General features: G+C 50.9%; 2 protein-coding genes across 4 annotated transcripts; one reads left to right on the top strand and one right to left on the bottom strand.

Annotated features, from left to right (window-relative positions):
• The first annotated feature begins 25074 nt into the window (after positions 1 to 25074).
• On the top strand, positions 25075 to 41948 carry LOC116951386 (uncharacterized). The gene is made up of 9 exons (XM_076073654.1): positions 25075 to 25269; positions 26994 to 27459; positions 28406 to 29902; positions 30859 to 30998; positions 31594 to 31719; positions 34151 to 34442; positions 34699 to 34709; positions 36731 to 37132; positions 39756 to 41948. Exons 1-9 carry the CDS (start codon positions 25075 to 25077, stop codon positions 40125 to 40127), a joined length of 3501 nt encoding a protein of 1166 aa, XP_075929769.1. The 3' UTR covers positions 40128 to 41948.
• A 29547-nt stretch (positions 41949 to 71495) lies between these two features.
• LOC142930806 (uncharacterized) lies at positions 71496 to 101199 on the bottom strand. 3 transcript variants are annotated; one of them, XM_076073814.1, is made up of 16 exons: positions 100554 to 101199; positions 97024 to 97127; positions 95947 to 96049; positions 95194 to 95344; positions 94778 to 94847; positions 93665 to 93731; positions 88929 to 89017; positions 88385 to 88483; positions 87886 to 88057; positions 86964 to 87056; positions 86634 to 86670; positions 83526 to 84088; positions 82884 to 83069; positions 81879 to 81914; positions 79692 to 79775; positions 71496 to 78453 (listed from the first exon to the last, which is right to left on the bottom strand). In XM_076073814.1, the coding sequence occupies exons 2-16, from the start codon at positions 97122 to 97124 to the stop codon at positions 77782 to 77784; spliced, it is 2523 nt and encodes an 840-aa protein (XP_075929929.1). In that variant the 5' UTR covers positions 97125 to 97127; positions 100554 to 101199; the 3' UTR covers positions 71496 to 77781. The 3 variants fall into 3 exon arrangements, with proteins under 3 accessions (XP_075929929.1, XP_075929928.1, XP_075929930.1); XM_076073813.1 differs by lacking the exon at positions 100554 to 101199 and adding an exon at positions 100348 to 100547; XM_076073815.1 differs by lacking the exons at positions 93665 to 93731; positions 95947 to 96049; positions 97024 to 97127; positions 100554 to 101199 and having other exon boundaries at positions 95194 to 95326.
• Positions 101200 to 144179: the final 42980 nt, after the last annotated feature.

Raw genomic sequence — 144179 nt, 5'->3', positions numbered from 1 at the left:
TCTCTACGCTTGCGAAACGTGGACCCCCCTAATGGAACATCTTCGCCGGTTAGAAACATTTAGGCTGGCCTGCCTACGATCCATCCTGGGTTTAACCAGACTGGATTGTGTGAGGAGCTCACAAATCCTTGAAAGATCTGGGCAGGGTCCCATCGGTGAGCTCCTCCGGCAGGCAAGGCTGCGATGGCTGGGTCATGTAGCCCGCATGCCCAGCCACCGCATGCCGAAACAGCTTTTGTTTGGCCGGATTGAGGGGGCTAAGCGGGCGCGGCACGGGCTAGAGAAGAGATGGAGTGATGTGGTACAGGAGGACGTGGAGCTGAGTGGACTTGCCGATGACTGGTACCAGCGGTGTCAAGATCGGCCTCTGTGGAGGAGGCTCGTGAAGGACGCTACTGGGCAGTTGGAGGCAGTCGCCCTCCAACAACAACGGAGGGCGGAGGAGCGACGCTCACAACAACGAGCGGAGCGCCGGGTGGCTAAAGCACAGCAGGTTGGCACAGTAGGGGGCACAGGTGGTGCATCAGCCAGTCATCTCAGTCAGTCGACCCGTGGCACCTGGTCTGCCCCGTGACCTCCTGCCAGCGGGCGTTCGACACTTCACGTGGCCTCAGGGTGCACATAGCCTGGCACAAGCGTCGTGGTGACGTCACCGCCACTTAGTGGCGAATGGCGGTTGTTGTTGTTGTTGTGTGTGTGTCAATGTGTGTGTGTGTCAATGTGTGTGTGTGTATCAATGTGTCTGTGTGTGTGTGTCATAGTGTGTGTGTGTTTAACACGTAGGCTTTCGCGACCAATATTATTCATAATAAAGGTTTTTGGGTTAGATCGCGTTTATTTATAAATGTGTCGTAACCCTCCACCACCCGACACGGCCAATCAGCAAAAAAAAGTGTCACGTTGACAAAAGACAAATAATTCACTACTTTAGCCCACCGGTGTGTTGAAGAGTGAATCCACATTTACAGTTTGAGTACGACATTTCGCTGGTAAATACATCCAGCATCATCAAGCAATTCGCCAAAATGGTAAAGCCCTCGCTTGCTCCCGGTTTTATATAGAGCAGCAGGGTGACGTCATCACTTAACTCATATCAGGTGCAGTGATTAGAGGCGGAGGGGGGGTATTGTAATTATATAATCGATTAGTAATCAGTCATTGGTTATGATTAGTAATGAGTTGTAGATTAGTAATTCTTTAAATCAAAATGTAATGTGTGTTATTTAATAATACGCTTCCAGGCCGCACTAAGCCGGTAGCTGTCAGAGCGATTAAAGTTATTCTTGTTCCTCTCAATTTCAATGGATTCTCTAATTAGTCTTTGCCAGTAATAATTAGTTTTACACACCACTGCAACATTGTCAAAATCAATTGAGTGTCCTTGTTGACAAGCATGTTCTGCCACTGCCGACAGTTGTGTTTGAGATAATTTAATATTTCTCTGATGTTCTTTTAGTCTTACGCTGATGTTACGTCCCGTCTGCCCAATGTAGCAGCTGCCACATGAACAATTCATCCGATATACACCTTCTGTTGATACAGTAAGATTTGGTACAGTACACAAAATTCAAAAACTAGTATCTTGCACTAAAGACGCATTACCTAAACTATCAACAGAAGGTGTATATCGGATTAATTGTTCATGTGGCAGCTGCTACATTGGGCAGACGGGACGTAACATCAGCGTAAGACTAAAAGAACATCAGAGAAATATTAAATTATCTCAAACACAACTGTCGGCAGTGGCAGAACATGCTTGTCAACAAGGACACTCAATTGATTTTGACAATGTTGCAGTGGTGTGTAAAACTAATTATTACTGGCAAAGACTAATTAGAGAATCCATTGAAATTGAGAGGAACAAGAATAACTTTAATCGCTCTGACAGCTACCGGCTTAGTGCGGCCTGGAAGCGTATTATTAAATAATACACATTACATTTTGATTTAAAGAATTACTAATCTACAACTCATTACTAATCATAACCAATGACTGATTACTAATCGATTATATAATTACAATACCCCCCCCTCCGCCTCTAATCACTGCACCTGATATGAGTTAAGTGATGACGTCACCCTGCTGTGTGTGTGTGTCAAAGTGTGTGTCAATGTGTGTGTGTCTGTGTGTGTGTGGCACAGTAGGGGGCACAGGTGGTGCATCAGCCAGTCATCTCAGTCAGTCGACCCGTGGCACCTGGGTCTGCCCCGTGACCACCTGCCAGCGGGCGTTCGACACTTCACGTGGCCTCAGGGTGCACATAGCCTGGCACAAGCGTCGTGGTGACGTCACCGCCACTTAGTGGCGAATGGCGGTTGTTGTTGTTGTTGTGTGTCAATGTGTGTGTGTCTGTGTGTGTGTGTGTCAATGTGTGTGTGTGGTAGGGGAGCGGGAGTGGTTTGCGCGCTGCACTACGCATCCGGCGAGCCGAGTTCGATTCCCGCTCACGGCTAACGCCAGGCGACGATTGTCTGAACCGGTCCTGGGCCTCCGGCTAGGTCGACTCAGCCTAAAATGAGTGCCCGGTGCGATGTGTGTGGTGGGGAAAAAAAAAAACATCGCCACTGGGGAGACAAAGGCGGTCGGGCGTGGTGCTGGCCACTCTCCCCCTCGTGTGCCGTGCCGGCCTTCATACAGTGAGGGAAAAAAGTATTTGATCCCCTGCTGATTTTGTACGTTTGCCCACTGACAAAGAAGGTATCAGTCTATAATTTTCACGGTAGGTTTATTTGAACAGTGAGAGACAGAATAACAACAACAAAAAATCCAGAAAAACGCATGCCAAAAATGTTATAAATTTATTTGCATTTTAACGAGGGAAATAAGTATTTGACCCCTCTGCAAAACATGACTTAGTACTTGGTGGCAAAACCCTTAAATTTCGATTTCAAACTTTCGTGACTGCAGGGATTCATATTCTTGGTTCTTTCGCTAAAGTCACCGCCACGTAGAAGGGAAACAATAAAATGATAAAAATGAAACATAAAATAAAATAAAATTCTCACGACGCTTTCGGCCACAACACAAGTAGCCTTCTTCAGGTGAAGGAACAGAACTGTCCCTTCAGTGAGCTTGGCAGAGTTCGTTTCGAAATTCAGCGTCTCATCAGTGAAGTCAACGCTGGTGAACTGCCAGGTGTTCATAGCCGAGGACCGTCTGTGCTGGACAGCGGTTCGAGTAGAACGCAACATTGCCCAAGAAGACATCGCACGGACTAATCACGAGCGTCGTTGTCCACAACATCACTAGAGGCAACATTTGAGTGAAGCAACAAGGGGCTTGCTCATCGTAACCCATGCTGCCCGCGGGGTTCCGTTCCATCGGTTTGCCCGGGACGATGTCACCATTCAATTTTGATTTAAAGCTTTCGTGACTGCAGTAATTCATATTCTTAGCTCTTTCGGTAAAGTCACGTTGAAGGGAAACAATAAAATAATGAAATATATGTAAAACAATAAAAATTCTCACGACGTTTCACCTGATGATGACCGTTTGTGTTATGGTCGAAACGTCGTGAGAATTTTTATTGTTTTATATATATTATTATTTTATTGTTTCCCTTCAACGTGACTTTACCGAAAGAGCTAAGAATATGATGTCACCATTGTCAGTGTTTACGAATGCTGAGTGTTGATTTTTTTTGACGAGTAAATATTATTTTTTTATTAATAACACTCCGGTTTAGTTTAATATGTATACGTGTATATGTGCATGTATACGCGTGCAGCGACGTCGTCATTTTGTGGGGAGCGGTGGTGTAGCGGTTAGCTCGCTGCGCAATGAACCCGGCTACGCAAGTTCGATTCCCGCTCACGGCCAACACCAGTGACGATTATTTGAACCGGTCCTGGGCCTCCACTAGGTCGACTCAGCATCAAACGAGTACCTGGTGTGTCGTGTAAACATCGCCACTAGGGAGACAAAGGCGGCCGGGCGTGGTGTCGGCCACCCCACCCCCTCGTGCGCCGTGCCGTTCTTCATAGGTGCTCGCTAACAGCACTTGCCCCTACAGTCTGTTACAGGCTATACGGGGGTTCTTTGTTATTGCTGGGGAGTGGCAGTGTGGTGGTGGTGGTGGTGGTCGCACTGCGCGACAAATCTGGCGCTCCGAGTTCGATTCCCGAGCCATGACTGCCGTTGGTGGCGATTCTCTCCACCAGTCCCCGATGCCTGCCTTAGGTCGACTCAACCCAAACCTGTCAACCCGTGCGGTTTTACTCCGTATTCTCGTACAGGGACATTGAGTTGAAACACGATGTGTTTGTGTCTACAGTGAGGGAAAAAAAGTATTTGATCCCCTGCTGATTTTGTACGTTTGCCCACTGACAAAGGAATGAGCAGTCTATAATTTTAATGGTAGGTTTATTTTAACAGTGAGAGACAGAATAACAACAACAAAATCCAGAAAAAACGCATGTCAAAAATGTTATAAATTGATTTGCATTTTAATGAGGGAAATAAGTATTTGACCCATTCTCAATCAGAAATATTTCTGGCTCCCAGGTGTCTTTTATACAGGTAACGAGCTGAGTTTAGGAGCACACTCTTAAAGGGAGTGCTCCTAATCTCAGCTTGTTACCTGTATAAAAGACAGCTGTCCACAGAAGCAATCAATCAATCAGATTCCAAACTCTCCACCATGGCCAAGACCAACGAGCTCTCCAAGGATGTCAGGGACAAGATTGTAGACCTACACGAGGTTGGAATGGGCTACAAGACCATTGCCAAGCAGCTTGGTGAGAAGGTGACAACAGTTGGTGCGATTATTCGCAAATGGAAGAAACACAAAAGAAATGTCAATCTCCCTCGGCCTGCGGCTCCATGCAAGATCTCACCTCGTGGAGTTGCAATGATCATGAGAACGGTGAGGAATCAGCCCAGAACTACACGGGAGGATCTTGTCAATGATCTCAAGGCAGCTGGGACCATAGTCACCAAGAAAACAATTGGTAACACACTACACCGTGAAGGACTGACATCCTGCAGCGCCTGCAAGGTCCCCCTGCTAAAGAAAGCAGATATACATGCCCGTCTGTAGTTTGCCAATGAACATCTGAATGATTCAGAGGACAACTGGGTGAAAGTGTTGTGGTCAGATGACACCAAAATGGAGCTCATTTGCATCAACTCAACTCGCCGTGTTTGGAGGAGGAGGAATGCTGCCTATGACCCCAAGAACACCATCCCCACCGTCAAACATGGAGGTGGAAACATTATGCTTTGGGGGTGTTTTTCTGCTAAGGGGACAGGACAACTTCACCGCATCAAATGGACGATGGACGGGGCCATGTACCGTCAAATCTTGGGTGAGAACCTCCTTCCCTCAGACAGGGCATTGAAAATGGGTCGTGGATGGGTATTCCAGCATGACAATGACCCAAAACACACGGCCAAGGCAACAAAGGAGTGGCTCAAGAAGAAGCACATTAAGGTCCTGGAGTGGCCTAGCCAGTCTCCAGACCTTAATCCCATAGAAAATCTGTGGAGGGAACTGAAGGTTCGAGTTGCCAAACGTCAGCCTCGAAACCTTAATGACTTGGAAAAGATCTGCAAAGAGGAGTGGGACAAAATCCCTCCTGAGATGTGTACAAACCTGGTGGCCAACTACAAGAAACGTCTGACCTCTGTGATTGCCAACAATGGTTTTGCCACCAAGTACTAATTCATGTTTTGCAGAGGGGTCAAATACTTATTTCCCTCATTAAAATGCAAATCAATTTATAACATTTTTGACATGCGTTTTTCTGTATTTTTTTGTTGTTATTCTGTCTCTCACTGTTCAAATAAACCTACCATTAAAATTATAAACTGATCATTTCTTTGTCAGTGGGCAAACGTACAAAATCAGCAGGAGGTCAAACACTTTTTTCCCTCACTGTATGTGTTTGTGTGTTCTCCCTTGTGATGGGACTTTGTAGGATGAACGTTGAGATTTATAAAGGTGCACGGGGTGACCAATAAGGTCTGCATTGGTCTGTAATAAGGTAGGGCACTGACAAGGAAGGGGTTGACAGCTTTGTCGACCTTAAATTGAGCACCTCCCGTGATTAGATCGCGTACATTTTTTGGGTTAGAGCGCGTAAATTCACGCGTAAATTGACGCGATCTAACCCGAAAACCTCTATTATGGAAGATTAAACAAATATAGACGGAGATTCGAGGGCAGGGATTCCGAGTGGGGGTGGCCGCACACACACACACACACAGAGAGAAGCCACGTGACTTACGGGAGGCTTGAGCTGATTTTGATGAAGACGTAGAGATGCGAGGGTTGGGGGGTGGGGCTGCATAATGGGGGGTGGCCCACGCACCGAAGTCACGTGGTTTACGGAAGCCTTGGGCTAATTTAGATCGAGAGATGGAAATGAGAGCGGAGGGATTCAGAGTGGGGGGTGGCCACACACACACACACACAGAGAGAAACCACGTGACGTACGGGAGGCCTGAGCCGTATTAGATGTCGCTTTGCCATCGCGGTAACGTGAGGACAAGAAAATAAAAAGGCGAGATGGATGTCGCCGGGTGTCTGAATCGCTGCCGGAGTGGCGTTTAGGACTCTTCCGGCAGCAACCTTAGCACCGTTTTACATCAATATATATATAAATATGTAAATACTAGCTTTACTAGCAGGCTTCGCCCGAGACTTGGATTAATGCACGGCCTACACGGAGGGTGGATGGGGGGTGCGTGACGTCACCAGGCACACTGCGTGACGTCAGCAGGCACACTGCGTGACGTCAGCAGGCACACTGCGTGACGCTGCCGCATGCGGGTGACATCACAGATGTGACGTCACCGCTCACTTGCCGTGCAAAATATAATATCCATTATTGCGCCCTCCCCCCCCCCCCCCCCCCCAAATACAAAAGTCTATTTTTATAATTTTTGCATTGTGTACAGTCTGGAAGCTACCCACATGCCAAACTTCAAGTTTGTTGCATGTTCATAGTTCATTTATTTGGTATAGCCCTGTGAGCCATTCGGCTCTTGAATCGGGTGCAACCGCAACAAAAAACAAAAACATGAACAAGAAAAACATCTTAAAGTGACTGTGTGACTGTGCAAACAGAAAATACAGGGAAAAAAACATCACAATATTCCTGAAATAGCACCGTACACCAACGCTGTGTGCAAAAATCCCAGTGGGATGCAAGTCAAACAACAACCACCACAAGACAACTAAGATTAAAGCCATCAGTCTAACTCCATACTACAATAAACAAAAACATGGCCAAAACAAAAAAAACTTTTCGAAATCACCAAAACAAAAGCCATAAATGCAATGTAACAGTGACCATAGGGACTGTGACCGAATTTTTAACAATAAACTACATAAATTATAACACCAAAATCTAGAGCCATATTTTAGGCCACTGAATAGCAGTGGCAGCTAGGGGTGTACAACTCCTCTAGAGCAGTTTTGAGAGAAGATCTCATAGGTAGCGATTCAAGTTGCAGTTTATTGGCAATAGCATTCCCGACCCTGGGGGCATCAATAGCAAAGGCCCTTCCTCCAGTTTTTGTCGGAAAGTATGCTAAACATTTCGAACGGACACACATAATCACAAATTTCCCTTTTATATCTAGACGAGCTTTACTACCCGGCTTCGTCCGGGACTTGGATTCACCACGCCCGGCCGCCTTTGTCTCCCCATTGGCGATGTTCACACACCACACCAGTTACTCGTTTGAGGCTGAGTCGACCTAGGGAAGGCCCAGGACCGGTTCAAATAATCGTCACCGGTGGTGGCCGTGAGCGGGAATGGAACTCGGGTCGCCGGGTTCGTAGCGCAGCGTAGCGCTAACCACTACACTACAATGCGTTACGCTTCCACGTGCGCGGGTCACGTGACAGATTTGACGTCACAGCTCACTTGCCGTGCAAAAAATAAATGCATTATTGAGCTCCCCCCACACACACGCGCGCGTCCATAGCTACACATACACGCGCTTGCTGTGCAGACACACACAACTTTCAGGGTGCGTACGGCAGTAAACGACTCAAATAATAAAGCAATGCTGCGCGAAGAACGCCTTAGACCTGCAACACATTTGTATTTCACTTTACCCGCGATCAGCAGGCACACTGCGTTACGCTTCCGCACACGGGTCACATGACAGATGTGACGTCACAGCTCACTTGGCGTGCAAAAAAATATATGTATAAATGCGCCCACCCCCCCCCCCCCCCCCCACAAAAAAATACAAAACTCTATTTTTATAATTTTTGCATGGTGTACAGTCTGGAAAGTACCCACATGGCAAATTTAAAGTTTGTTGCATGTCGGGAAGTACGCTAAACATTTTGAACAGACACACATGATCACAACTTTGCCTTTTTTATATATATATCTAGCTGAAGTTTTTGCCCACTTCAGCAATAGCTTCTTGCTGTGGTTGTCCCACCTGATGACGGACGCTTGTGCTGCGCCCGAAACGTCGTGATTTAATATTATTTTTTTTACCTACGTGACTTTACCGAAAGAACCAAAGAGTATGGATCCCTACTCTTTGGTTCTATTCGGTAAAGTCACGTCAAAAAACAACAAAAAATAAAAAAATTCACGACGTTTCGGCCACAACACAAGTGGCCGAAACGTCGTGAATTTTTTATTTTTATTTTTTGTTGTTTTTTTACGTGACTTTAACGAATAGAACCAAAGAGTATGGATCCTTGCAGTCACGAAAGCTTTAAATCTAGAAGTATGGATCCCTTTTTTTATATATATAGATGATCGGTGTTTGGGTTGACAGCTCACCGCGCGGGGCCAGGGATCGAACCCAGGTTTCCCCATGCTGGGGGTGCAGTGTGTACAAAGCGATGTTACATCGCGATGAATGGGGGAGAAAGAAATGGCATTATTGACTGTAACCTCTCCCAATGCCAAGAGGTTACTACTCTGCGAGGCTGCCATTAAGCAAAGACACGCGGTGCCTTTGTGTTGCGCGCGCGCGTGTGTGTGAGCACGTGGGTGTGTGTGAGCACGTGGGTGTGTGTGAGCACGTGGGTGTGTGTGAGCACGTGGGTGTGTGTGAGCACGTGGGGAGCGGTAGTGTAGCGGTTATCGCGCTGCGCTATGAACCTGGCGACCCGGGTTCGATTCCCGCTCACGACCAACACCGTCAGTGACGATTATCTGAACCGGTCCTGGGCCTCCCCTTAGGTCGACTCAGCCTCGAATGAATACCTGGTGCGATGTGTTGTTAACATCGCCGCTGGGGAGACAAAGGCGGCCGGGCGTGGTGCTGGCCACACCCACCCCCCCCCCCTCGTGTGCCGTGCCGACATTCATAGGTGGTGCTACTCGCTATTAGAGCACTTGCCCCAACAGTCTGTTAAGGCTATACAGGGGATCTCCGTCTTTGTCACACCTGTACACCGACACCTGTACACCGACACCTGTACACCGACACCTGTACACAGACACCTGTACACCGACACCTGTACACCGACACCTGTACACAGACACCTGTAGACAACAATGGCACTTCCCACTTCACCAGTTTGGCCACCAAGGGACGGTGACTTCCCCAAACAGCGCTTAGGTGCACCTTGAGGCCTCACTATCAAAAGGCCTCACTATCAAAAGCTAGAATAAAATGCCACAAACGATAGCCCAATGAAGGGTCTTATGAAGTGGAAATGTATAGCAGCCAAGTACTCGAAACGCGTGATGTTTACACATCGCACCAGGTACTCATTTGAGGTCCGGTTCAGAGAATCGTCACTTGGTGTTGGCCGTGAGCGGGAATCGAACCCGGGTCGCCGGGTTTATAGCGCAGCGCGCTAACGGCTACACCACCGCTCCCCAGACACACACACACACAGACTCACATCCCTTGCCGTAGAAATGTGGCTCAGAAAGACGCTTTTGTATTTATTGTTGCCATGTTCTGACCCCTAAATGCTCAAGTTGAATGACAGCTTTCCACAGCCGCTTGACGTTCAGCCCTCTTTCATGTATTCGATCTGTTCCACAGAGACCGCTCGTCCTTATTCATTGAAGGAAGTTCAGTGGCACTCTCATCCCAGCGGCTGGTTACTCAGAGATTCGGGGTTAGGGTTAGGACGAGGGTCAGGGCTATGTGATCTCCTAAGCGGTCTCATGAATGAAGATCCAGAGCGAGAGCGAGAGAGAGGGAGCGAGAGAGAGCGGCATGGATTACGAAGAGAGAGGGTAGAGAGAGAGGGGGGGGGGCAGAGAGGGGGGTAGAGAGAGATGGAAGGGGTAAGGAGAGCAGAGCGAGAAATATTTTGTTAAATCTTTCATTTAAAAAGGGGGGGGGGGGTCACACAAAATCATAAAAAAAACTAAATGATGAACGAAGGAAAGTGCCGACTACACCGAGCATCTTCTTGTTTCCTCTGATCGTAATAAAAAAGAAGATCCCCTTCCACCTAACCCTCTCTCTGTCTCTCCCTCCCGCTCTCTCTCTCTCCCTTTCTCTCTCTCTCTCCGTTTGTGAGAGCATTTTTAGGGAGCTGAGAATTTCGCTGTAAAAGCGTGGAAGGGGGGGGGGGGTTGCTATGACCCAGCAGGGCGCCGGTGGTGAACACCTCTGGCTATGGCCCAGCAGGGCGCCGGTGGTGAACACCTCTGGCTCACTCACTTTCAACTCAGCGCTCTTGCCGCATTCATATCCAGCGTTCAAATCGTCTGCTCCCTGTGAGCCTCGGGAATTGACACTGAACGCCGGATATCGTACGCAGGACGGCTTCACTGCTCACGGAATTATATAGCCGCAGTCAGCCATAGTCAGGGGTATGTCGGATGTGGTGTGTCGGGTGCGGTTTTGAGTCACGGTGGCTCGCAGATGTCACCTACCTCGCCTGCTATGCAGAAGGTCGTGGGTTCAATTCCGACCCTGATGCCTGCTGCTGTGTATTTGGAGTTTGCGGTGTCTCTCTCTCTCTCTCATCACCATCACGGTGGCTAGGAGATGTTAACTACCTCGCCTGGTCTACAGGAGGTCGTGGGTTCGATTCTTGGGACCCTGACTCCTGCTGTACATTTGTAAAGTCACGTAGAATGAGAATAAACTAATAAATTGATAAGATAAAATAGCACAATAATATTCTCACGACGTTTCGGCCAAAACACAAGCGGCCGAAACGTCGTGAAACGTCGTGAGAATATAATTGTGTTATTTTAATTTATCAATTTATTATTTTATTCTCATTCTACGTGACTTTACCGAAAGAACCAAAGAAGATGAATCCTTGCAGTCACGAAAGCTTTAAATCGAAATTTGTACATTTGTAGTTTGCGGTGTCTCTCTCTCTCTCATCATCACGGTGGCTAGGAGATGTTAACTACCTCGCCCGGTATACAGGAGGTCGTGGGTTCGATTCCCGGGACCCTGACGCCTACATAGTTGGGGGGAGGGGGTCCTTCGGTTTTCCCCCTCTCACATTTAGAATCAACATGACGCCTTTAGAGGACTTGGCCGCTGCTAAAAAAAATCTCCACGTGATGATGACGATCACGATCACGATGATGATGACGACGCGCGATTCAATTTCCTCGAGCTATCATTTGTGACCGCCGGGTCGCTTTGTAATTAAAAGAGAGCTACGTAGCTCAGTGGGCACTCACCTTGGTGGTAAAATAAAATCCCCGGACGAGTAAAGACCCCGCTAGAATGAAGCCATTACATTGCGCAACGTCCTCCCCCTATCGCGCTTTACGCTTACGACTGGTCCAGTTGTCTTGGGACCCCCCCCCCACCCCCCCCCCCCAACCAAATAATTATCTACAACTTAAAAAAAAATTTGTATACTAATTGGTGTAAAAAAATAGGAATGAATAAGCGAAGTGGGGTGGTGGGGGGAAGTTAGGAGTCATTTAATTGAGGTTCACAGCACACCAGGACCACCCTGCAATTTAATTTCACACCACCAAGTTGCTCACCTATACCAGGGCTCCGCAAGCAACATAACTAACAAGAAGAGGCTTTTCGATTTAAAGCTTTCGTGACAGCAATGATTCATCTTCTTTGGTTCTTTCGGTAAAGTCACGTAGAATGAGAATAAAATTAAAAAAAAATGATAAAATAAAATAACATAACACAATAATATTCTCACGACGTTTCGGCGACAACACAAGCGGCCTTCATCAGGTGAAGGGACGAGACTGTCTGGTAGGACAGCGCAGTCTCGTCCCTTCACCTGATGAAGGCCGCTTGTGTTGTCGCCGACACGTCGTGAGAATATTATTGTGTTATTTTATTTTATCAATTTATTATTTTATTCTCATTCTACGTGACTTGACCGAAAGAACCAAAGAAGAAGAAGAAGAGGCTTCTTGGTAGAATCCGGTCAAAAAAAGTGAAATTCGATATTTCAAGAGCCGCCGCCATGCGCTGCGTGTGTGGTAGAGACGACGTGGCGCTGGTCCCTGAGCCAAGCGACGTCACGGGGCAGTCCCCTGGAGGGCCGCGTGCGGCATCCCGAGTCGCGGTTTGACAACCCCTGGGCTACACCGACACCCCTCTTGCATAGCGCCCACCCCCCACGTGTAGCCTTCACGGAGCGTTGGGGCAAACTAAACACGAAATAACTTTTGTTGTGTGTGTGTAGTATGCTGTCGGAGGTGCCTACTCGGGCTAAGAGTCGTCTTTGCCTACCAGGCCTAGAGTCGTCTTTGCCTACCAGCACAGTTGGCTACGTAGGGAGCGAAAGAAGTTCGGCATACTCCTCTACTCACGAACGAGTTAGGTTCAAGAGGTCTGTTCGTAAGTCGGTTTGTCCGTAAGTCCAACTTTGATCATATCGATTCCAAACGTGCTGTACGGCGTGTACACTAAACACAGGGAATGGCTTTAAAAGTTGTAAAATATCCTGTAGATGCCACTGGTTCTTCACGTTCTGCAGATGTAGATGCCACTGGTTCTTCACGTTCTGCAGATGTAGATGCCACTGGTTCTTCACGTTCTGCAGATGTAGATGCCACTGGTTTTTCACGTTCTGCAGATGTAGATGCCACTGGTTCTTCACGTTCTGCAGACGTAGATGCCACTGGTTCTTCACGTTATATAGATGCCACTGGTTCTTCACATTTTTCAGATGTAGATGCCACTGGTTCTTCACGTTCTGTAGATGTAGATGCCAGGTTCTTCACGTTCTGCAGATGTAGATGCCACTGGTTCTTCACGTTCTGCAGATGTAGATGCCACTGGTTCTTCATGTTCTGCAAATGTAGATGCCACTGGTTCTTCACGTTCTATATATGCCACTGGTTCTTCACATTTTTCAGATGTAGATGCCACTGGTTCTTAACGTTATGTAGATGTAGATGCCACTGGTTCTTCACGTTCTGCAGATGTAGATGCCACTGTTCTTCACGTTCTGCAGATGTAGATGCCACTGGTAATTCACGTTATGTAAATGTAGATGCCACTGGTTCTTCACGTTCTGCAGATGTAGATGCCACTGGTTTTTCACGTTCTTCAGATGAAGATGCCACTGATTCTTCATGATCTGCAGATGTAGATGCCACTGGTTCTTCACGTTCTGCAGATGTAGATGCCACTGGTTCTTCACGTTCTTCAGATGAAGATGCCACTGATTCTTTACATTCTGTAGATGTAGATGCCACTGGTTCTTCACGTTCTGTAGATGAAGATGCCACTGGTTCTTCAGGTTCTTCAGATGTAGATGCCACTGGTTTTCACGTTCTTCAGATGAAGATGCCACTGATTCTTCATGATCTGCAGATGTAGATGCCACTGGTTCTTCACGTTCTGCAGCTGTAGATGCCACTGGTTCTTCACGCTCTGCAGATGTAGATGCCACTGGTTCTTCACGTTCTGCAGATGTAGATGCCACTGGTTCTTCACGTTCTTCAGATGAAGATGCCACTGATTCTTCACGTTCTGAAAATGTAAATGCCACCACCGCTGTCCATTACGTTGCGGTTGAATTTACGAATCTCGGTCCGAACTGGCAACTGGACATTCGGACGGGTTTGTTCGTACATCTGAAAAGTTTGCAAGTCGAGTGTTCGTAAGTGAAGGAGTCCCTGTACACACAAACGTGCATACATGCCATTCGCACCCTGTGAGTCACGTCCTAACGAGCTGTCTAATTAACTCCTCTTGTCGTCTCTGTCGTGATTTGTTGGGACAACTGATTGGCACCCCGGGGTGTTCACCTTGTCCCAAACACTGCCCCTTGTTCAATCGGTTCTTCAGAGGTGGCGGGGAGGGGTGGAGGGGGGCCCTTCTAATTAGAGTGTGAAATGCGGTGGTGCGGGGAACACTGGGTGGTAAGTTTCGCGATGGAATTGGAGTGGTGGTTGCTCGCCTTGCAGCTTGAAGTGTGTTTACCTGCGGGCGAGATTGAATTGTTTACCTGCGGGCGAGATTGAATTGTTTACATGCGTGCGAGATTTAATTGCGAGCGCTGTGCGTGTTACGCTTTTTTGGCTTTATTGCCAGAGAGGGTAAAACCCATTCTTATTTTTCATGCTTCGATACCGGCAAAACGGTTCCCCATGATACAGCCGCTCACCACGAGCTATGAACGCTCCGATACGTGTGGCATTGGACTGTTCGCCTTTTGGCGTCGTTCTCTGGCCTGACACTGGTGGTGGTGAGACTGGGCCCTCGAGAAGGCTGTCTCCGGCCAAACAGCTTTAAAAGGCAATGCAAATATAATTGTCAGAGTATGTCCGTTTGCATGTTCAGCACAAGTAGCGCGTGTGGTTAACGCGGTAGTTGATTCCTTGCAGAAAGGTTTTCTATTTGGTTATTCTTTGGGTCTTTCGGTAAAGACAAGTAGATAGAAAAAAATGTATCAAAATAATAACGATATCACGACGTGACGATCGCAGGTGAAGACGATTGCTTGTGTTGCGATCGAAAAGTCGTGATATTGTTATGTTTTTATTATTATTATTTTCTGTCTACGTGGCTTTACCGAAAGACCCAAAGAATATGAATTCCTGCCGTCACGAAAGTTTTAAGTTCAAGATGTATCTATTTGGTCTACGAACATCTTAAGACCTTCTGTTTTATTTGCCAGAAAGGGTTAAAAAAAGAGACGTGTTTTTTTATTTTATTTTTCGTGCTATGCGTTTGCGTGTTTACGGGCAGCACGGCGGATTCGTGTGATTATTATTCTCGCGACACGAAATAGAGGCGGACGATTTGCCTCCTTACGACCCATGACCGATGATGATTGTTACGGGCGATGTGATTACACGTTTAGCTCGCTGCATGCGGCAATCGTAGTAGCCGTAGTAGATGCGTTTAAAAAACACACACACAGGGGCGCACGAGGAGACAGCTGCCTGCCGAGTAGCGCACACAGTACACACACAGCACGCACACAGTGCGTACACACAGTATACACACAGTACACACACAGTAGGCACATAGTACACACACAGTACACACACAGCACGCACACAGTGCGTACACACAGTATACACACACAGTACACACACACACAGTACGCACATAGTACACACAGTACACACACAGTACACACACAGTACGTACACAGAGTATACACACAGAACACACACAATACACACAGTACACACACAGTACACACACAGTACACACATAGTACACGCAAAGTACACACACAGTACACACACAGTACGTACACAGAGTATACACACAGAACACACACAATACACACAGTACACACACAGTACACACACAGTACACACATAGTACACGCAAAGTACACACACAGTACACACATAGTACACGCACAGTACACACATAGTACACACACACAGTACACACACAGTATGCACATAGTATACACACAGTACACACACAGTACGTACTCACAGTATACACACAGTACACACACAGTACACACACAGTATGCACATAGTATGCACAGTACACACACAGTACGTACACACAGTATACACACAGTACACACACAGTACGCACATAGTACACACACAATACACACAGTGCACACACAGTACACACACAGTACGCACATAGTACACGCACAATACACGTACAATACACACACAGTACACACACAGTACGCACATAGTACACACACAGTACACACACAGTACGCACACACAGTACACACAGAGTACACACATAGCACACGCACAGTACACACACAGTACACACACACAGTACACACACAGTACACGCACAGTACACACAGTACACACACAGTACACACACAATATACAAAGTGCACACACAGTACACACACGGTACACACAGTACACACAATACACACATAGTACACACAGTACATACACACAGTACGCACACAGTACACACACACAGCACAGTACACATGGTACACACACAGCACAGTACACAAGGTACACACACGGTACACACAGTACACACATGATACACACACAATATACACACAGTACACACACACAGTACACACACACAGTACACACACAGCACGGTACACACATGTCGTCCCACGTCCGACCGCAAAGCCGCATCTAAGGGAATTCAAACCGCACAGATCGAATTATAATTTTAGATCTCTATTAGAGGTTAGCCCCAAGGGGATCGGCAAACCACACAGACAAAACCTCAACATTTCAAGAGCCACCAAGCGACGTGAATCCTTGCGGAGTGCACGCGTTGAGGACTCACGGAGCCTGTGACAGAGTGAGAGGCAGGCTGCCCGACCACTCCCTGCGTTAGCCGCCCCTAAAGCGTGAACTCGCACCAACGGCACCCTCACAAAAACGAGGGGTACCCTGTGGTGGTGATGATGATGTGATTATGATGATGATTATGTGATTGTGATGATGATTATGTGATTATGATGATGATTCTGTGATTGTGATTATGATTATGTGAGTGTGATGATGATTATTATGTGATTGCCATGATGATTATGTGATTGTGATCATGATGATTATGTGATTGTGATGATGAATCTGTGATTGTGATTATGATTATGTGATTGTGATGATGATTATTATGTGATTGTCATGATGATGATTATGTGATTGTGATCATGATTATTATGTGATTGTGATTATGATTATGTGATTGCGATGATGATGATTATGTGATTATGATGATGATTATGTGATTGTGATGATGATGATTATGTGATTGTGATGATGAACGAGACTCATTGATTTGGTGGTTCTGCTGCTGCTTTCACTGTGGCACGCAAACAGCAACTCGACTCGTTCCGTGTCCACAACAACATCTTTATATTCTTGGTTCTTTCGGTAAAGTCACGTTGAAAGGAAACAATAAAATAATAATATATATATAAAACAATAAAAATTCTCACGACGTTTCGACTGTTTGTGTTATATTGTTTTATATATATTTTATTATGATTTTATTGCTTCCCTTCAACGTGACTTTACCGAAAGAACCAAGAATATGAATCGTTGCAGTCACGTTAAGCTTCAAATCAAAACATCAACATCATCAGTGCGTGTGTGTGTGTGCGTGTGTGGCCTTCAACATAAAAAGGCGACGTTTCGGGCAATGGCCCTTCTTCACAGCACATGGAGAGGCCAGAGAGGTAGAGAGTGGACCACTGTTAATGCCCGAGCCTTCTTCGTAGGTGCTCGCGAACAGCACTTGCCCCAGCAGTCTGTTGATGGCTATACCGGGGTGAGATCTTTGTCTTTCTTTGCCACTTGTGTCACGACTCCGGTCATCCGAGTTCGATGCCCGCTCGCGGTCAACGCTGGTGACGAATATCTGAACCGGTTATGGGCTTCCCTCCCCTAGGTCGACTCAGCCTCAAATGAGCACGAGGCGCGGGCGTGGTTCTGGCGACAACACCTCCTCGTTCGCCGTGTCGGCCTTCGTAGGTGCTGCTCGTTAACAGCACTTGCCCCAACAGTCTGTTCAAGGCTACACGGGGGATCTTTGTCTCTTGTATATGTGATGCTACTCGTTAACAGCACTTTCCCCATGAGTCTGTCAAAGGCCCTGCTGGGGATGTTTGTCTTTGTGTGTGTTGACAGCCAGCGTGAGTGTGCCTCTGTGTGTCTAGGTGTGCGTGTCTCTCTCTCTCTCTCTGCCTTTATAATAATAATCATTATCAGGTTCATGCTCCGCAGCAGTTGCAGAAGAAGATGCTCTCACAAATACCAGGCTAGAACTACGGGACACGTAAATGCCTTGACTTGAGTGTCGGTCTCACATCGTGGTTGTTGTTGTTGTTGCTGTTATTATCATCACGCAAATCGACAAAAGCGGGGAATTTTCAACGTCTCCTGTGAACTTTTTACGGGATTTCCCGAGACGATCCGGGGAAAACCAGGGACAGGTGGCAACCCTATTACAGCCCCACCCCCCCATTCCCCCATCCCAGTCAGTGAACCCGGTAGGTTCGCATGCTGCCCGTAGGAGCATGACGCTGAACCGGTCCCACAGAGTCGACGTGTAGCAAATATGACTGCTCCTATTGACTGCTGTTGACCAGTGCCGGATTGTCCCAGTAGCACAAGCAGCAACACGTGTAGTAGCTACACATGTAGTAGCTACACGTGTAGTAGCTATGACACGTGTAGTAGTAGCTACACGTGTTGTAGCTACACATGTAGTAGCTACACATGTAGTAGTTACATATCTAGGTGTTGTAGCTACTACACGTGTAGTAGCTACAACACATGTAGTAGCTACAACACGTGTAGTAGCTACAACACATGTAGTAGCTACAACACGTGTAGTAGCTACTACATGTGTTGTAGCTACTACACGTGTAGTAGCTACATGTGTAGCAACACCTGTAGTAGCTACGGGCCCTGCACTTTCAAGGGCCCCGCGCTAAACGCTTTCAAGCTATCAATTCCGGTTCAGTGATTCTGCACTTGCCCTATTACTACAGTACTATACCGCCTTCAACTATTGTGAACGACTGGGTGTTTAAGGTTAGCGATTTGTCGTATTATCTGGCTGTATAGCAAATTTTAAAAATGCAATTGTTTCACAATGCGAGTGAACATTTTGTATTTTAATATTTACATTTTTTTATGTAGGGCCCCTTTATAACACAATTCTACAGGGCCCCCGCACTAGCTTCATCCGGCACTGCTTGCTGCTGCTGCTGCTGCAAGGAAACTCACGCCGGGCTGCAAACTCAGACGGCATTTGCGTCCGCGTGTTCGGCCACGTTTTGCCGGCGAGGCGCTCGGACGGAAGTGGCATTTCCCCGTTGATTCGATGGCAAATAGTTGTTGTTGTTGCTGCTGCTGCTGTTGCTGCTGTTGTTGTTGGCGCTTTGCGCGTTGAAGCGAATTATAAAAAAAAAAACACAAAACACCACCCTCGCGGGTAATTGCGAAGTCTCGTGAGTGCGATTTAAGGCGAGGTTTGTGATGGAAGGGGGAGCGGCACAGGGGACGATGCCCTCTGAGGCAGAGCCGGATGAAGGTTCTTGTAGGTCCTAGGCACTTCTGTGTCGTCGGCCTTCGGTGATAAACTTTAAAAAAAACAGTCTCGATTTGAAGCTTTCGTGACTGCAGGAATCCACACTCTGTGTTTCTTTCGGTGAAGGCACGTAGGTAGGTATAATAAAACAAATAATAATATTAGATCACGGCGTGTCGATCGCAACAACAAGCGATCGTCTAACAATCTTTATTTTTTTTAATTTAAACAACCGTTTACTTTTGCTGCCGTATGTCACTACCACTACGACTGCCGTGGGTGCGACTCGGAGCACAGCCAAACGCAGCGCTGCCTTGCCCTCCCTGCCAGTGCTGCTCTCTGTTGAGAACGAGATTGTGTGCGAAAGACACCATCTGAAGATGTTATTTCCTCACTTTACAATGGGAGGGGGAGGAGAAACATCTCGAAAAGTGCATCTCCAGTTGTTAATTTATCGCACTTTGTGAGAAGGGAAAAAAAACGGATTCACATGCCTCTTTGTATGTACGCTGTTGCGCTATCCTTGCTATATATTGATTGAAAAAGACATCTGGTAACATTTTTTTTTTTCAAATCATATACAAACAAAATAAAACATGTGTCAACAATTATTATTTTTTTCGAAGGCCCATTCAGTTTTCGTTGGTCCTAGGCACAGTGGATGCTGTGGCCTTTTGGGTAATGTGACCCCCTGCTCTGCGTGCTGTGCCGGATGAAGCAATTACGGGGCCTGTAGCTTTATGTTATAAAGGGGCCCTAAATACATATAAAAAACGCATTAATATTAAAACACAATTTTTTTTTACTTGCGTAGTAAAGTCATTGCATTTTTTTTTATTTGCTATACAGCCAGATAATACGACAAATCGCTAACCTTAAACACCCAGTCGCTCATAAAAGTTGAAGGCGGTATAGTACTATGGTAATAGAGCAAGTGCCCTTGAGAGTGCGGAGCCCGTAGCTACTGCATATGTAGTAGCTACGGGCTGCTACATATGTAGTAGCGACTTGTGCTACTAGGACAGTCCGGCCCTGCTCTGGGTGGCGGCGAAGGAGTTGAGGAGTCGAGCTGACTTGTGTTTAAGTCGCCACGACGCATCTCCGCGTTCTGCCGAATGCGTTGATTCGAATTGCGTTGTTGGAGCAGATGAGAGAGCCCCCGTTAAGATTCAACCCGCGTGACACTTAACCGACACGGGAGCTCGGTTTGAAATGTGAACGTCACTTTACGGAACCCCGGTTTATAGTGAAACACAACGCTGAGGTCGTCTTTACTTTATTTAACACGAATAAGAGCTCGCTGAGATTTACTGCCGCTTTCAGTTAAACATTGGGAGAGGTTGTTTAGAACGAATTGGCTCTTTATTGAGCCACGTGAGAGAGGTCACTGAGATTACATCGTTAGAGTACTTTATTCAACCAGCTGAGAGCTCATTGCATATATGTTGAACTTCTTTCGCACCGTACGTAGCCAACCGCGGTTAATTCATCGGAGGTGCGGGGGAAAGACGACGAAACACAACAGGAAGCACAGTTCTACAGAAATGAGTTTGTCAATCGAGATGACCTCCCAGTGGCTTCCTTATATCGGAAGGGAGAGCGTTCCAGACGGCCACAGAAGCGCATCTGAAAGCGCCCCGCGATGCGGTGACCACAGCCCTCTTTTCGTCCGATGGCCCGCAGCCAAAATTCGCTGCTGCTGCTGCTGCAGCTGCAGCGAGGGTGACCACCGGAGTTCGCGTGCTGGTGGTTGATGCTCCTCGGACGAGGCCAGCGAGGGTATTTGTGGTTCATTTGTGGCAACTGCGCTTTGTGCGTGCAACGAGCGCAACTTTATATGCACATTGCTCGTTGCTGTATGCATTGCCTAAGCGTGTTAGAGTTTATGTGCGTGCATTATATGTGGCTGTCCATTCACACACACACAGCCACCAACACCAGCGACGATTATATGAACCGGTTCCGGGCCTCCCCTAGGTCGGCTCAGCATCGAATGAGTAACTTTGTGCGTGGTGCCAGCCACCCCTGACCCTAACCCACGTGTGCCGTGCCTGGCCTGCATAGGTGCTGGCTGACGACACTTGCCCCGACAGTCTGTTGAAGGCTATGCGGGGGATCTTTGCATTTGGTGTGTTATTCCATGTCTGTGTGTACGTGTGTCTGTTGATAGCCTGCGTGTGTCTGTGTGTACGTGTGTGTGTGTTTACCTGTGGCTTTGTTTGCGTGTGTGTGTGTGCACGTGTGTGTGTGTGTGCACGTGTGTGTGTGCGTGGTGACGTCACACATCTTATTTCTCGTCGTCTTCACTCGAACCCTCCGGGTCACGAGAAGACGAAAGCGGAGAGGTGGGCGAAGCGAGCGTGCGAGCGAGCAGGTCAGTCATCATCATCATCAGTCATCATCAGCAGCAGCAGCACCAACATCACCATCACTAATGCTATCACCGCCACTGACACTATCATCATCACTTAAGTTATCATTTGCGCGAACAAGAAGATCATCATCATTCAAACTACCATCACTTAGACTATCACGATAAGCACTTACACTATCGTCAGCACTGAAGCTATCGTCACTAATGCTTCCACTGTCAGCACCAAAAGTATCATCGTCACGAATACCACCACATCACCATTATATCATCAGCAGTAAGCACGGCAACTCTGGTGGTGATGATGATCATCATATAGCACCACTAACAACACCACGACCATCATCAACACTCACACCATCGCCATCATAATGAATACTATCACCACCACCATCGTCAAGAACACCACCACTTCCATCACGAGCATCATCATCAGAAGCATCACTAACACCATAATCACTCACACATTCACCACCACCATCATCAGCAGCAGCATCATTAACACCATCACCAACACATTCACCACCACCATCCTCATCAGCAGCATCACTAACACCATCATCACTAATACATTCACCACCATCATCATCAGCAGCAGCAGCAACATTAACACCATCATCACTAATACATTCACCACCATCATCAGCATCATCATTAACACCATCATCACTAACACATTCACCACCACCATCATCAGCAGCAGCATCACTAACACCATAATCACTAATACATTCACCACCATCATCATCATCAGCAGCATCATTAACACCATCATCACTAACACATTCACCACCACCATCATCAGCAGCAGCATCATTAACACCATCATCACTAATACATTCACCACCATCATCAGCAGCAGCATCATTAACACCATCATCACTAACAAATTCACCACCACCATCATCAGCAGCATCATTAACACCATCATCACTAACAAATTCACCACCACCATCAGCAACAGCATCAGCGGTATCACTAACACCATCATCACTAACACATTCACCACCACCATCAGAAACAGCATCACTAACACCATCATCACTAACACATTCACCACCATCATCATCATCAGCAGCAGCATCACTAACGCCATCATCATTAATACATTCACCACCACCATCAGCAACAGCATCACTAACACCATCATCACTAACACATTCACCATCATCATCAGCAGCAGCATCACTAACACCATCATCACTAACACATTCACCATCATCATCAGCAGCATCACTAACACATTCACCACTACTATCATCATCAGCGGCATCACTAACACCATCATCACTAACACATTCACCATCATCATCAGCAGCATCACTAACACATTCACCACTACTATCATCATCAGCGGCATCACTAACACCATCATAACTAACACATTCACCATCATCATCAGCAGCAGCATCACTAGCATCATCATCACTACCACATTCACCACTACCATCATCAGCAGCAGCAGCATCACTAACACCATCATCACTAACACATTCACCATCATCATCAGCAGCATCACTAACACATTCACCACTACTATCATCATCAGCGGCATCACTAACACCATCATCACTAACACATTCACCACCATCATCATCATCAGCAGCATCACTAACGCCATCATCATTAATACATTCACCACCACCATCAGCAACAGCATCACTAACACCATCATCACTAACACATTCACCATCATCATCATCAGCAGCAGCATCACTAACACCATCATCACTAACACATTCACCATCATCATCAGCAGCATCACTAACACATTCACCACTACTATCATCATCAGCGGCATCACTAACACCATCATCACTAACACATTCACCATCATCATCAGCAGCATCACTAACACATTCACCACTACTATCATCATCAGCGGCATCACTAACACCATCATCACTAACACATTCACCACCACCAGCAGCATCACTAACACCATCATCATTAATACTTTCACCACCACCATCATCATCAGCAGCATCACTAACACCATCATCATTAATACTTTCACCACCACCATCATCATCAGCGGCATCACTGTCACCATCAATATCACAGCCATCATCAAAAACACTACCGCCATCACCAAACACCACCATCATCACCACGTTATGATTATCGTTATAATCATCATCAGGTGCGATTCGCGCGTATAGACGCGTGTGTGTGCACATTTGTGTCCACGTGTGGGTAGCGATAGTGTAGCGGTTAGCGCTACGCTGCGCTACGATCCTGACGACCAATTCACGCTCACGGCCAGCACCGAGTGACGCATGTCTGAACCGGTCATGTGCCTCTTCTAGGTCGACTCAGCCTCAAATGAGTACCTCGTGCGGTGCGTAAAAAAACATCGTCGTGGGGTGAGACAAAGGCGGTCGGGGCGTGGTGCTGGCCACCCACCCCCCTCGTGCGCCGTGCCGGCCTTCATACGTGCTCGCTAACAGCACTTGCACCCAACGATCTGTCAAGGCTACCCGGGGGATCTTTGTCTTCGTTTTGCTCTCCACGTGCATCGCCTGCACGCGCGCGTTTGTGCCGCTGCCAAGCACAGGAGCCCAAGCGTTCAGGACGCCAGGCGGCCAGCAACAAGCACCGGCCACCACTTGTCCACAGCTGCGATCGATCAAGGGGCGAATGACCGTTTAGCAAAAGTGGCGCACTTCATTCCCAGATCCCAACAATGCGCCTGTGCCGTGCGCGTGGTTGTTTGGTTGTCGCCGTCGTTGTCGTGAGTGGGCAGGAGCGGCGGCGCAGCGGTTAGCGCGCTGCGCTACGAACCGGTTCAAATAATCCGTCACTGGTGTCGTTGGCTGTGAGCGGGAATCGACAGCCACGTGCACGCGCACGCACGCAACACTGAGATGCTGCGATAACAATGAGCTTGGTGCATATAAAGTGGCGCTCGTTACACACAAAGTGCTTGTCACAAATGAACCACGATGCCTCGCCGCTGATCTCGTTAAGAAGCACAAACCACCAGCACGCGAACCCCGGTGGTCATCCTCGCGGCAGTAGCAGCGGCAGTAGCGGCAGTAGCGGCGGCGGCTTTTGGCTGCTAGACATCGAAACAGAGACGGTCGTGGTCACCGCATCGCGCGGCGCTTTCAGACGGCGCTTCTGCGGCCGTCTGGAACGCTCTTCCTTCCGATTTTAGGGAGCCACTGGAACTCTGCACTTTGAAATCATCATCTAGATTGACGAAATAATTTCTTAAGATCTGCTTGTTATCTTTAGTTTATTGTCCTTCCCCCGATCAGCGCGGTCGGCTACGTACGGCGCGAAAGAAGTTCAACGTGCACAGGGGGCCTCCAGCACCTCCACGTGACCTCATCATGTCTCGTCGCGAGTCGAGCCTCCGCTGGGCCGCCTCCTGCCTGCCCCTCCTCCTCCTCCTACCGGCTCTGGGTTGGCCCCCGGGTGCCGCTGACAACGCGGCCCCAGGCCGAGGCAGGGATCTGAGCGAATTCCGAGGACCCCGTGTCGGCCCGGGACCCCCGAGACCGCCCATCTCTGCCCGCGCGGCTCAGGTGAGGAGCAAGGGTCAAGGTTCAACCCCTCACCCCCTACTTTAGCCGGTCCTTGATACGTAACATTTAGACACCACGCGAAATAAAATCTCCCGATTCATAATAAAGGTGTTTGGGTTGGATCGCGTTAGTTATAAATGTGTCGTAACCTTCCACCACCCGACAAGGCCAATCAGTCAAAAAAGTGTCACGTTGACAAGAGACAAATAGTTCACTACTATAGCCCACCGGTGTGTTGAAGAGTGAATCCACAAACATTTTAAATTTTTGAGTACGACGTTTCGCTGGTAATTACATCCAGCATCGTCAACGTGACACATTTTTTTTACTGATTGTCCGTGTCGGGTGGTGGAGGGTTACGACACATAAATAACGCGATCTCACCCAAAAACCTTTATTATGAATAATATTGGTCGCGAAAGCCGAACGTGTTAACAAAAAAACCTCCCGACTCATTTTGTCCGAATCCTGCTCATAGGGATTCATAGTCCGCGAGCCCGGCAAAGATATTTCACTCGCCGATTACCACCTGGGGATGCCTCTCACTTTTTAGCGGTTCCAATTCGGCCAATAACTGAGAGTCGTGCTGTTAACGCCGTCTGCGTTAATAGAGGCCGATTGAAATTGACATTGAGATCTCAGTGCGCGAGTGCGCGCGCCTACACGCGGCGCGTGTGTGCGCGTGTACACGTGCTGCTTGCGTGCGTGCACGCGTGTTGCGCGCGTCACGTGGGCCGTGTTTAACGATCATCGGGCGCGTGCAGCTGCGAGACGAGTTGAATTTGAATGGGGGGTGGGGGGAGGGGGGGGGGGAGCGAATTGTGGTGAACGCGGAAAGACGGGAGTGTGGTGAGGACTGCAGTTTGACGGGACCCTGTCGTAGGAGAAGTCAGTGGGAGTGGGCAGAATTATATAGGATTGTTATTATGGACAAGCATACATTGTACTCTCGTAGTAGTGCCTTACGCCAATGATACGTACGCCTAGGCCGGATTGTAAACAGCGGTCCGGAAAATATCGAGCGGGAAATGAAGCCCTGTATACAGTATATACAGTATAAACTTCAAACTATTAAACTATTTTTATCTTACCAGGAAAGGCCCACTGAAGCGACCTGGCCATCACAAATGATAGCTCAACAAAGTGGCTGATCACGTGGAAATGTATAGCAGCCAAATACTCTAAACGCGTAATGTTGAGTCTAACTGTCGAGGGGGAAAAACCGGAGGACACGGAGACAAATCCACACGACCACGTGGAGAGAGACGCGCAGCCTCCAAATATACAGCAGCAGGCGTCAGTGTGGGGATCGAACCCCACGACCTCCTGCATACCAGGCGAGGTAGTTAACATCTCCTAGCCACCGTGATGATGATGAGAGAGAGAGAGACACGCAAACTCCAAATATACAGCAGGCGTCAGGGTCGGGATCTTACCCATGACCTCCTGTAGACCAGGCGAGGTAGTTCACATCTCCTAGCCACCGTGGCACGCAAGTGTAAATGACCGCACACAATAAAGGGCATTGCATCACATTTGGTTCCGCACTTAATTTGACCAAATTCCGCCTCTCGCAATGAAACCCTATATTTATTCATTTATTAAACCCATACCGTGTCGACTGCCTTCACGACCGACAGTGATGCCGTGACGTGGGCACCTTGAGATGCGATCTACAAAGCCAAAACAATCGCGGTCTGAAATCCTAAACTTGTCGCGGGCAGATCTTCCTGGCGAGGTACGGCTGGCTGGACCCCGTGCCGTGGAGAGGGAACTTGGGAAGAGGAGGAGGAAGCGCAGACGCCGACGCCGACGCCGCCGTCGCCGGCCCCTGGGATGACCTCGACTTTGCCAACCCCGTCCCGGACGAACTCCCCGTGGAGCCCGACTCGGAGCCAGCCCACGAGACGTCGGGCCCGCGTCGACGGCTCGAGGACTCCGCCGAGCTGCCCGGTTGGGGAGCCGAGGCGGGTGCAGGGCCCGGCGAGGAGGCGTCACGGCGGGGCGAGCGAGCGGCGGGGGAGCGAGGCGGGGTGGCGTTCGTCGGCGGCCCCGCCGTGGCCGAGGCCCTGCGCAGGTTCCAGGCGGCGCACGGCCTCGAGGCCACGGGCCTCCTGGATCCCGGGACCAGGGAGGCCATGAGCCAGCCACGGTGCGGTGTCCCCGACAGGCAGACGGGAGAGGCGGCAGGTGATGGAGGGGGTGGTGGTGATGGAAGTGATGGTGGTAGTAGTAGCAGTAGCGATGGTGGTTATGATTCCGGTGGTGGTGGTGGTAAGGTTTGTACGCTGCGCTGTGAACCCGGCCGGACGAGTTCGATTCCCGCTCACGGCCAACACCGCCAGTGACAATTACCTGAACCGGTACTGCACCTCCTGTAGGTCGACTCGGCCTCAAATGAGTACCTGGTGTGTCATGTAAACATCGCCGCTGGGGAGACAAAGGTTGGTCGGGGCGTGGTGCTGGCCACCCACCCCCTCGTGCGCCGTGCCGGCCTTCATAGGCGCTCGCTAACAGCACTTGCCCCAAAAGTCTGTTAAGGCTAGACGGGGAATCTTTGTCTTTAATGGTAGTAGTAGTAGTGGTGATGGTGGTGGTGGTACAGATGGTGACATTTGGAGATGGCGGTGATGTTGCATTATACGACTTATGATGTTGGAGTGTGGCATGATGATGATGATGATGTTTCGGCTCATTGAAAGGTGCGGTGCTGTGGTTCTTTGATGAACGGTTCCCATTCTAAATGCAACGTGTCACCACTGGAGTTGGTGAGGTGGTGTAGCGGTCAGCGCTACGCTGCGCTACGAACCCGGAGACCCGAGTTCGATTCACGCTCATGGCACAACACCGGTGACGATTATCTGAACCGGTCCTGGGCCTCGTGCGATGCGTAAAAACATCGCCACTGTGGAGACAAAGGCGGCCGGGCGTGGTGCTGCCCGCCCACCCCCTCGTGTGCCGTTCCGGCCTTCATAGGTGCTACTCGCTAACAGCACTTGCCCCCTACAGGCTATACGGGGGGAGGGGGGGTTCTTTGTCTTTGTTTCCAATGCCACCTGCGATGTTGCTTCTCGTTGCTCCACCTTTGCCGTCGCTGCATTCCTCCGACACCGACTCTCTCGCCTTCCTCCAGCAGATCGGTTTGCCGCCTCGATCTCCTCCAGCGAAGCGACCACCGCCACCACCACCACATCCATCGTTAACGTCACCCCCAACACCATCATGAACACCTCCACACCGTCTTCCTCCGCAGATAACGCCACCGCCACCACGACCACCACCACCGTCCCCAATACCATCACCTCCCCATCGCCTCCCTCCGTCACCATAATCGCGAACACCTCCACATCACCGCCTTCCACCACAGCCACCATCACCCCCAGCATCTCCGCGAGCGCTGACACTCCTGCCAACACCATCACCAGCCGCTCCGCGTCGCGTTCCTTCATCACCACCGCCAACATCATTGACGCCACCACCACCACCGACACATCCGCGCCACGTTTCTCCACCACCACCAGCACCACCACGACAGGCAACAAGAACCTCACGGCCTACGACCTAAGCCGCACTCATCTACCATCCACGCCGCTCGTGCCGGACACTCAAACCACCACCACAACCACCACCACCAGCACCACCACAACCACCATCAACCCCAAAATCTCCGCAACCACTCACACTTCTGGCAACACCTCCATGTCACCTGCCTTCACCACCACCGCCGCCACCACCAACATCATTAACGCCACCACCAACATCACCACCGCCACCACCAACATCATTAACGCCACCACCAACATCATTAACGCCACCACCAACATCATTAACGCCACCACCAACATCACCACCGCCACCACCAACATCATTAACGCCACCACCAACATCACCACCGCCACCACCAACATCACCACCGCCACCACCAACATCATTAACGCCACCACCAACATCACCACCGCCACCACCAACATCACCACCACCAACATCATTAACGCCACCACCATCATCACCACCGCCACCACCAACATCATTAACGCCACCACCAACATCACCACCGCCACCACCAACATCATTAACGCCACCACCATCATCACCACCGCCACCACCAACATCATTAACGCCACCACCATCATCACCGACGCATCCACGCTACGTCCCTCCACCATCGCTACCACCAAATCTGACGACGCCCGCAGCGCCAGGCACTGGAAGCGGGCCCTCCCGTCACGTCCCAAACGCCGCCTCCCTCGTCGCCTCCACGAGTTCGAGACGAGGCGACGTCGCGACCTCCGCGGCCCGGCCGACGGCCCCGGGGGGCTCGCGGCCACCTCCAGGGCCTCTCCCGCGGAGGAGTGGGGGGGGGAGGAGGAGGAGGAGGAGGAGGAGGGTGGCCAGGCGGTGGCGGCCTTCGCGGCCCGCGTGTTGCGCTGGAGGCTCCTGAGCGAGGGCTTGAGCACGAGGCTGAGCATCGTAGAGCAGAGGGCCGCGGTGCGCCTCGCGTTCCGCATGTGGAGCGAGGTGGCTCCGCTGGTCTTCAAGGAGGACCTCACGTCCCCGGCCGGAGACGTGGACATCCGCTTGGGGTTTGGCACGGGTGAGGGCTCCTCGCCCATGAGTGACTACCCCCTTGCTCGCGACTACCACACCCCCCTCCCGTGATCATCCCCTTGCTCGTGACTACCACACCCCCCTCCCGTGACCACTCCCTGACCGTGACCGCCACACCCCCCGTGACCACTCCCTGACCACCCCACCCCCCGTGACCACTCCCTGACCACCACACCCCCCGTGACCACTCCCTGACCACCCCACCCCCCGTGACCACTCCCTGACCACCACACCCCCCGTGACCATCCCCTGACCACCCCACCCCCCGTGACCACTCCCTGACCACCCCACCCCCCGTGACCACTCCCTGACCACCCCACCCCCCGTGACCACTCCCTGACCACCACACCCCCCGTGACCATCCCCTGACCACCCCACCCCCCGTGACCACTCCCTGACCACCCCACCCCCCGTGACCACTCCCTGACCACCCCACCCCCCGTGACCACTCCCTGACCACCACACCCCCCGTGACCATCCCCTGACCACCCCACCCCCCGTGACCACTCCCTGACCACCACACCCCCCGTGACCACTCCCTGACCACCACACCCCTCGTGACCACTCCCTGACCACCACACCCCCCGTGACCACTCCCTGACCACCACACCCCCCGTGACCACTCCCTGACCACCACACCCCTCGTGACCACTCCCTGACCACCACACCCCCCGTGACCACTCCCTGACCACCACACCCCCCGTGACCATCCCCTGACCACCACACACCCCGTGACCACTCCCTGACCACCACACCCCCCGTGACCACTCCCTGACCGTGACCGCCACACCCCCCGTGACCATCCCCTGACCGCCACACACCCCGTGACCACTCCCTGACCACCACACCCCCCGTGACCACTCCCTGACCGTGACCGCCACACCCCCCGTGACCACTCCCTGACCACCACACCCCCCGTGACCACTCCCTGACCGCCACACCCCCCGTGACCACTCCCTGACCGTGACCACCCCACCCCAGGCCGCCACCTGGGCTGCCCGCGCGCCTTCGACGGCTGGGGCCGCGAGGTGGCCCACGCCTGGACTCTGGGGGACATCCACTTTGACGACGACGAGGACTTCAGGGGTCTGGGGGAAGCCCGGGGCATCAGCCTGCTCAAGGTGAGCGACAGAGACACAACGCACGCGCGTGGGGAGCGGTGGTGTAGTGGCTAGCGCTACGCTGCGCTACTGAACCCGGCGACCCGAGTTCGATTCCCGCTCACGGTCGACACCGCTGACAATTGTCTGAATAGGGCCCTGGGCCTCCCCTAGGTCGACTCGGCCTCAAATCGGTGTACCTGGTGCGGTGGTGTGCAGACATCGCCACTGGGGTGACAAAGGCGGCCGGGCGTGGTGTTGGTCACACCGCCCCCTCATGTGCCGTGCCGGGCTACACGATGGCCTTTTGTCTCCATCATAGGTGCTGCTCGCTAGCAGCACTTGCCCCAACAGTGTGCCAAGGGCTACACGGGGGATCTTTGTCTCCATCATAGGTGTTGCTCGCTTGCAGCACTTGCCCCAACAGTGTGCCACGGGCTACACGGGGGACCTTTGTCTCCATCATAGGTGCTGCTCGCTAGCAGCACTTGCCCCAACAGTGTGCCAAGGGCTACACGGGGGACCTTTGTCTCCATCATAGGTGCTGCTCGCTAGCAGCACTTGCCCCAACAGTGTGCTAAGGGCTACACGGGGGATCTTTGTCGCTGTGCGCCAGGTGGCCGTGCACGAGATCGGCCACGTGCTGGGGCTGCGCCACGCGCTGCTGCGGGGCTCCGTGATGCTGCCGGAGTATCCCGGGGGAGGGGGCGGCGACGAGGGGGCCGGGGGGGGCGAGACGGGGGTCTGCGAGCTGCACCCCGAGGACAGACGCGCCGTCCAGCACCTGTACGGTGAGACGCGACATCACCAACATCACCACCAACACCACCAACATCACCACAAACACCACCAACATCACCATCACTACCATCATCATCATCACAGACGCACCATCCAACACCTCTATGATGAGACGCGACTTCGCCATCGCCAATACCATCGGCGATACCATCCAAATATACCCAAGTGATTCAGAGGCGTATTATATTTGTAGGTTAGGAGTGGAGTTGGAATGACCGTCCGCACACTCACCCCGTGAGTGTTTGTCTCCGTTGCTAAATGAACGGGAAAAGCAAATTCCGATTCACGAAACTTCGTTCAAACGCTCGCGTTTGCTGCTGCTGCTGCTGCAGCTGCTGTTGAAGAACGCATCCCGTTCGTACATTCAATCCTGCTCCAGTTAGGATTCACACAGCAGCGCCCTTCACGACGCAAACCGGGGGCAAAGCGCACAAGGGGGGAGGGGGCGGGAGGGGGCGGGGGGGGGGGCTAGTACGGATCAAGGGGGTTTGGGTGTTGGAGCGGCGGTCAGTGGCGGAGGGTGACGGTGGAAGGGATGGAGGGACGGTGGGCTGGGAGTGGAGCCGCCTGATGTTCCAGCGGGGTAGGTGAAGGAGGAATGAGGCGGAGCGTGATGCTGGAATGAGGGCGCACGGTTGGGTGCGACGGGGATGAGAGGCGGCGTGGTAAGGGGCACGCGCGTGAAGTAGTAGCGGTGGGGGAGGGGGGGGGGTCAATCTTGATTTGAAGCTTTCGTGACTGCAGGAATCCATACTCTTTGGTTGTTTCGGTGAAGTCACGTGGGTAGACAAATTAAAATAAATCACGACGTTTCGGGCGCAACACAAGCGTCCGTCATCGTGTGACGGATGCTTGAGTTGCGTCCGAAACGTCGTTCATACCTACGTGACTTTACCGAAAGAACCAAAGTGTATGGGAGGGGGCCATCCATTCAGTACGTTCGCATGGAGGGGGGAGGGGGGGGTTAACCCAAACGCGTCCGCGTGCGTGTGGGGGGTCTACTGACAGTGTACGCATAGGAAACGGGGGGGGGGGGGTGAAGCCTCGATAATAATTTGTCTACATTGCCCTTCAAATTAGTTAGATAGTCCGGCGGTGGACTATCTGTGTGAACACGTGAAAATTAATAATCCTTGATCGTTTCTGCGTGGATTAAATATCGGCCGTTCTATAGGATTCGGGGGGGGGGGGGGTACGTCAGGCTACGTACACAGGTGGTGGTGGTGGGGGGGGGGGGTAAAAAGTCCGCGTGCCTACAGGGAAGGGGGGGGGAGGGGTCACGTTTTGACAGATTTTTGCGCACTTACTAAATGGATGGCCGCTAAGATAGGTTGCTATGGCTGGGCATGGTTGAGGGTCTGTGAAGGGCGGTAGGGGCTGGGGCCTGGGAAATAGCCGTGCAGCGCAGTGGCGCGCTAAACACTACACTACCGCTCCCCACTACAATACCCCCTGCCCTCCAACTCCCCCTCTCACTAAAACAAATTTTTATTTCATTTATTTTACCAGGTAAGGCCACGCTGAGCGATGTAGCTCGTTTTTAGAAGCGACCTGCCCGTCACAAATGACAGCTGAGCGAAGTTGGCTTCGAGCAGCCAAACACTCTAAAGGCGTCATGTCGATTCTGGACTTGGAGGAGATAAACCGGAGGAACCGGAGAAAAATCCACAACGACCACGAGGGGGGTGGGGGGGGGTGGGGTGGACAGAGGAGACACCCCAAACTCAAAAGACTGGGACTCTACTTACGAACTTTCAGAGATACGAACAAACCAGTCCGTATGTCCAATTGCCTATTCGGACCGAGAGTCGTAAGTTCAACCGCCACGCGATGGATGGTGGTGGTGGTGGTGGTGTTGGTGGCATGTACATCTGCAGAACGTGAAGAACCAGTGGCATCTACATCTGCAGGGCGTGAAGAACCAGTGGCATCTACATCTGCAGAACGTGAAAAACCAGTGGCATCTACATCTGCAGAACGTGAAGAACCAGTAGCATCTACATCTGCAGAACGTAAAAAACTAGTGGCATCTACATCTGCAGAACGTGAAGAACCAGTGGCATCTACATCTGCAGAACGTGAAGAACCAGTGGCATCTACATCTGCAGAACGTGAAGAACCAATAGCATCTGCAGAACGTGAAGTACCAGTGGCATCTACATCTACAGAAGATTGTACAACTTTTAAAGCCATTCCCCCGTGTTTAGTGTACACGCCCGCAGTACACCACGAATCTACAGGAGTAAAGTTGAACTTACGAACAAATCGACTTACGAACAAGACCCTCTGCCACCTAGCTCGTTCGTAAGCACAGGAGTCAGAGGTCGGGATCGAACAGCAGCTACCTCCCGCATACCAGGCGAGGTAGTTAACATCTCGTGAACTCCCTCCCCGCCCCCCACCCCTTAGGCGTGTGCGAGGGGCGCTTTGACGTGGTACTGGACTGGGTTCGCCGGCCGCCCGACAACCCCACGGGCCCCCCGCGCTACAACACCTTCTTCCTGCGCTCCGCCTGGTACTGGCTCTACGAGAACCACAGCCAGCGCACCCGCTACGGAGACCCGCGGCCCATCGCAGCCGGCTGGCGGGGGCTACCCCCGGGCGGTGTGGACGCCTTCGTGCACGCGTGGACCTGGAGCCAGGACTGCGCCTACTTCTTCAGAGGTTCCACCACCACCACCACCGTCAACCACCGTCATCACTACCACCACCACCACCGTCAACCACCGTCATCACCACCATCACCGGGGTTTCGAGTCGTCGGCGTGCGCGTGTGTCTGTGCCTGTGTCTCGCTAACAGCACTTGCCCCTTAGATTCCCCGTGTAGCCTTAACACGCAGTAAACAGCACTTGCCCCTTACTGCGTGTTAAGGCTACACGGGGAATCTTCGTCTTTGTGTCTGTCCGTGTCTGGCTTCAGGACCGGCTCAGGTAATCATGAATCCATACTCTTTGGTTCTATCGGGTAAAGTCACGTAGGTGAAAATAAAATAACAAAAAAATCACGACGTTTCGGCCACAACACAAGCGGCCTTCATCAGGTGAAGGGACGAGACTGTCTGGAGGACAGCGCTGGAGTGGAAGAAGCCACGCTTAGATCACGAATTAATCATGAATCGTCGCTGATGTTGACCGTGAGCGGGAATCGAACTCGGACGAACACGAACACACGGGCGCGCATTGGTATTTCAGACCGTTACGTGCGGCCACTATCCACTGAATGGAGAGTCATCATCAGAACGTATTATGGTTTGGAATGAAAAGGGCGCACGAGTGTGCGCTGTAATATGCTCCTCGACGGAGGCTCGCTGCGATTAATGAGTTGATAGGAATCCTGACGTTTGTGCTCTCGCCAAGGACGCGGATTGTGATTTCTTGATACAGATACAGATGGTGGGGGGTGGGGGGGGTTTGAGACTGCCGGAACAAGGCGTATAGACGGACGCACGCGCATACGGCACTCGTACGTGAAGGCAAAGACCTCCCGTATAGCCTCAGCCGACTGTTGGGTAAAGTGCTGGTGGCGAGCACCGCATTTCGGATGCCGGCACCCGGGGGTGCGTGGCTAACACCGCGCCCGGCCGCCTTTGTCTCCCTAGTGTTTACACACCGCTACACCAGGCGCTCATTGGAGGCCGAGCCAACCTCGTGGAGGCCCAGGGACGGTTCAGATAATCCTCACTGGTGGTTGGCCGTGAGCGGGAATCGAACTCGGGTCCACCGGCTTCGTAGCGCAGCAGCCCGCTCACTGCTACGATACCCGCCCTCCACAATACAAAGACAAAGATCCCCCGTATAGCCTTAAAAGATTGTTGGGGCAAGTGCTGTTAGCGAACACCTATAAAGGCCGGCACGGCACACGAGGGGGTGGGTGGCCAGCACCACGCCCGGTCGCCTTTGTCTCCCAAGCGGCGATGTTTACACACCGCACCAGGTACTCGTTTGAGGCTGAGTCGACCTAGGGGAGGCCTAGGACCGGTTCAGATAATCGTCACCGGTGTTGGCCTTGGGCGGGAATCGAACTCGGGTGGCCAGGTTCGTAGCGCAACGCGCTAACCGCTTCACTACCGCTCTCCACACAGACACACACACAGACACACACACACCGATACAGACAGACACACACACACCGATACAGACAGACACACACACACCGATACAGACAGACATTCAGGCACACACCGATACAGACAGACACACAGGCACACACCGATACAGACAGACACACAGGCACACACCGATATAGACAGACACACAGGCACACACACAGACACACAGGCACACACACAGACACACAGGCACACACCGATACAGACAGACACACACACACACACCGATACAGACAGACACACAGGCACACACACAGACACACAGGCACACACACAGACACACAGGCACACACCGATACAGACATACACACAGGCACACACCGATACAGACAGACACACAGGCACACGTCGATACAGACAGACACACAGGCACAGAGGTTAAACACTCTTACACACGTGCAACGACATTAGAACCAACGTACTTTTGACGGACGCTCGTATTCACGCAAACAAATATATAAGCACACGTTTGTTTCCTCCAAGTATGATTTAACAGACTGTTGGTGGCAAGGGACCGGTGAGCGAGAAACGATTTAGTCCGACGGCGCACTAGGGGGCTGTGTGGCCAGCACCACGCCCGGCCGCCTTTGTCTTCCACCATTGTGACGTTGAAGATCATAGCGATGCTGCTGCTGATGATGATGAGAATAATCTTGATGATGATGATGCTGATGACGAGGATGTATCCCTGTGTCGCTACCGCACGCGGTGGTGGAGTGGCTGGCGCTACGAAAAGCGGCGACCCGAGTTCGATTCCCGCTCACGGCCAACACCATATCTGAACCGGTCCTGGGCCTCCCCTAGGTCGACTCAGCCTCAAATTAGTACCTGGTGCGGTGCGTAAAAACATCGCCACGAGGGAGACAAAGGCGGCCGTGTGTGGTGCTGGCCACCCACCCCCTCGTGTGCCGTTCCCGCCCTTCATATGTGCTACTCAGGAACAGCACTTGTCCCAACAGTCTGTTAAAGGCTATACGGGTGATCTTTGTCTTTGTAGGGTCCTACTACTGGCGATACGACAGCGAGCGAGACCAAGCCTTCGTGCGAGACCCCCAAGGGGTCGCCTACCCCCGACTCATCTCAGAGGGCTTCCCGGGGGTCCCGTACCCCCTCGACACGGCCTACTTCGACCGCAGGGACCAGAACATTTACTTTTTCAAAGGGAGTGGAGTGAGTTTCTTCAAATCTCCCCCACACACCAACCCCCTGCACTCCCCGCAGTGCCGGATGATCCTAGTAGCACAAGTAGCTACAGATGTAGTAGTAGCTACTACACATGTACTACATATGTAGTAGCTACTACTACATATGTAGTAGCTACTACTACATGTGTAGTAGCTACTACATGTGTAGTAGCTACTACACATGTACTACATATGTAGTAGCTACTACTACATATGTAGTAGCTACTACTACATGTGTAGTAGCTACGGGCCCCGTACTTTTAATGGGACCCACGCTAAATGCTTTCAAGCTATCAATTCCGGTTTAGCGATTCTGCACTTGCTCTATCACTATAGTACTATACCGCCTTCAACTTGTATGAACGACTGGGTGTTTAAGGTTCGCGATTTGTCGTATTATCTGGCTGTATAGCAAATGAAAAAATACAATGACTTTACTATGCAAGTAAAAAATGTTGTGTTTTAATATTTACGTATTTTATTTAAATTCATGGCCCCTTTATAACATCATGCTACCAGCCCCCCGCACTAGCTTAGTCCGGCATTGACTCCCCGTCGCCGTCCCCCATTCCTAAGGGGTGCATTGGTACAGCCCACCCGGTCCCTCGAACGGCTACCACGAAGTTGGTCGCTATCGAGTGTGCAGGCGGGGGTGAGAGATGTTAACTACCTCGACTGGTATACAGGAAGTCGTGGGTTCGATCCCGACCCTGACGCCTGCTGTATATTTGGAGTTTGCGTGTCTCTCTCTCTCTCCCTGTGGTGAGATGTTAACTACCTCGCCAGGTATACAGGAAGTCGTGTGTTCGATCCCGACCCTGACGCCTGCTGTACATTTGGAGTTTGCGTGTCTCTCTCTATCCCTGTGGTGAGATGTTAACTACCTCGCCTGGTATACAGGAAGTCGTGGGTTCGATCCCGACCCTGACGCCTGCTGTATATTTGGAGTTTGCGTGTCTCTCTCTCTCTCATCATCATCACGGTGGCTAGGAGATGTTAACTACCTCGCCTGGTATACAGGAAGCCGTTAGTTCGATCCCGATCCTGACGCCTGCTGCTGTACATTTGGAGTTTGCGTGTCTCTCTCCCCGTGGTCGCGTGGATTTTTCTCCGGGTCCTCAAGTTTTCCCCTCCACATTTGGAATCAACATCATCACGTTTGGAGTATTTGGCTGATTTAAATGTCCACATGATGATAAGCCACTTCGTTGCACCATCATTTGTGGCCAGGTAACTTCTGAAAAATAGCACACCTGATAAGACATTAAATTATTTAAATGTTTTATCCAGGGACTCCTCTACTTACGAACATTCGACCTACAGAGATATAAGCCACTTCGTTGGGCTTGTGACTTGTGGTGGGGCCATTTGTGGCCTGGAAAAAAAACAGCGATGTAGCTCAGTAGGCATTATTTCCTCGTTTTCACATTATTGGTTACCTAGGAACTCTAGCGGTAGTGCCTTACGCCGATAATCTCGGATCCTAAGCACAACCCGAGCTAACAAACGGCGTTTTTAGGCGTAATATCGAGAAAGCAGACGAAACAATCAGATCGTCTGGATCCCCTCGTAACCCACCCAATCGGCCTCACCGCCCTTACTTCTTATCAACCTCCTCACCTCTTGTGTATAACATTTGGTGTTTTGACATCTGCACACAACTGTATTATTAGCAGAAAGGGTAAAAGCCTATTGCTATATTTTGATACTGGCAAGGGAGATCCCATGATGGAGCTGCTCGCCCCGAGCTCTCAATGCCCTGGTCGTGGCATTGTCTTTGTGCTGTTCGCCTTTTGCCGTGCTCTGGTGTAACGCTTTGAGACTTGGCTGATAGTCTCAAAAGAAGGCTGTCTCTGGTGTGGACCGATCAGTTTCAAAGACGATGTATATTTTAACACATTCTCCTGCGGAGGGAGCTGGTAGGAACGTTGGGTTGCTCGGTCAATGGCCAGGGTCAACGGCGGCACCACGTGGTGTATTCCGCAAATATGCCCGACTGTGAGGGCGGGCACAAGCCGGCGTGAGTAGGTGAAACGTTGAGTTTTATAAGGGCACTACGGGGTGACCAGCCCCTTCCCACCTAGGCCCACCCCTCCCATTTTTGGATGCACGACGGACGGACACAATAATCCCCTGTGGACTGGTGTAACCAGGAGGTTCCTACCAGTATGATCAGAGCATGTATTTTGTTTGCATGGTCACCACAAGCGCGTTGTCGTTCATGCAGACAGGATTCCTTGCAAAAGGATTCTGTTTGCTGTTTCAATATCTTAACAGCTTGATGTGAAGCTTTCGTGACCGCAGGAATCCATACTCACGTGGTTAGAAATAACTACGTGACTTTACCGAAATAACCAAAGAGTATCTTAACAGCTGTTTTATTGCCAGGAAGGGTTAAACCTCCTGTCATATCTCTTGTATATATATACAATGTTGAACTTAAATTTTGATTTAAAGCTTTCGTGACTGCAGTAATTCATATTCTTAGCTCTTTCGGTAAAGTCACGTTGAAGGGAAACAATAAAATAATAATATATATATATATAAAACAACGGGACTTTACCGAAAGAGCTAAGAATATGTTGAACTTCTTTAGTACCGTACGTAGCCAACCGTGGACCCCCCCCACGTCCCCCCACTTCTCTCCCCACCCCCCCACACCCCTCGCCTCTCACCGTCCCCAGGTGACGGTGTTCAACGTGCGCTTGGGCCGCGTGTCCCCGGGCCCTCCGCGGCCCCTGCGCTCCGTGTTCCCCGCCCTGCTGGGCCCAGACGGGGACCACCCCGGTGGAGGCCTCGACGCGGCCTACTACTCGTACGCCCACGGCGCCCTCTTCCTCCTCAAGGGCCCTCACGCGTGGAGGGTCCTCACGGACGCCGAGAGGCGCGCCTGGGCCTCCGGCGGGCCCCAGGGGTCGACGATAACGATGAAGGAGGCGATGAAGGAGGCGATGAAAATGAAGGTGACGCTGCCGCCCAGGAATGCACTGCTGCCCAGGCAACCGACGGCGCAGATCTGGCGGGATATCTGTGATGCCGGTGCGGCCGGGGCTTAGCGGAATGGGTGGACGAGGTGGTGGTGGAGGTGGCAGAGGAGGAGGAAGACGTGGAGGATGTGGAAGAGGAGGAGGTGGAAGAGGAGGATGTAGAAATGGTGTTGAAGAGGTGGTGGAGAGACAAGGGAAACAAATATATGGAAGACTTATGTGAGAGATGATGATGATGATGATGGAGGAGGAGTGTGAAGGGGCAGACGATTTAGAGGAGATGGAGGTAGAGAGATGAATGGAGGGAATGCGAGGTGGAAGTTAAAGATGGAAGAGACATGTGGAGGATGAAGAGGAGGTGCAGGGGGATAGAAGAGGGGGAGAGGAGCGATGAAGCAGGAGGGGAGAGCGTGGGTGGTTGAGAAGAGGTGCTGGAAGTAGCTGAGGGACAGAAGGGATATTGACGAGGCGGAAAAGGAGATGGGGTGGAGGTGGAAATGGACGGCGAAGGAGGTGAATGAGGTGGAGGAGGTTGAGAAATGAAGTGAAGTGGACAGGTTACAGAGATGTCGGAGGTGGAGGAAGAGGTGGAGGCGTGGACGGTTGGTGTGGAGGAGGAGCAGGAGACAGTGGAGGAGATGGAGGTGAGATTATAGGAGGTGGAGCATGGCGAGATCAAGGCGGATGAGGTGGTGCTGCAGGACAGTCTGGCAGAGGAGGTGGAGTGATGAGTCGTGGGCCTTTAGTAGACGGAGGTCAGGAGGTCGACGGAGGAAATGAAGTAAATGAATGAGGTGAGAGAAAGAGAAGAGCGATCGATGTTAATCAAATTAACGCGTCTCATGAGACATGGAGACAATTTTGGCAACTAGAATATTATAATAATTAACTTTATTTATTTACGATGACGATGACAATTTTGTCAGATGTTCTCTTTTTTTAGTATTTTACAATGAAATTGCCTTCGCGCTCAAAGTCTCAACCCAGCGTTGGACAGTGGTGGCAATTCCACATTGCTATTTCAAGGACTAGTTCACACAAAGGACAACAGCCACTGTTGGGTTTCAACGTTGTGGTTCTATTAATTATGTCGAGTTCGGAGAGATTGAGATTAAGAGGACTAAGCGACTGGTGGCCACGCCCCTCTATAAACCCCGCCCACTATTACATAGCCACACCCACTCAACAACTAGCTGAGCCCATTTCGGTGGCTCGGAGATGTTAATCACCTTGCCTGGTATGCAGGAGGTCGCGGGTCCGATCCCAATCCTGACTATGCCAGTACATTTGGGGCCGTCCATAAATGACGTCACGCGATTTTGGACGATTTTTGACCCCCCCCCTTCGTCACACGGCGTCACAAAAAGTCAGACCCCCCCCCTCAAATATGACGTCACAAAGCTCTGCCCCCCCGCCCCCCAAAACAATAAAACATGCTTCAAATCGCTTTAAACTATTGTCATTGTAGCGCGTATTTAATGTGGCGCTGCACTCTGATGTTGTAGGCGAAAACATTTATTAAAAAGTCTATTTAACTAAGTAGAACGTGTTGTCTGTATTTATTTAAAGTTGCGCATTTTGATGTGACGTCACACTTCTCAACCTCCCCCCCCAGGTGCGTGACGTCATTTATGGACGGCCCCTTTGAAGTCTGCGGTGTCTCTCTCCCCGTGGTCGTGTGGATTTTTCTCCGGGTCCTCCGGTTTTTCCCTCCGCATTTATAATCAACATCGTCACGCGTTGAGAATATTTGGCCGCTGTACATTTCCACGCGATGACAAGCAACTTCGGTGCGCTATCATTTGTGGCCACGTCACTTCTGAAAAAAACAGCTACAAAAATGTTTTACTGGTGGGAACCTCCTGGTTACACCAGCAGCCCACAGGGGATTATTGTGTCCGTCCGTCCGTCGTGCATCCAAAAATTGGAGGGGCTGGGTGGAGAGGGGAGGGGTGGTGCTGGGTGGGGAGGGGCTGGTCACCCCGTGGTGCCCTTATAAAACTCAACGTTTAACCTACTCACGCCGGCTTGTGCCCGCCCTCACAGTCGGGCATATTGTGCGGAATACACCACGTGGTGCCGCCGTTGACCCTGGCCATTGACCGAGCAACCCAACGTTCCTACTACCAGCTCCCTCCGCAGGAGAATGTGTTACAGGTACTCCTCTACTTACGAACATTCTCCATACGAACTTTCAGAGATACGAACAAACCCGTCCGTATGTCCAGTCGCCCGTTCGGACAGAGAGTCGTAAGTTCAACCGCCGCGCAATAAACGGCGGTCGTGGCATCTACGTCTGCATGAACGTGAAAAACCAGTGGGGCATCTGTATCTACAGGAGATTATACAACTTGTAAAGCCATTCCCCAGTGCTTGGTGTCCATGCCCGTAGCACAACGTGTTTGGAATCGTTAGGAGTAAAGTTGGACTTAGGAACAGACCTCTGGAACCGAACTCCCTGCAGTTTCATATCCACCCCATTATTAATATAGCCCCGCCTTACTACCCATGTGGCCCCGCCCACTATCCGGGTGGCCCCCGCCCACTATCAGTGTGTCTCCGCCCGCTATCCTGGTGGCCCCGCCCACTGTCCCCGGTAGCCCCGCCCAATATCCCAGTGGCCCCGCCCATTCCCCAGGTGGGCCCGCCCACTACCCAGGTGGGCCCCGCTCTTTGCCCGGCATCTTCACGTTTCGGAGTAGAAATATTTTGAACTCGGCGGCAAAGATCCAGATCTTTACAAAACCTTCCGAGGAGAGGGGGTGGGGATGGCCCATTATAAACCCACCGGGACTGTCCAGGACAGTCTGTGCAAGTTAACCATGATGATGATCTTAGCTTTGATCTCTGAGCTGGGAGTTGAACTCGCACGCTTTCTGCTTGTGGGTCGAGTGCACTCATTGCGGTGGCACCAAAGCCGATGTTTGCATTGCACGGAATTAATACCACGTGTTCATTCGACTCGGGGTGGGGGTGGGGGGGGGTGTATTTAGAGGTATTTATTAGATAGCGCGTCTTACTTTCACGAAAGGGGCACTGTTTACTGACGTGTACGTTAAAAATAAATACAATATTGATATTTTACAGCACGTGTCAAATACACTGCTGGATGATGGGCTGTCCACGCTGTGTCAAGTCACGCGGGAGGGGTGGAGGGGGGGGGGGTTATTTGACCATACTTCACCACGCTGGTCAATCAGTCAGGGTTGGGGAAGGTGTTGGGCAGGGGAGGAGAGGTGACCCGGTTTCAGGTTCAGTTTCACTTATTAGGTATAGCCCTATATTCTTAGCTCTTTCGGTAAAGTCACGTTGAAGGGAAACAATAAAATAATAAAATATATATAAAACAATAAAAATTCTCACGACGTTTCGACCATAACACAAACGGTCATCATCAGGTGTGTCGGTTTGTATTGACACTCATTTGCAAACCGACACACCTGATGACGACCGTTTGTGTTATGGTCGAAACGTCGTGAGAATTTTTATTGTTTTATATATATTTTATTGTTTCCCTTCAACGTGACTTTACCGAAAAAGCTAAGAATATGTATTACTGCAGTCACGAATGCGGCTGCACCTCATTGGGCTGATCTCTGGTGGGGATGAGTCTGACTAAAGGTGGGAAGCTGACAATCTGGTGACCTGGTGTAGCCAGAACAACTTAGAGCTAAATGCTCTAAAGACAGTTGAGATGGTTGCGGACTTCAGGAAGAATACAGCCCCACTCACCCCCATAACCCTGTTAGACTCTCCAGTCAAAATTGTAGAGTCCTTCCGCTTCCTGGGCACTATTCTCTCCCGGGACCTCAAGTGGAAACTGAACATCAGCTCCCTCACCAAGAGAGCTCAACAGAGGATGTACTTTCTACGACAGCTGAAGAAATTCAACCTGCCAAAGACAATGATGGTGCAATTCTATACAGCGATCATTGAATCCATCCTCACCTCCTCCATAACCGTCTGGTACACTGCTGCCACTGCCAAGGACAAGAGCAGACTGCAGCGTATCATCCACACTGCTGAGAAGGTAATTGCCTGCAAGCCTGTATGCTTTAACTTAGCTATTTCAATGCTAAATTCTATGCTAATTCCTTTGTCAAGGGGTGCCTCTGCGGATGTGTATGCTTTAACTTTTAACATAGCTATTTCTGTGACCAGTCACAAGCTAATCATTCAGCCATTTCAATGCTAAATTATATGCTAATTCCTTTGTCAAGGCACTTTGTTTCCTCTCACACAGCTTAAAGGTCGTGATCTGAACGTGGCTCTTTCACTCCAGCACTGTCCTACCAGACAGTCTCGTCCCTTCACCTGATGAAGGCCGCTTGTGTTGTGGCCGAAACGTCGTGAGAATATTATCGTGTTATTTTATTTTATCAATTTATTATTTTATTCTCATTCTACGTGACTTTACCGAAAGAACCAAAGAAGATGAATCTACCAACTCTCGAGGACCTGCACACGACAAGGTCCATGAGGCGAGCGAGGAAGATTATGGCCGATTTCTCCCACCCTGGACACTCTCTGTTTCAGCTACTCCCCTCCGGCAGAAGGCTTCGGTCCATCAGGACCAAAACCTCACGCCATAAAAACAGTTTCTTCCCATCTGCTGCTGGCCTGTTAAACAAGGCCAAGGGTTTACACTGTTTTTAACATTTTATCTACATAATGACACCTTGCCGATATTAACTATGTTAACCTATTTGTATTTTTTATTTTTAAATTATATCTTAAAGCTATTTTATATTCGATATTTATTCAATTTTATATACTTCAGCCCCTTGGTGTTAGACTTTTAACCCTTATTATTATAGTAAGACTTGTTTAAAACTTATTTAAGATTTTAGATTCCTATATGTTGAATGTATGCACCATCCTGCCAAAGTAAATTCCGTGTCGGTGTGAACTTTCATGGCGAATAAAACCCTTTCTGATTCTGATTCTCTTGACTCGGGTGCAACCGCAACACAACAAAAAAAACATAAACAAGAAAACATCTTAAAGTGACCGCACGCAACATTAAAAAAGTCCTGGAAAACACAGCAAAGTCTTCCAGAACAAAAACACCGCATTTCAACGGTGCCTGCAAACATCCCAGTGGGATGCAAGTCTAACATTAACAACCATAAGACAATATCACTCACCACTGATGTCAGCCGTGGCCGGGATTCGAACTCGGGTGGGCCGCTTTGGTATCATGCAGTGAGCAGCGCACCACGTGGACTTGCAATCCAGAGGTCGCCGGATCGATTGTATCTCCCGGAGCGGCAGTGGAAGAAAATAAATGGCCAGCGAGGAGGATGAATGGATAAACACGTGTGGTGGGGTACAGTGTGTGTACCTCCCCCAAGTGTCCAAGAGGTTTGGCCAGCAATGGAAGAGTAGGCCAAATTCACGTATTGGCGGTACACTGCATTGGTGCGCAGTTATATTCGCAATAATAATTATTTATTTCTCTCCCCCCCGATTCGCAACCCCCGGTCGGAAAACCTCACGGGGTTGGTGGTGATGGTGGTGGTGCGTCAAAGTCACGTAGGTACAAAAAACTAGATCAACGACGTTTCGATCGCAACACAAGCAATCGTCACCAGGTGGGACAACCACAGCAAGAAAAAAAACTGCTGAAGAAGCAGTTCTTTTTTTCCCCACCTGATGACGATTGCTTGTGTTGCGATCGAAATCGTCGCGATCTATTATTATTCTTCTACCAACGTGACTTTAGCGAAAGAACCATAGAGTATTGATCCCTGCAGTCACAAAAGCTTCAAATCAAGATCGCGTCAAAATCAGTTCGTCGGTGATGCTCGAAGCGGTCGCAATACGGAGAAGTTTAACCCGAGCGGCTGACCACGGGAAACTTCCGCGGTCTGTTGCCGTGGAGCGGCAGCGCCACGGCCTGACTACGATGGGGCTCGGCTCCCGTGGTCCCAAGGGCGACGGGAGCCCCAGACGTGATCGCGACTCTTCCTCGATTCGTGTTTTTTTCACTTTTCCCGGTGGCATCAAAATATCGCGGCGACCCGTGGTGGCGGCGAAGCGGCCGCCTGAATCTGAGCGCACCTTGCGATGGAGAGTTCCAGCGGCTCACGGCGATCATCGTGAGGCCCCTGATTCAATGAGGAGCCCGCTGTGTTTGTCACGCTGCACGCACCGGTGTGGTACCGCCAATACGTCCAAACGTCCTCCACCGCAAGGCGGCCTTTCCTCTCGACCGGTGTGGCTCTTCTTCACCTTGACTTGCAGCCTTGTAACCCCCGTTGGTTGTCAATTGGAAAACAACAACAAAAAAACATGTACACTGTTAATAAACACGTAGGGGTTTGACGAAACGAAGTTTACGTTTTTTTTTTCAGTTTCATTTATTAGGTATAGCCCTGTGAGTCATGCGGCTCTTGGCTCGGGTGCAATCGCGACAAAACAAAAACATGAACAAAGAAAACATCTTAAAGTGACTGCACGCAACAGAAAAATCCAGGAAAAAAAAAAACCCCCAGCAAAGTCTTCCAGAAAAGACACCGCATTTCAACGCTGTGTGGAAAAAAAATCCCAGTGGGATGCAAGTCAAACAATAACAACCGCAAGACAATGTAGATTAAAGTTATCAGGCTAACTCTGCACTACGACAAACAAACACGGCTAAACCAACACGTTTTCAAAATCACCAAAATAAAGCTATGAAAACAATGTAACAACAGTGATCATAGGGACTGCGATTAAAATTTAACAATAAACGATACACACCACATAGCGTACTTCATTTGTGTTTTCCATGATCTACCTTCTAAACAAATGTGGCCGTGTCTCGCATCCCCCCAGAAAGGGCATCTCGCACCCAACACCCCAGGGTCAGAAGACTAAGAAGCAGAAGCAGAAGAAGAAGCAGAATAAGAATCAGAAGAAGAAGCACTGCTCTAGAGCTTCCCTCCCGTGGCGAGGCCATCCGCCGACGGTGGCGTGAGCGGGAAATTGCAGGGCTGCGCCTTTCCCCCTTGCTCGTCATTTCGAACCACCAGATGGCAGTGTCGCTCCATCTCGTCGCGTGCGTTCAAGAGCCGCGCGGTGAAGTATGGACGTTGGCTGGAGGCCAGTCGCGCGACACATCCACGTGCAATAATCGTTGGAAGCCGTGCTCAATCCACTGCTGGATGAATTCCTCCTCCCCCCCCCACCACCACCTTGTAATTCGTGGGAATTATTAGGAGCACACTTCACCGCCGGATTCGTAATGCAATGAGCTAACCACTGCGCCACCACTCCAACCCACACACTGTGTACAGGTACATAGGTGTAGTGCGTACGTTGGATATATGCACCCGTGGCAGTATACACACGCATGTGTGTACTCTTACAACAAAATCACTGCACACATCTGCGAGACTCGCACAGAGACCCATAGACTCGCAACAGAGACCCCTAAACTTACATATGGATCCCTAGACTTACACAGAGACCCATAACACACACACACATGGAGATCCGTATACAAGTACTCGATATAGAGAGAGTCATGTACGTTTACATAAAGACTCATCGAGTCATATGGAGACCCATTTGGCTCACATAGAGACTCATAGAGTCATGTAGACTGAGCTGTCATTAAACCCGGTCCAGAAGTCAAGAGAAGTGATTTGTCTCAGTGCGAACACCGATTTACATGGACACCCATTGATTTACATCGAGGCCCATAGACTTACATGGAGACCCATTGATTTACGTAGAGACCCATAGACTTACATGGACACCCATTGATTTACATAGAGGCCCATAGACTTACATGGAGACCCATTGATTTACACATATACCCATATATTTACATGGAGACCCATTGATTTACACATATACCCATATATTTACATGGAGACCCATTGATTTACACATATACCCATATATTTACATGGAGAACCATTGATTAACATAGAGGCCCATAGACTTACATGGAGACCTATTGATTTACACATATACCCATATATTTACATGGAGACCCATTGATTAACATATAGGCCGATAGACTTACATGGAGACCCATTGATTTACACATATACCCATATATTTACATGGACATCCATTGATTTACGTAGAGACCCGAAGACTTGCATGGAGACCCATTGATTTACACATATACCCATATATTTACATGGACACCCATTGATTTACATAGAGGCCCATATACTTACATGAAGACTCATTGATTTACACATACTGTATACCCATATATTTACATGGACATCCATTGATTTACGTAGAGACCCGTAGACTTACATGGAGACCCATTGATTTACACATATACCCATATATTTACATGGACACCCATTGATTTACATAGAGGCCCATATACTTACATGAAGACTCATTGATTTACACATACTGTATACCCATATATTTACATGGACACCCATTGGATTACGTAGAGGCCCATAGACGTACATGGAGACCCATTGATTTACACACATACCCATATATTGATTACGTAGAGACCCGTAGACTTACATGGAGATCCATTGATTTACACATATACTCATATATTTACATGGACACCAATTGATTAACATAGAGACCCATAGACTTACATGGAGACCCATTCATTAACATAGAGGGCCATAAACTAACATAGACAGCCATCGATTTACGTAGAGACCCACAGACTCACACAGACACGCGCTGTGGTTAAACCAGGATCTGAAGTTGTGGCTTGAAGAGAGGAGGCCTCTTGTTGTTACCGAGGGCGCCACGGTGGAAAACTGTTAACGACCTCGCCTGGTGTACAGGAGGTCGTGGGTTCGTCCCGACGCTGACGACTGCATATTTAGAGTTTGCACTCCCTACCACCCCCCGCCCCATAGTCGCGTGGATTTTTCTCTGGGTTGTCCGGTTTTTCTTCCACATTTCGAAGACATGCGTTTAGAGTATTTGGCGGCTATAAATGTCCACGTGATAAGCTACTTCTATGAGCTATCATTTGTGGCCAGGTCGCTTGTGAAAAGGAGCTATATGGCTCAGTTGTCCTTACCGGGTGAAATAAAAAAATAGTTTACGTGTTTTTAATGGTTTTTACTTTAGTGTGTGAAGCTCTATGTCAGTGCTAGGAGCTATGTGGGTGCTAGGAGCTATATGAGTGCTAGGAGCGATGTCAGTGCTAGGGGCTATGTGAGTGCTAGGGGCTATGTGAGTGCTAGGGGCTATGTGAGTGCTAGGGCTATGTGAGTGCGAGGGGCTATGTCACCATGAATCGCTGCGCTAGTGTTAGAAATAGGATCTATGCTCGCAGGAGCTACGGCAGTTAGGAGCCGTGCCAGTGTTCGGAGCTGTGCCAGTGTTAGGAGCCGTGCCAGTGTTAGGAGCCGTGCCAGCGTTAGGAGACGTGCCAGCGCTAGGAGCCGTGCCAGTGTTAGGAGCCGTGCCAGCGATCGGAGCCGTGCCAGTGTTAGGAGCCGTGCCAGTGCTAGGAGCCATGCCAGTGTTAGGAGGCGTGCCAGTGTTACGAGCCGTGCCAGTGTTAGGAGCCGTGCCAGTGTTCGGAGCCGTGCCAGTGCTAGGAGCCGTGCCAGTGTTAGGAGCCGTGCCAGTGTTAGGAGCCGTGCCAGTGTTAGGAGCCGTGCCAGTGCTAGGAACCGTGCCAGTGCTAGGAGCCGTGCCAGCGCTAGAAGCCGTGCCAGTGTTAGGAGCCATGCCAGTGTTAGGAGCCGGGCCAGCGATCGGAGCCGTGCCAGTGTTAGGAGCCGTGCCAGTGTTAGGAGCCGTGCCAGTGTTAGGAGCCGTGCCAGTGTTAGGAGTCGTGCCAGTGTTAGGAGCCGTGTCAGTGTTATGAGCCGTGCCAGCGCTAGGAGGCCGTCAGTATTAGGAGCCGTGCCAGCGCTAGGAGCCGTGCCAGTGTTACGAGCCGTGCCAGCGCTAGGAGCCGTGCCAGCGCTAGGAGCCGTGCCAGTGTTACGAGCCGTGCCAGTGTTACGAGCCGTGCTAGCACTAGGAGGCCGTCAGAAGCTATGCGAGTGCCGGGATCCACGACGGCGACCGTGAGCCTGGGACAGAGTCTAAGGGTGAGCCTGGGACAGAGTCTAAGGGTGAGCCTGGGACAGAGTCTAAGGGTGAGCCTGGGACAGAGTCTAAGGGTGAGCCTGGGACAGAGTCTAAGGGTGAGCCTGGGACAGAGTCTAAGGGTGAGCCTGGGACAGAGTCTAAGGGTGAGCCTGGGACAGAGTCTCAGGGTGAGCCTGGGACAGAGTCTAAGGGTGAGCCTGGGACAGAGTCTAAGGGTGAGCCTGGGACAGAGTCTAAGGGTGAGCCTGGGACAGAGTCTAAGGGTGAGCCTGGGACAGAGTCTAAGGGTGAGCCTGGGACAAAGTCTAAGGGTGAGCCTGGGACAGAGTCTCAGGGTGAGCCTGGGACAGAGTCTAAGGGTGAGCCTGGGACAGAGTCTAAGGGCGGGATCGAGACCCGTGCCACGCAATCCATCAGATCCGATGTCCGCTCTAATCCCGTCTCCTTGTTAACATCTCCGCTCGCGCTGCGTGTTCTGTTTGTTAACTCCATTGGGGGGGGGGGGCGGAGAGTTTGGGGGGCAGGAGGGGGGGGGTAGCGGGGGGGGGTGTCTCGTCATGGCAACAAGACAAATGAAGAGAGCTCAGTGCGCGTTACCTGCTTGATGCACAAGGCATGGTTGATGTGACACGCGAGCGTCTGCGTATTAACCGCCTCTGTCCATCTGTTCTCCTGCGTCGTGTCGCGATTGTCTGAATCGGTCCCGGGTCTGTCCCTAGGTCGGCTCGGCCTCAAATGAGCGCCTGGAAGCCACTTTCGTTGAGCTGTCGTTTGCGATGGCCGGCTCGCTTTTGAAACATACGCTAATAGCTCAGTGGGACCTTGAACCTGGTAAGATACCCAACAACAACAAAAATGTTTAGTTATATTCGTGTATATTTTTAAGTGGTTTGTTTTCCAAACCTGTACGTTGCGCTCCTACCGTGGTTTTTTTTCGTCGTGTTTGTTGTTGTAACGTTCTGAACCCGCCCCTACTGGACATCTGTGAAAAAGAGCTTCATAGCTCATCGGATTCCTCCAGCATAAATATTCACATCCTGGCGCGGTGCGCAGTGAGCATCGCCACCGGGGAGACAAAGGCGGTCGGGTGTGGGTGTTGCTTGACCACCCACACCGCCAAACATTCTGTTGAGGCTATACGGGGATCTTTCTTTGTGCGTTAAATTAAATAATAGAATGTAAATAGCAAGCTGGACTGAGTTTGCATGCAATGTCAGCCCGATGTATATAGCGGAGGCCGAGTGTAACGGCGTAGTCTAAATCAGCAGCATCATCAGCATCATCGTCACCAGCAGCAGCAGCATTCCAACTCGAAGCACCATAATCATCAGGGACATCAGCAGCAACAGCGTTATCATCATGAGTGTCAGTCGCCGCGTTGCAACTATCATCATCATCAGCAGCATCATCATCAGCAGTATTATTATTATTGCAGTAATATTCATTATCAGTTTATCACTAACAGAAGTAGATTTATAACCAGAGATCATTAAAAGCTGCATTATCATCAGCAGCGTCAGATGTATCTGCGGCAGCATAATGGCTTAATATTATCTTCATCAGTATTAGCAATGAATAATATTGGTCGCGAAAGCCTACGTGTTAAACAGTATTAGCAATGTTAGCCGCAGTAGAATATCCTCTTTAGCAGCATTACCAACAGGTGTATTATAGCCACTGCCTGAACATTTCCATAAGCTACATTATTGTTATCAATAGCGGCATTATAACACAATCATCAGCAGCAACAATGTCAGTCATATCATCAGCAGCCACCCACCCCTCTCGTGTGCCGTGTCGGCCTTTATAGGTGCTCGCTAACAACACTTGCCCCAACAGCCTGTTAAAGGCTACACGGGGAATCTTTGTCCGCGTGTGGTGGGGAGCGGTGGCGCAGCGGTTAGCGCTACGCTGCGCTACGATCCCGGCCACCCGAGTTCGATTCCCGCTCCACGGCTACCAACACCGGTGACGATTTTCGGAACCGAGTCCTGGACCGGCCCTCGATCGGTGCGATGTGCAAACATCGCCACTGGGGAGACAAAGGCGGCCGGGTGTGGCACTGCCCACCTAACCCCCCCCCCCTCCGCCCCTCGTGTGCCGTGCCGACCTTCACAGGTGCTGCTCGCTCAGCAGCACTTGCCCCTGCGGTCTGTGAAGGCTACACGGGGGAGCTTTGCCTTGTGCGTCTGTGCGTCTCCCAGCGCTTCATACGAGGCGGTTCGTCCAACCTCGGGCCGCCGCATCCGTCAAGAACATTGCGCCCCAAAGCGATGGCTTTTCTGCCGCTGTGACGAAGGCTCACTGCCTGAAACGTCGCATTGTATACGTATATATCAAGTTTGTTTCCCTGCCAGGGCCACACACACATACTGCACGCGCGCGCGCACGCGCGCGCGGGCAGTGTTGCCTTTGGCGAATGTGGCAGCAGCAGCAGCAGGCGGCTGCATTGTCGTGGCATTAACACGGAGCGTGTTCAGAGAAGTGTTGGGACGAATTCAGGGTGGCAGCGCAGTGGGTGACACTCGCAACTGACCGGCAAGAAGGGACCTGGGTTCAATTCCCGACTCGGGCGCCTCCTTGTGTGTGGTTTGTTTGATCTCCTTCACCTGTTCTACAGAGTGAGTGAGTGGAGTTTGTATGATCTCCCTCTGTTCTGGAGTGTGAGTGAGTGGAGTTTGTATGATCTACCCCTGTTCTACAGAGTGAGTGAGTGGAGTTTGTGTGATCTCCCCCTGTTCTGGAGTGTGAGTGAGTGGTGTTTGTGTGATCTACCCCTGTTCTACAGAGTGAGCGAGTGGAGTTTGTATGATCTCCCCTTGTTCTACAGAGTGAGTGGAGTTTGTATGATCTACCCTTGTTCTACAGAGTGAGCGAGTGGAGTTTGTATGATCTCCCCCTGTTCTACAGAGTGAGTGGAGTTTGTATGATCTCCCCCTGTTCTACAGAGTGAGTGGAGTTTGTGTGGTCTCCCCCTGTTCTACAGAGTGAGTGAGTGGAGTTTGTGTGATCTCCCCCTGTTCTACAGAGTGAGTGAGTGGAGTTTGTATGATCTCCCCCTGTTCTACAGAGTGAGTGAGTGTAGTTTGTGTGATCTCCCCCTATTCTACAGAGCGAGTGAGTGGAGTTTGTATGATCTCCCCCTGTTCTACAGAGTGAGTGAGTGTAGTTTGTATGATCTCCTCCTATTCTACAGAGCGAGTGAGTGGAGTTTGTATGATCTCCCCCTGTTCTACAGAGTGAGTGAGTGGAGTTTGTGTGATCTCCCCCTGTTCTACAGAGTGAGTGAGTGAAGTTTGTGTGATCTCCCCCTGTACCACAGAGTAAGAGTGAGTGGAGTTTGTATGATCTCCCCCTGTTCTACAGAGTGAGTGAGTGGAGTTTGTATGATCTCCCCCTGTTCTACAGAGTGAGTGAGTGGAGTTTGTATGATCTTCCCCTGTTCGACAGACGGAGTGAGTGGTGTTTGTATGATCTCCCCCTGTTCTACAGAGTGAGCGAGTGGAGTTTGTATGATCTCCCACTGTTCTACAGAGTGCGTGAGTGGAGTTTGTGTGATCTCGCCCTGTTCTACACAGTGAGTGAGTGGAGTTTGTATGATCTCCCCTTGTTCTGCAGAGTGAGTGAGTGGAGATTGTGTGATCTCTCCCTGTTCTACAGAGTGAGTGAGTGAGTGGAGTTTGTATGATCTCCCCTTGTTCTACAGAATGAGTGCAGTTTTTGTGATCTCCCCCGGTTCTACAGAGTGAGTGAGTGGAGTTTGTATGATCTCCCCCTGTTCTACAGAGTGAGTGAGTGCAGTTTGTATGATCTCCCCCTGTTCTACAGAGTGAGTGGGGTTTGTATGATCTCCCCCTGTTCTACAGAGTGAGTGAGTGGAGTTTGTATGATCTCCCCCTGTTCTACAGAGTGAGTGAGTGTAGTTAGTATGATCTCCCCCTGTTCTGCAGAGTGAGTGAGTGGAGTTTGTGTGATCTCCCCCTTTTCTCCAGAGTGAGTGAGTAGAGTTTGTATGATCTCCCCCTGTTCTCCAGAGTGAGTGAGTGGAGTTTGCATGATCTCCCCCTGTTCTACAGAGTGAGTGAGTGGAGTTTGTGTGATCTCCACCTGTTCTACAGAGTGAGTGAGTGTAGTTTGTGTGATCTCCCCCTATTCTACAGAGTGAGTGAGTGGAGTTTGTATGATCTCCCCCTGTTCTACAGAGTGAGTGAGTGAGTGTAGTTTGTGTGATCTCCCCCTATTCTACAGAGCGAGTGAGTGGAGTTTGTATGATCTCCCCCTGTTCTACAGAGTGAGTGAGTGGAGTTTGTGTGATCTCCCCCTGTTCTACAGAGTGAGTGAGTGGAGTTTGTGTGATCTCCCCCTGTACCACAGAGTAAGAGTGAGTGGAGTTTGTATGATCTCCCCCTGTTCTACAGAGTGAGTGAGTGGAGTTTGTATTATCTCCCCCTGTTCTACAGAGTGAGTGAGTGGAGTTTGTATGATCTCCCCCTGTTCTACAGAGTGAGTGAGTGGAGTTTGTGTGATCTCGCCCTGTTGTACACAGTGAGTGAGTGGAGTTTGTATGATCTCCCCTTGTTCTGCAGAGTGAGTGAGTGGAGATTGTGTGATCTCCCCCTGTTCTACAGAGTGAGTGAGTGAGTGGAGTTTGTATGATCTCCCCTTGTTCTACAGAGTGAGTGTAGTTAGTATGGTCTCCCCCTGTTCTACAGAGTGAGTGAGTGGAGTTTGTATGATCTCCCCTTGTTCTACAGAGTAAGTGTAGTTAGTATGATCTCCCCCTGGTCTACAGAGTGAGTGGGGTTTGTATGATCTCCCCCTATTCTACAGAGTGAGTGAGTGCAGTTTTTGTGATCTCCCCCGGTTCTACAGAGTGAGTGAGTGGAGTTTGTATGATCTCCCCCTGTTCTACAGAGTGAGTGAGTGCAGTTTGTATGATCTCCCCTGTTCTACAGAGTGAGTGGGGTTTGTATGATCTCCCCCTGTTCTACAGAGTGAGTGAGTGGAGTTTGTATGATCTCCCCCTGTTCTACAGAGTGAGTGAGTGTAGTTAGTATGATCTCCCCCTGTTCTCCAGAGTGAGTGAGTGGAGTTTGCATGATCTCCCCCTGTTCTACAGAGTGAGTGAGTGGAGTTTGTGTGATCTCCACATGTTCTACAGAGTGAGTGAGTGCAGTTTTTGTGATCTCCCCCTATTCTACAGAGTGAGTGAGTGAAGTTTGTGTGATCTCCCCCTGTTCTCCAGAGTGAGTGAGTGTAGTTTGTGTGATCTCCCCCTGTTCTACAGAGTGAGGGAGTGGAGTTTGTATGATCTACCCCTGTTCTACAGAGTGAGTGTAGTTTGTGTGATCTCCCCCTGTACTACAGAGTGAGTGAGTGTAGTTTGTGTGATCTCCCCCTATTCTCCAGAGTGAGTGAGTGTAGTTTGTATGATCTCCCCCTATTCTCCAGAGTGAGTGAGTGTAGTTTGTATGATCTCCCCCTATTCTCCAGAGTGAGTGTAGTTTGTATGATCTCCCCCTGTACTACAGAGTGAGTGAGTGTAGTTTGTGTGATCTCCCCCTGTACTACAGAGTGAGTGAGTGTAGTTTGTATGATCTCCCCCTGTACTACAGAGTGAGTGAGTGTAGTTTGTGTGATCTCCCCCTATTCTCCAGAGTGAGTGAGTGTAGGTTGTGTGATCTCCCCCTATTCTGCATGGGTTTCCTGCTGGTTCTCCGCTTCCCTCCCATAGCTGACAAACAAACCCAATGCAATGCATCTGGGGGTGGCCAAACAAACCCAATGCCGACACAATCCCTGCAAACGACTCAATTGGCGTGACAGCAACATCGCCCCCCCCACCTCCTACTGACACAACTTTGCAGGAATTAATATTCTTGGTTCTTTCGGTAAAGTCACCACGTAGAAGGGAAACAATAAAATAATAAAAAAATATTAAACAATAAAATTGATGATGACTGCTTGTGTTGCAGTCGAAACGTCGTTAGAATTTTATTGTTTTATATTTTTATTATTTTATTGTTTTACTTCTACGTGGTGACTTTACCGAAAGAACCAAGAATATGAATCCCTGCAGTCACGAAAGCTTTAAATCAAAACTTTGCAAGACCCATCTTGAAAACGAGTCTTGTGTGAGGCCGACCTGGGTAACCAAATCCGATACCATGCAGATGTTATCAACCGATGGGTTTAAACTTTAAAGCGGTGCTTGTTAAACGTTAACGCAGGCCTGCACACCCATTTGGTTTCTCAATCGTAAAAAAAGAAATGTACAATGTTAATAAATACATAAATACGTTCTCCGGCCCCACCCCCTCCCGGGTCTATATATATAGCGCCGTGTCACGCAGACCGTTCTCTCTCACCTGAAGACGGTCGCTTGCGTTGCGATCGAAACGTCGTGATCTAATATTATTTCGTCTACCTACGTGGCTTTACCGAAAGTGCCAAAGAGTATTGATTCCTGCGGTCACGAAACCTTCGAATCAAGATGAGATACATAGGGGTTTGATGGAACAATGGAAGTTGTGCTTACGTGCCCGTACTTAAGTTGTGTTTTCGATTATCCACCTTCTCAAGAAAATATATGGCCGTGTCTCGCACCCCCCAGGAAGGGGGCATCTGGCACTCCCAGGGGGTACAGCGTGCACACCTCTGGTTGAGAACAACAACAAGAAGAAGAAGACGAAGAAGAAGCTCTGCTTTAAAGGTTTTTATTTGAAATGTAATGTCACCCGCAAACCCCCCATCGTACACTCTCAATGGGATATCGACACATGGCACGGAATAAATCCCAAGATAAAAAGCAGGTAAAGAGACGCGGAACGATGACGTGCATGATGGGAAAGGAGTGGAGATGTAGTGCGGATGCGGTTGGGGCAGGAGTGAGGAAGCAGTGAGGATGTAGTGGGGCAGGAGTGAGGAAGCAGTGAGGATGTAGTGGGGCAGGAGTGAGGAAGCAGCGAGGATGTAGTGGGGCAGGAGTGAGGAAGCAGTGAGGATGCAGTGGGGCAGGAGTGAGGAAGCAGTGAGGATGTAGTGGGGCAGGAGTGAGGAAGCAGCGAGGATGTAGTGGGGCAGGAGTGAGGAAGCAGTGAGGATGCAGTGGGGCAGGAGTGAGGAAGCAGTGAGGATGTAGTGGGGCAGGAGTGAGGAAGCAGTGAGGATGTAGTGGGGCAGGAGTGGGGAAGCAGTGAGGATGTAGTGGGGCAGGAGTGAGGAAGCAGTGAGGATGCAGTGGGGCAGGAGTGAGGAAGCAGTGAGGATGTAGTGGGGCAGGAGTGAGGAAGCAGTGAGGATGCAGTGAGGCAGGAGTGAGGAAGCAGTGAGGATGTAGTGGGGCAGGAGTGAGGAAGCAGTGAGGATGTAGTGGGGCAGGAGTGAGGAAGCAGTGAGGATGTAGTGGGGCAGGAGTGAGGAAGCAGTGAGGATGCAGTGAGGCAGGAGTGAGGAAGCAGTGAGGATGTAGTGGGGCAGGAGTGAGGAAGCAGTGAGGATGTAGTGGGGCAGGAGTGAGGAAGCAGTGAGGATGTAGTGGGGCAGGAGTGAGGAAGCAGCGAGGATGTAGTGGAGGAGTGAGGAAGCAGTGAGGATGTAGTGGAGGAGTGAGGAAGTAGTGAGGATGTAGTGGAGGAGTGAGGAAGTAGACATTGAAAACTCATTTCTTCAGAACTGCTTTTTGTGTTTAGTTTGCTGCCCTTCGCCCGCGCCTCCCATTGGCACGGTTGGCTACGTACGGTGCGAAAGAAGTTCAACGTGTGATGCATACATATAGTGATGATGTAATAAGGCAGTGAGGAAGTAGTGAGGCCGGCAGAGAGATGGAGAGAGAGAGAGAGAGACTTGCATGGGTGCCGAGTAAATATACAGTGTGGCACAAAAGTCAGGACACATAGGGGTTTTCATTTTGACGCTGTTATTTAAACAGGGACCTGGGATCGATTGGCAAAACTCGACCAGCAAGAACCATGGATGAATTGGGACAACCCCATAATTGATGAATGCTCAAAGATCACACCTGGAATCTTAATTTTTTTAAGAGATCATACATTTATTTCAACATAGTATTCTTGCATATGCAGTAAAGCCACTTTGAACGTGTATTCAAATACATAAAAATAACCTGATGTGAATTGTTACAAAATAAATAAAAAGGAACCCCTATGTGATTTGTTAAAATTAATATAATTAGCCTGTCCTGACTTTTGGGCCACCCTGTACAACCTGCAAGACTAAACAAAAAATATATATTTGGCCACCAAATGACAACTCAACAAAGTGGCTTATGATCACGTGGTAATGTATAACAGCCAAACACTCTAGATCAGTGGTTCTTAACCTGGGTTCGATCGAACCCCAGGGGTTCGGTGAGTCGATCTCAGGGGTTCGGCAGAGCCCCCGCCACGGAGGTCCGGACACACTTGAATTATTGTGTAAATTTGTGATGACACACACGGCCCGCTTGGCCATCACTGGCTGCAGATGATCATGCTACACTGCTTGGCCAATCAGCGCTGCGGGGAATTTAGTCCGTACTCAGTAGTCAACGTGTGACTGTTGTTGTCGTACGTCGTGTGATTTCTTTAATATTTTATCCATACTAACTATGTCGGGCAAAAGAAGAAAGTGGTCGGACGAATATGTACAACATGGATTCTCATGTATCACGGAACGTGATGGGAGTGAGCGTCCTATCTGCATGATTTGCAACGCCAAGTTGAGCAACTCTAGTCTTGCACCGGCAAAACTAAAGGAACACTTCTTGAAGCTGCATGGAGACGGGGAATACAAGAACACAACACTTGCTGAATTCAGGGTGAAGAGAGCCAAATTCGATGAAAGGGCCACTCTGCCTGCTCTTGGATTTGTACCTGTTAACAAACCGATCTTGACAGCATCGTACGAAGTTGCTTACCTGATCGCAAAGTAGGGCAAGCCACACACCATTGGTGAAACACTTGTGAAACCAGCTGCATTAAAGATGGCGAATCTGATACTCGGAACAGCGGCCGAAGGTAAATTATCCTAAATTCCCCTTTCAAATGACACCGTCAGTGACAGAATAGAAGACATGAGTAAAGACATCTTGGCTCAAGTAGTCGCGGATCTGATTTCAAGCCCGGCAAAATTCAGCCTTCAACTCGACGAAACCACAGACGTTTCTGATCTAAGCCAGCTTGCTGTTTTTGTACGCTATGTGAAAGACGACATGATAAAAGAAGAGTTTTTATTTTGTAAGCCTCTTACAACAACAACGAAGGCAGCCGATGTGAAGAAGCTTGTGGATGACTTCTTCAGAGACAACAATCTTTCATGGGATATGGTTTCTGCAGTTTGTACGGACGGAGCTCCAGTCATGCTGGGAAGAAAGTCTGGTTTTGGTGCGCTAGTAAAGGCCGATGCACCACACATCATTGTGACGCATTGTATTCTGCACAGGCATGCGTTGGCAACAAAAACCTTACCTCCAAAAATGACAGAAGTATTAAAAACTGTGGTGGAATGTGTGAACTATGTGCGAAAAAGTGCTCTGAGGCACCGCATCTTCAGTGAGCTGTGTAAAGAAATGGGCTCTGAATTTGAGGTACTTCTGCTCCATTCTAATATTCGGTGGTTATCCCGGGGACAGGTGCTGAATCGTGTTTTTGCCATGCGTGTGGAATTAGCCCTGTTTTTGCAAGAGCACCAACACTGCCATGCAGATTGCTTCAAAAATCCTGAGTTCATTCTCATTTTAGCGTACATGGCTGATATATTCGCAGCTCTCAATCATCTCAATCAGCAGATGCAGGGTGGTGGAGTCAATATCATGGAAGCGGAAGAACACCTGAAGGCTTTTCAAAAAAAGCTACCGTTATGGAAACGACGAACAGAGAACAATAACTTCGCAAACTTCCCGCTTCTGGACGACTGTGCAAGTAAGATCGAAGATGTGTCTGGAATCGGAGATATTTCTGTATCCACGGAACTGAAGCAAACAATTGCCACGCACTTAGATGAGCTTGCAAAGTCTCTCGACGGATATTTCCCTACAAGAGAGTCATATCCAGCATGGGTGAGACAGCCGTTCACGTTTGCTGTTGAAACAGCAGATGTCAATGATGAATTCCTCGACGAAATCATTGAAATTCAGCAGAGCCAGGTTCAACAGCAACTCTTCAGAACAACAACGCTCTCAACGTTTTGGTGTCGACAAATGAACAAGTATCCAGTTATTGCTAAGAAAGCCCTGGATTTTTTTTATACCATTTGTTACAACATATCTTTGTGAGCAATTCTTTTCGAGGATGCTGGACATAAAAACGAAGAAAAGGAACAGACTTTGCTGTGAAAATGACATGAGAGTGGCACTTGCCAAGGTGAAGCCACGCATATCTGAACTGATCTCTCAAAGGCAACAGCAGAAGTCACATTGATTTCCAGGTATGTAATTTGTTGTGAGTTTATGCATTGTGTTGGTTTTATTCTTTGAACAAGGTAATGTTCATGCACGGCTCATTTTGTGTACCAGTAAAAAACATATCTATGTCTTGAATTTGAAAAAAATCACATTTTATTTTTCACTAAAGAGGGGTTCGGTGAATGCGCATATGAAACTGGTGGGGTTCGGTACCTCCAACAAGGTTAAGAACCACTGCTCTAAATGCATGTGGCTTATGATCACGTGGTAATGTGTAACAGCCAAACACTCTAAATGCATGTGGCTTATGATCACGTGGTAATGTGTAACAGCCAGACACTCTAGATCAGTGGTTCTTAACCTGGGTTCGATCGAACCCCAGGGGTTCGGTGAGTCGATCTCAGGGGTTCGGCAGAGCCCCCGCCGCGGAGGTCCGGACACACTTGAATTATTGTGTAAATTTGTGATGACACACACGGCCCGCTTGGCCATCACTGGCTGCAGATGATCATGCTACACTGCTTGGCCAATCAGCGCTGCGGGGAATTTAGTCCGTACTCAGTAGTCAACGTGTGACTGTTGTTGTCGTACGTCGTGTGATTTCTTTAATATTTTATCCATACTAACTATGTCGGGCAAAAGAAGAAAGTGGTCGGACGAATATGTACAACATGGATTCTCATGTATCACGGAACGTGATGGGAGTGAGCGTCCTATCTGCATGATTTGCAACGCCAAGTTGAGCAACTCTAGTCTTGCACCGGCAAAACTAAAGGAACACTTCTTGAAGCTGCATGGAGACGGGAAATACAAGAACACAACACTTGCTGAATTCAGGGTGAAGAGAGCCAGATTCGATGAAAGGGCCACTCTGCCTGCTCTTGGATTTGTACCTGTTAACAAACCGATCCTGACAGCATCGTACGAAGTTGCTTACCTGATCGCAAAGCAGGGCAAGCCACACACCATTGGTGAAACACTTGTGAAACCAGCTGCATTAAAGATGGCGAATCTGATACTCGGAACAGCGGCCGAAGGTAAATTATCCCAAATTCCTCTTTCAAATGACACCGTCAGTGACAGAATAGAAGACATGAGTAAAGACATCTTGGCTCAAGTAGTCACGGATCTGATTTCAAGCCCGGCAAAATTCAGCCTTCAACTCGACGAAACCACAGACGTTTCTGATCTAAGCCAGCTTGCTGTTTTTGTACGCTATGTGAAAGACGACATGATAAAAGAAGAGTTTTTATTTTGTAAGCCTCTTACAACAACAACGAAGGCAGCCGATGTGAAGAAGCTTGTGGATGACTTCTTCAGAGACAACAATCTTTCATGGGATATGGTTTCTGCAGTTTGTACGGACGGAGCTCCAGTCATGCTGGGAAGAAAGTCTGGTTTTGGTGCGCTAGTAAAGGCCGATGCACCACACATCATTGTGACGCATTGTATTCTGCACAGGCATGCGTTGGCAACAAAAACCTTACCTCCAAAAATGACAGAAGTATTAAAAACTGTGGTGGAATGTGTGAACTATGTGCGAAAAAGTGCTCTGAGGCACCGCATCTTCAGTGAGCTGTGTAAAGAAATGGGCTCTGAATTTGAGGTACTTCTGCTCCATTCTAATATTCGGTGGTTATCCCGGGGACAGGTGCTGAATCGTGTTTTTGCCATGCGTGTGGAATTAGCCCTGTTTTTGCAAGAGCACCAACACTGCCATGCAGATTGCTTCAAAAATCCTGAGTTCATTCTCATTTTAGCGTACATGGCTGATATATTCGCAGCTCTCAATCATCTCAATCAGCAGATGCAGGGTGGTGGAGTCAATATCATGGAAGCGGAAGAACACCTGAAGGCTTTTCAAAAAAAGCTACCGTTATGGAAACGACGAACAGAGAACAATAACTTCGCAAACTTCCCGCTTCTGGACGACTGTGCAAGTAAGATCGAAGATGTGTCTGGAATCGGAGATATGTCTGTATCCACGGAACTGAAGCAAACAATTGCCACGCACTTAGATGAGCTTGCAAAGTCTCTCGACGGATATTTCCCTACAAGAGAGTCATATCCAGCATGGGTGAGACAGCCGTTCACGTTTGCTGTTGAAACAGCAGATGTCAATGATGAATTCCTCGACGAAATCATTGAAATTCAGCAGAGCCAGGTTCAACAGCAACTCTTCAGAACACCAACGCTCTCAACGTTTTGGTGTCGACAAATGAACAAGTATCCAGTTATTGCTAAGAAATCCCTGGATTTTTTTTATACCATTTGTTACAACATATCTTTGTGAGCAATCCTTTTCGAGGATGCTGGACATAAAAACGAAGAAAAGGAACAGACTTTGCTGTGAAAATGACATGAGAGTGGCACTTGCCAAGGTGAAGCCACGCATATCTGAACTGATCTCTCAAAGGCAACAGCAGAAGTCACATTGATTTCCAGGTATGTAATTTGTTGTGAGTTTATGCATTGTGTTGGTTTTATTCTTTGAACAAGGTAATGTTCATGCACGGCTCATTTTGTGTACCAGTAAAAAACATATCTACGTCTTGAATTTGAAAAAAATCACATTTTATTTTTCACTAAAGAGGGGTTCGGTGAATGCGCATATGAAACTGGTGGGGTTCGGTACCTCCAACAAGGTTAAGAACCACTGATCTAGAGTGTTTGGCTGTTATACATTACCACGTGATCATAAGCCACATGCATCTAGAGTGTTTGGCTGTTACACATTACCACGTGATCATAAGCCACATGCATCTAGAGTGTTTGGCTGTTATACATTACCACGTGATCATAAGCCACATGCATCTAGTGTTTGGCTGTTACACATTACCACGTGATCATAAGCCACATGCATTTCAAGTGTTTGGCTGTTACACATTACCACGTGGTAATGTGTAACAGCCAAACACTCTAAATGCATGTGGCTTATGATCACGTGGTAATGTATAACAGCCAAACACTCTAGATGCATGTGGCTTATGATCACGTGGTAATGTGTAACAGCCAAACACTCTAAATGCATGTGGCTTATGATCACGTGGTAATGTATAACAGCCAAACACTCGAAATGCATGTGGCTTATGATCACGTGGTAATGTGTAACAGCCAAACACTCTAGATGCATGTTTCTTCTAAATGCGAAGGGGAAAACCGGAGGACCCCCCCCCCCCCTTCCCCAACTACATAGGCGTCAGGGTCGTGATCGAACCCACGACCTCCTGTATACCAGGCGAGGTAGTTAACATCTCCTAGCCACCGTGATGATGATGAGAGAGAGAGACAAAGCAAACTCCAAACAGACAGCAGGTGTCAGGGTCGGGATCGAACCCACGACCTCCTGTACACCAGGCGAGGTAGTTAACATCTCCTAGCCACCGTGGCACCCCAACCCTGGACAAGGTGTTGTTAACGCGCTGTAACTAGAGAATGAATGAAGATCCGAGGGCTCCGATGGCCACCATGGTAAGGTTGATGGTCGAGGCGTGGCTGTGGACACCGAAGATTTTCATTACAACCGAGCGGTTTGTAAATTAATTAGCTTGCTGGATTTATGTGGCAAATAAAATTGCGGAGTAGTTTCCACTCCCGTTTTACTCCCTGTGGGTGTGGGGGAAGTGGGCGGTGGGGGTTCGCAATGGCCATGTGGGGTTTTGAGATGCGCTGGGCTCGCACTGCCGATCGCCTGGGTTCGAGCCCTGGGGCTGGGTGCCTCAGTGGCGTGGTAACTACATTGTCAGTGGCATGGTAAGGGACAATGAAAGTGGCGTGGTAAGGACATTGTCAGTGGTATGGTAAGGGACATTGAAAGTGGCATGGTAAGGGACAATGAAAGTGGTGTGGTAAGGACATTGTCAGTGGTATGGTAAGGGACATTGAAAGTGGCATGGTAAGGACATTGTCAGTGGCGTGGTAAGGACATTGTCAGTGGCGTGGTAAGGACATTGTCAGTGGCATGGTAAGGGACAATGAAAGTAGCGTGGTAAGGACATTGTTAGTGGCATGGTGAGGACATTGTCAGTGGCGTGGTAAGGACATTGTCAGTGGCGTGGTAAGGACATTGAAAGTGGCGTGGTAAGGACATTGTCAGTGGCGTGGTAAGGGACATTGTCAGTGGCGTGGTGAGGACATTGTCAGTGGCGTGGTAAGGACATTGTCAGTGGCGTGGTAAGGACATTGAAAGTGGCGTGGTAAGGACATTGAAAGTGGCGTGGTAAGGACATTGTCAGTGGCGTGGTAAGGACATTGTCAGTGGCGTGGTAAGGACATTGTCAGTGGCGTGGTAAGGACATTGTCAGTGGCGTGGTAAGGACATTGTCAGTGGCGTGGTAAGGACATTGTCAGTGGCGTGGTAAGGACATTGAAAGTGGCGTGGTAAGGACATTGTCAGTGGCGTGGTAAGGACATTGAAAGTGGCGTGGTAAGGACATTGTCAGTGGCGTGGTAAGGACATTGTCAGTGGCGTGGTAAGGACATTGAAAGTGGCGTGGTAAGGACATTGTCAGTGGCGTGGTAAGGACATTGTCAGTGGCGTGGTAAGGACATTGAAAGTGGCGTGGTAAGGACATTGTCAGTGGCATGGTAAGGACATTGAAAGTGGCGTGGTAAGGACATTGTCAGTGGCGTGGTAAGGACATTGTCAGTGGCGTGGTAAGGACATTGTCAGTGGCGTGGTAAGGACATTGTCAGTGGCGTGGTAAGGACATTGAAAGTGGCGTGGTAAGGACATTGTCAGTGGCATGGTAAGGACATTGTCAGTGGCGTGGTAAGGACATTGTCAGTGGCGTGGTAAGGACATTGAAAGTGGCGTGGTAAGGACATTGTCAGTGGCATGGTAAGGACATTGAAAGTGGCGTGGTAAGGACATTGTCAGTGGCGTGGTAAGGACATTGTCAGTGGCGTGGTAAGGACATTGTCAGTGGCGTGGTAAGGACATTGTCAGTGGCGTGGTAAGGACATTGTCAGTGGCGTGGTAAGGACATTGTCAGTGGCGTGGTAAGGACATTGTCAGTGGCGTGGTAAGGACATTGTCAGTGGCGTGGTAAGGACATTGTCAGTGGCGTGGTAAGGACATTGTCAGTGGCGTGGTAAGGACATTGTCAGCTCAGCGGGTGGCGGTAATTGGTCAGGCGGGGCCCCAATATTTCATTCGTCTCGCACGGTCGACAATCGTTGCCGCCCCAATTAAGTGAAAATAAAACGCGGAACGTGAGTGACAGCATTTTCATTAACTAAACACATTTTAACTGCCACCAAAGGGTTGGGGGGGGGCATGGCACCCCCTGCCTGCCCCCTCTCTCTGCCTGGAGAGGCTCATAATGGCCGTGTCTAAATGTGAAGCCAGGATTGATGAGAATCTGCAGGATTTCAGTCCCTGGGTCTGGGCGTGTGCCACGTGTGTCTCTCTCTTTTCTCAGGGGGTTCACAACGGCCATGTCGGAGATGCTTCGCCGGCATCCCTGAAAGACGCAGTTGGAGTACGGAGTCTGGGTATCTCTCTGCGGGAGTTCATAGTGGCCATGTTTGGTTTTTATGCCAGAGACACGGATTCAAAACAGCTGAGATCCCGGGTTCCATTACTGTGTCAAAGCGTCTTGTCAGTCTTTCTCAGGGATGTTCATAATGGTTAAGTTTCAGGTTTATAACGGCCATGCTATTGACACTGAATCCATCTCACAGTCGCTGAATAAGAACCACAAAACACGAGCTCAAAGGCTGTAAAAGCCAGACTGTGAGCTACAGCTCCACAGTTCTCGATACAGTGAGGGAAAAATTATTTGATCCCCTGCTGATTTTGTACGTTTGCCCACTGACAAATAAATGATCAGTCTATAATTTTAATGGTAGGTTTATTTGAACAGTGAGAGACAGAAAAACAACGAAAAAATCCAGAAAAACGCATGTCAAAAATGTTATATATTTATTTGCATTTTAATGAGGGAAATAAGCATTTGACCCCTCTGCAAAACATGACTTAGTACTTGGTGGAAAAACCCTTGTTGGCAATCACAGAGGTCAGACGTTTCTTGTAGTTGGCCACCAGGTTTGCACACATCAATCACAGAGGTCAGACGCTTCTTGTAGTTGGCCACCAGGTTTGCACACATCTCAGGAGGGATTGTCCCACTCCTCTTTGCAGATCTTCTCCAAGTCATTAAGCTTTCGAGGCCGACGTTTGGCAACTCGAACCTTCAGCTCCCTCCACAGATTCGCTATGGGATTAAGGTCTGGAGACTGGCTAGGCCACTCCAAGGCCTTAATGTGCTTCTTCTTGAGCCACTCCTTTGTTGCCTTGGCCGTGTGTTTTGGGTCATTGTCATGCTGGAATACCCATCCACGACCCATTTTCAATGCCCAGGCTGAGGGAAGGAGGTTCTCACCCAAGATTTGACGGTACATGGCCCCGTCCATCATCCCTTTAATGCGGTGAAGTTGTCCTGTCCCCTTCTCACCAAGCTGCTTGGCAAAGGTCTTGTAGCCCATTCCAGCCTTGTGTAGGTCTACAATCTTGTCCCTGACATCCTTGGAGAGCTATTTGGTCTTGGCCATGGTGGAGAGTTTGGAATATGATTGATTGATTGCTTCTGTGGACAGGTGTCTTTTATACAGGTAACAAGCTGAGATTAGGAGCACTCCCTTTAAGAGTGTGCTCCTAATCTCAGCTCGTTACCTGTATAAAAAAAACACCTGTGAGCCAGAAATCTGATTGAGAGGGGGTCAAATACTTATTTCCCTCATTAAAATGCAAATCAAATAAGAACATTTTTGACATGCGTTTTTCTGGATTTTGTTGTTATTCTGTCTCTCACTGTTCAAATAAACCTACCATTAAAATTATAGACTGATCATTTCTTTGTCAGTGGTCAAACGTACAAAATCAGCAGGGGATCAAATACTTTTTTCCTTCACTGTATATGGTGATGTTTCAAGCCAATTAGTGAGCGTTGTGGAAGCACTCGGAAAAATCATCGTCACCGATGTTGGCCGTGAGCGGGAATCGAACTCAGGTCGCCGGGTTCGGAGCGCAGCGTAGTGCTGACCGCTACACCACCGCTCTCCTCGCACGCACACATGGAGAGGGGATATCCACAGACACACACTACAACATTGTGTGTGTAATGTGCGTGCTTCTCGGCAGGCGGCTGTCTCACACACGCAGAAATCAACACACAGCGACATATACGCAGAGAAACATATCTACGGTCGCAGCCCTCCCCTTAAGGAAGGCGATTGGTTCCTCGACGCCTGTCATTAAGCGATTTGGTCGTTAAGCGAGTATAGGAAATGCACCTTAAAGGCTAAAGTCGTTCCGATAGCATCGAAAGTTACCCCTCTTTCACCACCACCCCCCCCCCAAAAAAAAAAACCCATCCTTTATCATATTTAAACAATGGATATTAATACACAAATATACTAACATTATAAAACACACGTTCAAATAAACCCGATTAATAAATGCATTAATTCATATTTACTGTGCCTACGACTACCACCGCCACTACTGCCGCGTGCTACAGCCACCACCGCCGCGCGAGGCGACCGCGATAAGCTGGCTGACCGAGTTACCCATCTCACCTCCTCCTCCCGCACCGAGAAGCCCGGGCGGGGGTTCTTGTGACCCATCTCGCACGCGATGTGCGAAGCGGAGGATCGTATCGACGCACTTCACTGAAGCGCTGCCACCGAGGGGCTCTTCTTTACGTTCCATCCATGACCCGATGCAGACACCCGTTCCATCGCAGCTCACGGAGACGTGTCCGACGGATTGGGGGTGGAGGCGGGGGGTTCATCCAGCAGTGGACTGATCATGGCTGATGATGATGATGATGCAGATGCGAGTGAGAAGAGTCTGGCAGTGGTGGTTTCTGTATTTTTGGGTTCCCCAAGCAGATCGCATCGTGGGGCGGGGGAGGGGGTCACCTTCCCACACCCCGCTTTCATTCAATACACATCGGGCGAGATGACAGAAGGGGGTACCAGACAAGAGAAACGCAGACACACGAGGAGATGTGGCGAGACGAGAGGCGAGGAGATGCAGACGAGGAGGGAGAGGAGACGTGAAGGCGGTGTCGACAAGAGGCGGCGTGAGGTGAGGGAAGGGAAGCGGACAAGATGGATCGCCGACAACTCGCGATGTTGCACCGCTCGCGATCCGTGTTGTGTTTCGTCAGGATTTGAATTCAAGTGTGCCGGATTCGAGTCGGCCCGCTCGCTCCCTCCCTCGAGTTTCGCCACGAACTCCCCGGCGAGGCCCACCAACTGAGCTACTTGTGACCGCCTAAGGCTTGGCCTTTGCCACTGCTGTCTGGAAGACGAAGACGTGAAACTTTACACGTGTGTGCGCGCTCGCATTTAATGATCACGATGCTTGAGTAATTCTGCGCGAAATACGGGAGCAATATTACAGCCGTTAAACAAGTATTTTTTTTTTGCTTTCACAGCGACGACTTCCGTCTTCAAATTGAAGGCGGATTTTTTGTGTCCCCCCTTTTTTTCGGGGAAAAAAATTAAATATACGATGTGCAGATCAAAAATGTTAACGTGTTAATATTGCATTATGTCGCCACCCCCCCCAACATAGCTCCGACAAAGCTTAGAAGCGCTCACACGCGCACGCACACACACACAGCGATGTAAATTTAATAGAGACGCGAACTGGGAACGCGCAACAGAGCTTTTGGGGGGGGCAATGATTGAAGGCGGTCCTCGATCAAGCCGATAAAACTGAATATATTTACATATTATACATTTATATATTATCTAAATAACATTGAACATATTTACATGAATGTATTTTATTTGACCAGGTAAGGCCCACGGAGCTGGGGAGCTCTTTTTCAGAAGCCACCTGGCTATCACAAATGATGGCTCAACGAAAGTGGCTTGCCATCATCGCGTGGAAATTCATCGCAGCCAACTGCTCGCGAAACGCACCGTGTGTCTCTTGGTTCTAAATGTGGAGGGGAAAGAAAAAATAAAACGGAGGCAAGGGAGAACAATCCACGCGACCACGGGGAGAGAGACACACCACAAACTCCAAATATACAGCAGCAGCAGGCGTCAGGGTCGGGATCGAAACGACGACGACCTCCTGTATACCAGGCGAAGTATTTGACATCTCGCCACCAAGGCAGACGAGAAACCAGGGGGGAGGGGGGACCGTGGGGGGGTCTTTTGGGGAGGGAAAAAAAGCAAACCTGGCAATGAAAAAGCGAAACCTACCACCGACGTTGCATACAGCAGTGAGAGTGTTGAATCAAGGAGCATTGAGCATCAACAACGCGGCCTCGCAGCAGCGGATATTCTGGCGAGTCGTCTAATAAAGACGCGCTTCTGACGGCCGTCCGGAACGCTCTTCCTACCGATGATCGGAAGCCACTGGGGCAGCTATGCGCTTTTAAATCGCCTAGATTGACCCAATTCATTTTTATTCAGAACTAATTTCAGTTCGCGGCCTACCTCCGGCACCTCCTCCGATGCGCACGGATGGCCATGTACGGTGGACGAAAGCAGTTCAACAAACACATGCCCAGCAGGGGAAGAAGACGGGGGGGTGGGTGGGGGGGGTAATTTCTTCTGGATCTTTCCGGAGGATTGGCGGCCCAAAAATAATTTCCACCCCGCGGCGCGCACCACATTCCAGTCCACCTCTCGCTGTGGGAGTGGCCCCCATTCATCCTGTAGCTAGCACCCCAGTCTATGAACACACACGTTGAGATTTTCGAGATGAATCACCAGCGTGTGCGCGCCAGTTGCACGGGCGTGGCGCTGGCCCACCCTCCCCCTCCTCCTCCTCCTCCTCGTGTTGGACTGCATGTTGAACTTCTTTCGCACCGTACGTAGCCGGCCGTGCCAATTTGGGCTGCGGGGGAAAGGACGACAAACCGAACACCGAAAAGCGGCTCCAATGACAAAATGAGTCTTCAATCCGAATTCAAAAGCGCATGGCTCCCAGTGGCTTCCGTATATCGGAAGAGCGCGTTCCAGACGGCTGCAGAAGCGCGTCCGACAGCGCGCGATGCGGCGATCGTCTTTGCTCGATGATACGCTTCATCCGTGCTACTCGCGAACAGCACCTGCCCCCCCCCTCCCCCGAGGTCTGCCGAGGCCACACGTGGGTGATCGTTTGACCTCGCTGCGCCTCAAGGTAACTTGTGACCAGCGTCGACGCGACTCCCGACGCCCGACACATCCAGGTGCCCCCGTCGTGCGACACAGCGCTGCGCTTGGATATTGGTGTTGCATTTGGACGGAGGCGCCGACGTGGATTTTTTAACCCCGGAAGCTAGACGAGGCGGTGTTTAATTTAAAGCTCTCTCGTCTCGAAAGCCCCAGGGAGGGGGCCGCGGCTCTGAAAATAGAACCCAGCTTTTGTTCTGTCAAGATGCCCCGGGTCTCCCTCCCTAAATCTCTCTGCTCGCTCTCACTCTCTCTCTCTCTCTCGCATCCTCGCCTCCGTCTGTCGCAAACTCGTGCTCTCCCAAACTCTGGGCTCCGTTGAGGGGGGGGGGGGGGGAAACCCCCATTTCGGGTCCACTTTAGTTGACAATTCTTTTTGGATAAAGCCTCTCGCTCTCTGTAGGCTAAACAGAGGCGAGCAAAGATAAAGATCCGCCCGTGTAGCCTGCAACAGACTGTAGGGGCAAGTGCTGTTAAGCGAGTAGCACCTATGAAGGCCGGCACGGCACACGAGGGGGTGGGTAACCAACACCACGCCCGGCCGCCTTTGTCTCCCCAAGTGGCGATGTTTACACATCGCACCAGGTACTCATCTGAGGCCGAGTCGACCTAGGGGAGGCCCAGGACCTGTTGAGATCACCACACTCTTACAGTCGCTCTGGATTCAAAGGCACGCCCCCCATCTCTCCCCACTTCTCCCTCTCTCCGTCCATGGATCTTCTCTTTCTCCCCCCGCCACCACCCGTCTCTTTATGCTGTAAACACTCTCAATGCAAACTCCGTGAAATAAACAACACAGACAGAGACCAAGAATCATTTGAAACTGTTTTGGCCAACACCGTTCTTTTCATTTAATCCAGACCACGTTTTTTTTTTCAAGTGATTTATCATTTAGTTATTAATATATACGACTATGTACAGCTTTTATTAATCGTATTTATTTACTTATTCCACATCTCCCTTATAATCCTCTTTTAATAAAGTGATAAAAGTGGCAAAGTACATATTACTCTCTCTTTAGCAAAGGTTAAAAAAAAAATGTTTCCGATAACCGGAGCAGCAACGAGCATTGGCGATTCGATATCGGTCGATGTTGATTTTAAAAAGGGACTCGGATTGATCCGGATTGGTTTCGGGAGTTCAAGAGATAGTTTTATGGTTTCAAATGGCATTACCGGCGGACACTCATCCGATCCAGAACTATAGTCTCATCCGACGCAGAACCACCTTCTCTCATCCGACACAGCACCCTCGACTCATCCGATGCGGAATCCCCGTTTCATCCGATACAGCACGCTGGCTGTTACACAGAGTCTGTGGCACCGAACAGAGAACGGGTGTTGAATCGGATACAGAACCCTCGGCCCATCTCGCGACGAGCCATTTCACCCGATGCAGAAACGTCGTCGCATCAGGATTGAGAACTCCCGTTTCACCGGACACAGAAACCTCGACCCCGCTCCCCCCTCCCCCGTCCATCACGTGCAGTGTCATCCAACGTCGATCGCTCGCGTAACGTCAGTATGTATAAATTAACCCTACAAATAACGTAACAACATGCGATTAAACACAAACAAAATGTGCAGACCACTATTTGGCGACTAACCGACAATTCGCGACCGACTACCACCCCAAGGCTCTCTCCAATTACGCCAACGATGAATCACGAGCCGAGGTTGCAGATCTTCTCTGCCGTCACCGCGCACGCACCGATGGAACGCACACACCGATGGAACGCACACACACACGCTCGCACCGATGGAACGCACACGCTCGCACCGATGGAACGCACACGCTCGCACCGATGGAACGCACACGCTCGCACCGATGGAACGCACACACACACACCGATGGAACGCACACGCTCGCACCGATGGAACGCACACGCACACGCTCGCACCGATGGAACGCACACGCTCGCACCGATGGAACGCACACACACACACCGATGGAACGCACACACTCGCACCGATGGAACGCACACACACACACCGATGGAACGCACACGCTCGCACCGATGGAACGCACACGCACACACCGATGGAACGCACACGCACGCACCGATGGAACGCACACGCACACACCGATGGAACGCACACGCTCGCACCGATGGAACGCACACGCACGCACCGATGGAACGCACACGCTCGCACCGATGGAACGCACACGCTCGCACCGATGGAACGCACACGCTCGCACCGATGGAACGCACACGCTCGCACCGATGGAACGCACACGCTCGCACCGATGGAACGCACACGCTCGCACCGATGGAACGCACACACACACACCGATGGAACGCACACGCTCGCACCGATGGAACGCACACGCTCGCACCGATGGAACGCACACACACACACCGATGGAACGCACACGCTCGCACCGATGGAACGCACACGCTCGCACCGATGGAACGCACACACACACACCGATGGAACGCACACGCTCGCACCGATGGAACGCACACGCTCGCACCGATGGAACGCACACACACACACCGATGGAACGCACACGCACGCACCGATGGAACGCACACGCACACACCGATGGAACGCACACGCACGCACCGATGGAACGCACACGCTCGCACCGATGGAACGCACACACACACACCGATGGAACGCACACGCTCGCACCGATGGAACGCACACGCTCGCACCGATGGAACGCACACGCTCGCACCGATGGAACGCACACACACACACCGATGGAACGCACACGCACGCACCGATGGAACGCACACGCACACACCGATGGAACGCACACGCACGCACCGATGGAACGCACACGCTCGCACCGATGGAACGCACACACACACACCGATGGAACGCACACGCTCGCACCGATGGAACGCACACGCTCGCACCGATGGAACGCACACACACACACCGATGGAACGCACACGCTCGCACCGATGGAACGCACACGCTCGCACCGATGGAACGCACACACACACACCGATGGAACGCACACGCTCGCACCGATGGAACGCACACGCTCGCACCGATGGAACGCACACACACACACCGATGGAACGCACACACACACACCGATGGAACGCACACGCTCGCACCGATGGAACGCACACGCTCGCACCGATGGAACGCACACACACACACCGATGGAACGCACACACACACACCGATGGAACGCACACGCTCGCACCGATGGAACGCACACGCTCGCACCGATGGAACGCACACACACACACCGATGGAACGCACACGCACGCACCGATGGAACGCACACGCACATGTATGTCAGGCGCACGGCCGCGTGCGCCTGACATACACAAGACAAGCATCTTTCTCACAACAGCCTGGACGGACCGAGCCACGGGTGTTGGCAAGCACCTATTAAGGTCGGCAGGACGCGCGAGGAGGGTGATGTGGCCGAAAACCAGGTCGGCCCGCCCGCCCGCCCGCCCGACCGGGCACGCCACCCGCGCTCATTGCGAGCGGCACCGGGTACTCATTTAAGGCCGAGTCGACATAGGGGAGCCCCAGGACAAGTTCAGACCCTACCCCGCCACTAAGACCACACTCGCGCACTCATGCACACATGCACTCGCACACAAAAGACAAAGACCCCAACCCACCTCCCCCCCCATATAACCTAAACACACTTTTGAGATAAGTGCTATGAGCCAGCACCTATGAAGGTTGGCAGGGGCAGAGGAGGGGGTGGGTGGCCAGCACCACGCCCGGCCACCTTTGTCTCCCCAATGCTGATGTTTCGACACCACACCGGGTGTTCAACAGGTCGAGTCAACTTAAGGGAGGTCTAGGACCAGAGTGGAAAATTGAATTCGGGTCGCTGGGTTCGCAGTGCGGTGCGCTAAACCGCTGCAACCAAAGATAAAGATCCCCCGTATAGCCTTAACAGATTGTTGGGGCAAGTGCTATTAGCGAGCAATCTATTAAGGATTGCACGGCACACACTCTCTAGTGCCGATGATGTACACACCGCACCAGGTACTCATTTGATGCCAAGTCGACCTCGGGGAGGTCCGGGACCGGTTCAGATAATCATCACTGGGTGTTCGCCGAGAGCAGAAATCGAACCCGGGTCGCCAGATTCGTAGCGCTAACCGCGACACCACCGCTCCCTACGCACACGCAAAGATACTCACGCACACAAACAACAACTCGCACACCCAGCCGCCTAGTCTCCAACCCAAGGATGATATTTTATCAAGACCCACGACCACCTGCAGCACTGCCACACCGGGTTTTACTTCAGGCTGAGTCGACCTAGCGGTGGCCCAGGCCAGTGCAGTTACTAAACGGTGATGTGCATCGCGGCTCGGAATCGAACTCGGGTTGCCGGGATTCGTGGTGTGGTGTGAACAGCTGCTCCACCGCTCCCCATGTAACCTATAGCGATATGTACACATTTATATACACAAGAATATGTACACACTGATACATATGTACAACACAGGTACCGATGCATTCACAGCATACCTCTGTAGGTAGGTGTGTATTCTGTGCGTATACGTGTGTGTGTGTGTTTACACACAAAACAAAGATCCCCATATAGCCTAAACAGACTGTTGGGGCAAGTGCTGTTAGCGAGCACCTATGAAGATCGGCATGGCACACGAGGGGGTGGGTGGCCATTACCACACCCGGCCGCCTTTGTTTCCCCAGTGGCGATGTTTATACACTGCACCAGGTAGTTATTTTGGGCAGAGTCGACCTAGGGGAGGCCCACGACCGATTCAGACAATCGTCACTGGGTGTTGGCCGTGAGTGGGAATCGAATTTAGGTGGCCGGGTTCGTCGCGCAGCATAGCGCTAACCACTTCACTGCCGCTGTGGTTACACACACACACACGTGTACGTACACACATGCACACAAAGTAACATTCATAATGAAAACGATTCGAATCAAATTAAAGTCTACCATGGCACGTTAATTAAAATTAAATGGACATTCCACATTTGCATAATTGCCTGCATTCAAATGCAATGGAATCCATCTCGTAAGCATTTAATTTTTAAGATAAAAAAAACTATTACCCAGTATTAAGGAGCATCTCTCTTGCATTGAGATGTTTGGCCAATTACTTTTAGAAAACGAACATTTAGTACCAACATAAGCAGTGCCTGGAGAAAGCCACGTTGTGGGGAAGGGGATAACTTGCAAAACTCAACAATGACAAGAAAATCTTGAACAACCTACTTGCTGTACTGGGTCAATAAAATATAAAAGCAATCATCTTGACAGTAGATTAAGTGCACGCAACATATATATACGTTTTGTAAAACAACTTGGCATCGTCATCATTAACATTGCCTTAAACACAGGAAAAAAAATGTGTTTACTTTACATGTCTGCGTCTTAAGACCGGCTAAGAGACTGTTTGACTCTGCGAATGAAAAATGGATTGTATATATTGTATAAGACCAAAAATATCCAGTGTTCTTTGAGTGACCGCAATGCAAAGTGCCGTCTCAAAGTACGAGTCGGTCAATCGTGTTGCCTTCTCCATCACCACCACGGCCACCGTCACCATCACCACCATCATCACACGACCAGTGTCACCATCACCATCGTCACCACCATGACCACCGTCACCACGACCACGGTCACCATCACCACCGTCACCATCATCACACGACCAGTGTCACCATCACCGTCGTCACCACCATGACCACCGTCGCCATCATCACACGACCAGTGTCACCATCACCGTCGTCGTCACCATCACCGTCGTCACCACCATGACCACCGTCACCATGACCACCGTCACCATGACCACCGTCACCATGACCACCGTCACCATGACCACCGTCACCATGACCACCGTCACCATGACCACCGTCACCATCATGACCACCGTCACCATGACCACCGTCACTATGACCACCGTCACCATCATCACACGACCAGTGTCACCATCACCGTCGTCACCACCATGACCACCGTCACCATCACCACCGTCACCATCACCGTCGTCACCACCATGACCACCGTCACCATCACCACACGACCAGTGTCACCATCATCGTCGTCACCACCATGACCACCGTCACCATCACCACCGCCACCATCACCGTTGTCACCATCACCACACGACCAGTGTCACCATCACCGTCGTCACCACCATGACCACCGTCACCATCACCACCGTCACCATCACCGTCGTCACCACCATGACCACCGCCACCACCACCACACGACCAATGTCTCCACCACAGTCATTACCACCACCACCACCAGCGTTACCAACGTGACCATCACCATCAATCAGCACGACACCGTGACAAACCATCAACGTCACCACCATGACTACCATCAGAATCGCCGGAACATCAATTATCGCATGACAAAAACTCGTCAAGATCCGACCAAGCTTAAAGACCACCTCCAAATCAGAGTCGAACCACGACTCGGCTATACATGCCGGCAGGGAGGCCATGACGTCAGAACTCAAGAGTCAAGTGGTGGGTTGGACACCGGCATCTAAGATCTTGACCCCACTTCACACCATGCAGCAGAGAGGGTTCATCGTTGTCTTCATGTCACCATCATCATCATCAGTCATTATCAGCAACATCACCATCATCACTGCTGCTGTCGTTATCCCCGTCATCACCGTCGCATCCACTACCATCGTGACGCCACAACAATATCACTGCCGCCACTGTTGGCATGCCCATCGTCATCACTGCGCCGCCACCACCGCCATCACCCACCGTCGCTACCATCACCGGCATCACCGGCATCAGTGTGACCAGTTCTATCGCCCCACCATCGTTCTCACGACCACCATCATCATCATCTTCGTTGTCACCATCACCATTGTCATCGCCGTTCCTATAACCAACACCGGGCGTCATCGCCACTATCACCGCCGCCACCACCAATGTCATTCCCCCCATCACCATCGACGCCACTTTCGTCGTCGTTGCCAGTGTTATCACGCTCACCGCCACCACCACCACAGTCACCATCACACCAGTGTCGCCGCCGCCACCACCACCACCACTATCACCACCACCACCATCACCACCGTCATCATCATTGTCAGTGTTATCACCGTCAACATCACCGTTACCAGTGTCACCGCCACCGTCACCACTGTCACCATCACACCTCCGTCTGCAGGTCGCCCTCCTGGTAGACCAGCGGCAACTCCGCCCCGGGCCGCTCGCACTCCACCGATCGCCGTGGGGGGCGCAACGGCAGAGGGGGCGGCAGCTGCTGCTGCTGCTGCTGCTGCTGCTGCTGCTGCTTCTGCTGCTGCTTCTGCTGCTGCTGCTGCTTCTGCTGCTGCTGCCCTGCAACAGCCGCCGAGCAGCAGGCAGCAGCAGACGAGGAGGCGGCGGAAGAGGAGGAGGAAGAGGGGGTGGGGCACGGGGGATAGGCCGGAGGGCGCCGAGTGCTCGGTTGGGGGAAGAGGAGGGGGCCGCCCTGGTGAACGCCGGGGGTACGCGGAACCCCTCCCCCGCTGTGGGCGTAGGGTGGCGGCAACAGGGGGTGCCCTTGCAGCGTCGTGTGCCCTTGCTGATGCGCTTGCTGGAGCGACAGCAACTGCAGCTGCTGCTGCTGCTGCTGCTGCTGTTGGAGCGCGTGAGTGAGCGGTTGCTGCTGCATCAGTTGCTGCGTCGGCGGTGGCTGCGCCGGGTGCGGGTGCTGCAGCGACAGCAGCAGCTGCTGTTGCTGCTGTACGGGGAGCGGCTGCGTATGCGGCTGCGAGGGGTGGTGCAGGGGGAGCGGAGCGGCGTGCGCAGGTTGAGCCGTCCTGCTCCGCAACGGCTCCTGCGGGAACAATCGCGAGTTCGAAATTACCATCGGCGCTTTGCTGACCCGCACCGCATCGCTTGCCCGTTACCCCCTACCCCAGTCCCTACCCCCATCCCTACCACCCCCACCACCCCACACCGTTAAGGCCTTGATAACACCCGGGCAACTTTAAGGGGCAATCACTGGCGACAACAGTACGAGCGATTACGAGAGACTCGATACGGGCGATGGTATAGAGCCGGGTGTCGGCAACCTGCGACTCCAGAGCCACACGCGGCTCTTTGAGGACTGTTTGGTGACGGCTCTTGAAATATTGTGGGGGGGTTTTTGTGTGGTACAGAAATCCCGAAAAAAAAATGTCTCCTCTTGTTGTTTTCGTTGCCGACCCCTGGGATACAGTGACCGATCACCACAACCGCCAACGTCAACACTAACGATGACGCCGACAAAAGAACGCTGACGCTAACCCATGAAGAAAAAAAGACGCTACCCGCGGCCCCGATACTGACCCCAATAACAAACCGTAACAATAACCACGACACTGGCCATATATCCCTAATACTGATGCTCGGGAAGGGCGTTAATCCAGCAGCGGGCAGAACCTTGATGACAAGTCATTTCAACTTTCTAACGCTCCACCGCCACCGCACAGGAGGCGCGAGGAGGAACCGGAGATGAGCGGAGAAGGCAGCGGCAGCAGCGGCCGAGGCCACGCGGGTGAGCCAGCGCCAACAACTGCCCCCAGACCTCTGCGGTCCTCCATATCTGAAGGCGTTATTGGCCAATTAAAGAAATATGCTTGGTTCTCACGGTAAAGTCACGTCGAAGGGAAACAATAAAATAATACAAATCTGCATCATTTTATTACTTGCGCGACTTGAATCCCTGCAGTCGCGAGAGCCATAAATAATTTTTTTTTTTAAAAATGTTCATAAATGTGGGAGGAAATCGGAGCGCCCGGAGAAAAACCTCGCGCGCCAAAGGGCAGACGGACAGCCTATCCCATAAAAGACGGGGGTCGTGCACAGCAGCATCCGCGCGGTCATCCGCCAACCCTCGCCGCTGCCTCCACGCAGTGCTGGATTACTTGCAGGTGGCAGCCACCACCACCAGCAGCAGGAGCAGCAGCAGCAACAACACAGCCACCTCCGCTCTTAGCCCACCACGAATGCAAAAAACAAACCCACGGCACTAACCACGGCGGCAGCCGCAGCCCCAATGTCCGGCGATCGTCGAGACCTCACATCCTTTACCTCCGAGTCCAACTTGACGGCGTCTTTGTCCACAAACGGCTGGTTCAACATCTCTTTGTGCCTCTTTCTCGTGTGCATGATTTTCTGCCGGCGGCAAGGAGGGGCGGACGCAAAGATCAAACGCGGTTTTTGAGTGCGCCCACCGAAAACTCGACCTCGCCTCACGAGCACGAGGCTCATCGTCCGGATGTGTGTACGTTGGGGCTTCTTTCGCGCCGTACGTAGCCAACCGTTGCTAATCGGAGGTATGGGGGGGGGGGGCAAAAACACAACGAAACATAAAAAAGCAGTTCTAAAAGAAACGAGTTGTCAATCTCGATTATTTCAAAGTGCATAGCTCCAGTGGCTTCCGAGTATGATAAGAGCACTGCAGCAGACGGCCACAGAAGCGGATCTGAAAGCGCGCAAAGCGGTGACAGTCTTTTGTTCGATGGCTAGCAGCTAAAAGCCGCTGCTGCGAGCTTGATCCGGAGTTCGTGCGATGGTTTACGCAACCGTCACGCAATGGCCGGTTCGGTGGCGAGCGTGTGGCGAGCGTGTGGCGAGCGTGTGGTGATTCGGTGGCGAGCGTGTGGCGAGCGTGTGGCGAGCGTGTGGCGAGCGTGTGGCGAGCGTGTGGCGAGCGTGTGGCGAGCGTGTGGCGAGCGTGTGGCGAGCGTGTGGCGAGCGTGTGGTGAGCGCTCTGATGAGGGTTGACCATCATCATCGTCGCCGCCGTTGTTTCTCCAGAATAGATCAAATGAGGAGTGTATAGGACGGTGGTTTTGTGGATGATGAACACAATACATCTTGTTTAGACTTCTACAACACAACGACGGTGGCGAGATGTTAACTACCTCGCCTAGTATACAGGGGGTCGTGGGTTTCATCCCAACCCTGACGCCTGTTCTATTTAGAGTTTGCATGTTCTCCCTCGTGGTCACATAGATTTTTGTCCTGGTCCTCGGGTTTTTCCCTCCACATTTAGAAACGTGCGTTTAGAGTATTTGTCTGCTATACATTTTCTCACGATTAGCCACTTTGTCGAGCTATCATTTGTGGTCAGGTCGCTTCTGAAAAAGAGCTATATAGCTCAGTGGGCCTTACATGGTAAAATAAAAAATAGTTTGGTAATTATTCTATACAGCATAACATGACTATTATTGGTTATTTACCCAGGACAGCCTCACCGAGTCTCACGACTTTTTCAGAAGGGTCCTGCCAAGTTACCACTGCTGCTGCTAGCGTGTAAATCCCCAATCGAGTAAAATGTGCCAAATTGTAATTCTTCAATTGGACAAAATTTGGATCGTGACGCCGGTACACGGTGGCCTATTACTGCTCTCTCGAGAACGACGTCAAGGGATCTCTAGCATCCATTGCGACCGAAGCTGACAGTAAACAAACACACCGCGGACGTTAACCAGGGCGGCCGCTGGAATTCGAACCGTCAAGCTCGGCAGCAAAGAAGCGGCGGACGCACTACCACGCTTGATCCGTCGCCGCCCGACATTATCGTCAAATATTAAAAATCAGCCGTTCAACCGGTGACCACGCGCGTGCTACGCTTATCAAGTCGCGCTCACTTTGAAAACTCGTTCCGGCGACGGCAACAATTCTGAGACCCGGCGTAAGGGAAGAGGTCTCCGTAAATGGTGCAGCTGATTTGACGGGCGGACAACCGCGCAGCGTAACAAGTCTCGCCAAAAACACGTCGGGGGCTTTCGCGACCAATATTATCCGTGAAGGTTTTGGCGGGGGTTAGATCGCGTAAATATATAAATGTTGTGTCGATGAAACCGCCACCACCTGGCACAGCCAATTAGGGAAGGTTTGTCACGTAAACAAAACGTGCCAATTAGTTACTACTTCGGCACACGGGGTGTGTTGGAGAGTAAACGCAACATTTACAATTATAAATTATCGAGCGATACGAATTATTTCCTCAGAGCTGAAATATTTTAAATAATTCATACAAACGTGAAGAAACACACCTTTTATATGATGGAGATTTTTGTTTCTGTGTCTAATCAGTTATTGGTGACCGGGCTGACACCGTACACTAATGAAACTGGGAGGACACCAAGTATTCAATCACCACAGGCGGCTGAAACCCAGGTTCGAACCCAGGAGCTCGGCTGCCTGACCTCTGCGTCACCAAGGCCCCAGATCTGTAAATGCAGGGTAATCGCTTCAAGTTGCACTGACCTCAAAATCCAGGTCGGAGTACTTGGACTTTCGTCGCTAAAAGTGGAAACACAAAAAAACAAAGTAAGCCACGATTTGAGCAAATTCCATTCTGTCGGAAATTAAACGAAAACATCTCCCAATTTTAGTCCAACTGTGCTATCATGCTGTCAAGAGACAGAACAATGTTCTATTGAGAGTTCTGTGGCTGGCAGTGCATCACACACTGCGTCAGTGAATGGCTCTAGAAGATGACATCACAAAACAAAGTTCTGCATAGGCCTCTTATCCTGACTGTGTCCCACCTCTTACATGCCTTGCAATGTGTGCAAGTGTGTATGTGCGTGTGGGGGGAGCGGTGGTGCAGCGGTTAGCACGCTGCGCTATGAACCCGGCGACCCGAGTGTGCGATTCGTACTCACGGCCAACACCAGCGACGATTATCTGAACCAGTCCTGGGCCTCCCCTAGGTTTACTCAGCCTCAAGTGAGTACCTGGTGCGGTGTGTAAACATCGCCACAGGAGAGACAAAGGTGGTCGACTGCTGTTCTAACAGCACTTGCTCCAAAAGTATGTTATGGCTATAAGGGGGATCTTTGTCTTGTGTTTATGTAGAACTTCTTTCGCACCGTACGTAGCCAACCGTGCTAATCGGAGGTGTGGGGGAAGGACAACAAACTAAACCACAAAAGCAGTTCTAAATTTAAAAAAATTAAAGTTTTCAATCTAGATCATTAGAGTGGCCAGGTCGCTTCTGAAAAAGACCTATATAGCTCAGTGGGCTTTACGCGGTAAAATAAAAAGAGCTTCGTTGTGAGTTTAAGTTCTCAGCGTCCACAGGCAGTGTGATCCACCAACCCTCGCCGCCTCCAAAAGTGCTTGCTTTTTTTTGCTTTATATAAACACAATCGCTGACACAGGCACCAAAGGCTCAACGCGTCAAAGGAAGGGCAACGCCACGGGCCTTGCCAGGGTGAGCTACCGGGCCCGCCCGGGGAGCGGCCACGTCGCGTGTGCGGTCCGCACCTCGAGCGAGCTCTCGCTGGCGTTGGACACCGTGTCGCCGGCGTCCGTCCTCCCGGGGACCCCTCCGCCCGCCGCCTTCGTCGCCGCGTTGCCCGCGACCGGGGCGGCCGTGACGTCGCTCGACTGCGAGCGGGCGTCGCTGGAGTTCCCGGACCCCTCGCCCTCGTCCCTCCGCGTGCAATAATTCTACAAAATAACAACAAAAAAAACAAAGACGGAGTGAGAGGGTTAAGCGGGAGTTGGCGAGCCACGGAGTACACTGAAGAACACCGGCACAAGAAAGCTCCTGCCAAAGGGGGAAGAGGAGGTGCAAATGACATGCAAGGATTTGTGGGTTGAGCTCCGTTTGTATGCAGAGATGTGGAACTTATTTCGCACCGCACATAGCCAACTGTGTGCTAATCGGAGGTGCGGGGGAAAGCCAACAAACTAAACACAAAAATCAGTTCTAAAGAAGTCAGTTTTCAATCTAGATTTAAATTGCACAGCTGCTCCCGTGGCTTCCTCATATTGGAGGAGCATTCCAGACGGCTGCAGAAGCGCCTCTGAAAGCGCGCAATGCATGCGACCGTCTTTAATTTATCCGCCCTGCACACTGGATAACCACGCCACTGCCGGACCCCACCATCACCTCGCGCGCACCTGCAGTTCGCTGATGCCCTCCGAGCCCAGGTAGGTGTAGGGTCTCTGCGTGAGCAGGGGCACCGACTCCACGAGGCTGGGGGGCGCCGGCTGGGCGGGTGCGGTATTGCCCCCCGCGTGCTGACCCCGGCACCCGGCCCCGACCCCGACTCCAGCTCTGCTTCCAGATCCAGTTCCCGCTTCTCCCCCAGTTCCCTCTGTGGCTGCCGATGCCCCGCCACAGGCCTCGGCCTCCCCAGGCAGATCCCCAGATGGCCCCTCTGTCCCGTCACGCTCCCCGGCTGCCGCGGCTGCCCCATCGCGTTTGGTACTCCCCGCGGCCCCAGAACTCGTCCCGGCTGCGCCCGCCTCTCCGTCCGCCGGTTGCGCGACCGCTGCTTCGGAATCACTGCCGTTGTTGCCGTCGTCGGCATCATCGTCGTGGTCATCGTCGTGGTCACAGCCATTGCCTCCTCCTCCTTCATCGTCATCGCCTTCTTGGGCGCCATCGGTGGCGTCGGTGTCGAGGTGGGGGTGGTGCAGTACGGGGAAGGACGGGCCAATCAGGGCCTCCTTGCTGGGGTCTGACGGGCATGCACGCACCAAGACAAAGATTTACCCGTGTGGCCTTGAGCGAGCTGTCGGGGCAAGTGCTTTTAGCAAGCACCAATGAAGGCCGGCCGGCACGGCACGCAAAGGGGGTGGGGTGTGGCCAACACTTCGCCCGACTGCCTTTGTCTCCCCGGTACACATTTACAGCGGAGTCCATCAGGGAGAGGACCAAAACCGATTCAAATATTCACTGATATTACCCGTCAGCGAGAATCGAACTCGGGCCGGCAGGCTCATAGCGCAGTGCGCTAACCACTCGAGTCTCGCTCTCCACGCACGCATGTACACAAGCACTCATGCACATGAATGGCTGGGTGGCAGTGCCATGTGAGAGTACACATATTCGTTAATAAGCGAGGTTTGTTCGTCTTCGTAGAGAGATCCAGGGTAAAAGGGGCAGCCCTGACGTCACTAGCTCATGCCAATGCTGGTCGAAAAGGCCTCCACTGATGGGAGCTAAGGGGAGATGGTATTTTTTCCCTACGCTTCCTTTGCTGGCCAAAGACGCCTTGGTAAGATTTAGGAGTAAACCGTGGAGACATGAGACATGTTAGTTGTATGAATGTTTCTCGATAAAGTCAAACATTGTTATTAAAGCTCACAGACAAAAAGGAAGTTTATCATCATGTAGATTAGCCACAGAGCGCATGGCTGCACTGCATCGTTTAATCTTCCAAGTCAAGGCAGTCCACTCAGGCGTGCTGTGGGTAATCCACAGACTCTGGGAAGTCTGTCGGTTGCAGCACCTCGTTTAAGCCATCGTCACCGCGCGGAAACGAGTCCAGGACTCATTATGAGCGGAGGAAACCAGGGACGTGTGGTACTGATGATGAGCTACAGTGAGGGAAAAAAGTGTTCGATCCCATGCTGATTTTGTACGTTTGCCCACTGACAAAGAAATGATCAGTCCATAATTTTAATGGTAGGTTTATTTGAACAGTGAGAGACAGAATAACAACAACAAAAATCCAGAAAAACGCATGTCAAAAATGTTATAAATTGATTTGCATTTTAATGAGGGAAATAAGCATTTGACCCCTCTGCAAAACATGACTTAGTACTTGGTGGCAAAAACCTTGTTGGCAATCACAGAGGTCAGACGTTTCTTGTAGTTGGCCACCAGGTTTGCACACATCTCAGGAGGGATTTTGTCCCACTCCTCTTTGCAGATCTTCTCCAAGTCATTAAGGTTTCGTGGCTGATGTTTGGCAACTCGAACCTTCAGCTCCCTCCACAGATTTTCTATGGGATTAAGGTCTGGAGACTGGCTAGGCCACTCCAGGACCTTAATGTGCTTCTTCTTGAGCCACTCCTTTGTTGCCTTGGCTGTGTGTTTTGGGTCATTGTCATGCTGGAATACCCATCCACGACCCATTTTCAATGCCCTGGCTGAGGGAAGGAGGTTCTCACCCAAGATTTGACGGTACATGGCCCCGTCCATCGTCCCTTTGATGCGGTGAAGTTGTCCTGTCCCCTTAGCAGAAAAACACCCCCAAAGCATAATGTTTCCACCTCCATGTTTGACGGTGGGGATGGTGTTCTTGGGGTCATAGGCAGCATTCCTCCTCCAAACACGGCGAGTTGAGTTGATGCCAAAGAGCTCCATATTGGTCTCATCTGACCACAACACTTTCACCCAGTTGTCCTCTGAATCATTCAGATGTTCATTGGCAAACTTCAGACGGGCATGTATATGTGCTTTCTTGAGCAGGGGAACCTTGCGGGCGCTGCAGGATTTCAGTCCTTCAGGGCGTAGTGTATTACCAATTGTTTTCTTGGTGACTATGGTCCCAGCTGCCTTGAGATCATTGACAAGATCCTCCCGTGTAGTTCTGGGCTGATTCCTCACCGTTCTCATGATCATTGCAACTCCACGAGGTGAGATCTTGCATGGAGCCCCAGGCCGAGGAAGATTGACAGTTATTTGGTGTTTCTTCCATTTGTGAAAAATCGCACCAACTGTTGTCACCTTCTCACCAAGCTGCTTGGCAAAGGTCTTGTAGCCCATTCCAGCCTTGTGTAGGTCTACAATCTTGTCCCTGACATCCTTGGAGAGCTCTTTGGTCTTGGCCATGGTGGAGAGTTTGGAATCTGATTGATTGCTTCTGTGGACAGGTGTCTTTTATACAGGTAACACGCTGAGATTAGGAGCACTCCCTTTAAGAGTGTGCTCCTAATCTCAGCTCGTTACCTGTATAGACACCTGGGAGCCAGAAATCGTTCTGATTTAGAGGGGGTCAAATACTTATTTCCCTCATTAAAATGCAAATCAATTTATAACATTTTTGACATGCGTTTTTCTGGATTTTTTTGTTGTTATTCTGTCTCTCACTGTTCAAATAAACCTACCATTAAAATTATAGACTAATCATTTCTTTGTCAGTGGGCAATCGTACAAAATCAGCAGGGGATCAAATACTTTTTTCCCTCACTGTATGTACCATCAACGGTCTTTGACTAAGGTTTTCACATGTAAATAAAATTAGCATTAAACGTTGACTCGGGGACATTGCTTACCTTCTGTGCAAGTGCCATCCAAGCTTTTTTCACAACCCTGCCGGACCAAACAAAATAAAGAGGCAACGCAAGCATCAGCAGAGGTCACCGAGGAACCTGGGAGCTTTTGCCCCCGTCAACACGCGTCTCGGCAAACGGCCCTCATCTCCCCCCCCCCCACCCTCCTTGCCGCACGCGGTCGTCGCAAACACCGTGGAGACGGAGCGATGGAATCGGCTCGTGCAGCAGCAGCAGCAGCAGCTGGACCAATCGCCACGTCACGAGACTGCGAGAGGTGGAAACGATCGTGGCCGACGATGACAAGGACGATTTAAGTGCACGGATGTTTACCATCATGACGGAGTGGCCGTTGGGAAGATTCACGCTGCAGTCGTTCACCTCCCCCTGACAGCCTCGGAGACGGCGACGGATAGCAACCTGAACCTTCATGAGCGGGGAAAGAGGGGGAGGGTTCAGTAGGGACAGACGCACGATTGTATAATCGCCAGTATCAGCTATCGTCCATTTTTAGCGCTTTCCAACCAAGGTTGAAAGTGTTTTTCCTTTAACTCCATCCATCTGTCGGTCTGTAACGTGATCAACTCTATAAATGACAAATCAAACTGTATTGAAAACTGGTCACATTGATCAAAGGGTTATTGCCCAGATACAATCCGGTGCCAAAAATGGACTTTTCAAATATGCAAAACGCATTTTCCCCCAAGACTACCCTTCGGCATCCATTATCATCATCATCATCGCCATCGTCAGCCATTGTCAAACCACAGCTGGATGATTAACCTCGCCGACCCGCTGCCATCTCTCGCAAATCCTGCGACCTGCGATATAACGAGCCGTCTTCCGTACTGCCAATTAACCCTTTCCTATTCCGATGACATACGTCATTGTACGTGCACGTCATAGGAACGAAATCGGAAGAAAAAAAATAAACTAACTTCATCGGTCACGAGGCTCCCCCCCACAAGGCCATGCAGGTCGGGCACGTGGCACAGTTTGGCGGCAGCTATCATAGAGCGCGGTCGTGTCGCTACAGTTCTCTGCGGTGAGTACAATGCCTTTAGAAAAGAAAAGAAAAAAAAATGGCAAAAACACCTCCCCAAATTGTATTTACGCCGAGCCACTTGCGCACTCCCACAGATTCGGCGGTGAGCGGGACGCTCACCCCCGCAACCAGCAGGACGTCTCGGAACGGGAACGGGTGAAACGCTTCCGAAGACGCCGCGCACGTTGGTACGAGCACGGCGCAGCTAACCTCGCGCCGCAGGAAGCAGTGCACCGCGGTGATGACGAGGCCCTGCAGCGAGTCGAACACGGAGAAGAGGACCTGGAAGAGCGACGAGCGGCGGTCGGTGATGGCTAGCACGGCCGACATCCACGTGAGCGCGAGCAGAGGCAGCACCACGCACGAGCTCCACAGGGATGCCCTGCAGACCGATTAGGGGTTCGGGGTATAGACAGAGAGAAGGCAGCGCGTTGAGAGGGTCAGTGAGAGGGCGAGTAAGAGAGTGAGAGAGAGAGAGAGGGAGAGGCAGTGGGCACCACACACGAGCTCCACGCGGAGGGACATTGGGCAGGAGAGTGAGCGAGAGTGTGGGTGGGCGAGTGCGAGATGGAGTAAGGGAGGAAGCAGATCGAGTGGAAGGTTGAGTGCATGAGAAAATGCATGAGTGACTGAGTGAACGAGTTATGAATGTGGGTCGCGGCTCCGGGTCAAAGTCGTACGGCTGGGGCTGAGTGAGGACGATGCTCACATGGCGTTGCTGTGAGTGGAGTCTCTCAGGGAGCTGCTGGACATGGCGCCGCATTTGGAGCAGCGAAGGGTGGAGCCGTTGGGCTGCTCTCCCGGATGACTGCTCAAACACACACACACACGCGCGCGCGCGAATCAGCACAGTGCTCGCTCACTCACTCCCATAACCAAATCGCTCGCGCGCTTATTCAATAACTCACTCTCACAATCGCTCACTTACTGACCTTCTCTCTCTTGTTCATTCATTCACGCGCTCACTCATACACTTCCTGCTTGCTCACTCACACGCTTATCTGTATATGCATGTTGTATGCTGAACTTATTTTGCACCGTACATAGCCAACTCATGCTAATCGGAGGTGCACACTCGCTCGTGCTCGTTCACGTGATCCCTCACCTTGTACTCCTACTCACTCGCTCTCTCGCTCGATCATTCACCGACATGCACATCCACCCGCACGCTGACTTAGCAACAACAAGCCACCGTGACTCTTGAGGCACACAAGCCGTCACCTGGCCGCCGCTGTGAGCGGACACACACTCACCGGTGGGGGGCGTCCTTCCGGATCTTGTCGGGGACGCCGTTTCTCGTGACGAGTTTATTGAAGACCAGAATTCCAATCACCATGTTAATCTGAACGCAGAACGCACACGGGAGACGGAGGAAGAGACATAACTAAACATGGAAGGTTCGCGTCAATGGGTATTTGTAAAAATGTTAATAGTAGGGGGAGAGGGAATTTATAAATGGAACCGTTATTAACAACACTGCCGAGATAAATAAAAACACACTGCATTCACTTCAACATCAACAAGAACACAACAGCCGCCATTCGCAACGAAGTGGCGGTGACATCACCACGGTGCTTGTACCAGGCTAGGTGCATCATCATGATCACCAACCACTAACAGCAGGACAGTTCCACAAATTCGAAAATACATTTTCGACACTTTAAACAAGCGGTTAATTAAAACTACAAAAAATGTTTTTTTTTATTTTAGCAGGTAAGGCCCACTGAGCTATATAACTCTTTTTCAGAAGCAACCTGGCCACCAATGATAGCTCAAGAAAGTGGCTTATCATGTGGAAATGTATAGCAGCCAAATACTCGAAATGCATGTTATTTCTTAATGTGGAGCAAAAAACCGGGGGACCCAGAGAAAAATCCACACTTTTTTGCCACGGGGAGAACATGCAAACTCCATATATACAGGCGTCAGGGTCGGGATCGAACCCACAACCTCCTGTATACAGGGTGAGGTAGTTAACATCTCACCACTGCGAGATGTTCATGATGACACTTATCAGTAATGATGAGGTGGGTTTTTACTTGGGCATAGCACGCCAATAAATCAGGGATTCTGTCAGAGATGCTATCTAAAAAAACAGATAACCATCTTCACAGTGACACCCCAATGACTATTATTCAGCTTTATTGAGTGCTGAGATTGATAAATTGTGGAACTGCGAACCCTTATTTCCACCACGAAGGGCTTACCCCCCCCCCCCCCATTACAATAAATACGGTGGTAATTCTCAACGATTCCACCATAAAAAAACACCATGGTAATTCTCAACAATTCCACCACAACCACGAAACACCACAATAACCACACCACAGCCATAACAACTTCTGATGGACACCACGACCACCAACAGAATCACCACCATCATGACAATCACATCATAACCTAAGTTTTGGGATTAAAACCTCACCCATCCTTGTCCTACTTTAAATTACTATTGAGCTCAGATTCCGATCACGCCGACCTGCAATTTATCGCTCTGCTTTGCACCCTTTAAGTTCATGAATGTGCTTTTTGACAATCTTACCAAAATCGTTGCTGTTAATAAGCCCAACATTTTTCCTAAGCGATGCGTTCTACTGGTCTTGTAATACTTTTTTTATGCTCATTGTACCACGTTGATGTACAACCTTGCCATTCGGAAACATGACAGTTGTTCTTGGATTGTTCCTGTTGTTTTGCGGTCACGAGGTTTTTATTGTGTAACCAGGTCCCCATAGAAAATGTGCATTTATTGACCAAAGGGTGTTTACCGTTGCAAAAATAAATTAATAAAACTATAAACATCACAGTCATCTTCACCACTACCAATGACACCACTACCACCTCCACAACAACCATCACCACCACTATAACCACCACCAAAATGACTGCATCACAGTCATCAAAACGACACCATATCACCACTGCTAAAATCATCACTACAAGGCGACTACCAGCATTACCACTATGACTGTTACAATCATCACTAGCACCACTATAATCATCACCACCACCATGACCACCACAAAAAACACATCAAAATGATCTTCAACACTACCAATGACATCACCACCATCTCTCTACAATAACCAGCACCACCATTATCACCATGACCAGAACAACTAAATCACAAACATCACCAATCACCACTGACATCACGACCACCAGTGTAGGCCAATGTATGCTGGCCTCACGGTCTAAATTTGCCAAAATATAAAAATGACACCGCAAATTACTCAATTGGAATTACACAAACATCAGCAACCATCGTCCCCTACTGGCAGACTAATGCCCCAGATCACTCTTGTAAATGCCTCATCCTGGTCTTCCGAATTCTCCCCTGGTTGAACAAAATCAACTTGATCATCACCACCAACATTACACCCATCAGCAGTACAACCACCAGCACCATCATTATCGACACCACCACCATCATTCACTACCACCCATACGAACAACCACCATTAATATCCACCACAACCACCACCACGCTGAGATACGATTGCAAGTTGTCACTCTCTCCATGTAATCACAATGTCCACGGTCCCTTCTTTGTTAAAACTGTTTTGACAAGTTCAATGTGTAGCATTATATATATTAAGACCTTGGTTTGTGAGAGCTTGGGTGACAGCTTCCATCCAGTGAACCAAATGCCTTTTCATGGTGGACAAAAGCGAGGCATGAATGGCATTCGATACTCATTTGTCTTCTCTGCCACTTGAGTGACAGCGGGAATGTAGTACATGCATGTGTGACGTATGGCCAGAAACATGGAACACTGAAAAAGAAAATGAAAAACATTTTTCGTAAGTACACAAAGAAGCGTAAAGAGCTACGTAAATAATAATAATAATCATTTAAGACCGTTGTAATTTCAACTCGCAATTCGCCGCCAGGGTATTCGCTCGCACTCGACGAGAGAGGACGTCTCAAGAGGGCCTGACGAGGAGGAAGCACAGGACGAGCGCGAAAAGGCAGCCACCACGCGGCAAACGAGCCTGCGCCAAATCACCCCCCCCTCCGCCCCCGCACCACTTCTCCCAAGCTCTGCAGTCCTAAATGTATTAAGGTGTTATCGGCCAATCAATAAGTGTTTACACGTTAGGGATGAAAGCGGAGCGCCCGGAAAAAAAACACCCCCACGCATGCGAGGGGGGGGAGGGGCAACGCTCAACCGCGTGCAAGTGGAGCAGGTGTGTGTGGAGTCCACGACTGGCTGCACCGCTTTCTGCTGGCGAGCCAGCGGACCGCACTTTCCCTTGGTGCCCACGGGGGAAGGCAGTTTCACACAACTGCCATGTGAGATCCACCAATTGTGATGCCAGGCACTTTCAGAATCTTTATTTTCGGATATCTTTTTTTATCCTGGAGGAATACGACGAGGTATGAAGCCATGAGGCTCAAACACCGGCTCAGCTACGAGGTTCCTGCTTCACCTCTGCGGCTGCCCGACCAGATGACGCACCAATTGGGTCGAGGCTCAAAAGAAAGCCGTCCCTTGGTGTGGACCAATCAGTTTCAAGGACAATGCATATATTATCATAGTATGTTTTTTGTTTGCATTTTGACTGCAGGTATTGTGGTTAATGCAGACATGAATCCTCGTAAAAAGGTTTCAGTTTTGTTGCCAGAAAAAATGGTAAAAAAACCCTATTATTACATTGTGGTACTGGCAAAGGAGGTCTAATGATATACAAACTTTTTATTTTACCAAGTAAGGCCCACTAACCTATATAGCTCTTTTTCTAAAGCGACCTGGCTACAAATGATAGCTCAAGGAAGTTCCTTTATCATGTGGGCATTTCATGCAGCCAAATACTCTAAATGCACGTTTCTACATGTGGAGGGAAAAACCGGAGGATCCTGAGAAAAATCCACGCGACAACCTCCGAATATACAGGCCTCAGGGGTCGCGTTTGAACCCGCGACCTCTGTACACCAGGTGAGGTAGTTAGTATCTCGCCACCGCGGCCTACAGCAGGAGGTCATCGTGGAAGCTGATGCCGAAACTAGAATACGTGGGGGGCACATAATATGTGCAGCGCACAAGCCGAAATGCCACTTTCCTCTGGAGGGAGTGGTGGGAGTATTCCTTCCCCACGCTTTCAAACATATATGTGTAAAAAGGGAACGTTTCAGGCAATGGCCCTTCTTCATAGAACGTAAAATAATATTTTGTTACGCGCCATTACTAAGGGCCATTGCCCGAAAATGTTGCCGACTATATTTTTTCTTTCTTTTAACGCCACAGTGATAAATGTTTGCGCTTGCGCACCACTGCCAACGCAGCATCAAAAGGAAAGTAAGCCGGCTTACAGGCAAGACACATCACGGCCAGAAGGGACGACGGCCAATGGACAAGACTGGTAATGGAATGGCAGCCAAAGGAGAGACGTGGCCGGAAACGGAGCAATGAGATCAGATCACGCGCAGCCGCAATGAGATGGATTGTAGGATCACAGGATGACGGGGGATGGAGACACTGTGTCGAGGACTTGATCCAGCAGTGGATAAACCATGTCCAACGATGGTGACGATGACGACCGTGACAATTGGCATCAAATTGACCAATGCCTCCTTCACCACGAGTACCGATCACCATCATGAACACTACCATCTCCAACTACCACCACCAGTACAAACCCCTTTCCACCACCATCACCACCCACATATTCATAACCAACATCATCACCACACCCGGCACTGGCAGGAAAGTGTTCATAATCAAAATAACATTGCCAATTTAGCCAGAAAAGCCTCACCAAGTCTAAAAACTATCTTTGGAACATTTATCCGGAAAGCTTAGCCATTTCCATTAAGAAGCATTAGGCTTTTGTGTAGGAAACCAGAGAACCCGGAGGAAACCCACACGTGGCATCTCCTGGCCACCACGCAGTCCATGCCACCCCCAGGCAGTCTCCCGTCGAAACACTGACCAGGCTCGGCTCTGCTTAGCGTGTGAGCTCTGACGAAGTGGGGCACATGCACTCACCAGCACCACGACAGCAGCCGGTCCCACAAAAGAGTACAGGAGCCCACCCTCCAAAGAGAGCCAGCAGCTGGGAAGAGTTCGCGCACGCGCACACACAGACACGACACAGCAATAGAGAGATAGAAACACACACACACAGGACGCAAAGAGACACGTACAATGATGACAAAGACAAACGACACACATAACAAGAGACACAGAAAAATAGAGACGTTCAGGCACACAAAGAGACACGCAGACACAAAAGCATAGAGACACACACGCACGCACAGAGAGGAAGGATTATGACAGCCTGAGACACACACAGAAGCATATACAAAGCAATGAAGCGGACGTGCAGTTCAAGGAGGGAGGAGATGCTGAGGCTGCCGAGATTTGTGGCAGGTTTGCATCTTGTGTACATGGACACGTGTGCACGTGCGCATGTCAACAGAACGCCAGGAGGGACGGCACACGATTCAACGATGATGAAAGTAGATAATTGCCAGAATTTTCATTAAGAGAAGTACATCAAAGTACTTTGATCAAGGGACGCGGAGCGGTGGTACGCGCACGATGTGACCCGAATTTGATTTCTGGCTACAACCGGCGGGTGATTTCTGTGCTATATACTGCTCAACCCAGCGATTAAAACACATTGATATTTGCATTGCCTTTTCCACGGATTGTCTTCAGCCATTCTCTGGTCTAACACTGGCGAGACAAGGGCATAAAGGAGGCTGTCTCCGGTGTAGGCCAACCAGATTCAAGGCCAACGCATACATTATTGTCAAAGCACATTTGTTCACACGTTTTACCACAAGCATGTATGATTAATGCAGACTTTATGCCTTGCAATTGATGTCAATTTGGTATTTGAACACCTTAACACCTCCTGCATTTTTTCAGGAAAGGGTAAAGCCTATTTTGTTTTCGTCGATATCTATGCTGGTTCTGGGCCTCCTCTAGGTCACCTTAGACATAAAAAGTAGCTGGTGCGGTGTAAACATCGGCGCAAAAGTTGGGTGGGGGGGGGACGCGGTGCTGCTACCACACAGACACACGCACACCAAACACACGCACACATGGGCAGGCACGCACATGCACACCGCCACACATACGGGGGCGGCTTACTAGCTGTGGGTTCCGTATCCCTTCATCTTCGTGAGGCCACAGGAAAAGGCGACCGTCATCGCCGGGAAGCCTGAACGACACACATCATCGCTCACATGACGATAATATTCATGTTGCTAACCATCATGCTGACGATGGTGACGACGATGATGATGCTAATGCTGATGTCACCGACACTGCCACTGCTGATGCTGATGACCTAAACGATGATGGACGCCCATGATGACGCCGAGGATGACGATGATGACGTGAACCATTGCGATGACTACGATAGCGACGACGACGTTGACGCCGACGGTCGTGACGCTGCCGCTGACGTCGCCACCGCCGACGTTGCCGACAATGATGGCCACACTCATGAGGATGCCGACGATGATGCTGATGATGATGCTGCCGATGCCCATGACTGCGCGCACCCCATCCGAGCAGCAGGAAGCGCTTGTGGATGAGCCGGCGGCGGAGACGTCCGCCCACGGCGGTGTAGGCGTGCCAGGCTTCGGCCAGGACCCAGCAGAACGACGCCAGGAACGTGAAGTGCAGCAAAGCGGCCGTGGCCACACACGCGGCCTATGCAGGGAGGTGCACACACGCGTACACACGCATGCACGCACACGCACGGGACACGCGCAGGATGCCCATAGGGTAAAACACACACACAAGACACGGGACACACGAGGGATGGACAGGACACAAGAGACACACATGGGACATGCGGGATATACACACACACACACAGGACACGCATGGAACACCAATAGGTATACACACAGCAAGCCATACACAAGGCACATACACAGACACGACAGTGCATTACAAACACAGAATGCACAAACAGACACACACACACGCACATACACACGGGATGCGCGACGTTAAATATGCACCGAAACAAAGGACACGCACAAGGGAGCAACGTGCAGAGACACACACTCACAAGAGCAGATACTCACAACATTAATACAGGACACACAGAAACACAGGACACGCAGAATATACACAACAGGATCACTGTGCATTCATAAAGGACTTGACTAGTGAGAGTGCGTGAAAACAAAATGTTCAGAATTAATAAGGTGTAGAACACATTGGGTCACACAGGGTCACACAGGGTCACACAGGTACCCACAGGGACCCTGGGTGGGCCCTCCACACAGCCCGCAGAGACATACCCTCTGCTGCATGAGCGTCTGCGCCAGCAGGATGAGTCCGTTGGAGGAGATGATGGAGATGCAGAGGTTGATGAGGATCACGGCCCTCTCCGAGCGCACGACCCTGCTCACGGACGCGGCGTTCAATCGCGACGTTCAAACGCGACGATGGGGCTCAACTTTCACGGGCATCCACAACCACTCCCTCCCCCCACCCCCCTCAACAGCCACAGACACCGAACACCAGGACGCCTCCGGATGCTACCTTCCTTCGCCGCTGCACGTCGCCGTCCACGTGAATCTCAAGACGTGCTTTCCTCACCTCACGAGTCTTCGTGGACTCCCAGAATCCCTCGCTTAAATGCGAGCTGCCATTTCATTTGTACGCAATTTTAAGGCAATTGCGCCTATGACCATATATCGGTCCGAGCTAAAGAGGGTCAAGCCTGGATAGTGGTTGGCGAGGAACCCACCATACTTAAAATGGGTGCCGTAGGCTGGTGTGCGGCTACAATGCACGCGGCAGAGGACAATGCAGCAAAATGCGTTGTTGCAATGTACTTCTTTGCTCTCAACTTTCACCAAACCACACTGACCAGCCTGGTTTAACTTGAGTCGAATAATCCCCACGATCCTGCACGGTGTGGTGGGGCCCACATCCAGCAATGATTTAAAATGCATCACAAACATGGTTATGAAATGTTTAACGATCTTGAGGGAGGGAGGCTCAGTTGACAGGTGGCGTTCCATCCTTTTTGACATGCTGGACTACAGAGGGGTGCTCTGTATAATGTGACTGACGGAGGGGATCTTGCGATGGGTATTTCAGGGTGTTTTTTTTATTGTGTCCGCGAACACAGTACACAATGGGATTTCTGTAACGCGGAAAAGTGTGTAAATGTTATATTTCTTGAAGAAGAAGAAGAAGAAGAAAAAAAAGGCCATTAAAAGTCTAAAATAAAATTTTAAAAACCCCAGAAACGACACGATGAATGAAGCAAAGTGCCGAATAACCGAACATTTTTGTGTTTCTTCTGATCGAAAAAAAGGAGGGGAGGGAGTGGAAGAAGAGGAGGAGGTTGAAGAGGAGGACCTCACCTCCAGTAGAGCGCGTAGACCACAATGAGGCAGAGCAGGGCTAGCGAAGAAACTGTGCAGCCAACCACCAGCGTCAGCGACAGCGCGCTCGCCTGATCCATGTCCTGGGGCAAGTGCGGGTGAGACGGGGACGAAATTCTGGTCACCAGGTCCGTAGTGCAGTGCTCTAATCAATGCACTCACTTCACTATTGCTCCACAAAGACAAAGATCCCCCCCTATAGTCTTCAGACTTTTGGGACAAGTGCTGTTTGCAAGCATCTATTAAGGCCAGCACCAGCACACGAGGGGACAGGTGGCCAGCACCACGTGATGTTTACACACCGCACAGGGTACTCAGTGAAGGCGGAGTCGACCTAGGGGGATGCCCAGGACCAGTTCAAATATTCACCACTGTTGTTGGTAGTGAGTGGGAATTTAACTTGGGTAGCCGGGTTCGTAGTGCAGTGCGCCAATCACTACATCAACGCTCCCGCACACACACACACACGTACACTGACACATTCGTGGGATCAGAACACACATGGAGCTTTCACCTGATGCGGGCTCAATTTGCACAGAACATTTTATTAATTATTTTACCATCGCTAACGCTTCATTCGAAACACTGTTTTGCCTTTTCGTCCCAATTATATTCCAACTGTGTCACATCTTGCAACAATGAAATGTCAATTTGGAACTCCCACAGCGAGTAGTGTAACATCAGCGCGTGTCAGCGAACAGCCTGATTGTAAGATGACAGTACAGAACTGCTTCTGAAAGTCATACAACTGACTCTTACCCACACTATGTGGTCTATATTTTATACGAGCAATTATAACATAATGATGCTCTGCACAGTATTTATCCAGGAAAGCCTCACCGAGTCTCAAGACTAATTCAGGAGGGCTCTCTGAATTTCGTTGTTTGGTCAATACCATTAATAAGCTTTGCAGTTTCTACAGAAAGTAATTAGTAGCCAAACGTCCCAAGGCATGATCCTCTTGAAAAGATAATTCGCGACTCAAGGTCAGGAATTCCTGGGTCATAGATAGTATTGTTATCTCTAGCACAAGTTAATGTATCCGGTTTTGACATGTGTAAGGGTTTATTGACGACTCTTGTGTCCAATCATGAAAGAGCGTTCGTATGCCAAATCATAAATGTTGATTATTGTTGTCAACTTCTCCAAATTTCAGAGTGTTGTTAAGTCACCAGATTGTGGTATGCGGTCTCCAGAGACGAGTACGTCCGACTGCCTTCTGCACCACCATCATCATCACCATGACCACTATCACCATAACCACAAAAACCACCGTTGTGAGACTCAGGGACATGATGCCCAAGGTACGAGTTAAATATACAGCCCTGATTCAAAATATCTCCCGCTTCGTGTTCGTTATCGGCGTTGCTCGACCATATTTCACCGCACTGGCCAGTGTGGGTTGGCCATAGGTAGGGCTGGTTCAGGTACTACTACACGGGACTCGAACTCAGGAAGTCACAACGTGGTGCGATCAGTGTTCGCTTAATTGTTAAGCTAACGTTACACGTAATGATGTCGAGACAAATACGCGTTAAAAACTCAAAGAAATACCAATGTAATTGCCTTGGCAAAGATCACATCGGTGGGCACAGTGACGTCCATCAATGAGGATTAATAGCCAATACCGTAGGGTTAATACAAACAAGCGTGAGATGCTCAACGCTGATTGCATTACATAACGTGAATACAGGCGGTTCATAAATGCAGCTGCTAAACGTAACGAATCAGAAACGTGTCATTTACACCGGAGGAATTCGATGAGCTACAAAGCTCTTTGTCACGGACGAAAGTCGGGGCAGGTAAGAACGTTACAACAACAAACATTAGTAGAATAACAACAACACAAACACAAGAGTGCACGGTAGGAGGAGAAAGGTAAGAAGGGACGTGCGCATTCGGACGTGGCATATGCGATCCACGGGCAGCTGTGACTAGGCTGGACCGTCTGAATGTTTCTACGTAAAGGAAACAAAAAAAATACATATGGCAACCACGCACGAAAATCGGTAAACCCGCACGCGGTGTGGGGGCGGTCTGTGGGGTCTGGGCGGATATTCGACGGTCCGTTTGTGCTGCAATCCAGCAAAGACGCGACGTGCACCCCCACACACACACAGACCCACCACACACCTTGGCCAACCGAGTTAGACTCCCCTAGCCAGGGCTTAACCACCACCCCACCTCCCCCCCCCCGTCAGTGGCGAATAATATCACAAGCAGTCCGAGACCGGCCGGCCGGCGGGCCGGCCGGCCTTGACCAACCCCGCACTCACTCAGTGCGGTGAAGTATGGTCAAGCAAAAACCCCCGGGACAAATGACAACAGCATTTCGTATTGCAATCGGCACATGCATTCACTCTGTGTGTGTGTGCGTGTACCCTGTGCATTACAATACTGGACGTGTAGGTTATAATATACTGTGTCGCAAGATAACTGGCAGAGGTTTTCGAGCTAAGTTTAAATTAAATCGCCGTTAATTAATGCTTTGGTCACCTGCTAATACGAAACTTGAGCATTTAAACGAATTATGGGATGACGAATCTTTTAACACGCAAGTGGCTTTAGTTAGACACGTGCCAATTTTAAATCTACACGGCAACAGATTTGCACACATCAGTAGTAATAACTATGCTGCAGATGTACATTAAACGCAACCACAACAATTTCTCCCTTAGATTTTAAAATGAAATGAAAACCATTCACGGCACAACATCGTCAGAATTACGATCTTATCCGCCACGTTGGCCAAAAACGCGATTAATGACCAACTTAATGTCGACCTGCAAATGAATAACAAGCATTTTGGAAGAAATGGCTCCATCATAATTAATAACACCGGGATCGGTGTGCATTTTCTGCTGGCACAGATATGCACCAAAACATAAAAACTTCTACTTTAAAATCCCTTGACTGTAAAAGGATGTTGGTTGTTTTTTTTTTCTAAAGCATTGTGTTAATTAAATTGCAATTGCAGAAAAAAGCAACGCGTGTGGCAACGCGCGATTTGACTCCACAATTACGCCGAATTACGCTGCCGAAACAAAGCGATGCAATTCTTGTTCAAAACGCAATGTAGATTTCCCCCCCCACCCCCCACCAATCCCTTAATTTAAATGCAACTGCTTACAAAAAAAAATCTTAACGACACACAATTCTGCTTAAACACTCAAAAAGGAAAAGCCCCATCGTGCAGCAGCATTATTTTTTGTGTGTGTAATCAAACCCGCACAATATTAAAAGCACCGCCGCCGTTTAAGACGCAGCAAACGGCGTCGCATCAAAACCTCCGAGCGAGCTCACCCAACCACCACCGCCATCCCCTCCACGGCAATTAAACGCACAAACCATCGCTCGAGGTACAAATAAGCTCAACGACGACGACGACGACTCGCCTCGAGGAGGCGATAAGACGAAACCAACCAAAAAGGGTTATCAAATTAAAACCGAGGCGAGACATCGCGACCACCGCAACCAAAAAAAAAACCACCAACCCACGCAAAACTCACCAGCGAGTCGGCCTCACGCCTGCCCAAGATGGCGAAAGCCGCATCAAGGCTGTGTGGCAGCGACACCGCGTCCTGCCGGGCCGCGCCCGCCGCGGGCGCGCAGCCCCTCTGGCCGACCAACCCCCCGCCCCGGCCGGCGGGGCTCCCTATCCGAGCGCCGTGGTCCGGCCCCGCCGCTAGGCCCGAGGCCCAGGCCGCCGAGCCTGCGGCGTCGCCTGACGCCGCGCGGCCGCCCGATGTCGTCCCGAAGGCCGGCCGGACGCGCTAAGAAATTAGGGGGGGGTGGGTGGGGAGTGCTCAGTCAAGCTAGGCCGCGTTCTCTGGCGACAACCGCTCCTGTTGCTGCTGTGGAAGATAATGCTGGGCGGCGGTGGCGGCGGCGGTGATGGTGGTTGTGCCGATTAAATAATAAAAAAAAAGAATGAAACAAGTGTCTGGTGGTGTTGCGGGTTTTTTTTTTGTTAATCTGCAAGACGGGGAGGCGGGAAAAGGCGGGCGTTCCGCCAATGTAAATCGATCCGTGATTAATGAACGAGCGGCACCGCCGCTGCGAGAGGAGGCCGCACACGGTTGCTCTCCGAGCAAAGCAACAGCCGATGGATTTCTCGCGTCCATCAAACTCCCCCTCCCTTATCCCTACCCCCCCCCCCCCCCCCCGTTGGGTCTCGTTCGTTCGTTCGCCGCGAGATAACAGAATTTTAACCCGCTCCTCGGCCCTCGCAACAACAACAACAAAAAACCACGCACGCGCATCACCCACCCCTCCATTGAAACGATGAATTTCATTCATTCGTGCCATGCGGAGCGTGCGCAAACGGGCGCGTTTTGCTGAAACAAACGAAATAAGCCTACGCGGAATTGTCCTCCCTTGCCTTTGTATCGTTCCCAAAGCCCCTCCTCCCCTGCCGTAATCATTGGATTTGTTGCGCTTAGGCGCCGGTGAGGGCTTTGAAAACTTAAATCACCGTGGGTTTAAATTTTGATTTAAAGCTTTCGTACCGAAAAAACTAAGAATATCACCGTGGGTTTGTTTGCGCGTTTCGTGAAATTGCTGAAAACGCGGCATTTATGGCCACCTAACTTCGGGCTATTCCTCTAATCGTAAGGGTCATTAAATATGTATCTGCCATTCTATTTTTTTATTTGGGCGCGTGGCAGCAATTTGCGGGTGTTCTGGAGATTAAATGCCCCATGGCGCGATCTGCTTGCCGGCCAACGGCGAGAAGGTCTTCAGGGAGACAAGAGAGTTTGCGTCGTTTTGCCGCTCTTCCTCCGATGAATTGAGCAAAGACCCACTGGATTGATTTATACGATCCGTAGCTTGGGTCGCAAGGCCACATTTCGCACTACTGTGGCTTGTCTTTTATGTGTCTATTATTTGCGAGTCTCTGCGTGTCTCAATTAGCGCGGTTGGCAACGTACGGTGCAAAATAAGTTCAACGTTGCCCATACCAATGTGTGCGTATGGGTTTACTATAACGGTCCACAGTGGGTTTGCATGGCCACAATCGCACGACTGGGTGCTTTGTCTTTTAATGTATCTCTTTTGGGATCTCTACGTTCTCGTGTGAATGCCAATATGTTCACGAGCATGGTGCCCAATGTTCAGCTTCATGCAGCATTATCGCGCCTCCACTTAGGGGGGCTGTTCCTCCAATCGTACGAGTCGTGAAATATTTATTTGGCATTCAAATCGATACATGCGTGCGCCAGCAATATATTCCGGAGCTAAGATGGCCAATGTCGAGGTCTGCCAGCCACTAAGAGAGGAGGGGGCTTCATGAGACAGAGAGTTTCGTGTCGTTTTGCCGTTCTGCCTGTGTTGAACGAGCGCCAACAACACTAAACGGTCCACCAATTCGGTGGTGGTGGTGGTGTCAGTGGTTAACTCTTCATCCGTTGTGTTTCCGTGTGTGTGGGCTGACTGACGGACCCACAGTCGCATATATAGCCGAGGAACTGTGGAATGAACGCCTTCGAACAAAATGACCGTGAGAAGGGCAAAGTGGCTTCACGCTGTGAAAATACCAAAAAAACGAGGCCACCTCGCCCATCTGCCAGACTCCCCTTCCCCGCACTTGCCAAATGTATCTGATTAAAACATATACAGTATACGTGTTACTCAATTAAATAAACACGGGAAAGAATATAGTGGCTCGTGCAAATGTATACTCTTATTTGAAATATAGAATGTTTAAGTCAATGTTGAATTGTGTTATGAAGGGATGTTGCATGGGAAACAAAGTCAGCTATTATATATATTTTTAAAGATCACACAGCGTTCTTGGTGAATGTTTAAATGGGGCCTCATTTATCTACGACCATATTAACCGTGATTTATACTAACCGTGGAAGCTGTGCTATTATCTGCGGCTCTTTTGCTTCCTATAACTCGTGATTTGCTTCCTGTGGATAAGTGGGAGTAAAATTCACGGACAACCCCTTACATAAGATGATCTGATCTTCATCCCCACGCACCTCCGATGAGCACGGTTGGCTACGTACGGTGCGAAAGAAGCATCGGCGGAGTTTGACTTCTATATTTGGGGGGGGGGGGGTGGCATTGCCCCTCCGTGCCCCTCTCCCCCCTCCGCAAACTCAGCCCATGGAAATAACTTCAACATACATAACATCGTCATGGATTACAGGAGAACTCAATACATCATCAGAGTCATTATTGTTGGCCACCACATTATTGATGGCCTTTGTACATAATAACACTGTGTTCACCGTTATCATTATAATTTCTGTAGGCTGACAAGGCAATTGAGTGGAAATTGATACAGCCCTCCAAACTCTCACAAAACGAGGTCTAAATAGAAAATAGTAAAAATAGAATGCGTACATTCCATGAAGTAACAACATGCGTACAAGTGTAGTGAGACAAAAAATACATTGGGTTAAACTGTAGCAACGAGAGACGTAACGATGCAGCGGTTCTTCAAATTGATTATTACGATGACCGTGATACTCACATTAAATTGTGTGCGCGAGTCACCCGTGCAAAGGTACGCTATAGTTACATTTCATCTAATGGAACAAAATCGACAATTAATAAAACGAGATGGAGAAAAATAGGCTTGAAACTCCCCTCCCTTTCCCCAGCCGCCCATGCAGTTGACTCCATGCTTCAGTTCAAATCCGGGTCAAGATCTTATTGTCTTCCCTCTGTGACTAACTGCGTCCCCCTCTCTCTAAAATAAATAAGCCGCAATGTTTCCACGCAGTTCTCGAAATGCGGTTGCGTTCAGACGCCGATCGACGTGACATTATTTTTATTCGCCGTCTCTCACGCGACGAGAGCTGAGGTTTTGTTAGGCGTAATGTCCAGCGCAATGTCGAGTAAAATTGTCGAAACATTTTTCTTGCTTTTCAACATTCTGGTTTTCTAAAAATAAAAAAAAATCTTATATTTGTCCTCGTGTCAACTGGAGTTGATTGGCTCCAATCGGGGTGGTGGAGGAGGGTATGGATACAAAAATTACATTGGGAGGAACCGACGGATGGTCACGTCCGAAGGATGTTTGCGTGCCAAGTGTACTGGATATAAAAAAAGCGAATAGCAAAATTCCCAATACTACTGAGTAAAGCGATTGACTGCCCATTTTTAAATACCACATCCCAATGGACGATGCACTACCCACATGAAAATCAGTCTTGAGATGCTGTCAGATTTATCACTGAATGTCAAAGCAACAATTATGCAAGAACATTTATTCCCCACTCCCCACCACACACTAACATCGAGTAAAGTGGAATTATTATATTAGAAACTGGGTATGCGGAAAGAGGTTTGGGTTTTTATTGGCAGCCCACCGCTTAAATCAGGAATGTTGATGGAATCATAGCATCCAGAATCATAACAATTAATCAAATAGCTGGAGCGAGTGACTCATTATAGGCCAAATTATTACCGCTTGTTTAACATCGCCACACTCCGTTAAGGCAAAGGCGCAGCCCTGCAATTGCTTGCTCACGCCACTGCTGGTGGAAAGGGGCTTCCTTTAGAGAGAGCACTGGAGAGCCCTTCGAGCGGAGCGGTTTGGCCCACCCATCCAGGCTGTCCAGATGTCATTGGAAGAGGTGGGAGCGCCCGTACTTTGCCCCACCACACATGATCTGCCGATCGACTGCGGTGAGCCCATGTACGCTGATGGTTGGGCAGAGGCAGTTGGGGGGGGGCGGGGTTGAAGAAACTTACAGCATTGTGCTAAGTGCCACGGGTCGAACAGAGGTGGAGGAGAAACTTGCACGATCTCAACTGCCGTATCGGAGAGATGGAATCAAAAATGCGACCTCTGCATTGCAGGTCAGGCGCACTGACCGTTACAACAAGGCAAACCAAATTTTTATTTAAAGCTTTCGTGACTGCAGGGATTCATATTCTTGCTTCTTTTGGTAAAGTCACGGAGAAAGGAAACAATAAAATAATACAAATATAAAACAATGAAATTCTCACGACGTTTCGACTGCAAACACAAGCAATCATCATCAGGTGTGAAAACCACAGCAAGAAAACTTAACACCTGATGATGATTGCTTGTGTTGCAGTCGAAACGTCGTGAGAATAATATTGCTTTATATTTTTATCATTTTATTGTTTCCCTTCTACGTGACTGTACCGAAAGAATCAAGAATAATAAGGCTAAACCAAGTCAAGTATTTGCCTTGCTAAATCAAACACGCATGGGAGGGCCATGATAACATAATAAATTATGCAAATGCATAGCAGAGTCTCTTAGAAAAGCGGGGCGTTTAAGGGATTAAGGTTTGGATTAGCACTTACGACCATCAAACCAAACACTCGTTTGAAACAAATTGGCGAAACATCCCGATGCGTAATACACTACCAACATGGAAATAATTCTCAGAGGCTGTGACCTTTAACACGCTTGAGGAAGACATTGGTTAGAGAGAAGGTGCGCAGGTCAGTGACACACCGATTCAAACTCTTACGAAAGTGAGTGGGCCTCGGCGGTGAAACGTCACTACCGAGATGATGGCAGGTCAGCTTAAAGATGGGGTGGAGGGAGCCAGGGTCACCTGAGCTAGGATTGCCACCTGTCGACCTCTCTCGGCTTGTCTTGGGAATTGGCACCTGCTGTCCAGGTGACGGCAGGGACTGATCTGCGCCGAGATCTGCTATCGCCACCGCGTTGAACTGCATTACAGCAGACTACACAGTTTTGCTTGACTGAGAAACGCGTCTGGGTTTAGGTCTACAGTGGAAGAAGGTGGTAACCCTAAATTCACCCCATCAGCAGCATCCCTCTGGGGCAGCTAAATTGGGTACCAACTTTGTTGGTAGCCAACGGATGCGTCCGCATATTCTCTAACCCCCCCCCCACCACCATCGCACCCGAGTGCCTGACAGATGGGAGCACTCCGCCTTAAGGAGCTGCTGCAATTCCCCATGTCCCACACGTGTGTACATCACATTGAGAAAAACGCGCCTCCTCCACGGATGCCCATTCGTCAACTCCCCTGCCTCGCAGCTGTGAATAGCCGTTACTCGTCTGCCTTTTAACGCTGGTGGCCATGCACGTGGCCTGTAATCCAGCACTGTAGCGGCGAGGGTTGGTAGATCACGCCAGCGTTGTGAAGCTTCCTTCCCGTGGTCGTCGAGGAGATGCCATACCTTGGAGAAGGTCGGTACAGCAAGGTGTGGACTAATCGCCATCTGTTCATTCCATCTGTACGGGAGATAGCGCGTTGCCCCCTCGCGCAAGGCGTGCGGTTTTCTCCAGGCGCGCCGGGTTTTGCTCCCACTCGTACAATAAACGCTCATTAATTGGCTGAAAACATCTTAAGATAAAAAAAAACAATAGCCAATGCAGGACCTTGCTGAAAAAAAACGAGCATAGTTCCCCGGGATAAATAAGTAAAATTCTAAAGTCTATGGCAAGCAGCAAAACGTCACCATGTATCTTTTTAACGCTTATGTTTCTGCAGCTGAGCTGAGGTGTGCAATTTTGTGCCGTGTTCGATCTGGAGGTAAATCTGCCCGGGCCGATTCGCACTGCAGGGAGGAGTTATGTTTGTCCAATATTTCCACTTCCTCGTGTGACGCCGTTAGTTTTTCTGTTTTGTTTTGTTTCAGATTTGTGTGTTTGGGCATCGCTTCTGGCGTCTTTCGTCAACCGCCCAGCTCACATCCTGCTGGAGTCTCGAGTTCTCACCTGGCTAAACAAAATAAACTCGCGCTTGTTTGCGCTCCGCACACCAAGGGGCGCACCGTCTACCTGTGCATTCGGCGTGTGCATGTGCGTGTGCAGTGTTACGTGTGCATTATTGTAACGTTGACACGGGGAGCGGCAGTGCAGCGGTTAGGGGGCCGTCCATAATTTACGGCGTCACAAAAAGTCATACCCACCACCCACCCCCTCTCAAATATGACGTCACAAAGCTCTGCCCCTCCCCCCCCCAAAAAATATATAAAACATGCTTCAAATCGCTTTAAACTGTTGTCATTTGTAGTGCGTATTTAATGTGGCGCTGCACACTCTGATGTTGTAGGAGAATTTTTTTTTATTAAAAAGTCTATTTAATGAAGTAGAACGTGTTGTCTATATTTATTTAAAGTTGCGCATTTTGATCAGACGTCACATTTCTCAACCCCCCCCCCCCCTCGTCACACATCGTCTGACCCCCGCCCCCCCCCCTAGGTGTGTGACGTCATTTATGGACGGCCCCTTAGCGCGCTACGAACCCGACGACCCGAAGTTCCATTCCAGCTCAAGGCCAACACAGGTGACGAGTATCTGAATCGGTTCCCCCCCCCCCCCCCCCACTCTCCTCCACCTAGGTCGACTCAGCCTCAAATGAGTACCTGGTGCGATGTGGAAACGACGCCACTCTGGAGACAAAGGCGGCCGGGTGAGCTGCTGGCCACTGACCCACCTCTTCGCGTGCCGTGCCGGCTTTCATAATGTGCTCGCTAACAGCGCTTACCCCCACCGTCTTTTTCAGGCTATGGGTGGACGAGGGATGGGATCTTTGTCTGTGTGTAAGTAAATGTGTGCGCGTGGGCAAATTGTCAACGACTTAAATCAACCAAATCCGATGAATTCACATTTGGCCACAATGATGGGAACTTGCCCAAGGCAAGACACACCGCGGAGATGGAGCGGCTAAATCACCGTGACGCGCCGTGGTAGCGAGATGTTAACTCCCTCGCCCGGTGCGCAGGAGATCGTAAGTTCGATCCCGACCCTGACGCCTGCCGCTGTGTATTTGGAGTTTGCGTGTCTTTCTCTCTCATCATCACGGTGGCTAGGAGACGTTAACTTCCTCGCCTGGTATGCAGGAGGTCGTGGGTTCAATCCCGACCCTGACGCCCGCTGCTGTATATTTGGAGTTTGCGTGTCTCTCTCTCATCATCATCATCACGGTGGCTAGGAGATGTTGACTACTTCGCCTAGTATACAGGAGGTCGTGGGTTCGATCTCGGCCCTGATGCCCGCTGCTGTATATTTGGCGTTTGCGTGTTTTTCTCTCTAATCATCATCACGGTGGTGAGATGTTGACTACTTCGCCTGGTATACAGGAGGTCGTGGGTTCGATCTCGACCCTGACGCCCGCTGCTGTATATTTGGAGTTTGCGTGTCTTTCTCTCTAATCATCATCACGGTGGCTAGGAGATGTTGACTACTTCGCCTGGTATACAGGAGGTCGTGGGTTCGATCTCGGCCCTGATGCCCGCTGCTGTATATTTGGCGTTTGTGTGTCTTTCTCTCTAATCATCATCACGGTGGTGAGATGTTGACTACTTCGCCTGGTATACAGGAGGTCGTGGGTTCGATCTCGACCCTGACGCCCGCTGCTGTATATTTGGAGTTTGCGTGTCTCTCTCTCTAATCATCATCACGGTGGCTAGGAGATGTTGACTACTTCGCCTGGTATACAGGAGGTCGTGGATTCGATCTCGACCCTGATGCCCGCTGCTGTATATTTGGAGTTTGCGTGTCTTTCTCTCTAATAATCATCACGGTGGCTAGGAGATGTTGACTACTTCGCCTGGACTACAGGAGGTCGTGGGTTCGATCTCGACCCTGACGCCCGCTGCTGTATATTTGGAGTTTGCGTGTCTCTCTCTCTCTCTCATCATCATCATCATCACGGTGGCTAGGAGATGTTGACTACTTCGCCTGGTCTACAGGAGGTCGTGGGTTCGATCTCGACCCTGACGCCTGCTGCTGCTGCTGTATATTTGGAGTCTGCGGTGTCTCTGTCTCTCCCCGTGGTCGCGTTGATTTTTCTCCGGGTCCTCCGGTTTTCCCCTCCACATTCAGAATAAACGTCGTCACGCGTTTAGACTATTTGGCTGCTGTAAATGTCCGCGTGATGACAAGCCACCTCGTTGATCTATTATTTGTGATGGCCAGGTCGCTTCTGATGAAGGGCTACATAGCTCAGTGGGTCTCTCGTCTGGGCAAATAAAAAAATATTTAAAAATATTTTTTTTTTAAACACGCTTTAATGAAATGTCCTGTCCGAACTTTCCATCCCCCTGCCCCCTTCGCCCCTCCCCTCCTTCCACAACCCCCCCCGCCCCTCGGCGTGGCTCCCCAAGGCTTGCCATAGCATAAGGGGAGCGTGGTGATTTTCAGCCAACGTGAGTTAAGCGTGGACAATTAGAGGCGTAAAAAGATCGTTTTAAAATATATATTTTTAATTCGTAATGATAGAATCTAGTATTGTCATCAGTATGACGCACCTATGCCAAGTTTTCAGTCGATACGACATTGGGAAGACGGTTGAAAGTGAGTTACAATATTTGAGGATACAACAACAGACGGAGTGAGTTAAATAAAAGCGTGTAAAATGTTTACGAATATATGTTTCGGATTGTTTTTTTTTATCATAAAATATAGTGTTGTCATCAGTATGACATAGGTATTTCAAGTTTGCAGTCGATAGCACATTGGGAAGTGGGTTAAAACTTGAGTTACAATACATTTTTTGTTGGAGGATACGACAGAAAGAGTGAGTTCAATAAAAGCGCGTAAAAAAAACACCGTTCATGAATCGCATCGCGTGATTTAGAGCAACCTCCCATTAACGCCGCTGTCTCACGGTTGACGGCTTAGGGGAGGCATCCGCGCAGCAGTGGATAGAACGTGGCCGATGAATCACACGTGAAGTTCAACCACTTTCACTGCGGGCGATGCTAATGGATGAGTCATGCGTGCAAATTAGCAAACTTTCCTTTTAGAGGATCAACGCAACATCGCCGGCGTTCGTATCGCCTCCGAGGAGCTCCTCGCAAACACCGGGCACAAAGGCAAAGGTGCCCCCCACCCCGTGCAGCCTTCGCAAGCCGTTGGGGGCAAGTGCTGTCAGCGGAGCAGAAGCGGCGGCGATGGGGAGGCACGCACCGTCCGCACTTTGATCTCACCCAGCGGCGACGTTCGCGGACTCGTTTCAGGCCGAGCCTACCTAGGGGAAGTCCACGCCAGCTTCAGAGATATTCGTCACCGACGTTGGCCATGGATGGGTGTCGAACCCTGGGGTTCGGAGCGCGGTGGGCCAAGCACGATGATATCGCTTCCCGGCTCACAAACGAGACAATGATCACGTAGAAGGGAAATAATAAAATAATAAATAAATACAACAAGATGTCATGATGATTGCTTGTGTTGCAATACGAAACGTCGTGAGAATTTAATTGTTTCATATTTGTATTCTTTTATTATTTCCCTTCTACGTGGTGACTTTACCGAAAGAACCGAGAATATGAATCCCTGCAGTCACGAAAGCTTTAAACCGAAATTCAAGACAAAGATCGTTGGCATCAAGCGCTGTTAGCGAGCAGCACCACCTGTGAAGGCCGGCACGGCACACGAGGTGGGGGGCTGACCGGCACCACGGCCAGCTGCCTTTGTCTACCCCAGTGGCGATGTTTGCACGCCGCACCAAGCATGCATGTTGTTGGCGAACTTCTTTCGCACCCTACGTAAGCCAACCGTGACAATCGGAGGTGCGGAGGAAGGACAACAAACAAAACACTCAATTGAGGCTGAGTAGACCTAGGGGAGGCCCACGACCGGTTCAGATAATCGTCACCGGTGTTGGTGGCCGCGCGCGAGAGTTGAACTCGGGTGTTCGGGCTCGTCGCGCAGCGGAGCGCTAACCGCTGCGCCACCCATCAACAACAACAAAGACACCCCGTGTAGCCTTAACAGACTGTTGGGGCAAGTGCTGTTAGCGAGTAGCACCTATGAAGGCCGGAACGGTACACGAGGGGGTGGGTGGCCAGCACCACGCCCCGACCGCCTTTGTTTCCCTAGCGGCGATGTTTACACACCGTACCAGGTACTCATTTGAGGCTGAGTCGACCTAGGGGAGGCCCGGGACCGGTTCAGACAATCGTCACTGGGTGTTGGCCGTGAGCGGGAATCGAACCCGTGTCGCCGGGTTCATAGCGCAGCGTAGCGCTAAGCGCTACACTATCGCACAACACGCACACACACGAACGTACGCACGCACGCACGTGCCCGGTTTTAATTTGCGTTGCGGCGCATGTGGTTTCGATTAGGTTTCAGTTATTATTTAAGTCTCGGGCCCGCTGTCTTTAAATCATATTACCATACTGCCTCCGTCTTCCGTGGCGCAGATTACTGCGCAATGAGAGAGAGATTTATTTTTTTTATTTTAAAAAGGCACGCGCACACACGCGCACACAGACGCGCGACACTTTATCTGCCCAAAACGAAAGCTCTTACAGAGTCGATACTCCGCCAGCCATTGAGATATGGGATGGCGGGGTGCAAGTGCATTAGTGGATAATCAAAATCCATTGTCGGTCATGATCAATCCACTGCTGGATGAATGCCTCCCAAAGGGGTTGCCAACTCTCACAGTCTGCATCATCATCAACCATTATCAATCCACTGCTGGATGATGGCCTCCCAACCTCCCAAAGCGGGTTGCCAACTCTCACAGTCTGCATCATTATCGGCCATGATAAATCCACTGCTGGATGACGGCCTCTCCAAGCCATCGCCATCTCTCATGATCCTGCAATGTAATAATCCACCGAACACCCATGCAAGGGCTGATTTCATCGCTCCATCTCCTCGGTGGACGTCACCCCTTGGAAGCGTTGCAATGGAAGCGACCGTGCCACACATGATACCTAAACGAAGTGGCTTTTCACGATGAAAATGATTCTAAACGTGGAGAGAAAAACCGGAGGAACCGGAGAAAAAAATCCACGCGGCCACGGGGAGAGAGAGAGACACAAACTCCAAATATACAGCAGCAGCAGCAGGCATTGTCAGGGTCGAACCCCACAACCTCCTGCATGCTGGGCGAGGTAGTTAACATCTCCTAGCCACCGTGATGATGATGAGAGAGAGAGAGACACGCAAACTCCAAATATACAGCAACAGCAGGCATCGTCAGGGTCGGGATCGAACCCACGACCTCCTGTAGACCAGGCGAGGTAGTTGACATCTCCTAGCCACCGTGATGATGATGAGAGAGAGAGAGAGACACGCAAACTCCAAATATACAGCAGCAGGCATCGTCACGGTCGGGATTGAACCCACGACCTCCTGCATACCAGGCGAGGTAGTCAACATCTCCTACGCGAGTTCTCCGGCTGTGCGTGCCTCGTCGCTCGCTCCGGCCAGCGGTGGCGGCGGCACGCTGAGTCCAGACGCCGTGTCACGTCAACGTCACTGTCTGACTTTCCACATGCCTATGACGGGGTGGGGGCGAGTCTATCCATGTGGACGACCACTGTTGACTTTCACCACGAAATGGAACGCGATTGTATCGAGCCCGCAGGGAGGGAGGGGCGACTGATGGATGATGGGGCCGAGTGAAACCCCACGAAAGAGGACTTGGACCTCGCGACCTCTCGATCGCGGGCCGCTCGCTCTGTCTCCGGATCACTGCGTCAGGCTGTGTCTCAGTGCAAAAGCTGGAAAGTAAATAATGTCTCAGGGGGGGCTAAGCTTTGTTAGCCCCCAACCCCCACCCCCGGCACTGCATGCCACTTACTTTCTCCGATCGGTGATTTCGTCGGGTGTCCCAATTTCATCGCTTTACAGGGACGCCCCTACTTACGAACATTCGACTCAGGAACTTTCAGAGATACGAACAAACCTGTCCGTGTGTCCAGTTGCAGCTGTGCACGATGCTGTTGCCTGTGTACAAGTTGATTTGTGAAGAGAAGAAGAGAGCAACTATGCAGACATCTCTTGGTAAGTTTTACAAGGGAGTGGAAAGGGAACGCGAGCACCAAAGGGAATAAGCATCTACATCTACAGAACGTGAAGAACCAGTGGCATCAACATCTACAGAACGTGAAGAACCAGTGGCATCAACATCTACAGAACGTGAAGAACCAGTGGCATCTACATCTACAGAACGTGAAGAACCAGTGGCATCTACATCTACAGAACGTGAAGAACCAGTGGCATCAACATCTACAGAACGTGAAGAACCAGTGGCATCTATATCTACAGAACGTGAAGAACCAGTGGTATCTACATCTGCAGTACATGAAGAACCAGTGGCATCTACATCTACAGAACATGAAGACACCAGTGGCATCTACATCTGCAGAGCATGAAGAACCAGTGGCATCTACATCTGCAGAACGTAAAGAACCAGTGGCATCTACATCTACAGAACATGAAGAACCAGTGGCATCTACATCTGCAGAGCATGAAGAACCAGTGGCATCTACATCTGCAGAACGTGAAGAGCCAGTGGCATCTACATCTGCAAAACATGAAGACACTATTGGCATCTACACCTGCAGAGCATGAAAACACCAGTTGCATCTACATCTACAGAACGTAAAGAACCAGTGGCATCTACATCTGCAGAACGTGAAGAACCAGTGGCATTTACATCTGCAGAACGTGAAGAACCAGTGGTATCTACATCTGCAGCACATGAAGAACCAGTGGCATCTACATCTACAGAACGTGAAGAACCAGTGGCATCTACATCTACAGAACATGTAGAACCAGTGGCATCTACATCTACTGAAAGTGAAGAACCAGTGGCATCTACATCTACAGAACGTAAAGAACCAGTGGCATCTACATCTACAGAACGTGAAAAATCAGTGGTATCTACATCTGCAGCACATGAATAACCAGTGGCATCTACATCTACAGAACATGAAGACACCAGTGGCATCTACATCTGCAGAGCATGAAGAACCAATGGTATCTACATCTGGAGAACGTGAAGAACCAGTGACATATACATCTACAGAACATGAAAAACCAGTGGCATCTACATCGACAGAACATGAAGAACCAGTGGCATCTATATCTGCAGAGCATGAAGAACCAGTGGCATCTACATCTGCAGAACGTGAAGAACCAGTGGCATCTACATCTACAGAACATGAAGAACGAGTGGCATCTCAATCTGCAGAACGTGAAGAACCAGTGGCATCTACATCTACAGAATATGTAGAACCAGTGACATCTACATCTGCAGAGCATGAAGAACCAGTGGCATCTACATCTGCAGAATGTGAAGAATCAGTGGCATTTACATATACAGAACATGAAGAACGAGTGGCATCTCCATCTACAGAACGTGAAGAACCAGTGGCCTTTACATCTGCAGAACATGAAAACACCAGTTGCATCTACATCTACAGAACATTAAGAATCAGTGGCATCTACATCTGCAGAACGTGAAGAACCAGTGGCATGTACATCTACAGAACGTGAAGAACCAGTGGCATTTACATCTGCAGAACGTGAAAAACCAGTAGCATCTACATCTACAGAACATGAAGACACCAGTGGCATCTACATCTACAGAACGTGAAGAACCAGTGGCATGTACATCTACAAAACATGAAGAACCAGTGGCATCTACATCTGCAGAATGTGAAGAACCAGTGGCATCTACATCTGCAGAACGTGAAGAACCAGTGGCATCTACATCTGCAGAACATAAAGAACCAGTGGCATCTATATCTGCAGAACATGAAGAACCAGTGGCATCTACATCTGCAGAGCATGAAGAACCAGTGGCATCTACATCTGCAGAACGTAAAGAACCAGTGGCATCTACATCTACAGAACATGAAGAACCAGTGGCATCTACATCTGCAGAGCATGAAGAACCAGTGGCATCTACATGTGCAGAACGTGAAGAGCCAGTGGCATCTACATCTGCAAAACATGAAGACACTATTGGCATCTACACCTGCAGAGCATGAAAACACCAGTTGCATCTACATCTACAGAACGTAAAGAACCAGTGGCATTTACATCTGCAGAACGTGAAGAACCAGTGGTATCTACATCTGCAGCACATGAAGAACCAGTGGCATCTACATCTACAGAACGTGAAGAACCAGTGGCATCTACATCTACAGAACATGTAGAACCAGTGGCATCTACATCTACTGAAAGTGAAGAACCAGTGGCATCTACATCTACAGAACGTAAAGAACCAGTGGCATCTACATCTACAGAACGTGAAAAATCAGTGGTATCTACATCTGCAGCACATGAAGAACCAGTGGCATCTACATCTACAGAACATGAAGACACCAGTGGCATCTACATCTGCAGAGCATGAAGAACCAATGGTATCTACATCTGCAGAACGTGAAGAACCAGTGGCATATACATCTACAGAACATGAAGAACCAGTGGCATCTACATCGACAGAACGTGAAGAACCAGTGGCCTTTACATCTGCAGAACATGAAAACACCAGTTGCATCTACATCTACAGAACATTAAGAATCAGTGGCATCTACATCTGCAGAACGTGAAGAACCAGTGGCATGTACATCTACAGAACGTGAAGAACCAGTGGCATTTACATCTGCAGAACGTGAAAAACCAGTAGCATCTACATCTACAGAACATGAAGACACCAGTGGCATCTACATCTACAGAACGTGAAGAACCAGTGGCATGTACATCTACAAAACATGAAGAACCAGTGGCATCTACATCTGCAGAATGTGAAGAACCAGTGGCATCTACATCTGCAGAACGTGAAGAACCAGTGGCATCTACATCTGCAGAACATAAAGAACCAGTGGCATCTATATCTGAAGAATATGAAGAACCAGTGGCATCTACATCTGCAGAACGTGAAGAACCAGTGGCATTTACATCTGCAGAACATGAAGAACCAGTGGCATCTACATCTGCAGAATGTGAAAAACCAGTGGCATCTATATCTGCAGAACGTGAAGAACCAGTGGCATCTACATCTGCAGAACATAAAGAACCAGTGGCATCTACATCTACAGAACATGAAGAACCAGTGGCATCTACATCTACAGAACGTGAGTAACCAGTGGCATCTACATCTGCAGAACGTGAAGAACCAGTGGCATTTACATCTGCAGAACATGAAGAACCAGTGGCATCTACATCTGCAGAATGTGAAAAACCAGTGGCATCTATATCTGCAGAACGTGAAGAACCAGTGGCATCTACATCTGCAGAACATAAAGAACCAGTGGCATCTATATCTGCAGAACGTGAAGAACCAGTGGCATCTACATCTGCAGAACGTGAAGAACCAGTGGCATTTACATCTGCAGAACATGAAGAACCAGTGGCATCTACATCTGCAGAATGTGAAAAACCAGTGGCATCTATATCTGCAGAACGTGAAGAACCAGTGGCATCTACATCTGCAGAACATAAAGAACCAGTGGCATCTATATCTACAGAACATGAAGAACCAGTGGCATCTACATCTACAGAACGTGAGGAACCAGTAGCATCTACATCTGCAGAACGTGAAGAACCAGTGGCATTTACATCTGCAGAACATGAAGAACCAGTGGCATCTACATCTGCAGAATGTGAAAAACCAGTGGCATCTATATCTGCAGAACGTGAAGAACCAGTGGCATCTACATCTACAGAACATGAAGAACCAGTGGCATCAACATCTGCAGAACATAAAGAACCAGTGGCATCTACATCTACAGAACATGAAGAACCAGTGGCATCTATATCTGCAGAATGTGAAGAACCAGTGGCATCTACATCTACAGGATATTATACAACTTTTAAAACCATTCCCCGTGTCTAGTGTACATGCCATACAACACGTTTGGAATCGACAGGAGTAAAGTCGGGTATTACGAACAAATCGACTTACGAACAGACCTCTGGAACCTAACTCGTTCGTAAGTAGAGGAGTCCCTGTACAACAGTGCCGCGACACGACATTTTTTCTTTCTGCGGCGATCTGACCGAGAAGTCGGCGGGTGACGACGACGAGTGGGTGGCGGGGGGGGGCGTGCTCCGACAGCAACACTCACGTCGGCATTTTGGGATCCCACACCACGCACACGTTGTCCGTCTCCTGCGACGAGATGGTGGGGGAACGATCGTTTAAAGCGGCCTCCCAAATAATTTGCAGCCGTTGTTGTTTTTTATTTGCGTGTTTTTTTTTACAATAAACCATAAAAAATCTATACTCTTAGCACTTTTGGTAAGGTCACGTTGAAGGGAAACAATAAAATAATAAAATATATATATAAAACAATAAAAATTCTCACGACGTTTTGACCATAACTCAAACGGTCGTCATCAGGCGTGTCGGTTTGCATTAAAAAGGGAACGGGCGGGGCCTAAGCAGAAAGAGGCGGGGCCTAAAGAAGAAGGGGCGGGGCCTAAAAAGGAAAGGTGCAGAGACGTGAGGAATAAACAATGGGCGGGGCTCTCATCAGGAAGGGCTGGCGGAGACTACAGAACGTTTAACTTCCCCGTTCGCTTACGGTAATAACAGCGTGGAATCGGAACACGTGCAGAATCAGAATCTTTATTTAGACCTGAGAAATCCGATGAGCTGTGAGGCTCTTTTTTTTTTCAGCAGAGGTCGGTAAGGGGCGGCGTCAGCAAGTTACGATGACGAACGATACGAAGAGAGAAAAATAACGAACGGTCGGCGCGGAACAGAGAGGAAAGGGTAAGCGAAGCTGGCAGCAGCATGGCGTAGATGTCGCTACAGGCAAAATACACCAAACCCTCGCTATGCGCGAGTTCTGGATTCGTGAGTTTCGCATATTTGCGGGTCACTAAATGTGTACCGATTCCCTGTTCGCGAACCGGCAGACTCCGCTTTTCGCGAGTCTGTATGCGGCGCCAGACCACCGACGCGAAGGAGGTGCGCGCAGAATGTTGCTACGTTTGAAGCTGTCTGCGAAGATTAGGCACGCTGCCCAAGTAGTCCTCAAGTCTCGCAGTCAATCCCGCGCTGAGCTCGCTACTGTGCGATTTTTACTCATACGTACAGGCAGTACCACAGGTTACTGAAAATCCGACTTAGGGAAATCCCACTTTGGGGAAATTCTCCCATAAATCATGGAAACAAAAAAGTTAAATACTGTATCCGGAAATGTTTGCATTAGTTACTTTAGTTACTTAAGCGCAAATTGTGCAGCGCGGCGAGGTTGCAGATGAATACAGCGGAGCGAGGCGTAAGGCGGGGCCGCATAGTCCCCAAAGCGGCGGTGTCCCGTAGAGCAGCGGTCTCCAACCCCCGGGCCGCGGACTGGTACCGGTCCGGGGCCTGTTAAGAACCGGGCCGCATGGCAGGAGGTGAGCGGTGAGTCCGCGCCTCTTTCCCGCACTGCGCACTTGTCTCAGTCACAGTGTTAGTATAAAGCCACACAATCTAACCCCGAGTAGCCACAATGGGTACAAAACAAGCGTAGCTGGAGAGCTTCCTTGAAAAGGGGGAAAGACCCAATAATGAACCCCCCTCCTCCCCCCCCCCCCCCCCCCCACCCCCGGGTCCGTGAACAAATTGTCTTCCACGAAACCGGTCCCTGGTGCCAAAAAGGTTGGGGACCTGCTGCCGTAGAGCACTCTGAGTCACGTTGTTACACTGTTACCCTGAGTAGACCGTACCCAGCCACATCGTCGCTTTTCCTTTTGTAGCGTCACGTTATTGTTTTGTTTTCTACGCTTCGCAATATCCGTTCCCAGTTGGACACAGCACAGGTTTATGTTTCACGAGTTTAATTATTGGGTAGTGTTACGGTAAGATGTTCGATCACATGATCGAAGTGCGGAGCGTATGTACAGCGTTACGATACTCGTAGCGGTAGGAAACGGACAGCAGCGCGATGCAGTGCTGAGAGAAGCCGAACCTAGCAATCGGGTAGGGGAGGCACAGCGATTTCCGGCTACGGGATTTCATCGTTGATTCTGGGGGGGGGGGTAAACTGTTCAGTTTCCGACATACGGAAAAATTCGGGTTACGGATATTTCTCGGGAAGCTAACCCTTCCGTAGCCCGGGGACCGCCCGTACCTACAGACGACGCGTTTGTACACTTTGGTATGCACGATTGGGAATGTACCAACGGTGAGACGCTCACCTGCCCGTGGGAAATATGGAGCTCAGGTTTCGGAACGGAACGGTTCCGATGACTGCCGGAACCTCCGAGCCTGGAACAGGAAAAGTAAGGGAATCACGATTCTAATACCTTGACAATAATGATGTCATTATATTGACGCTATCTTAAATGAATGACGCTAAATAAAACGAAAGTACTATTATGGGAAATGTGGGTACTGTTTGCCATGGCTCTGAGCGAGCAGTGGGAGATGAGAGATGTGGGTACCGGTTGCCATGGCGCTGAGCGAACGGTGAGAGATGTGGGTACCGGTTGCCATGGCGCTGAGTGAGCGATGGGAGATTCCAGATGTGGGTACGGGTTGCCATGGCGCTGAGCGAACGGTGGGAGATGCGGGTACCGGTTGCCATGGCGCTGAGCGAGCGGTGAGAGATGCGGGTACCGGTTGTCATGGCGCCGAGCGAGCAGTGGGAGATGCGAGATGCGGGTACCGGTTGCCATGGCGCCGAGCGAGCGGTGGGAGATGCGGGTACCGGTTGCCACGGCGCCGAGCGAGCGGTGGGAGATGCGGGTACCGGTTGCCACGGCGCCGAGCGAGCGGTGGGAGATGCGGACCTTGTCTCGGGTGTTGCGCGCCCAGGAGGCCATGCCGCGGCGAGCGCGCATCGGCAAGCTCACGTCGGACTCGGCGCGGAACAGCGGGAACTTGTACAAGCCGATCACTGCTCGGAGACAAAGGGCAAAGACCGGTTGGGGCAAAGTGCCGTTGGCGAGCGCCGATTGAGGGCGGCACAGCACGCGCCGGGCCGGGTGGACAGCAGGGCGCAGCCGCCTCTGTCTCCCCGGCGGCGATGTTTTTTGCGCACTGCGCCAGGTACTCATTTAAGGCTGAGTCGAGGCCCAGAACCGGTTCAGATAATCGTCACTGGGTATTGCACAATGACATAATTGCACAATGACATAATTCAACATAATAACACGTAAACAAACGTAATATTGACTTCACGTACCTTTAAAATTAACGATGACATTGAGATGACGGGGGAAGGGGTGACTTGAAGGCGGGAGGGGGCTCAGCCCCCCCCCTCCTCCTCCTCCTCCAGGCCATCAATGATCAACGAACAGAAGCAAAATAATGGGGTTCGGGATGCCGACGCGGACCCCGTGACCCTGCGAGAATCGCAACAAAACGGACGAGGCAGCTGATCAAGAAGCGACGCGGGTGGCCGTGGGTGGCTACCCGGGTGGCCGTGGGTGGCCCAGCTGTGGCACGAAATTTTGTTGCGGACTCCACGTGCTTCGCTACCCGTGGACACTCAAGTTTCCAGGCCGCGTTTGGTAAATTGGTATGCAGGTCGCATAAACCGTGTGTCCGTAAATTCCCAGCGGACGGCGAGGGACTGCTGCATTACCGTATTCTTGGGAATTAAAAAGAGCCACGTACGGCGCGAAAGAAGTTCATCATACATACATGCACGTGGGGCCGGATCAAGGCACGGAGGCTGTAGGGGCTGCAGCCACAGGGGGCCTCTGCCAGATGGAGGGCCTCCAGAGATGAAGTGAAAAGTGATTTTATTTGTGAATGGTGAATTTTATTTGTTGTTAGCCTTGTAAAAATAAAATTGTATTTTTCTTTAACTTTGTTTTCCTTTTGAAAATATTACTGGGGGCCACACGGTACCTGTAGCACAGGGGCCTACGAAATCTGAATCCGGCCTTGCATACATGATGAGGAAAGTAAGACGCACCCCACTGTTTATGACAGTGGGTCTTAACCCGGGGTGCACGCACCCCCTGGGGGTTACGAGATGCCCTTTCTGGGAGTGCGAGACATGCCAGATAAAAAAAAAATTAGGAGGTAAATTCATTCTGTAGGCATGATACATCTTGGGGTTAAAGCACTGACCTGCTAAGGCGTGCGAGAAAATATTAATTTATTTTGAGAACCAAAGGGCTGCAGTAAAGATGAAGAAGCAATGCTTGATGGTAATTTTGAAGAAAAAATAAGATGCGTCTTATAATCGGGTAAAATACGGTACTGTGGAGAGCTACCGTCTTCCAGAAGATGATCGTGAAGGCGCTGCTTTACAAAGGGGGGGGATGATGCCTTCTTGAAGATGATTCTCAACGGCTGGTGGCGTCTTCTGCTCTGTCGCGACGTCGTTTGTGTGTTGGAGAGTAAACCCACAACATTCGCCTCTTTCCGATCCTCTCTTAAAGCCTCAACCTCTTATCCGTGCCTCCTCCACTCCTTCCCGTCCCTCCCCGAAAGCCCATTGGCGATCCCTAAGTACTTTTATATCTTACTAGCTGTACTAACCCAGCTTCGCCCGGGACTTGGATTCACCACACCCGGCCTGCCTTTGTCTCCCCAGTGGCGATGTTCACACGACAACAGTTACTCGTTTGAGGCTGAGTCGACCTAGGGGAGGCTCAGGACCGGTTCAAATAATCGTCACCGGTGGTGGCCGTGAGCGGGAATCGAACTCGGGTCGCCGGGTTCGTAGCGGAGCGTAGCGCTAACCACTACACTACCATGCGTTACGCTTCCACGTGCGCGGGTCACGTGACAGATTTGACGTCACAGCTCACTTGCCGTGCAAAAAATAAATGCATTGTTGAGCTCCCCCCCCAACAAAAAAAAACTAAAGTTTATTTTTTATAATTTTTGCATGGTGTACAGTCTGGAAAGTACCCACGTGGCAAATTTCCAGTTTGTTGCATGTCGGGAAGTATGCTAAATATTTTGAACAGACACACATTGACAACTTTGCCTTTTATATATATGGAGATTATTTAGGCCTTTCGGTAAAGTTACGTAGATAGGTTCAAAGAAATTAACAACAACAAAAACTACGACGTTTCGATCATAACTCATGCGATCGTCATCAGGAGGATAGTTTTTGTTTGTTATTTTTTGTTATTTTCTTTGACCCAAAGAAAATGAATTCCTGCAGTCACGAAAGCTTTAAGGGTGGGGCTGCTGTAGCGTGCTCACCCGCCCCCCGTACTGAACATCTGCGACAAAGAGCTTCATAGCTCATCGGATTCCTCCGGACGAGACGAGGGTTCTACGCGTGGCATGAGACGAGCGTTCTGTTTTATTTTCTGCTCCCAACGAGGCCAACTTGATCCAATATTCACTCGTGTACGTCCGTGCGCAGATACACAATTTGTGGAACTTCGTGCATTCACTGCACCTGATTAACGTCTGAAATCCCCTTCGCTCCGGATTAAAATGCAAATGTCGCATTAATATGCAGATTAGCAATCGCCAAGATTCTCTCTTTTTTTTTTAAAGATCCTGCTAAAATTAATGCTCCCCCCGCCGAAAGTAATTGAATTGGGAGGTGGGCGTTGGGTGGAGGGGGGGGGGGTTTAGGAATAAACGCCTGGCTGTTCGAGATCGTTTTTGAAATGTTTCATCGATTGTTTAATAATTGTGGTCATTTTCACCGGCGCCAGTCGAGACGTGCGGCGCCCCGCAGCGTGGCGGAGTTTGAGGAGCCCGTGCGTGGGGACCTACCCGACTCCCCCCCCCCCCAACCTGAACTCGCGAGGGTCGGTACACTCGTCCCAGCTACCGACATTCTATCTAGGACTTAAGACTTTTCGTGACTGCAAGGAATTCATATCCTATGGCTCTTTCGGTAAAGTCACGCGGATAGAAAGAATTTTAAAAAAGGGCAATAATAAAATAATACAAATAAAGTGACTACAAATATCACGTGACCGTACCGACATCCTCTCCGCGCTTTTGTGAGACCAGATGTCCTCACGCGCCGTGGGGGGAAACAATGAGGGGTGGTGTGGGTGTGGGTGCGTGGTGCTTTCACGACCAAGAGTTTCCATAATCATCGACGGCTCACTGCTTAACGATTCGGCACGTGGAACAACCTTCCACGTGGTTCAGCCACACTCCGGAATGGATGTTTTGCGGATGCTTTTGTTTGGTTCTATGTACTGCTGTTGGAACGCTCTCTCGGTGTGCTTTCGCCGGGGTGCCCATGTCGTTGACAATAAAAGAAATATATATATATATACCGTATGTATAAAAAATATAACAATTCAACACATGCCACGAAGGGTCATTGCCCGTAACGTCGCCTATATTTTTTTTGTTCGTTCAAGACCACACACCTCCTACTTTTAGCACGGTTGGCTAACGTACGGTGCGAAAGAAGTTCTACATGCACACGTGGTGATTGAACGAATGTGTCGAGTTAATATAAATGTAGTGCTTCCACGGAGAGTGTACAACCTGGAATAGGTTTCGTTGCCATGGCCACAGTGAGTGGTAATGTTGGCGTGATATGATTACAATGATATAATAATTAAGCGCCGAGGCTTTAATACATTAACAAGAGCGGCGCACACGTGCCGTGTCCGACGTTGAGAAAGTGTGAGCGTTTTGGGGGCAACATTGATTTTGTGTGAAGCACATCGTTGTCACAGCGCTGGAAATTCAACATTGCTATGCCACGCTCCTATGGCATTAATATCGTCGTCGAAATCTCGAATTTACAGTCTCTGAAACACAACCCCCTGTACAGGGATCATACGAAACTTTATACTGTGTAGGAACCTCCTGGTTACACCACCCAGCCCACAGGGGATTATTGTGCCCGTCCGTCGTGGAGAGGGGAGGGTGGGGAGGGGCTGGGTGGGGAGGGTGGGGAGGGTGGGGCTGTGTGGGGGGTGGTAGGGCTGGGGCTGGGTGGAGAGGGGCTGGTCACCCCGTGGTGCCCTTATAAAACTCAACGTTTAACCTACTCACGCCGGCTTGTGCCCGCCCTCACAGTCGGGCATATTGTGCGGAATACACCACGTGGTGGTGCTGCCGTTGACCCTGGCCATTGACCGAGCAACCCAACGTTCCTACCAGCTCCCTCCGCAGGAGAATGTGTTTATTTTTGATACGAATTTTACCAGGCCCATTGAGCTACGCACAGTGAGGGAAAAAGTATTTGATCCCCTGCTGATTTTGTACGTTTACCCACTGAAAAAAAAGATCAGTCTATCATTTTAATGGTAGGTTTATTTGAACAGTGGTAGAATAACAACAACAAAATCCAGAAAAACGCATGGCAAAAATGTTATAAATTGATTTGCATTTTAATGAGGGAAATAAGTATTTGACCCCTCTGCAAAACATGACTTAGTACTTGGTGGAAAACCTTTGTTGGCAATCACAGAGGTCAGACGTTTCTTGTAGTTGGCCACCAGGTTTGCACACATCTCAGGAGGGATTTTGTCCCACTCCTCTTTGCAGATCTTCTCCAAGTCATTAAGGTTTCGAGGCTGACGTTTGGCAACTCGAACCTTCAGCTCCCTCCACAAATTTTCTATGGGATGAAGGTCTGGAGACTGGCTAGGCCACTCCAGGACCTTAATGTGCTTCTTCTTGAGCCACTCCTTTGTTGTCTTGGCCGTGTGTTTTGGGTCATTGTCATAGTGGAATACCCATCCACGACCCATTTTCAATGCCCTGGCTGAGGGAAGGAGGTTCTCACCCAAGATTTGACGGTACATGGCCCCATCCATCGTCCCTTTAATACGGTGAAGTTGTCCTGTCCCCTTAGCAGAAAAACGCCCCAAAGCATAATGTTTCCACCTCCATGTTTGACGGTGGGGATGGTGGTCTTGGGCTCATAGGCAGCATTCCTCCACCTCCAAACACGGCGAGTTGAGTTGAGGCCAAAGAGCTCCATTTTGGTCTCATCTGACCACAACACTTTCACCCAGTTGTCCTCTGAATCATTCAGATGTTCATTGGCAAACTTCAGACGGGCATATATATGTGCTTTCTTGAGCAGGGGGACCTTGCGGGCGGGCAAGGATTTCAGTCCTTCATGGCGTAGTATGTTACCAATTGTTTTCTTGGTGACTATGGTCCCAGCTGCCTTGAGATCCTTGACAAGATCCTCCCGTGTAGTTCTGGGTTGATTCCTCACCGTTCTCATGATCATTGCAACTCCACGAGGTTAGATCTTGCATGGAGCCCCATGCAAGCTGCTTGGCAATGCTCTTGTAGCCCATTCCAGCCTTGTGTAGGTCTACAATCTTGTCCCTGACATCCTTGGATAGCTCTTTGGTCTTGGCCATGGTGGAGAGTTTGGAATCTGATTGATTGATTGCTTCTGTGGACAGGTGTCTTTTATAACAAGCTGAGATTAGGAGCACTCCCTTTAAGAGTGTGCTCCTAATCTCAGCTCGTTACCTGTATACAAGACACCTGGGAGCCAGAAATCTCTCCGATTGAGAGGGGGTCAAATACTTATTTCCCTCATTAAAATGCAAATAAATTTATAACATTTTTGACATGCGTTTTTCTGGATGTTTTTTGTTGTTATTCTGTCTCTCACTGTTCAAATAAACCTACCATTAAAATTATAGATTGATCATTTCTTTGTCAGTGGGCAAATGTACAAAATCAGCAGGGGATCAAATAATGTTTTCCCTCACTGTAGCTTTTTTCCATGAGCGACCTTGCCAAAAATGATAGCTCAACGAAGTGGCTTAGCGTCACGTGGATATGTCTCAACGCGCGATGTTGATTGTACATGTGGAGAGGGGGAAACCCGGAGGACCTGGAGAAAAATCCACGCGACCACGTGGGTAGACAGCGAGAGAGACACCGCAAAACTCCAAATACACAGCAGGCGTCGTCAGTTTTGGGATCGAACCCACGACCTCCTGCATACCGGGCGAGGAAGTTAACATCACGCCACCGCGGCGCCCCGACGTGGACACGTGTGTGGCAATTACACCGCACAGCTAAAGAACCCACCACGTGGAGGTGGCTTCCACCAGCAGTGACGCAAGAAAAGCAGTTGAAGGGCTGCGCCCTTGTTGACACTTTTGCCTTGCAACGTCGTCCTGTTTTGATGTACACAGAGCAACCACTGTGCATAAACTAGACGCGCGATCAGGATGATAATCTTTCTGTACACCGGAAGAATCCGATGAGCTATGAAGCTATTTTTTTTATCACAGATGTCCAGAAGGGGCGGCTTAGAACGTTACAACAACAACAACAACCAATACAACAACAAATCTTCAATTGCTACGTCATGGTCTTCGTCCATGGATCGATGCCACTATTCTCCAGGTTGTGTGGTGGTGGTGATGGTGGTGACAGTGAAGCTGCCTCGAAGCGAGAAGAGGCCTAGGTTCGATTCCTGACTCGGGCACCTTTTTGTGTGGAGTTTGTATGATCTCCCTTTGTTCTACAGAGTGAGAGTGAGTGGAGTTTGTATGATCTCCCCTTGTTCTACAGAGTGAGAGTGAATGGAGTTTGTGTGATCTCCCCCTGTTCTACACAGTGAGTGAGTGGAATTTGTGTGATCTCCCCCTGCTCTACACAGTGAGTGAGTGGAGTTTGTGTGATCTCCCCCTGTTCTACAGAGTGAGTGAGTGAGTGGAGTTTGTATGTTCTCCCCCTGTTCTACAGAGTGAGTGGAGTTAGTATGATCTCCCCCTGTTCTACAGAGTGAGTGAGTGGAGTTTGTGTGTTCTCCCCTTGTTCTACAGAGTGAGAGTGAGTGGAGTTTGTGTTCTCTCCTCTTGTTCTACATAATGAAAGTGAGTGAGCGGAGTTTGTGTGTTCCCCCCTAATGGTGTGCAGAGTGAGTGGCGTTTCTATTTTCTCTCCCTCTGTTCGGTAAGCGGTCCCTCCGGCTTCTCCGGTTTCCTCCCACAGGGAAGAACAACTCCACACACACACACAGAACGTAACTGGTATTGGCCAAAACTTCCCAATGCTGAAAAAATACCCGCACACCACTCAATGTGGATCAAAAACATAAAGCGGTAACTAACATCGCCCCCAATTGCGAAGAACTGGGCAGGACCCTCCTGAAAACGAGCCCTGAGCCTCAGTGAGGCTCTCCTGTGCGAACTGGCGAACCAACAACAACAACAATCAATTACTTGTCCGTATTCGCACCATACCTGCTGCTGCATTGTCCGGAGCTCCACGGACCACGCGACACCTTGGCCTGATCCTCTTACGATCCACACGCGCATTCGGATCCCCCCCTCCCTCCCCCTCGATCCACGTGGAGAACCGGGGCCGTCTCCTCTCGATCCACACAAAAACCCCGGGTGCGTTCCCTTCTGATTCGCGTGCAGGCAAGGATTCGCCTCCGATCCACCCACGCGGAGAACTGTGCCAATCCCTCCTCGTGTTCCGCACGAACACGACTTGGATCAAAGCCCCTTCGGTGCCCACGCAGCACCGGCGGAAACCCCGTTTCGTGCGCAGGGATGGCTGGGCTACGTCCCTTTCGATTCGCTCGAAGAACTTGGTCAGAGCGTCGGTTCACGCGGAGGGGAGCAGCCGTCTCCTGTTGGCGCGCGTGGAGAACTGCACCGAGTTGGGTTCTGTCCGCTTGAAGACTCGGGTCAATCCTCTGTCGGTAAACATCGAGACTCGGATTAACGCCAATTTGATCCACACGGAGACCTGGACCCATCTCCTCTTGATCCACACGGAGACCTGGAACCATCCCCCCTTGATCCACATGGAGACCTGGACCCACTCCCTCTTGATCCACACGGAGACCTGGACCCACTCCCTCTTGATCCACATGGAGACCTGGACCCAACCCCTCTTGATCCACACGGAGACCTGCACCCATCTCCTCTTGGTCCACACGGAGACCTGAACCCACTCCCTCTTGATCCACACGGAGACCTGGAACCATCCCCTCTTGATCCACACGGAGACCTGGAACCATCCCCCCTTGATCCACATGGAGACCTGGACCCACCCCCTCTTGATCCACACGGAGACCTGGACCCATCACCTCTTGATCCACACGGAGACCTGGACCCACTCCCACTTGATCCACACGGAGACCTGGACCCACCCCCTCTTGATCCACACGGAGACCTGGACCCATCCCCTCTTGATCCACACGGAGACCTGGACCCACTCCCTCTTGATCCACACGGAGACCTGGAACCATCCCCTCTTGATCCACACGGAGACCTGGAACCATCCCCCCTTGATCCACATGGAGACCTGGACCCACCCCCTCTTGATCCACACGGAGACCTGGACCCATCACCTCTTGATCCACACGGAGACCTGGACCCACTCCCTCTTGATCCACACGGAGACCTGGACCCACCCCCTCTTGATCCACACGGAGACCTGGACCCATCCCCTCTTGATCCACACGGAGACCTGGACCCACTCCCTCTTGATCCACACGGAGACCTGGACCCACCCCCTCTTGATCCACACGGAGACCTGGACCCATCACCTCTTGATCCACACGGAGACCTGGACCCACCCCCTCTTGATCCACACGGAGACCTGGACCCATCCCCTCTTGATCCACACGGAGACCTGGACCCACCCCTCTTGATCCACACGGAGACCTGGACCCACCCCTTCTTGATCCACACGGAGACCTGGACCCACTCCCTCTTGATCCACACGAAGACCTGGACCCACCCCCTCTTGATCCACACGGAGACCTGGATCCACCCCCTCTTGATCCACACGGAGACCTGGACCCACTCCCTCTTGATCCACACGGAGACCTGGACCCACCCCCTCTTGATCCACACGGAGACCTGGACCCACCCCCTCTTGATCCACACGGAGACCTGGACCCACTCCCTCTTGATCCACACGGAGACCTGGACCCACTCCCTCTTGATCCACACAGAGACTTGGACCCACCCCCTCTTGATCCACACGGAGACCTGGACCCACTCCCCCTTGATCCACACGGAGACCTGGACCCACTCCCTCTTGATCCACACGGAGACCTGGACCCACTCCCTCTTGATCCACACGGAGACCTGGACCCACCCCCTCTTGATCCACACGGAGACCTGGACCCACCCCCTCTTGATCCACACGGAGACCTGGACTCACTCCCTCTTGATCCACACGGAGACCTGGACCCACCCCCTCTTGATCCACACGGAGACCTGGACCCATCCCCTCTTGATCCACACGGAGACCTGGACCCACCCGCTCTTGATCCACACGGAGACCTGGACCCACCCCCTCTTGATCCACACGGAGACCTGGACCCACTCCCTCTTGATCCACACGGAGACCTGGACCCACCCCGTCTTGATCCATACGGAGACCTGGACCCACCCCCTCTTGATCCACACGGAGACCTGGACCCACTCCCTCTTGATCCACACGGAGACCTGGACCCACTCCCTCTTGATCCACACGGAGACCTGGACCCACCCCCTCTTGATCCACATGGAGACCTGGACCCATCTCCCCTTGATCCACACGGAGACCTGGACCCACCCCCTCTTGATCCACACGGAGACCTGGACCCATCACCTCTTGATCCACACAGAGACCTGGACCCACCCCCTCTTGATCCACACGGAGACCTGGACCCATCTCCCCTTGATCCACACGGAGACCTGGACCCATCTCCCCTTGATCCACACGGAGACCAGGACCCATCCCGTCTTGATCCACATGGAGACCTGGACCCATCCCCTCTTGATCCACACGGAGACCTGGACCCACCCCCTCTTGATCCACACGGAGACCTGGACCCACCCCCTCTTGATCCACACGGAGACCTGGACCCACCCCTTCTTGATCCACACGGAGACCTGGACCCACTCCCTCTTGATCCACACGGAGACCTGGACCCACCCCCTTCTTGATCCACACGGAGACCTGGACCCACCCCCTCTTGATCCACACGGAGACCTGGACCCACTCCCTCTTGATCCACACGGAGACCTGGACCCACCCCCTCTTGATCCACACGGAGACCTGGACCCACCCCCTCTTGATCCACACGGAGACCTGGACCCACTCCCTCTTGATCCACACGGAGACCTGGACCCACTCCCTCTTGATCCACACGGAGACTTGGACCCACCCCCTCTTGATCAACACGGAGACCTGGACCCACTCCCCCTTGATCCACACGGAGACCTGGACCCACTCCCTCTTGATCCACACGGAGACCTGGACCCACTCCCTCTTGATCCACACGGAGACCTGGACCCACCCCCTCTTGATCCACACGGAGACCTGGACCCACCCCCTCTTGATCCACACGGAGACCTGGACCCACTCCCTCTTGATCCACATGGAGACCTGGACCCACCCCCTCTTGATCCACACGGAGACCTGGACCCATCCCCTCTTGATCCACACGGAGACCTGGACCCACCCCCTCTTGATCCACACGGAGACCTGGACCCACCCCCTCTTGATCCACACGGAGACCTGGACCCACTCCCTCTTGATCCACACGGAGACCTGGACCCACCCCCTCTTGATCCACATGGAGACCTGGACCCATCTCCCCTTGATCCACACGGAGACCTGGACCCATCTCCCCTTGATCCACACGGAGACCAGGACCCATCCCCTCTTGATCCACACGGAGACCTGGACCCACCCCCTCTTGATCCACACGGAGACCTGGACCCACCCCCTCTTGATCCACACGGAGACCTGGACCCACTCCCTCTTGATCCACACGGAGACCTGGACCCACCCCCTCTTGATCCACACGGAGACCTGGACCCACCCCCTCTTGATCCACACGGAGACCTGGACCCATCACCTCTTGATCCACACAGAGACCTAGACCCACCCCCTCTTGATCCAGAATGGAGACCTGGACCCATCTCCCCTTGATCCACACGGAGACCTGGACCCATGCCCTCTTGATCCACACGGAGACCTGGACCCATATCCTCTTGATCCACACGGAGACCTGGACCCATGCCCTCTTGATCCACATGGAGACCTGAACCCATATCCTCTTGATCCACACAGAGACCTGGACCCATCTCCCCTTGATCCACACGTAGACCTGCACCCATATCCTCTTGATCCACACAGAGACCTGGACCCATCTCCCCTTGATCCACACGGAGAGCCGTATCTATTGCGCGTCGATTCCGCTGTGGTTCTACATTCACTCCACGATGATCCACGTGTCACCTAGCCCCGTTCGGGCGGAGGTAGAGGGGCGGGCCCAGGCAGAGCCAACTTCGTAAGGACCTCGGCTCGGAGCCGTGGGGGACCTGGACCGTGGAGTCGGCTTAGCTCGCAGCTCCAAACCGCGGGACTAAGTTCAACTCCCACCCTGGGTAACGGACCGGTTCCGTGTTCAAGTCCGGGTTTGGGTTCAGGATTAAGTTGAGGTCCGTGACGGGGTTCTGGTTGGAATTCCGTTCCCTGTCTCGGTTCGCCTATAAGATCAAGTTCATATCTCGCCTCATGTTCGAGTTGAAGACCAGGTGTGGGGTCAGGTCTGAGTTCGGTTTCCTGTCGTTGGTCATCTTGAATTTCTGACAATACAAGTCTGGTTTTGGATTCCAGTTCACCTCCATGTATCGGTTCAGTTCCAGACTTGGGATCAGGTCTGAGTCTATGTTCTGGACCGAGTTCAGGCCCCAGTCTTGGTTCATGTCTAAGCTCCGGTTCTGGGTGTGGTTCCACCCCAGGTTCGAGTCCAGGTCTGGTTTCAGATCCCGTTATGGGTGTCGCATGAAGGCCGAGGTCAGTCAGGGTCATAAGGTCACTGTGAGGTCTTGATAGGAAGGTGAGACGAAGTGATGATGATGACGATGGTATCGATGAGGATCGTGATTGCACTTCCCTAAATGGTGACGCTGCCGATGATGATGACTGCACTGTTGTTAATGGCGATGTTGCACTTGCTGCTGATGATGATGATTGCACTTCTTTAAATGGTGGTGGTAGTGATGCTGCTGATGATGAGTATGATGACAATAATGAGGATGATTGCACCGCTGTTAATGGTGGTCGTGGCGATGTTGCTGCTGCTGCCGCTGATGATGATGGTGATGATGATTGCACTTCTTTAAACGGTGGCGATGTTGTTGTTGATGATAATGATGATTGTACTGCTCTTAATGTTGGTGGTGATAGAGACGACGGTGACGATGATGACGGTGGCATTGATGACGTTGACGCGCCACGTGACGTCACGCCACGTGGCCTGTGCTGCTGCTCAACATCGATCTGAGACTCGAAAAACGCGACGAGGAGGAGGAGGAGCAGGAGGAGCAGGAGAACGAGGAGAAGAATCGGAGCCTCGTGCAGAGCCTTCATCGTCATGAACATCCTCCTCTGCCCATCATCAGCAGCAGCACTGTCAACATCGCCGCCACCACAGGACAGATATCAAAATCAACATTTCCTCGATTTGTTTATACTTCTGACAAACGGCCCCTTTAATGCAAAGGGGCCGTCCATAAATGACGTCACGCACCTGGGGGGGGAGGGAGGTTCAGACATTTGTGACGAGGGGGGGGGGGGGAGTCAAAAATCGTCCAAAATCGCGTGACGTCATTTATGGACGGCCCCAAAGAAAAATACCCCACCCCCCATATAGCCGTTAACAAGACTGTCATGGACAAGTGCTGTGAGCGAGTAGCAACTATTAAGGACCGCAGGGCACACGAGGAGGTGGGCCGGCTGCCTTTACCCCCCCCCCCCCCGTGCTAATCATTTAAGGTTGAGTCGACCTAAGGGATGCCCAGGACCAGTTCAGATATTCGCCACTGACGTTAGCCGTGAGCGGGAATCGAAGTCGGCTCGCCGGGGGTAACGCAGGGCGCTGCGCGCACCACTCTCGCACACACAAAAGACAAAGATCCACCGCATAGCCTCAACAAACTGTTGGGGGCAAGTGCTGATAGCGAGCACCCCATGCACCTCGTTCAAAATACATACACATGTGGTCGCGAACAGCCACCACACACACACACAACAACAACGGCCATTCGCCACTAAGTGGCGGTGACGTCACCACGACGCTTGTGCCAGGCTATGTGCACCCTGAGGCCACGTGAAGTGTCGAACGCCCGCTGGCAGGAGGTCACGGGGCAGACCCAAGTGCCACGGGTCGACTGACTGAGATGACTGGCTGATGCACCACCTGTGCCCCCTACTGTGCCAACCTGCTGTGCTTTAGCCACCCGGCGCTCCGCTCGCTGTTGTGAGCGTCGCTCCTCCGCCCTCCGTTGTTGTTGGAGGGCGACTGCCTCCAACTGCCCAGTAGCATCCTTCACGAGCCTCCTCCACAGAGGCCGATCTTGACACCGCTGGTACCAGTCATCGGCAAGTCCACTCAGCTCCACGTCCTCCTGTACCACATCACTCCATCTCTTCTCTAGCCCGTGCCGCGCCCGCTTAGCCCCCTCAATCCGGCCAAACAAAAGCTGTTTCGGCATGCGGTGGCTGGGCATGCGGGCTACATGACCCAGCCATCGCAGCCTTGCCCGCCGGAGGAGCTCACCGATGGGACCCTGCCCAGATCTTTCAAGGATTTGTGAGCTCCTCACACAATCCAGTCTGGTTAAACCCAGGATGGATCGTAGGCAGGCCAGCCTAAATGTTTCTAACCGGCGAAGATGTTCCATTAGGGGGGTCCACGTTTCGCAAGCGTAGAGAAGGGAGGGAATGACCGTGGCCGAGAAGACCTGAAGCTTAGTGCGGAGCGACAGACCAGGTAGCTTCCACACAGCGTTACGCAACCGATGAAAAGATATTGCCGCTCGACTGATTCGGAGTGAGACCTCTGTTGTTAAACTGGAGCCAGTCATAAGCACACTGCCCAGGTATGGGAAACTCTCCACTCTCTCCACAACTGCCCCATCACCGATTGGGAGTTGTGGGGGTGGAGTGTCCGATGGTACAAAATACCCAGGCAGGTGCTTAGTTTTGGTGGGGCTGATGGTAAGGCCCCACCTCTTAGTGGCACGCTCCAGTCTCAGCAGCAGCGTCTCCAACTCCTCCTCTGACTGAGCAGCTATTACCAAGTCATCAGCATACATAACGTGGTTGAGCAATAGGGAGCCATCCCTTGACCGCACCCGGGCATCGATTAGCCTCCCATTATATCTGTACCATATGGAGATTCCCCGGTACAGCTATTGAAGGCTTCACGAACTACGTGGTCAAAATAGATGTTAAATAATGTGGGAGCCAGAGGACATCCCTGTCGCACCCCAAGGTGTACAGGGAATGGCTCTGACTCCCGGCCACGTAGTTTTACCCGGGCCTGCTCACCATCATGAAGGTCCTTAATGATCGTGAGCAGAGGGTCAGGTACTCCAAAAGCACGAAGAACGACCCAGAGCCCAGGCCTACTGATGGTATCATAGGCCTTGACCAGGTCAATAAAGCAGAGATGTAGGTCTTGTTGGAATTCCCTACACCTCTGCTGTAGCAGACGGACAGAAAATATGGCATCTGTGCAGGACCGCCCTTTCCTGAAACCGCATTGGGGCTCCGCAAGCCTCTCCTCAGCGTGCCTGGCAAGGCGATGCTGAATAATCCTTGCCAGGACCTTTCCCGGCACACTGAGGAGTGAGATGCCCCTGTAGTTAGTACAGTCTGTGCGGTCCCCCTTCTTAAAAAGGGGGACCACCAGGGCATCCTTCCAATCCTGCGGAACCCGTCCAGTGGTCCAGACTGTTGTTATGATGTCATATAGGGCAGTCTGTGCACAAACGCCACCCTCCCTCAGCATTTCGCTTGGGAGATCATCTCTGCCCGCTGCCTTTCCCGGTCTCAGACTCCGGATCGCCTTCAATACTTCCTCAGCAGATGGCACCTCAGCCAGCCACTCACAGGGGGTGACTTCATCCAATATTTGAGGCACCGCAGCCTCAGCAGGGTCATCCTCACTTTGTGCCACGATGTTTTCCTGGCTGAGGGATTTTCCCTCCCCCAGGACCTCACAGAAATGCTCAGCAAATCTGCGAACCTGTTCCTGGGGGTCGGAAATTGGATCACCGTTTTTTCCCCTAATGATGGTAATAGGTGTGGCGCTGCAGGTTACTTTTTTGATGGAGTTAAATAGAGATTTGTGATCACGGGCCACTGAGGCAGACTCCATCTCCTCAGCAACCCGCGACCACCACCCATCCTTGCAGCGCCTCACGGCTCTCCGAACCTCCGAGCGAAGGCTGCGGTAAGCCTCCTCATTCTCTGACGTGGGATTCTGTAGCCGATGACAGTGGGCCTGTCGCTTTTTCTCAACCATCGTGAACAACTCCTCTGTCATCCAGGGTGTCTGGGGAGGTCTGGACCGCGTACCCAAAGCAGCCATTGCAGCTGCATGAATCACAGTCCTAAACCTCGCCCATTTACCCTCGACATCAGGAGGAGTCGGGGACGATGCCAATCCCAGCCGCAAGCGATGATGAAATTCTCGCTTGCAACTTTCATCAGATAACTGAGACCAGGCCACTTTAGGTTGGAATGGGGTCCTGGGTGTACACCCACCATCGGAGTGGAAGAATGGCAGGCGCATCTTACAGATGACTGTCACACACAGTCTCACACACACACACCCTGTCACACACACAGTCTCACACACACACAGTCACACACACCCTGTCACACACACAGTCTCACACACACACACAGTCACACACACACAGTCTCACACACTCACAGTCTCACACACACACAGTCACACACACACCCTGTCACACACACAGTCTCACACACACACAGTCACACAACAACAACAACAACAACCGCCATTCGCCACTAAGTGGCGGTGACGTCACCACGACGCTTGTGCCAGGCTATGTGCACCCTGAGGCCACGTGAAGTGTCGAACGCCCGCTGGCAGGAGGTCACGGGGCAGACCCAGGTGCCACGGGTCGACTGACTGAGATGACTGCCTGATGCACCACCTGTGCCCCCTACTGTGCCAACCTGCTGTGCTTTAGCCACCCGGCACTCCGCTCGCTGTTGTGAGCGTCGCTCCTCCGCCCTCCGTTGTTGTTGGAGGGCGACTGCCTCCAACTGCCCAGTAGCATCCTTCACGAGCCTCCTCCACAGAGGCCGATCTTGACACCGCTGGTACCAGTCATCGGCAAGTCCACTCAGCTCCACGTCCTCCTGTACCACATCACTCCATCTCTTCTCTAGCCCGTGCCGCGCCCGCTTAGCCCCCGCAATCCGGCCAAACAAAAGCTGTTTCGGCATGCGGTGGCTGGGCATGCGGGCTACATGACCCAGCCATCGCAGCCTTGCCTGCCGGAGGAGCTCACCGATGGGACCCTGCCCAGATCTTTCAAGGATTTGTGAGCTCCTCACACAATCCAGTCTGGTTAAACCCAGGATGGATCGTAGGCAGGTCAGCCTAAATGTTTCTAACCGGCGAAGATGTTCCATTAGGGGGGTCCACGTTTCGCAAGCGTAGAGAAGGGAGGGAATGACCGTGGCCGAGAAGACCTGAAGCTTAGTGCGGAGCGACAGACCAGGTAGCTTCCACACAGCGTTACGCAACCGATGAAAAGATATTGCCGCTCGACTGATTCGGAGTGAGACCTCTGCTGTTAAACTGGAGCCAGTCATAAGCACACTGCCCAGGTATGGGAAACTCTCCACTCTCTCCACAACTGCCCCATCACCGATTGGGAGTTGTGGGGGTGGAGTGTCCGATGGTACAAAATACCCAGGCAGGTGCTTAGTTTTGGTGGGGCTGATGGTAAGGCCCCACCTCTTAGTGGCACGCTCCAGTCTCAGCAGCAGCGTCTCCAACTCCTCCTCTGACTGAGCAGCTATTACCAAGTCATCAGCATACATAACGTGGTTGAGCAATAGGGAGCCATCCCTTGACCGCACCCGGGCATCGATTAGCCTCCCATTATATCTGTACCATATGGAGATTCCCCCGGTACAGCTATTGAAGGCTTCACGAACTACGTGGTCAAAATAGATGTTAAATAATGTGGGAGCCAGAGGACATCCCTGTCGCACCCCAAGGTGTACAGGGAATGGCTCTGACTCCCGGCCACGTAGTTTTACCCGGGCCCGCTCACCATCATGAAGGTCCTTAATGATCGTGAGCAGAGGGTCAGGTACTCCAAAAGCACGAAGAACGACCCAGAGCCCAGGCCTACTGATGGTATCATAGGCCTTGACCAGGTCAATAAAGCAGAGATGTAGGTCCTGTTGGAATTCCCTACACCTCTGCTGTAGCAGACGGACAGAAAATATGGCATCTGTGCAGGACCGCCCTTTCCTGAAACCGCATTGGGGCTCCGCAAGCCTCTCCTCAGCGTGCCTGGCAAGGCGATGCTGAATAATCCTTGCCAGGACCTTTCCCGGCACACTGAGGAGTGAGATGCCCCTGTAGTTGTTACAGTCTGTGCGGTCCCCCTTCTTAAAAAGGGGGACCACCAGGGCATCCTTCCAATCCTGCGGAACCCGTCCAGTGGTCCAGACTGTTGTTATGATGTCATATAGGGCAGTCTGTGCACAAACGCCACCCTCCCTCAGCATTTCGCTTGGGAGATCATCTCTGCCCGCTGCCTTTCCTGGTCTCAGACTCCGTATCGCCTTCAATACTTCCTCAGCAGATGGCACCTCAGCCAGCCACTCACAGGGGGTGACTTCATCCAATATTTGAGGCACCGCAGCCTCAGCAGGGTCATCCTCACTTTGTGCCACGATGTTTTCCTGGCTGTGGGATTTTCCCTCCCCCAGGACCTCACAGAAATGCTCAGCAAATCTGCGAACCTGTTCCTGGGGGTCGGAAATTGGATCACCGTTTTTTCCCCTAATGATGGTAATAGGTGTGGCGCTGCAGGTTACTTTTTTGATGGAGTTAAATAGCGATTTGTGATCACGGGCCACTGAGGCAGACTCCATCTCCTCAGCAACCCGCGACCACCACCCATCCTTGCAGCGCCTCACGGCTCTCCGAACCTCCGAGCGAAGGCTGCGGTAAGCCTCCTCATTCTCTGACGTGGGATTCTGTAGCCGATGACAGTGGGCCTGTCGCTTTTTCTCAACCATCCTGAACAACTCCTCTGTCATCCAGGGTGTCTGGGGAGGTCTGGACCGCGTACCCAAAGCAGCCATTGCAGCTGCATGAGTCACAGTCCTAAACCTCGCCCATTTACCCTCGACATCAGGAGGAGTCGGGGACGATGCCAATCCCAGCCGCAAGCGATGATGAAATTCTCGCTTGCAACTTTCATCAGATAACTGAGACCAGGCCACTTTAGGTTGGAATGGGGTCCTGGGTGTACACCCACCACCGGAGTGGAAGAATGGCAGGCGCATCTTACAGATGACTAGTCGATGGTCAGAGGGCAGATCAGCTCCACGGTAGGTCCTGGTGTCAAGGACATGGGCTCGCATTCGCTGGTCCGTCACTATGTAGTCCAGCAGATGTTCTTGCTTGGACCCGGCATGCATCCATGATGTTGTGTGGATGCGCCGATGCCGGAACAGCGTGTTGGTAATTACAAGCCCATGGGCTGCACAAAAATCTAGCAGCCTCCTACCGTTGTTATTGAGCTGATCTGGCCCATGCCCTCCAATCACTCCAGACCAGGTGCCAGTATCATGACCAACTCGGGCATTGAAGTCACCCAACATGATGACTCTATCCCGAGGGGCCACTTTAGCCAGCACCTGTGAAAGGAGGTCATAGAAGGCATCTGACTCATCGGCTTTGCCTGCATCCCTCCACGGATGTTCATCTTCGGTGGGGGCATAAGTAACCACGACCACCATTCCTCGCCTCCGGTTGATGGGAAGGCGAGCCCAAAGTAGCCTGGGGCTTACAGCTTCCCACACCTCACCGCCACGCTCCCACGCCCCCTTCATTCTTTTGTTCAAAAGAAGACCCACACCCTGTTGTTTGGCAGTCTGCTGCCCCGAGTAGAGGACTGTCCACCCCTCATGGTGGCAGGAGCCAGAGCCGGTCCACCGGACCTCCTGAATGCCGCATAGATCCAGGCGGTACCGGTCCAGCTCCCGACAGAGGAGTGGCAGCCTCTCCTCTGCAGTGAGCGTTCGAACATTCCACGTGGCCACCCGTAGTGGCTTTTCGTTGTTTCTGGAGTAGCCCCGAGGGTAGGTATTCAATCTCCTGGCTCCGCCAATTGGGGTTTGGCCAGGAGACGTCATAGACGCCTGGCCCCCCGGGGCCTCCGGCACAAGCTTAGTTGTTACATATTTCACTTTAATTCGTGGTTTTGTGGTAATTAATTGAAGGTGGAGGGGTTACCAGCCCCTCGCACCCGTCCAGAGCCCCCGTTTAGCCCCTGTGGTGGACACATATGCCATGAGGGGAGGAGCCAATCAAAATTGGAACTCCCCCCACAGCACTGTCCACGACAGAGTTGCCCGTCCGGCACCGCGAGGAGGTAGGGGGTTGTTTTGCCGGACAAAACACACACAGTCACACACACACCCTGTCACACTCACAGTCTCACACACACAGGCACACACACAGTCTCACACACACACAGTCACACACACACAGTCACACGCACACCCTGTCACACACAGTCTCACACACACACACCCTGTCACAACAACACAACAACAACGGCCATTCGCCACTAAGTGGCGGTGACGTCACCACGACGCTTGTGCCAGGCTATGTGCACCCTGAGGCCACGTGAAGTGTCGAACGCCCGCTGGCAGGAGGTCACGGGGCAGACCCAGGTGCCACTGGTCGACTAACTGAGATGACTGGCTGATGCACCACCTGCGCCCCCTACTGTGCCAACCTGCTGTGCTTTAGCCACCCGGCGCTCCGCTCGTTGTTCTGAGCGTCGCTCCTCCGCCCTCCGTTGTTGTTGGAGGGCGACCACCTCCAACTGCCCAGTAGCGTCTTTCACGAGCCTCCTCCACAGAGGCCGATCTTGACACCGCTGGTACCAGTCATCGGCAAGTCCACTCAGCTCCACGTCCTCTTGTACCACATCACTCCATCTCTTCTCTAGCCCGTGCCGCGCCCGCTTAGCCCCCTCAATCCGGCCGAACAAAAGCTGTTTCGGCATGCGGTGGCTGGGCATGCGGGCTACATGACCCAGCCATCGCAGCCTTGCCCGCCGGAGGAGCTCACCGATGGGACCTTACCCAGATCTTTCAAGGATTTGTGAGCTCCTCACACAATCCAGTCTGGTTAAACCCAGGATGGATCGTAGGCAGGCCAGCCTAAATGTTTCTAACCGGCGAAGATGTTCCATTAGGGGGGTCCACGTTTCGCAAGCGTAGAGAAGGGAGGGAATGACCGTGGCCGAGAAGACCTGAAGCTTAGTGCGGAGCGACAGACCAGGTAGCTTCCACACAGCGTTACGCAACCGATGAAAAGATATTGCCGCTCGACTGATTCGGAGTGAGACCTCTGCTGTTAAACTGGAGCCAGTCATAAGCACACTGCCCAGGTATGGGAAACTCTCCACTCTCTCCACAACTGCCCCATCACCGATTGGGAGTTGTGGGGGTGGAGTGTCCGATGGTACAAAATACCCAGGCAGGTGCTTAGTTTTGGTGGGGCTGATGGTAAGGCCCCACCTCTTAGTGGCACGCTCCAGTCTCAGCAGCAGCGTCTCCAACTCCTCCTCTGACTGAGCAGCTATTACCAAATCATCAGCATACATAACGTGGTTGAGCAATAGGGAGCCATCCGTTGACCGCACCCGGGCATCGATCAGCCTCCCATTATATCTGTACCATATGGAGATTCCCCCGTTACAGCTATTGAAGGCTTCACGAACTACGTGGTCAAAATAGATGTTAAATAATGTGGGAGCCAGAGGACATCCCTGTCGCACCCCAAGGTGTACAGGGAATGGCTCTGACTCCCGGCCACGTAGTTTTACCCGGGCCCGCTCACCATCATGAAGGTCCTTAATGATCGTGAGCAGAGGGTCAGCTACTCCAAAAACACGTGGAACGACCCAGAGCCCAGGCCTACTGATGGTATCATAGGCCTTGACCAGGTCAATAAAGCAGAGATGTAGGTCTTGTTGGAATTCCCTGCACCTCTGCTGTAGCAGACGGACAGAAAATATGGCATCTGTGCAGGACCGCCCTTTCCTGAAACCGCATTGGGGCTCCGCAATCATCTCTGCCCGCTGCCTTTCCTGGTCTCAGACTCCGGATCGCCTTCAATACTTCCTCAACAGATGGCACTTCAGCCAGCCACTCACAGGGGGTGACTTCTTCCGAAATTTGAGGCACCGCAGCCTCAGCAGGGTCATCCTCACTTTGTGCCACGATGTTTTCCTGGCTGAGGGATTTTCCCTCCCCCAGGACCTCACAGAAATGCTCACACCCTGTCACACACACAGTCTCACACACACACAGTCACACACACACAGTCACACACACACAGTCACACACACACAGTCACACACACACACTCATAGTCACACACACCCTGTCACACACACACACAGTCACACACACAGTCACACACACACACAGTCACACACACACAGTCACACACACACACAGTCACACAGTCACACACACAGTCACACACACACAGTCACACACAACAACAACAACAACAACAACCGCCATTCGCCACTAAGTGGCGGTGACGTCACCACGACGCTTGTGCCAGGCTATGTGCACCCTGAGGCCACGTGAAGTGTCGAACGCCCGCTGGCAGGAGGTCACGGGGCAGACCCAGGTGCCACGGGTCGACTGACTGAGATGACTGGCTGATGCACCACCTGTGCCCCCTACTGTGCCAACCTGCTGTGCTTTAGCCACCCGGCGCTCCGCTCGCTGTTGTGAGCGTCGCTCCTCCGCCCTCCGTTGTTGTTGGAGGGCGACTGCCTCCAACTGCCCAGTAGCATCCTTCACGAGCCTCCTCCACAGAGGCCGATCTTGACACCGCTGGTACCAGTCATCGGCAAGTCCACTCAGCTCCACGTCCTCCTGTACCACATCACTCCATCTCTTCTCTAGCCCGTGCCGCGCCCGCTTAGCCCCCTCAATCCGGCCAAACAAAAGCTGTTTCGGCATGCGGTGGCTGGGCATGCGGGCTACATGACCCAGCCATCGCAGCCTTGCCTGCCGGAGGAGCTCACCGATGGGACCCTGCCCAGATCTTTCAAGGATTTGTGAGCTCCTCACACAATCCAGTCTGGTTAAACCCAGGATGGATCGTAGGCAGGCCAGCCTAAATGTTTCTAACCGGCGAAGATGTTCCATTAGGGGGGTCCACGTTTCGCAAGCGTAGAGAAGGGAGGGAATGACCGTGGCCGAGAAGACCTGAAGCTTAGTGCGGAGCGACAGACCAGGTAGCTTCCACACAGCGTTACGCAACCGATGAAAAGATATTGCCGCTCGACTGATTCGGAGTGAGACCTCTGCTGTTAAACTGGAGCCAGTCATAAGCACACTGCCCAGGTATGGGAAACTCTCCACTCTCTCCACAACTGCCCCATCACCGATTGGGAGTTGTGGGGGTGGAGTGTCCGATGGTACAAAATACCCAGGCAGGTGCTTAGTTTTGGTGGGGCTGATGGTAAGGCCCCACCTCTTAGTGGCACGCTCCAGTCTCAGCAGCAGCGTCTCCAACTCCTCCTCACACAGTCTCTCCATCCCTCACCCGCCAGAGCCGAGACGTCTCCCTGGGTGCCAGCGCCTCGCTGGCCTCCTCGCCCCACGCGCTCCGTGCTCAGCGGGGACAGCGCCGACATCGCCTGGAGGGAGACCCCGGGGAGGAGACACGGGGGGGGGGGGGGGAGACACGGGGGGGGGGGGAGACACCGTGGGGGAGACACGGGGGGGGAGACACGGGGAGAGAGACACTGTGAGGGAGACACGGGGGGGGAGACACGGGGGGGGAGACACGGGGAGAGAGACACCGTGAGGGAGACACGGGGAGAGAGACACGGGGAGAGAGACACCGTGGGGGAGACACGGGGGGGGGGAGACAGGGGGAGAGAGAGACATGGGGAGAGAGACACCGTGAGGGAGACACAGGGAGAAAGAGACACGGGGAGAGAGACACCGCGGGGGAGACACGGGAAGAGAGACACGGGGAGAGAGACACCGTGGGGGAGACACGGGGGGAGAGACACGGGGGGGGGGAGACAGGGGGAGAGAGACACGGTGGTGGGGGGGGGGGAGAGACACGGTGGAGGAGACACAAAGACAGTCACAGAGGGACCGTCAGAGAGACACCGAAAGTCATTCAACAATAGACAGTCCCGGAGTTAGAGAGACATGGAGAGAGCGATCTCGTTAGAGACACGGGGAACGTACAGACAGAGAGACAGAGCCAGGAGCGGTCAGAGAGACACAGAGACAAATGTAGGAACACAGCGGGGACAGACAGAGAGAGCCACGTGGACGGAGAAACATCGAGGGACAACAGAGACCGATAGAGGCAGCAAGAGAGAGAGAGACTAGGCAACACACAAAGAGACGGAGAGAGTGGTAGAGAGACGGGGAGGAGAGAGACGGGCAGACAACCGTGAGATCAGGGACAGTGAGAGACAGTGGGACACAGAGGGACAAGGGGGGCTGAAACATGAACGGAGACAGGGAGAGGGGGGTGAGAGAACGGAGAGCGATTTAGATCATAATGCTTACACACCCGATTACACACACACACAAAGATATAGATCCCCCATATAGCCTTAACAGACTGTAGGGGCAAGTGCTGTTAGCGAGCACCTATGAAGGCCGGAACGGTACACGAGGGGGTGGGTGGCCAGCACCACGCCCGACCGCCTTTGTCTCCCTAGTGGCAATGTTTACACACCACACCAGGTACTCGTTTGAGGCTGAGTCGACCTAGGGGAGGCCCACGATCGGTTCAGATAATTGCTATCACCGGGATTTGAACTCGGATCGCCGAGTTCGTAGCGCAAGCGCGCTAACCGCTGCACCACCGCTCCCCACACACTCACACATATATACACAGACATATACACAGACACATACACACAGTTACGTACTCAGTTACACACAGCCGCACGTGGTCACGCTGATACACAGAGACACACAATGATACCTAAATACAGCCGCACGTGGTCACACTGATACACTGAGACACGCAATGATACCCAAATACAGACACACGTGGTCACACTGATACACAGAGACACACAATGATACCTAAATACAGACACACGTGATCACACTGATACACAGAGACACACAATGATACCTAAATACAGACACACGTGGTCACACTGATACACAGAGACACACAATGATACCCATATACAGACACACGTGATCACACTGATACACAGAGACACACAATGATACCCAAATACAGACACACGTGGTCACACTGATACACAGAGACACACAATGATACCCATATACAGACACACGTGGTCACACTGATACACAGAGACACGCAATGATACCTAAATACAGACACACGTGGTCACACTGATACACAGAGACACACAATGACGCACAACTAAATGCAGTCATAACGATAACGAACACACAGACATACACCCACAGAGAACGCGCGCACATGCAGACACA

The sequence above is a fragment of the Petromyzon marinus genome, chromosome 43, assembly GCF_048934315.1.
Source record: "Petromyzon marinus isolate PM22_M1 ecotype Great Lakes invasive population chromosome 43, UKy_Petmar_22M1.pri1.0, whole genome shotgun sequence".
Classification (NCBI taxonomy): domain Eukaryota; kingdom Metazoa; phylum Chordata; class Hyperoartia; order Petromyzontiformes; family Petromyzontidae; genus Petromyzon; species Petromyzon marinus.
This window is presented reverse-complemented; position numbering and strand designations above follow the sequence as displayed.

Coding starts and splice junctions, on each gene's coding strand:
- LOC116951386 (XM_076073654.1), top strand. CDS start 25,075: ATGTCTCGTCGCGAGTCGAGCCTCCGCTGGGCCGCCTCCTGCCTGCCC. Junction 29,903..30,858: donor GAGTGACTACCCCCTTGCTC/GCGACTACCACA, acceptor ACCCCACCCCAG/GCCGCCACCTGGGCTGCCCG. Junction 30,999..31,593: donor GGGGCATCAGCCTGCTCAAG/GTGAGCGACAGA, acceptor GCTGTGCGCCAG/GTGGCCGTGCACGAGATCGG.
- LOC142930806 (XM_076073813.1), bottom strand. CDS start 100,395: ATGGTTTGTGCGTTTAATTGCCGTGGAGGGGATGGCGGTGGTGGTTGG. Junction 93,732..94,777: donor GGATACGGAACCCACAGCTA/GTAAGCCGCCCC, acceptor AACTCTTCCCAG/CTGCTGGCTCTCTTTGGAGG. Junction 89,018..93,664: donor CGGCTGCTGTCGTGGTGCTG/GTGAGTGCATGT, acceptor TTCTGCGTTCAG/ATTAACATGGTGATTGGAAT.